The sequence below is a fragment of the Sesamum indicum genome, linkage group LG6 (assembly GCF_000512975.1).
Source record: "Sesamum indicum cultivar Zhongzhi No. 13 linkage group LG6, S_indicum_v1.0, whole genome shotgun sequence".
Classification (NCBI taxonomy): Eukaryota; Viridiplantae; Streptophyta; class Magnoliopsida; order Lamiales; family Pedaliaceae; genus Sesamum; species Sesamum indicum.
Genome location: NC_026150.1, coordinates 21,795,984 through 21,937,919, shown reverse-complemented (window position 1 = coordinate 21,937,919; position 141,936 = coordinate 21,795,984). Strand labels below are relative to the sequence as shown.

Here is a 141,936-nt window from a genome sequence, read left to right as displayed (position 1 = left end):
ATAAACATTGGGGGAAGGGGAAGGAGAAGGAGAAGGGGGTGATGAAAAAAATATGGTGAATTTTTTTATTGATTCAATGATTGGGGGAGAAAGGAACTTCAATATCAATGATATCATCATCATTTTCTTCATATTCATCCTTCTTTCACTAACCCAATACTACTTACCCACCACCACCACACTTTCATTTTTCTGTTTTTTTCTTTTTTTTCTTATTTTTCCTACAATGGGCCTCCAATGTTGTGTATATATTATCACATATATACATGTACACATCCTCATCTAAAACCCATCCAGCCAAACAATCCACCTCTCTCTCTCTCTCTCTCTCTCTCTCTCACTAAGTTTCAACTAAAGAACCAATGCAAATAACTTCACATATTCCTCACTACTCTTTTCTCCAATGAACATATACTAGGAAGAGGCTGCTGTCCTAACCGAAAGCGGTTGTAAGATAAAAAGGTCATGAATGAGAAAAGAGAAACGGGCTGAAGACGGAATCAGATGAATGAATGAATTGAACAAAAGAGCAAAGGGAACTATTCTATGTCTATGATTCCACTCCCAGATACGGCTCCCGTCTTGTCTTGTCTTGTCTTGTCTTTGTCTTGAGATTTATCGCATAAAAAAAACTCTAATTATGTCACAGGTAACTAGTAACCGTCATATGGTTGGATGCAGGAGGAAGAGCATAAAACCAAGGCATGGGAGTATCAGAGGTCGATGATCTAAATACTGTAATGCCTCACCGACGACTCCAAAACCTCTGGACTCGGGCAGATCATTTCCTTCACTCGGGCACCTTTCCTGTATATCTTGAAAGTCGGAACTATTCTCACGTTCTCAGCATGAGCGATTGCAGCGCTCTCTTCAATATCCACCTTCAGTTAAAGACAGGAAGACAATCATAAGAACACAGATAAATAAATATCATAGCAAACATCAACTGGATATACAGATCTTCACTACCTTGAGAAAGTTAATAGAGGGATATCGAGTGCATAATGTGTCCAAGAATGGAGATATCTGTTCACATTCTATGCTGGAACCCGTTTTGAAATGGACCACGGATGCACCTGCATTTCCTGACAACAATCATTTACTGGCACTCTTGGCAGTAACAAGTTATAGGGATGGAAAGAAAATACACTTACCGGGCGAAGATACTGCAGCTCGGAATTGCTCAAGACCTGAAACGGACTCCACTTCCCCGCCAAATTTCATGTTGTTTACCTCTTCTCCGCGTGATTTCCTCAATGCAACTTGTGCATGAAATAGAGACTCAGCAACCTCATTATCATCAGGGAGTTCCCTTCTTAAAGCCTCATAATCTCTGACAGCTTCGTTCCATCGCTCCAGCTATAACAGGTGATGTTTTGATTAAGATTTAAACTTAAATCGAACTTCTGGTGCAAATATGTCCTGCATTTTAAATTATGCAAGTAAAGACACAAGTTTACCTTGCTGTTTGAGGCAGCCCTTCGAAGTAGAGCTTTGGTGTAATTGGGCTGGATACGGAGAGCTTGATTGCAATCGTCCACTGACCGTTGCCACTGACCAAGTTTAAACCAACATGCTGCTCTATTGCAGTAGAGAACAGAGTTCGAGGGATCAAGTTTGAGACCTTCCCCATAAGCCGAGCAGGCTTCCGTGAACCTTTCCGACTTGAAGAGATCATTTCCACGAGCACGAGCTCGGCCCACCAACCTCACGTTGTTAAGTAGAATAGAAATTTCAACATTACGAGGGTCTACCACTCCAGCTTTCTCAATGGCTGTAAGCGCACTATCAAACCTGCACATATTATTCACTCATCTCATATGTTGAACCATTAATCTCTTTCATCTGATGAACGGGTGCAAACATTTCTGAACTCACCTTCCCCAGGCCAACTCAATTTGGGTTCTGACGAAATACGGATAAGCCTCAAAAAGCATCCCAAATATCTTCGACTGGGAATGAGAACTGGTTGCTGAAGCATATTTAGGGATATTTGACAGAGCTGAAATGGCATCATCTAGCTGATAGAGCTTCAAGAGAGCTTCTGCCCTACATGAGTAAAGCTGTAAATTCAAATTCAAATAGTTCCAGTCAGAACAACTCAATTCAGCTTTCTGATATCTAGACAAATAACTATCAGTTGTTGAGAGAATTAAGGGAGTCACACCTGAGGTGAAGCATCAGCTCCAGAAGCAATGGCGGCATCGACTTCCCTCAATGTACTTCTCCAATCACCGACTCTCCGGGCGTCAGTGCACTTGCACAGATGCTTCTCAACGGACTGCAACTTCTGCACCTCTAAGGGATCTGGTTGATGCCCGGGAAAACAAATGTGCTTCCTGGCATTCTCAGTCTGTCCTAAACTGCAATCCTTTGAGGAATTAGTCAGCTTATGGTGTAATTACATGCTAAAACACAAGTAATTCCAAAAACCTAAGCCAGAAACGCAAAGTACCGAGACAAAGAGACAAAACTCCACTAGATTGTCAATACTGAACTTCTCAACAAAAACATAGTAAATTAGCAAAGATGCATTAAATAGCCATGACGAGTACGTAATAAAACTTGATTGCCAATTGTTCTAGGCTGAACTTAAATAACAAAACAAACTTGATTGCCACTTGTTCTTAGCTGATTTTAAATAACCAAACAAAAAACACGGTGTAAAAAGATCATTACAATGCTCATTATTTCAGACATACAAAGTGGCCCATTAATGCAAGAAACCAACACAGTCCGTCCCCCATCCTATAAGAAGGGGAACAAAGGAGAGAACCAAAACATTACAGTAACATAAGTAAACAATCAACATGGATCTATCGCAACCGGAGCCATATGGTAATAAAATGACAGACTTGACAGTGACTTAGCTACAAAAAAACAGTCAACACCATTCTGGCATCGATCCGAACTGAACCAGATCTAGAAGAAGAACAAAACCATTCAAGCTAATATAGATGATGCTAGCCGCATTTCCATTGCCAACTCAATCAGAACTCAGAAAACAACCACAAATATTTCTAACCAGCACCAAATAAAATCAACAGACTATTTTCACCAATGTAGATCAGAATCACTTCATCCTAAAACACACCTAAAATGCACTTTATCAAATCTTACAATGGTCAGCAAAAACGAGAAACAAATGGCAAACACAAGCATCAAGATTTGGCCTTTATTGCACAGTGCAAATCAAGATTCAAACTTTAACAACAAAATCACCTAAGAAGCAACGATCCTAAACGATGGTGTGCCCTCACATAACCCGGATCCAACCTAATGGCCTCCTCACATTCCCTCGCTGCCTCTACCAAGCGCCTCAGCCCCATCAAAGCCGCGGCCCGGTTGAAATGGTATGCAGCATTTCCTGGAGATATTGCAATTGCTTTATCGTAAAGGCTCAAAGCCTCCGCAAAATGACCCTTCCTATAATTATCATTCCCCATTTTCTTTAATTCCTCCGGATCACTGCTGCTACTCACTCCCGTTCTCTTCCCCGGCTCCCCGCCAACCATTAGTCCTCTAGTGGAATTAACGGGCCCATTATCCAGGGCGGGTTTAGATGCAAGACCGCCTCGCATTATGCTACCATGGCCATAATTCACTGAACCAGACCCCAAGACATCGGTTTTCGTTGACCGACTAGCCATGCCAGTTTTCAAAATTCGGCCCGAGGGGCAAATGTTGCCGGTGGGAAGCACATTCACGGCCGGGGATGTGACGGACCCCGAACCGGAGTAAATTAGCGGGTGGGACCCAGCGGAATCGGAACGGGTATGAACCGACTTCAAGTTCCGAGGCGCAGAAGGGGAACTCTCGGCCGAAAGTTCACCCGAATGGCTGCTGGGATTGGAATCGGACTTTCGGGGTAGATTCGAGTTGTGTCCTCCCGAAGTCCGACCCGAAACCGATCCTGATGAACTGGAACTACTACTCGTGGTAGTAGTGGTGGTTGTGGTGGCAGTGAGTCCACCACCAGTTCGAGGTCGGAGTGGCGAAACAGGCGAACCCAGATCAAGTTCCCTAAAGTCCGGCTTGTTAACGTTAACGCCGCCATCCACCTCGTCGTAGGTTAAGGTGTTTCTCAACCGATCCGACAGCGAAGACAACCCTAATTCCGGCTTAGTTTTCCCCGACTGCGACGACATCTCACTCACACACACACCGCCTCCAACTCCCCGCTCTTCTCTCTGTCCCTCTCTCTATATATATATATATATCAAAAAAAGTCTGCGCGTACAAAAACCCTTTTCCAAATCCCCCCGAGCGGCAATATCAACAATGTGAAGTAAGAGAAAAGCAGCAACAATGGTGATGGTCAGAGAAGGAAATGAAGAAGGTTTTTGAAGAAGACATGAAGAGAAAGAGAGTGGGGGGAATGGGAAAGGGAGAAGGGAGAGGGGAAAGAGAGAAATAGATGGGGATCTCGTGATTTTAAAAGGGTGAAGCAAAGAATGAATGTGAATGTTAGAGAGAGAAAAACCTGTTTCTTTAGAGAGAGAAAACCAAAGAGGTTTTACAGAAGAGAAGACGGAAAAGAAACAGCCAGCTTTGTTTTTTTTTTGGTTTTTTGTTTTTCTTTCTCTCTCTAATATTTCTTCTTCCTTCTTACCCTCTGCTGCTTCACGAGACACCTCTCTCTCTCTCTCTCTCTCCATTTACTCTCTCTCTCTCTTCCACACCCCCCAAGCCCCTTCTTTTTATTATTTCTCTCTCTAAACATTATTAATATTTTATTTATTATTCTTTTTGGGCAGGCAGTGGCACACAGCTTTGCCCACTCTCACTCCTGGGCAGTGGGATGCAGTGCCTTGAAGTGGAAATTTTTTTGTACTCTCTCTAGGGCTAGTTTCGGTATTCAAAAATTCCAGAACAAGGACAAAACTGTCATTCAACAAAATGCAAATACCTTTTGCCAATAGGTAGAGTGGATTGGAAGGTATTTTTTCTCCACCACAACCCCTTTTTGTACCCATATTTTGTCAAAAAGGCATCTTGAAAATACTTGTCTTGAAAGGAAGAGTAGGTAGAATTTTTTATTTTATTTTTATTTTTTGTTTACATTTTTAGGGTTAGTAAAGGGAATTTGGAGTTCACAGATTGTGTGTATATGCATATATGTGGTAGGCGCGCGTGGGTATAATTTGTCGAATTCGGTCTTGACTTGTAACGGTTTATGTGATTATGAGAATCGAATTCAGAACAAATCTTTTTATTGGTTGAGAGTCAAGATTGCGATTTAATCCACATAATCGGTTGAGAAAGTCAAAGGTAATGATGACACTTACGTTACAATTTAGCCTGACGTGAAGCTCTGGACTAGCAATCAATGCTCGAAAAGAAATAAATCAACAGAACTCGATTACATCTGATTGTAACAGAATGTACGGCATTGTATTACATTCCTTTTGTCAACTACGACTGGATTACCATATTCCACTTGAAAATGGAAAGTAGACGGCATCCGATTTGTTATATTGAAAAAAAATAAATATGCAACTAGAATTCTTTACTGAATTATAAAAATAAATACAAATTTACCGAGCCAGTATTTCATATTCTATGTTGCAGGCAAAATTTGTTAAAATATAATTATACTATTTATAAAATACGAGAACCTAAAAAAATTACAATAACAAACCTTCAATATATTAATAAAATTGATTTCATTAGAAAATATAATATCTATATAGATTTTCTTTTTCGATTTCCTTCATTTCGTCTTTTTTACCAATGTTATTATTTATTTTTTCACTCGTCCTTTTATCTAAAACATTTATTTCTTTCTCTCTCGTATTTATTTATTTTTGCCAATCATATGACTTTATTTTACTTAAATTTATTAATTCTTGCCCTCATCATAAATTCAGTATTGAATAAATTTAAAAAAGATAGTTTGAGAAAATAATTAATAAAATTAGTTAGATGACATGCAGGCCCTTTGATCAGTATCATGCACGTACAAACCCCCACGGGATAAATGACTTGGGTTTTTACATGCATACTAATTGGAGCACGTTGACCGGCACAACACGCGTCCTCATCCCGCGTGGGCATGTAAGACCACACTGGTTTTCCCTAAGTCTTAGTATACATCATCTCTAATTTCAGAAATCATATTTCCTATTTTTTAATGTTTATTTTTATTTATTAAATATATTATTTCTTAGCCAAAATTTAATAAATTTATTAATATTAATAAAAAAATAAATAATATTTACATGTCCAGTCAGTTGTATTATTATCACTTATTATAAGTTAAATAATTTTTTTTTAATTAAAATATTCTTATAAAGGTGAATATATACATTCGCACATATATTATTATAAAAATATATATAGACAGTTTGATAAAAAAAAATTGTTTAACCTTAATAAACAAATATGCAATTTATGTTACCAATATCAAAAAAATTATTGAATTTGAACCGACAAATTAATCTAATTATTAAAAAAAATAAATATTAAAAATAATAGGTATAATTTTACAATCATAAACACTCCACAAATAATTAGACAACAAGTGAGAAAAGTAAAGTAGAATTATCCAGAAATTGTAAGAGAGTGGGGAGGCTACGGCCCTCTGCCTCTGCCCCACCACTCTACCCTTTTGGGGCTGCGGATGAATGGCGATGGAGTTGGGTGTGAGCATTCCAGTCCCAAACGTTACAAATGTACCTTGTGGACGTGTCAATCTCTCATCACACTCTATCAATCTAACCTCAATTTCCTATTTTCATCTCCAATTTGTCACTATGTCTTTTTTATTTTACTATTCAAAAAAATTTCATGTAATCTTCCATCATCCTTGTATATCTAAATACTTGTATAATATTTATCATTTATGTGAGGTATGATTGAACTCGCCTCAATTCATATATCTAAATTATTAATCCATCAATAATTGATAATTACATGAAAATATTTTGATCAATGCACCTCTAAAAATATACATACAGAAAAGAAGAGAAAATGGCATCTATCCTCTGCCTGTCTTGTAACTAGGATATTAACGTCCAATGTGCAATACATCAGGTAAATGAATGATTGATACGTACTTTGTTTTTTAATACGTGACGACAACCATCGATATATTCCAGTATCTTGAGCACCATATATATATATATATGTATATATTCAACTCTTAAGTTTGGTAGTATCAAACTATTTTTTCTTATAATTGGTTTCTAATAGTTGTTACAATTTGTTATTACAACTGATATTTACTACAAGAAAATTGAATGTGAATGACGGCCTTTTTTTGGATTGTTAATACTAATTTGTACGAATTTCAAAATGACAAAAATTGTGTATTAATCGTCAATATTAAAAACAACGGAAATAAATTGAATTATAATTATCATCATGTAAAATTAATAGTGTATATATAGAGTATAGTCATAGACTTAGTGATAGCAAAAGATTATCGCAATAATTTGTGACAGTACTATGTTACTACTAAATTATTTATATATATATAGATAATTACATTCCTCTATCATGAGGTTTGATGCAATTACATGTAGATCCTCTATGGTTTGAAAAGTTATATTCAGCACCCCTAAGATTTGCTTCTATCTAACAAATAAATCCATCAATTAGTTAAAATTTATCGAATTTATTAGTATTAACAAAAAATTAGAAAAAAAATTTATATTTACCCCGATTAACTTATTACTGACTTACAGCAAGTCCGATAAATCTTTTTATGATCAAAGTATTTTCGTACGTCTTCACGCGTTAATACATGTAAATATATACATATATATTCACGTTTGAAAAAAAATTATTTGACCTACAGTAAGTCAGTAATAAATCAATCAAGGAGGAGAGTATAATTATCCCCACATATATATATGTATATATTAATTCATTTCCTCACTATGTATACATTGAAAAACAAAATAAATTAAATTAAATTAAATATAGGCCGAAGCTTACACACAGTGAGATGTGCAATTATATGCATGACTTCAGATAAAGTGCAAAACTCATGCATGGCCATATAATACGTACAAGTTTTGTTTTGAATGTGTTAGTTTAAATACATTGAGTTACATTAATGTTAAGAATTGAATGATAAAAATAACAATCTTTATTAATTACAAGAAAGTAATAATAATCCTCCAAATATACAAAAATAATAATATTATTATGACATTAAAATTATCACAATTATGTATATTAGTTGAGAATAATATTGACGTATCATTACAGTGATCCTCACAATTTTATCCATGATAAAAATCATATAAATGTTATTACTATTGGTAGTTTTTGAAAGTGAAAGCGGCAAACTGTTATTCTTATTTCTGAATAAGATTATTACAATAATTAATATCAAATATCTATATCTAAATAATTATCCACAACTATACAATCATATTCTAATTGTTATCGGATAATTATATCTAATCAACGCCTATTATTAAAGTAGAAGACCCCTACCTACAACTAACGTAAAATAACTTCACACATATTGGTGCAATTCGAACCTATAATTTTAGATTCATAAGACATTAGTTTCGTCTATTGAACTAAACCTCATTGAATATTACTAAAAAATTATCACTGTAAACAATTAATGAGTGTTAAATGAGATTTAATATATATTATTACTGCCACAATTATCAATATTGGTAACAAGAATAATACTTTTATCCTCATTAAATTTTAAAAAATTATATTTCAGCAAAATAACAAATAACTTACAAAAAAAAATCAAGATTATCTCATTTTATAAGGAGAAGAGCGATATCAACTCAATTAATTGATTGATGATAATTAATAAATAAAATTAAGAATGTAAGAAAATATAAAAACGTGGTTTCTATATATTGAAAAGCGACTTCAATTATATGATAATTGAGGAGGGTGGCACCGAACATTCGTGTAAAGTGTAAAGTTTGATTTTAGAAGTGTCGCAATTCATTCATAGTTTCCAAATTGTATTGTATTAATTGTATTATTATTAATTAATGATGAAAAATTGAAAAAAGAAACCAAAAAGCAGACCACCACAAGTGGGTCCCAGTAGTCGTAAATACTCATTGACTGATTGGTCAATTTGATCTGTCACGGGCATAGGCGTAACGCAGGCGATCCTATTCCTCTCTTTAATATAATAATTATTATAAATATTATTTAAATTGATCTCCTCCCTAGGATTCACTTACATCTCTCTCTCTCTCTCTCTAGATTTCCACTTTGATTACGTAAGTAGGGAAGGCAAACGCCTACACACACGAGATTTGATGAGAGAGGGAGGAGTTGCAAAATTCCAATATTGCCCCTAACTCTCCATGAAATTCAGTTTCCACCCTCTACCTCGACCTATACCTTGATTCCCGAAAATGCTTCAAAATTTGCAAACCCCCAGACCCCACATGCCTTCACTTCGGTATCCTCGCTTCTTACTACTACGTCAACCCCACCCCCCCCACTCGTGGAATTAAAAAATACCATTAATTATACTGAATAATTATAAATATTTTTTTAAATTGACAAAATAAGTATTTTTACAAGGAATATTCCTCTATAAAAATATTAAAAGATTTTGAAAAATAGATGAAATCATAATTTATCATTCAAAAAAAATATTTTGATCAGTTCATTATAAAAATTAAATGAAAATATAATAAAGACTAAGGAAACAAATTCGATGTTAGACCGATGTCAAAATTAAAATTATTTATAATTAATGTCAAAATTCTGGATAGATGACTGTAATTTACCTTGAAAAATATTAGAACGGTGCAAATCAGAGTTTTATTATCAATATGTAAAAATTCTCACTATTTTTAACAGTTCTTTTTATAAATAAAAATTCTATTATTAAGATAAATTACTTATCACCTTCAGAAAGATATTTCTAATTTCGATATAATACCATAATGATTTAAATTGACTTGACCTTTTGCTTATTTAAAAAGAATATACATATATATATATATATGAAAAGTAGAATCTGTTAGTTGATTAGCCAAGCCAAGCCAGCAATGGGCCAGGCAGGCGCAAACGTAGAGTGGAGACCAGTCTATTGTTGGGAGAATATATAGTGAGCTGGGCCTATCATGACAAGCCATCCTCTAGCTGTTAAGCCGAGCCCAACTTTTTACATTTCCATTTCCATTATATTATTAATACCAAAATTTTCTTCTCCCAATATATAAATAAAAGTATTGAAATATAATACCAACACTAAAATTAGATTAAAATTATTATTAATTATTCTGTAAAACAAGTCGTATCCAGACAGTGCATTGAAACAGAAAATATATTTGATTTTTTTTAAAAGACAAAAATTAATGGGTGTTTTTATGATTTAATGTATATAAATAACAATGAAAGACTGTACTTGAATTTTGAACATTCTTCATACTCAAAATTTTATGCTACTTCTGTATTAATTATTCGAGTTATAAATAGGCCACATAATAGTACTATCCTCTACATTATGACTCCAATCAAAGTATAGAATGTATCTGCAACTTACACTCAGTTCATTAATAATACGAACAGGATAATTCGCTTGTTGTTTGATTAGTTGAATTTATTAAACAATTTTTTTTTGAAGAATTTATTAAACAAGTTTCTTTTGAAGTAGCTAATAATTATAATTATTTTGGATGATTTACTTGAATGCCTTGTCAGTTAAACGTAACAATCTATTATGAATTAACAGTTAGAAATAAAATAAATAATATTTATATATTACTAGAATTCAAACTCAGATCTTATAGTCGTGGACCTCGACTTTGTCGTTTGAATAGACCTTGTTGATTTTGTATGTGAATTATGATTAGTTTGTGGAAGAGTTCATGCCAATTATTATTATGATAAATAAAATAAAATATGTAAAAATAATAATTATTGAGAAGAAAAAATAAAACAATAATTACAGTAGAAAATATCTCCAATGAACTTATAAAATTCTTAACATATTTAATAAAATGTATTGACGCTTTTAAATATCATAAAATGTCGGACAAATTTTTTTATAAATTGTGAAAACAATTAAGATTAATATCTTATAAACTTATCCAAGAAAAATACAAAATTTCGACAAACTTAACCGTATTATAATTAACAATAAAATTGTCATTAATACCCTTTCGAATAAATTTATTTTATTAAAATAACTAAAAAATATTTAAATAAAATTTAATACTTAAAAGATATTATAAATAAACTTAGGGGAAAAAAATCTCTGACTTAATAGACAATTATCAACCACGTGCAAAGATATATTTAACCAAATAAGTTTAACAAGAACATCTTCTAGGGAAGCTTCAATCACTTTGCACTGCCCACTCAACTCACACAACTAACAATAGACAAGCTTGGAATTCTGCATCTCCCCTCCTTAATTTTGTACAATATCTCTATTGCTTTATTACAGTTTTATATTAATACCAACACATTATCATTAATTTATAATAATATCAATGTACAAGAATAAAAACAAAAATAATATTATGATTACCACTTCGTACGGAGTTGGAGTTTTTTTTCGAGTATTAAACTATTAATCAAATACATCAACTTGATCAATATAATAATTAATTAAATTATAATAAATTCATATAAAATAAGATAAATATCGACACATTTGATAAAAATTAAATTCATCATCTCAAACTGATTCATAAGACTTCAACCTTGATTTGGAGGGAGTTGTAATAAAATAGGTGGTGGGTAGTGAATGAGGTAAGTAATGGTTGTGGGCAGTGATAGGCCTAAATTTGCACAAAAAGTTTGTGGGATTTCGATGTTGTGTTTGTTTCGAGAGAACATAAATGGAAACAAGTGTAAATAAAATAAGATGGTGATGACGACATTTTATTGGAGAATTGTGATTGTGTTAAGTTATTTTATGACTTGTTTTTTTTAATATACAACGATAATATAAATAATTAGTGGGTGTTTTTGTACGTGCCTATATATATATGAAGGGGATAAATTGAATTTAAGAACGGACATGATTCTTAATGCACGACGATTATTGGGGGAGAATAATGAGTTCTTATTGAGTTGTTGAGAGATATGGTTCTTGACGATCCATTTTGGGTAAAGATGGATAATAATCGTACTTTCATCTTATCCAGAGAAAGTCTATAAATATCTGTTTGTTTTTTATTGGTGAGCTTTACGTGATTAATTTTTCGTTACTGTTCTTGTTTTTTTGATTTTCTTTATATTAAGGCTGGTTTGACCGTTGAAGGTTCATTATTTAAAAGTCTAGTATGTAATTGTACTGCACATTAATTATGATAAAGAATCCGATTAAAAAACTCTATCGTATAATTCCAAGTTACATTAACACCATTAATTGAGCGTCAGTGAAATTTTGGTCAAAATGAATTTTACACTATTTAGGTTGATTTTCTTGTTTGTACTATTACCATATATTGCATAATCGAATTTTAGTTAAAAACGCACCTGACATGGAAAATAAAAATATGAGATAAGTATTTATATATATATCTATACACATTGGATTTCGAACTAATCATCTTAATTAAACTTATTTAGGCCCAAATTTAGAAACTAAGCTTAGATCTAATGATACAAGAGTTAGCCCAAAGTAATTAATGACTTATGCTGTTTGGGTTACAAGTTAAGTATGTGTTTTACCGCCTTCTGATCGAACACATCAAACAAATATAATTCTTTATGTCATTTAATTGATTCACTTTTAAAAAAAATTAATTTTGAAATTAAATTCAATCAAAATCATATGATTTTGATAAAAGCTGCAATTATTTTTTACTTAGTTACACATTATGCTCATTGAATAATTTATTAATCCCTTCATTTACCTTAGGAACAAGGCTCGTTTAGAAATTTAATTACGATCAGCATTTACATAATTAATTATGCAACCGTCAAATCAAGCTAGACCTATGTCCGGTTAACTACTCGTGGCTTGTAAATCATGCATTTACACGTAATTTCCCATTAGAAAAAGTAAAATTAGAAATGGCTCCCTAAAATTTGTCATAGTTATAAATACTATAAAAAAATTACAAATATTCTCCTGAAATCAATGGTTATTTAACAAATACCCCCGATAATGGGTTGTTATGAGAATATATATGTTAGACGATCATTAATTTTAAAAGGTAATTGTAATTTTATAAAAATAAAAAATATTTATAATTATGATAAATTTTAAATAATCTACGGACAAAATAATAATGTTAAGAATTGTAAACATGGTGGGGCCACCTTATTTCCCACATTGCACCCCATCAATAATGTGTACAAGATTGTACTACTATTATTTTGCCAAAAGAACATACACAAAAAATATATATATAAAAAAAAGAGAATATACAGATAAAAAATATTCATTATTAATTTGCTGGTATTTAATTAATTATTCATTTTTTGTAGAATAAATGAGTTTATTGTTTTGATAGTGTTGGTTGATATCCAATGATGAGAGGAGTGGCATCTCATTCTTCATCAAACAAATACAAATATTGATCAACCAATCAGATTTAATCCACCTTTTTCTCACGTGATGCTAATACCAACTCACAATAAATCTCATCATTCTGCACCCTCTCTCATCATCCATTTATAATACTTAATTTAATATACAATTTATTTAATTTTAAATGTATTAGTAGATTTATAGCCATCAATAAAATAATTTTTGACACTAAATCTTTTTGCTTATTTATAGTAACTATAAGAAATTTGATGGGACCTAAAATTTTGATTGTGTTAAAAAAAAAAGAAAAAAGTGAGATCAGTAATTTTCTTGCTGGTCTACTATTTAAAGTTGAATTCTCAAAAATAAATTCGACATCATGAGTTCGAATCTTAAAATATGTAGGTATTTATTTTAATTTATGTAAATTTATTTTATTATTATTAGTTTGTTTATATAAGTTTGAATTCGATGAGTTATTGAATTTATTAAAATACTGATATAATTACTTAACCTTTTGAATCTGGATGCTAATATGTAGCAAGAAAAAGAGGAGCACAAAAGCTGAGTTAAAAGCTGAATTTGCTCTTTCTCTTGTTACTAAGAAAAGAAGAAATTGCTCAATTTAGAGATTGTTTGGGTGGAAAGTATTTTTCAATTTTTGGTTTAAAAAAGTACTTTTCAGATGTTTGAGATATTTATTTCTGTTTTTGAAATATAATAATCACCTTATGGGTACTTCTTACTGTTTTGATTTTTTTTAAATAAATTCAACTTTAATGTTTACTACTTCACTTTCATTATAATAATCTTAATTCAATTTTACTATTTTTATTTATTTTAAAAATTTTATATTTAAAGTTGAGATTGAAATATTTTTTAACAATACGAATAATTTTGATTGGTCACTTTCACGGGTTTTCAACTTCGCCAACTGAGCTAAATTTCACTGCCCAACCACTCATATGCTTAATCACTTGTTTATTCTCTCAATTCCACCCCCTTAAACCCCTAATCCCCTCAGCGCCCACAGATTTGGTGTTAATTAGCTGGTAATTAACCTAAACAAACCTCGGAGAAAGGTAAGTAATTAATTAACATATAATATTATTATTATTCAAAATCAAAATCAATATTAATTAATTAATCACAATCAGAACTGCATGCCATGTGATTTGTGAGAGATGAAGAACTGCAAACTAAGAATGTGTCGGAATTCGAAAAAACCCAGAGAGTGTGTGTAAGAGCAGTACGGCTTTTTCAATTTTTTTATTGTGATTTTTTTTAACACTAATTCGATATATAATTCCGAATTCATTCAATATATCCATATAACTATAAATAAATTATAATAATTTATATAAAAGCGAGACAAATCCCTACATATTCAATAGAAATCGAACACATAATTTTAAATTTTTCCATAAAACTTTAGTATTATTTTCAAACATCAAGTTAAGAAGATATCATTGATAATAGTACGTCTTTTTTTCATTAAAATTTGAGGGGTTTTTCTGCAAACCCAATGATCATGTCCTCAGAATCCCACCATGTTCTCACCCACATGACCCACACACACAGAGAGACACGCAGTGGGAGGTGTAAATTCGCTGTTAGATTTTGTCCTCAAATATGTCATCATGATTACTAGTATTTATTGTTTATCGTAATGTCTGGAGAATAAAAAAAATTATTATTATTAAGTAGATATAACAATTACATACATAAAATGAGATTCGAATATACAACTTTTAAAGTCATGAATCTTCAACTTCACCAATTGAATTAAATCCCGTTGGCCACCCACACATTAGTTAATCATAAAATATCTCTAAAAAAAATCAACTAACCAAACGAGGGCATTACCAGTTCTTAGAATGTGGTGTGGTGTGGGGTTTATATATACAAGTAATAATTAGAGGAGAAGAAGCAGAGTAAAAGTGAAAGTGCATGCATGGGAATGGGAATGGTAAAATAGTAAATTGAAATGAAAGGTGTGTGTTGGGCGTTGGCAGATGTAAGTGGATAAGGGGGGAGTTTGGCTTTGCCAAGACAAGAATGAGGCTGCAAAAGCACGTGATGCTCACATGCAACTGCTACAATTCTTGTGGATTTTATTCTCGGAAATGGGAATCCTTTTCAACTATTCATCACCATCATCATCCCTAAATTCTCTTCTTCCTCAATTATATTTATATATATACATATATTCATTTTATTTTATATATATAGACATCTGCTGCATTCATAAATTACCTAAAGATAATGATCAATTATATAATTTCATCTCTCGCTATGATTCTTTTTAATTTTTTGGTTACATGTAAGCTCTAATTATGTATATATGACCTAACTGTACTGATGCGATGTGTATCTTTTTTTTTATATTCTAATTGAACGTAGTTACATAAAATATTGTATGATGATACAGAATAATTGTACATACTCACCATTATATATGAATTTTTTCTGAATTACTTAGACTCTTACGAATACATAAAAATTAGAGCGAAATTAGAATATCGTACGTACTAACATTTCTAAGTAAGAATTAAAATACAAACTAATTAATTCAACTTAAAATTTATAAAAAAAAAAAAGAAATTGAAAAATTGTGAGAGTCCAACCATAGGTGTGGTGTTTTGAGGAATCTTTTAGGTGGCATGTGATGTGAGAAACCCAAACAAGGGGTATCCAACACACAATGTTGTATTGGGGAGGAAGCTCAAAATAGAAACCCTCAACCTCACCAATCAATCCTAATAAAAAAAAAAACAGAGGAGGTGGGTTGGGGTGGGGTGGCTGGTACTGAATGTTGTAGATAGAAAAATCTTTTAATTCAAATTAAATTTGATCGAATCAAATTAATTACATTACAAATATATTTTTTTATTATATAATTAATTAAAATTTGATCTGAGTTAAAAGATCCAGTATAAGTAGAGGATGATTTGCATTAAGGGTGCAGTTAGCAGTGTACAGATGGGTACAGTTGAAGTGCAAAGGCGCCTCCATTTTAGGATTAGGGACAAGTAGTTGGCTCCACATCTTCCCAGCAACTTTACCTGCATTTGCACCTCATTATTGAGTCATGGTCATGTGATTGAATAATTTCCCAGTACTATAATTCTAATAATGATGTGGGGATGTTAGGTCTTTACTGCTTTCTCCAATCATAGATCAATCATCTTCATTCATATACTATTAACTTTTCGCTTCAATGTTCTTAATTGTATTTCATAATTAGGAATGTATTTATAAGTTGGTTGTGATTGGTTTATTTTGTTTGAAAAAGTTGGTCATTTAATTCCTAACCTGTTGGTGGAGTTACAGTTATCGAGTCGAATAATGGTGTGACAGGTTTTACTGCAAGAACATTGTAGAACGGGCTGATACGCGTACATGATGTGATTAAAGTCTCATAGCAAGATGTATTGTTCGCTCTAATTTTTTAGACCCATAGTTTCATTCTAAGAAGGTGTTTAGTTAGAGGCAAGAGGCCTTTGTATGTGCAAACTTTTTGCTTGCGGTCAAGGATAAGTACCACCATCAAAAGTAGGCTCCAACACCGGTAACTAGGACAAGTCCCGTTAACTATAAGTTGCTTACGGACTTACATGCACGTACTTGCATGGATATAAACATTTGTACAATTTGATGAGGTAATTGGGAGGCAGGAATAGGATCGAGAGTAAATTATGACAAATTTTATAGTAGTTTGTTGTAATTTAATGGAGAATCAAAGCAGAAAATATATATTGTGTGTGGATTTGTGTTTTGAATGTTTTATTTTGGTGTTTTGAAGATAAAGAGAGAAAAATAGAGATAAATAAGTGTGTGTTGGAGATAAATTGTATGTTTGGATTTGTGTTTTGAGGCAATTTAAAATATTTTAAAATAAATGGTGTAGGTTTGTTGTTGGGATTTAAGATACAAAAATTACTCTTCATTTTTTCAAATCATATCTCTTATATATGTTTTTTATATATATAAATATATATATTGCGTATAATGATGTATTTTGAAAGATAAAAATTACTGCCCAGTGTCAAATCATGTCTCTTCTATATATTATATATACAAAGTTAAAAATAAAATAACACAAATAAAACATAAAAAATATAAAAATAAATATTAAATATATTTTATTTTATCTCGAAAAATGTCAGGTTATGAAACCAAACATAGAGGTATTGTTTGTATTATTTTGGTGCATGTAGTGGCGACAGAAACTAAAGTGGGAGATTGATGAAGGGCAGAGGCAGAGGCAGAGAATAGCTGTCGATGGGGACGACGCCGTCGTATCATATCATTAACTGTACCTGGCATCTGCATCTGCACCTGTTATAACATAGGAATCTCAGAAAATAATTCAGAAGTGGGCTTTGCTGTCAAAACTGAAAAGCCCACGTGAAGCCCATTTGCTCTCACCAGAAGCCCATTTTGATGGAGACAACCGAACCGGCTGCTCAAACTTGTCTTCCAAACCACCCTTTCTCCTTGTTTCGTGTGGTAGATTTTTCAATTTTTTTTAATAATAATAATTAATAAAGTATGAAAAAGACGATCAATATAACAACTCTTATTGCATGCTGCTTCTTGAGCGGATTCCCCCCATTCCCATGACTTGTTGCAGTGTTATGTCGAATTTGAGCAACCAATCAAAATCAATAATTATAATTAAATTATAAATTTATTATTATAAGCGAATTCATATTTAAATCAATTTGATTTTACAATGCATTTTATGAAAACGTTGCACTTGTTCAAAGCTACCTTCATAGTGGTTGTGTGGTGGGATGTGGAAGGGAATTAGATGAAGTACCAATTTTTCATAAGAAATTAGACAGTTCGTCCTTCTTTTCTGTTCTAGGAAATTTCTTTTTGCCTAAATTATGTTTGATTGAATCAAATCAATTACAGCGTAAGTGTGATACATTTACTATGTGATTAACTACTCTTCATGAATTGCACAACAATTACGTAATAATATATTATATTTTTCATATAATTAATTTAAATCCAACTAAATTCAATTTGAATTAAAAATTTTCCTGACAACCATGTTGACATAACATAATCAGAAAACGAAAACAAGTACTGAAAATTCATGATCAGTGGAAAGGAAGCCCATCTCTACATTAGGCCTAAGATTTGTGGGCAGAAAGCAATTGGACATGATTCAACTGGTGGGCCACTGTGTCGGAGGCCCACCATGAGAAAGCACTCGATGCTTTGTAGATTAGCACTCTTCATAATGCGAAATCATTAGCCAATGACATGAAAAGTTAAATTGATTATAAAGATAAGGAGTTTTGTGTGTAATGATTGACAAGAAATGGTTGGATATAAATCAAGCGCAATCTCTCCCTATTGTGAAGGATGACAATTGTGGGCGAATCTTTGGGCAGAATGCAATTGGATCGAGTTCCAAGTATTATTGGGCCAACTGCACAAAGAGGTCCACCAAAAAAATTTAGCGCACTAGCTGCCTACAAATTGAGTTGATGATAAGGGTATCGATTGTGATGGCCCTACCAGTTAAAAACTTTTAAGGGATAATTAAATCCATGCCCTCGATCTCATGGTTTTTTTACACTAATTATTTCTATTTCTTTGAATATTATATATATGCTCATAAAAAATATCAATACAATTTATACAAATTACCCATATTTTTTAAAAAACTACACATATACAACATAAAACATCAATATTATTAAACAAATTATCCATATTTTTTAGCTATCAGGATAATTTATGTAATTATGATCTATTTGTGTAAAGAAACCTTAAATTAAGGGTACAATTTGAGACCATGATTCTTACTTAAGCCCCCCATCGTAATAAATATATGTTTGTGTCCATGTATGGCGAAAAAAGTGTTGCATGTTAGAGGGAGACAGTTGAGAATAGTGAACATTTGATGTACTATGTTACAAGTATAAAGAATGAAGTTTGTGACAACCACGAATGAAAACTTTGGTGATCTCACAGCAACTCATGTTTCTACTACCTTTTATACTTCAAAACTTAGAATTCCATGCTTCTGTCAAAACCTCTGTATCTCATATGGAGAACCTGTTCTTGCAAATCTCTTCTGGATATAAAGTCAGGAGAAACATAACTGTGAATGTCACCATATAATGCAGGGGAATCATCGGACTTGGTCCGAGGAAGCATTCCCAGCAACGTGTTCCTGTTTTCCGAAGTGCAGCTAAGTTTGTTAATCATCATCTGATGGCAGAGTTGAGCTTTTCGAACAAATATCTTTACCATGAAGTTCCAACATCTTCTTTTCAGGATTGCAGAGTCCTAGAAACCAGAGACGTTGTAATGAGCAACAGTCTTTTCATAGCAAAACAGCTCGTGGCAATACACAAATTATGTCAGTGTGTACTACTGAGTTTATTAAACTAGCAAACTTCCAAAGAGTACTGAGTGGTCTGAAACAAAAATTGCTTAGTTTGAACAGAAGTTCACTGTTCATCATTATTAAGCACTATAAGAGAAACAGCGGAAAAAAAATGAGCATGCAACAACACACAGATCGGCATGAAAAGCAGTTTTTACCATTCACACGTCGATTAGAAGACATGTCTCGCTTGAATGGGCAACCTAGTCCTATAGTTCTCATGTCTATTATACGGTCATATTCATCATTGACAAAATTATTTTCATCCAAGAGAATCGGCAGCAGAAGCAATACAAGGTCTAAACAGATGTTCGAAGTATCAAAAGGTACATACCTGAACACTTGGGAATATCCCACACAGCAATGGATGAGGACGAACACTCTGCTTCACATAGATTTTGGTTATTCTCATGATTGACGTTCATCGCGAGCATCCAAGAACCGATAGTGACATCCTCATTGCTAAACATCCGGAAACTGAATATCATACATTAACAAATACATTTAGCAGCAGATGCAACCGTGGCATCTGAAGGTCTAGCTAAGGAGAGTTAATCAAACCAAAATCCAAGAAAAAAGGGAGTGGGGTAGCTTAGAAAGATGGCTATTATGTTTAGGATGACAGTCGGGGGCAACGTAGAGCGATAATTTCTTTATCCTTTCTGTCACCATCAGTCAATACAATAACTGATAACTACCTATCTAAATAGTTTAAGAAGCTATGTTATATGAACGAGATCCCTTAAGGGAAAATAAGTTTTTGCGTTGCACAATAATCACAAGATGCAAATAATGATGATGTTGTGAAAACAAAACCGAGAACAATAAAAGTACCACGAAACCCAATTCAGACACACATCTAAAGAATGGAGAAAGTCATGGAAAAAAAGATTTGAAAGAGAGCTAACCTGTCATTTCTTAAGGCGACCAAGCTTGCGACAACATCTCTAGAAAGAGCATAAATTGGACCATAAGCATGAAGAAAGTATTCCTTCCCAAGCAAATTCGACAGAGGTTCGTACCTGTACAAATCAAGTACCCTATCACCTAACCATACAGAATAAACTGCAATAAGTTTCCATATCTTTACATGATTTAAATGTTCCATCATATACCAGTGCAAAGTTTACTCAGGATGTTAATGGAAGAGGGGAAGGCATATTTGAGTACAGACGTACCTTTTTCGTGTAATTGACAATATAGAATGGCATTAACACAAAGAAAATCAAACTTATTATTATGAGGGTTGGCGGGTGAGATGATGATTTTAGAATCTTTTCGTATTTTTATTGATTCACATGTCATTAGCCTTCTTAAGTCCTCCAATCAATAGAGTAACGCCTTGAGGCCCAAAGGAAAATGTGGAAGCAAGAAAAGTCTAAACCACAATTTGCTCTTTGAAAGTTCTGTAAGTAAACTCCCAGATTAGAGCTCAAAAAGAAATCTCTAACCAGAACTAATAACCTTCTGCCAGGTGCACAAATACGGGAGACGAGATTCTTCATCAACCCATGAGCTCGCCAATAATTACACAGGTGCATATCACAATATCCTCATTTCTTACTATTTCTCGTTTTGCGAGTTTTTAGAGATCATTTAGAATACTGAAGCAAAGGTCCAGTATTGCAAGAAACCCACCTTGCTTTCAACTTTAACAAAGAAATACATAAATTATAAATATCCAGCATAACAAATGCAATTATCACAGAGATATTGAATCTAGATTGATACAAAGTAACAGATAACTTCTGATTGCATATAAACATACATAAAGATATTATAGAACTAACCATTTTAACTTTGGATCAGTGAACACTGGACCTTTCTTCATGCACCCAAGATATGTCTGAGAATGTGGACGCTCTTTAGCCAGGAGCAAGGAAAGACGATCTGCTCATGAAAATGTAAGAGCTAAGAGTGAATTTGCATAAAGCACGTAAAAACTTGAATGATGAAGCCTAATAGTGGGCGAACATTAAGCCAATTTAACATTCCGAAACTAATCACCTGGTCGTAAATAAATGTCATCGTCAGCTTTGACATAAAAATCAGAATCATAAAGAGCATAGGCAGCTTTGAAGAAAGCTAAACTGCAAGGAAGGGCAAAGTCATAAATCATAGAGAATAGGTATACAGGATCCATTAATAATAAGCCGGAACTCACGTTTTGTACGGGAGTTTACTGTACTCCTCTTCAACATCTAGCAGCAGAAAATCATCATACTTTGCAACCTCCTCCTTAAGTGCTGACATCTTCATTTTATCACTAGTTCTACCAATTACGAATCTGAAAACCAAACCGGTGCTTTCTTCCAACCTACCATTCCATTCCTAGACATTAATATACCATTTGCACTTCACCCATAAAACAAAAGATAACAGACAGTTTAACTAATGACACGCGTCAAATTCAACTCGAAAAGTGATGCATGGAGGAAAAGTTGAAGTTAACAGAAACAGATCTCGTTAAAATGCAGCAATTTCCTAAAAGTTTTCAAGCAGGTGACGGCAGACATTCAGTACAAACATATGGCTGTTTTTGGCATATCCTGTCCCTCTTACAACTAAGTATAGCATCAATAAAAAGAAAGATCATCCAATTAATGCAGCAAGATGAACTAAAATAGCAAATAATCACAAACACCAAAGAATAATTCTTTACATTTGCAATCAGATAAAGAAAAACACATCCAGCAGAAAGCAATTTAAACAAATCAAAAAATATCTACGGCAAACGCATTCAACAACAAAATGCGTAGAATGGAATAACGAATAGAGCAAAATGAAACCGGGAAGTAATGAATACCGTTGAAGCCCCTGATGATCAGAGGGAAACCAGGTCTGACGCAACGCCCTGCGCCGGCCAACTGATGCGAACCCTGTTTGAATACCCACAAAGCCCATCACTTTGTGACGCTTCTGCCCCTCGTCTGTAACACTACCACCACCGCCATTAGAAGACTTATCCCAGGTGACGGACACTGACAGCGGCTTATCATATTTGCACTTGTAATCCAGGCTGCGCCGTGAAATCGCGACAAACCCTATGATGAATCCGAGAAGCACGATTAGGAAACATATGATCTGGGGCGTCGATCTGCGGGGAGAGAAAGACTGACGCGCGTAGAATGCTTTGGGAGACGATGGCATTTTCCAGCTATCGTTCCCAACGGAAATTAACTCAAAAAGAAGAAAAGAAAATTGCAGTTGGTCGAGATTTATGATGGGTTTTGCTGAAAAAGAGCATAGGAGTAAACGTAAAGTTTTAGAACTGGAATACACAGGAGGAAAACGGGATCTGAGTAATTGAACATAAAGTAAATATACGCTTCGCGATGCTGTAACAGCGACTTCAACTGAAACTGGATAAGAGTGGCGCAAAGTAGAACTACAGTTTTGAGTTTGATACAGAGACACTCAGTCTGCTGTTCTTTCTATAATCTACAGGTCTGGATTGCATTTCTACTCCTCTAATTGTAAGAAGGTAGAAGAAAATAGACGAGGAAGCAAACTTGATTAATGTGAATGTCCATACGTATTAAAATTAATGAGTAGTAGAAGTGTTGTATGAAACATTGTTTGGAACATGTTTAGGAGGTGAGAAGATTTGAACTCTTAAATAATTTAGTAATGATTATTGCGAGATTTGTTATAAATATAACCGTATTGTTTGAAATATTATAAATATTTTTTGAAATTAACAATCGTTCAACAAATATGTCTCACGACAGTTATCATTGAGATTATTTCTTAAACAACTGTTAATATCTGTCATGACAGTCATCATGCAACATTGTATAGTGTGTCATTCAACTGAAATAATAAGTCTAATTTGATAAAATAATATATTTTTTGAGTAAAATAATGTGTCCATTTGAATGAAAAATCATATCTTTTGACAAATATTCTTTTTATATAGAGATGCTCACTAACACCTTTTTAATCTCTATAAATAGAACCCTATTCACTTCTTTTTCATTCATTCATCACATAACATTCTTAATACTACCCTGCAAACTGGCATATTAGCTTCAAGAATTTCGACCAGACCTGACTACCAAATTAAAAGACCAGGACTAGGACTCCTCAGAGAGCAATCCACATAATTTCTTCCATATGAAGTGAAATTGAAGCAAAAAGAGCACATACTACAAGTAAAACATTACAGCATAGGAGACCAATGTGATTGCCTACCCAATTCTCAAGTTACTTAACACCATTGCTTTAGTAGACCCCTCGTAAAATAAGACTATATTAACAAGCACAGTAGAACTAAATTCAAATTTGAGACACAAAGTAGTACATCACATGCACAAAAGCCAGCTCTTCCCCGCTTCAGAAACTGCTAATCATCATCTTATAGTTCGGCAGAGGTGCTTCCTCTGACCAATGAACCCCGTCGGTGGCCACCAACAATCACATCTTTAAACCGGGATATGGGACCGAGTAGCCTGCCCATCCTCTGCATAGTAGAGATGCATGATCAAGTGAATATACAAAAACCGTCTAAATGCAGATCCAGCAAATAACTGGAGCATTGATATCTACTTTTAATTGTTGTTATTACCCTATACAACGTTCACAAGCTAGACTTTTTAGGAACAGAACTTTTGCCCTGGCTATATAAATAGATCTGTATCAGACTATACGGCCCAAGAATGAATTATAATATGTGTGAATAGTAACAAAGTGTGAATGTGTAATGTAAGTACATGTTCATCACAGTTCTCCAGCCAGAAAGAGAATTTGATGAAAGAATATTCATCAGCTATCAGGCAAGTGCTGCCCTACAAGTTGGTTAGTTTTCTATCTGGTTAGTTTTCAATCATATGTCATCACACCTTCAAAGGGTGGTGGATTGTAATTACATTCAGAGGCAGGTATATCCTTACACACAAGAATATAGCCCTCTTGTATTCAACAAATTAAAAGTACACCTACCTTAAAATCAGTTTGATTTGCGAAAACAGAAGAGTAATTAACCATTTTGGATCAGAAATCAAGCATATTGGTGAATCATATATATCTTATTCTCATGGGTGTAACTGATCCAGATATAAGCATCATAATCATCCGGAAAAATAAAAGGCAAAAATAACAAGCTGACCCCAGTAAGTAAGCCTAAAACAGTCATTTAAGAGTTTATATGTATTAAGAGGAAATACCTCATCACTAATACCAAACTGCCACTTCAGGTGCAAAACCTGCCACCTCTGACCAATAATAACAAGCCCCATAACAGCTGCAGCAACAAAAATAGACCAAACTGTATTCGCCTCTTTTGCATGGGTATATAGAGAGAAAGCCTGTCTTTTCCACCATGCTTCACAAGGAAGGGCAGCACCATCACACTTGTCTCCCTCAACAGGCTTCTGGAAATTTGGCAAGCCTGAACCCAAGGCATGTTCAAGAGGTTCAATTGAATAGTCAGTCCCCTCACCCTCCTTGATATTACTAGACTTGCCCATGGTTGTTTCACAATGTAACGGACTAAACTCTGCAGTTCCATAAACACTCTGCATTTCATCAAGAGTTGCATCTCCTCCAAAGTCCGCACCACTAACGGATACTATGTTACCTTTTTCATCAAAAATCTGAATTCCAGGAAATTCATTAGACATCAGCCCTTTGATATGTATATTTACTTTATGCTCCACGTCTGATTTAACTCTTTCCTCTTTAACCAACTGAGATACATCATCTTCACTTCCCTTTTCATTGTGTATCTCATTGTATTCAGGTTCCAATGGCAAATTCTCATGCTGACTAGGAGGAAAAACAAAGTGTCCAGACATAAACATAGCGCTTGAAGTTTCAGCCTCATGCTCCCCAACTAAATTCCTCTGGCTATCATGGCTTGAATAAATTTGTTCGGAACTAGAACCAGCAGCATATGCTGATGCAGTGAGTGATACAACTTCCCAGTCATTTCCTCTAGCAGCAGTTACATTTCCTTCTTTATTATCTGCCATCTACAGGATTCTCATTCAATATTTCTACTGAAAACAAAAATTGGTGGAGAAGAGTTAGGAAGAATTAAAGAAATATTATTCGGGATAAAATTGCCTGAAGCTTGATGTCATGATTCACATTACATTATCCTGCTAAATACTTCATGGACATAGAAATCCAATAATTAGCCTAATTAACACAAAGTACACATAATATTTAGTCGAGGCATGGTTTTATCATTTTCTAAAGCACTAGCATTTTTTCACTGAACCATATCTTGCTAGGTGGAGAGTATGAACCCAGCAGAGTAATTCGACCATAAGGCTATTGGTTTCTGTTTGCATCCAAATGTATTATTTGGATGTTCTTGTTAAATTTTCGGTAGTTCAAATTCAATAAACTGATTTGATGATCATTAGTTATACTCGAAGTACCTTCCACACATGTCTATGCAACTTCCACATACATACAGAAAGAGATGTGAAGGTTCACTTACAGATTACAGATAATCGAAATTCAGTTCATGCTGGACTTTTGCTTGCTCTTCTTTCTGAAATCCAACAGACGAAGAATTCCCGTTACTATTCCCCCAAAACCAAACTATCCAGCAACAAAGGCCACAACCAATCAATTCTATCACAATTCACCTACTTCATGTCGATGCAGCTAAAACAAGTTTATAACCTCGCAAAACATCGTGATTCAGATAAAAACAACAGAACATGTAGATACACCTCAAAACCAATAAGACTCCAACAGAGCTATCATATTATCAGCTACAACAAACACGCACAGATCCCGAAAAGTATCCACAACAGCAAATAATCCAATCAAACAGAACAAAATCATCGGATTCGGTGTGCGGTCGAAAGATTGACAATCAGATCGTCGTATTCACGCAACAACTATAATCGATCAATTAAAAATCGAAGCATACTTACGGAAGAGGAGTTAGAGTTAACGATCGAACGGAAAGAACACAACTCCACCAAGGAAAATGATCGAAGATCTCCTGTGAAGAACTGTAATCTAATCTAAAATGCCTTAAATATTAAATAATATGAATAAATCAATAATAATATAATATATTATAAATTATATTTGCTGCTTTTGTATCCAATTTATGTTTATTATGTAAGAGTTTCCAATTACTTAGTGATATTTCCATATCCGTATAGCGGTTGAAGGGCTTCCCGGTTCCAACGATTGCGTGTGTAAGAGAGCAACTATACGCTGTTTCGCAGTTTCGGTGAGCTCCCTTTTGGCTGGGGATTCCACCGTTAGATGGGGCAAAATGATGACTTTTAGGTTACATAGACCTGATGATTAAAACTAAAATTATAAATTTTTATCAGACAAATTCATTATTTTATATGTTTTAATAATTATTAATAACTTGAATTCTTTTTTTATGTATTTTGTTGTAATAATAAAAGTGTCAAATCCCTCAAAAATTAACATGATAAGTTTAATTTGAGGTTGATGTTCAAATTCAATAATTTTACATTTAAGCTCCTGAACTTCATCTCAGGTCGTTAAGTTGCTTCTTGTCACTAGAAAAAAATTAATATGTAATTATAGTTAATTATTATAATTAAAAATAAATAATTATAATAATTAATTATTGATTACAATCACACAAAGGTTGTTAATCGTAACTTTTATGAATATAGTTAAAATATTTGTCATAATTAAAAATTATATTAAAAAATATTTTTTATGGCTTTTAGCCATAAAAAAAATAATTTTATAGTAGATAATCTAAATTTTGGTATCAATTTTTATTTGACAATAATTATTCACTACAATTTTAGTCAATATTGATAAAATTATAGCTAGTAGTAAATTTTCTTCTAATGTACGTACCTCTTTAGAAGATATATTTTTTAGTAATAGTCAAATTGTACAACTCAATGTGGGAAATTTTAATTCGAATTTGATTTGGTTAGATTTGAACTAATTATATAATAAATGCTATACACTTATAGTGTGATTAATGTATAATTCAAAAAAAATATTAAATTAAATAATAAATATATTATACTTATTGTATAATTAATTTGATTCAAACATGCCTGATATGCGTAAAAATTTGCCCCCAAAATGATATATTGATCCAAGATGATTAGAAATGATTAAACTTGAGATGTCATCCCAACATACACAAGTAAAATATTACAACAGAATCTCCGAACTAATTCTTGTTCTATTTCTTACCACATAGTTCACAGGCCCAAAGGGAAAAGGAATAATGTAGAAAATTAAAGATTGAATATATGATTTATATGTAACAATTCTGTTTCCCGTCTCTAGCTAGACATATATGGTTATTACGTCAAACTGTAAAAGAATTTCTCATTTCCTGGTTCTGTAACTTCTGTACCACAATATGCAAAAACAGAGCACTCTGTACCCAAAAACAAACCCCAACATCACGCCCAAGTTGCTCCATTTCTGGGACTCCTTCAACCCCTGCTGTCTCAAATACTCACTCCCATACACCACACACTCACCTTTCACGCTGTCCAAACACTTGCCGCCGCCTTTCCCGCCGTATTCGTTTATCATTAGGCTCTCAAAAGGGTACTTGAACAGACTCAGATAATGCATGAAAATCCAGTACGAGGGTATGCTGTCCTGAGCGATGAAGTACCCCGAGAACAGGAAGAAAGAGCCCATCAGCCCGGCAATGACAGATGATCCCATGATGAAGTTGGGGACGAGCGCACTGAAACAGGCTGTGAAAGAATTGGACATCATCACAACCATCCAGACAACCAGGGAGAAGTAGAGGAATCCGTCCATGTCCCGTCTCAGGCCGACTAGCCAGTATGCCGGCGCGCTGTAGAGAAGGCCGATGAGGAGGAGGAAAGGAAGGAAAACAATGGTGTTTGCTAGTACGTATGATGATACTCTGTATGCTCCTCTTGAGGTTTCTCTGAGGAAGATGTTTCTCTCCTGTAAGAAGATGGGCAGGCCTTCTGTGGTCGATGATAGCAGGAAACTCAGGCTGAATGCGAAGAATCCTAATCGGGTTTGCAAGGAAGCCGTCGTTTGGTCGTCGCTGACGTTCATGTATACGGTCCCGAGAATGGAGCCGACAAGGAGGGCTTGTGCTACTCTTGTTGCAAACAGCTCTTTGGTCCTGAATATGTTCTTGCTGAACCTTTCACCTAGTATTATTACCTCCTGGAAGTGGGAGTTTTGGTACGAGGGACAGGGGAATCTTGCAGCACTGTCTGCATTACTATTGTCTGGATTGAAGCAGCTACTATGGGATACTGAAGTTTGTACTTGGACCATGTTTGTGACCTCGATTGCAAATTCAAGAACATTGATGTTGGTAGGGATATGATGACCAGCATATCTCAGTTTCTCTTCGAGTAGCTTCAACGAACCATCGTGGAGCACGAGCCCATTTGACAGCAGAATGAGCCTGTCGAGTAGTTCAAGGATTCTGAATCCAGGTTGATGGATAGTCAAGATGATCGTCTTAGCTTGACTCACCACCATTGACCTTAGCAGTGTGATTACATGAAGTGCTGATGCTGAATCTAAGCCCGAAGTTGGCTCATCAATGAATAACACAATAGGGTCATGGACTAATTCGACCCCAATCGACAAACGTCTCCTCTCTCCACCCGAAATACCATTGTTTGATCCTTTGCCTACCCGTGAACTAGCAATATGATCAAGCCCGAGTTCACGTATCAATGATTTCACTCTCTGATAAGGCCACCGTTTCCCATCCGGCAGCCTCAGCTGTGCGCTATACGTCAACGTTTCCTCAACCGTAAGCAGTGGGAATAAAGCATCGTCTTGTGTGATGTAACCTGATAATCTACGAAACGTTTCAGCATTGATAGGATGGCCGTTAACTAGCACCTGGCCTGAAACCTTTCTTGGAGGGATCTTTCCAGCTAAAATTTCCAACAGAGTGGTCTTTCCTGCTCCACTTGGACCAGCAATTGCTGTGATTTCTCCTGGTCTAGCCTCAAGACTCACATTCTTGATGATGAACCGTGGTGAAGTCTTAGGTTTCCTGCAAGAGAGAAGAGAATCGAGTAATTCATTACATGGGCTCTGGTAAGAGTAGGACAAATTCTTGGTTTGAATGGTATATGTGGACGTTCTCCGGTGGTGGCCGGAGACCGGCATCGTTACCGGCAACTCCATGGAGTAGGGAGTGAAATGGAGGAAAGAGAGACTGGTTTGATCTGTGAATGGGAAATAAGGACAAAGGGGATGAACTAACACACCAACCTTTGCTATTACACTGAAGGATGTTTGAGCAGTGAATAGATAATGGTGTCCCTGGGCTGTGGAGGTTTAACATTGGCTTGACTTGAAAGTGTTGCTTGTGGGATGAACAAAAAATTGAGGATGTTTCAAGAAAACCAAAGAGAGAGAAGAAATTGGCTTGTTGCAGTTTTTGCAGGTAAACCATATGTTTGACCATGCAGGGTTGGTGTTGGTTGTTTTATGATTATTTTCCCTATCCCCTATCCCTTAAATCTAACACATCCACTGTTTTTCTAAGTACTTTATTGACATGTTTCGGAAAACTTTAAGTCATATTAAATTTGATTGAATTTGAATTAATTATATGATAAGTGTAATATACTTATTGTGTGATTGGTATATAATTCAGGAAAAACGCCCAATCATATGATAATTGTATTAAGCTTGTTCTGTGATTGAGTTGGTTCGATCAAACTTAATTTGAGTAAGAATTTCTCAGAACGTTATATTTTTTTAGTTTGTGAAGCTATTAAGTTTCGATCAATTTGAATTTTTCCTTTAAATTAGTGTTACACCCCATAAGTCATAACTGAAGGACAACTTATCTAACCTCATAATTGCACTATATATATTTATCAAAAAGAAGAAAAACAAATTGAATTTTAATAATATGGAAAGCCTTGAAATATTGGCTGTTGTGACACGTTATTCTTGCGTACATATAATAAAATAATATTTGATGCTTTAAAATATATTATAAATAAGAATAAAATATATAAACTAATACATTACATTAACAAAGAGAAAGAAAGAAAAAAAAATTAAATTAATGTAAATTTTGAAAAGTTTAATAAGTTAGTTTTTTTTATCACGAAGAGTATTTTTTGACTTCACAAAAAAATTAGCACAGCGGTGTCATTAACCACCATTTGTGAGGGTGAAATGACTTTTCTTTTTATACTAGCCGTTGTGGCACGTGGTTCCTACGTGCATATAATAAATTTTTTTACGTTGTAAAATGTATTATAAATAAGAGTAAAATATATAAACCAAACATTACATTAATAAATGAAAGAAAGAAAAAGAATAATAACTCACCAATCAATGTAAATTTTGAAAAGTTGAATAAGTTAATTATTGTATTATGAAGGGCATTTTTAACTTTACAAAAGAACTGGTGCGACAGTGTCATTAACCGTTGTGTGGATTGGCTTTTCTTTTTATATTAATATAAATTTTATATCTTATTTAAGAAAATATTAGAAAAATTGATAAAATCTGGACTGGCTTCAAGACTAAAGGGTTCAGTAGTTTAGACTTTAGAATGTACTGGCTTTGTTTGGATTCCACTCTTCGCATTTTTCGAGACAAAATAAAACACACCGAATATTTGTTTTTGTATTTTTATACCTTATCTGCGTGTTTTTCTGGTTTTCAACTTTACATATATAATGTATATATATTATATATAATATAAAACAGACATGATTTGACAATAAACAGTAATTTTTGTCTCCCAAAATACAACATTAAATATAAAATATTTATATATAAAAATATATGATTTGACAATGAACAGTGATTTTTGTTTCCCAAATCCCAACATCAAACCTACACCACTTATTTTAAAATATTTTAAATTACCCCAAAATACAAATCCAAACATATCATCTATTTTCAACACACACTAAACTTATCTCTATTTTCAAAACACAAAACAAAACAACTAAAACACAATATCCAAACACTACTGTGTTTTTAGTTGAAAGGACAGTGTGTCTCTGTTGAGTGGTATTTTGTGTTTTTTGGTCTCAAGACCTTATTGTAAAACATGTTAAAGCCCATAATATCTTCTATTCGTCGTTTTGAATATTAATATATAATTTGTCACCCTAAAAGAATACAAAGCACATAACATTTAGGAAAATATCCAAAGTCAGATATGTTAACGGGTGAGCAATGTTCAAATTTGGATTCATTATAATAGCTAATATTTAAATTCAGATCCATTATAATAGTTAATATCTGAATTTGAATCTAATATTTTTATATTAGACCCACACCCTAATTCATCCCATTAAAATAAGTATTTTGAGTTTAACATTTATTTGGGTCCAAACTCGAATTATCCTGCCATTTGACAAGAAAAAATGTCTATATATTATTATGTAGGTCAATCCATCTCGATCCAATCCAATCCAAATTCAATCAATCATGCAACTCAAATTGTGAACTGTTTATAGGACTACACATGTACCCATCTTAAAAATAAAATACGAAATCTATTAATAATTTAATATCTTGCAAAAGTCAAATACATGGACTCATTTATTACGTCACTCCATCTATTGTGACGTAAATTATCCTCTTAAACTCCTCAAATGCCCCAACCTAAGAGGGAAATATTCGACCCTTGTCACCCTTAAATGTTACAATCACAAGTACATATTTTTAATTTGTATACTATATATTCCTAAGTTTGGAGCAACCCCCTTAACATCTCCCCCCTCCTCCCTCTTTTTTTTGCCCTCTTGATAAGATTCTATTTAAATAGAGAGTGACCACGGGACATTGAGTGTGCTGCAAGGAAATGGAGAGGAAAACATATCATTAACTTGGCTTATCGTGCACTTCTTGCTGCTTGCATTTACCACATTTGGAAGGAACGAAATTTGAGACGCTTTGAGCATACGGAGCAACCACCGAGCATCATAGCCACCATCATTGTGAAAGATATTAGATAAATGATTATCAGTGTTAATTTATCTCGTTCTGTTAGTTCATGTGCATTATATAGATTATGGCGTATCCCTTGGCCTGTCGAGGGAGAAATCACCAGTTGAGCACTGTTGTACTGTACGATCTTGTTTTATTAATGAAACTTACATTTACCAAAAAAAAAAAGAAGACTCTATTTAGATTCAATTATAATTTTTGTTTTTGAGATTTAATATAGTTACACGTTAATCTTCTGTAATTTGAAAAACTATATCTAGTAATTCTAAGGTTTATTTTCCTCTAATAAATAGATCCTCCCTTAGTAACAATTTACCATATTTATTGAAATTAACAAAATAACCGAATAAAAATCAATCTCGATCTACTGACTTATTAACGGTCAAACAAATATTTTGAGACTAAACTACCTTTAAAATGGTAAATATATACCTCATCACATGCATTAATGTATGAAGTGTATAGGGTGATTTGATCGTAAAAAGATTTATTTGACCCATAATAAATCAATAATAAGTCAATCGAGAGTAAATATAAATTTTTATTCAGTTTTTAATATTATTAAATTCGATAAATTTTGACTAACGTATAGACTTATTTGTTGGACAAAAACAAACTTTACGGTAACTAAATGTAATTTTTGAACCACAGTGAGTCTACGTGTAATTACTGTTATAATTTTAATTAATTACATAAAGAAATCCATAAATTAGGTTGAGAAAAAGAGAAAAAATATTGCCGCAAAAACATTTGGGTTCAAATTTGGAAAATAAATTCTGGTTTTTATTACTAAAGATTGAGATTTCATTACTTTAAAACCTGAAGTTGAAAATCAACCCAGTTCTTGTTACATTTTGAAGTTGAAATTTTTAGGCTCAAATCTTGAAATTGAAACTTGATTTCATTGCTTTTACGTTTTGGCTGTTTTAATTGGAAATCAAATGCCATAATATTTTTGTTAATTGCTACATTAAGTGGAGGGTTTTGGCAATGCCCAGAAAAGGCTTTGCAGTCCCAGAATAAGTTTTGTTTCAATAACGAGCTTTTGAATGTTTGATTGAGGTGTTCTTTTATATAGTACTAAAACTTAAAGAATTGTAATCGTTTTATCCTGAGAGAGATTACGTTGTATTTGGTAACACTTTCGATACGGAACGTATATTTTTTTCAAAGCAAGCAGTGAATTCTGCGATTCAATTAAATTTAAGATTACTATTGGATTGAAAATTGTTACCAAACAATTCTTATTGTAAGTTTACTATTTAATTTACTTGTCGTGAATTCTGTTTCTATTATTATATATAATATTCTGTTCCAACGTGGCTTTTATTGCTTTTAATTTCTAAATCCAATTGTTATATTTCATAACATTATTTACACGAAACTGAAAATTTTTCAGCAGTTCGCCAAACATCGTGAGAAGGGAGTGTAATTATCCTTTCTATTTATTATTCTATCATCTATTATATTCAAATATTTATTCAATACATCGATATTTTTAAATCAACAAATATATTCAAAGTAAATAAAAAAACAAGATGTTGCATGAAAAACCCTATGTTGCGTGGTACAAAAAGTGCAATTTTACCTATTATTGTCTACAATCTAATATAAATGATTTTATGATTTTGTAAACAATTCAAAGTTTCTATTCAATACTTTAAATTTGAAGATTAATACTTTTAAGTATTATCGTATTTATAATATAATTAAGAAATAATTATATTTGTATCTACGACTTATGGTCTTTTTACATAAACCACTCCTGCTTTTTAGATAATTACACTATATACACTCACCAGAAACATTAACATTATTTACATAAATCATCCGATACTTTTTAAAAATTACATATACACCCATAAAAATATTGATATGATTATAAAACTATAATAGTTTTTAACCAACAGAGATGATTTTTATAATTATACAAAATGCAAAAATAATTTATGGAATGAGACCATACATCAAGAAGTAAATGTAATTACATAACTTAAACTATACACATAAAACTTGTGATGTTAACACAGGCCACACCAACATTCTCATCAGAACCCTAAAGTCATGTTTGGTTCACATTATTCTCGATTGAATTATAACATCTTGATAACATTTTAATTCCATCACGCTATTTTGTTTGGATTTTTTTTTGTAATTAATAATGATAAATAAATTATAATATTTTATTCCAATATACTGAGTAATATTTAAAGTCAATTAATATATTAATATAATTAAATTTATTAATAACTCATATAAATCTAAACAAACACTCACATAAAGTGAAACAAATACTTACATGTTTGATCGGACTCGAATCTACGATCTCGAATTTGTCCGTACAACCTCATTCTTAATTAAAAAAAATAGATTTAATATAGATTCAATAAATTATAATTCAAAATGTTTCAAACTATAATTATTCAAATAAATTTAAAGAATTTATTATTAGGATTTGAAATCCCATGATCGAGGACCCCAAAAAAATTTGAAACCATGATAATTTTTCATAAATTAATTACCAAAAAATTATGGCAAAAAATATAATTAATTATCAAATATAGGTAATTAGAAAGAATAACGTTATTAACGTAAACCCTAAAAAATGTAAAGTTTAATTCCGACTCCAAAAACCTATTAAACCCTGGTTAAATATCGCACGTGCAACTATAAAACTCTGTGTGCGTATAAACGTACATGTGTGAAGACATTCCTCTGAGGCCGCAGCCTTCTGAAGTGCCTCGGTCAGCCACCCGCACCGCCGCCTATCTACCGCCGGCGAGCCCTCTTTCTTCTTTTACTTGCACTATGAGGGTATTCTTGTTTCTCACTGGTATTAAAATCTCTGCTCTGTTCCAGTTTGTTGAGGATTTTTTTACAATCCCTTTGGTTTTTTGGTGAATTGTATGGTTATGATGATCATCATGTGTGAGAGTGTGTGTGGTTGGAATTTTTCACTTTTCTTGTGTAGGTTCAGTGTGTGATATGAACGAAGTAGCAAGAAATTGAGTAAGTGTGGATTAGCTTTCTGAATTTGATTGACAGAATTGTGCTATGAACTGCGTTGCGGAAGCACCTTTTTCATACAGAGGTTTCTGAATTTGTTCTAATTTTGTCGATCAACGCTGTTGAGTTTTCTGAATTTAACTCTCTCCGTCTTTTCATCGTGCTCTTGTCTGGTTGAGTTTAGTGTTCGGGCTTCTGTATTTAGGTGGACTGTTTCAGTTTATGTTGCGGCCTTTGATGGTTGTATGTGTGGTATGTCATCATTTTGAAGGGTTTGTGTTCTAAGCAAGAAATACATAGTATCATATGTGATGCTGTTTTCCTACAGTCGATATTGTCCCAGGTGATAATTTTCGACTAGGATGATCGTGTAAGGGCCAAAGCTGCTGTCTTTTAGTTATCGAAACTTATCTTGAGTTTGTGGAGTATGCATTATTTGTATTGTCATGGAATATTTGTCACTGTAGGAATTCCGAATTCTTATAAATTCTTATCTGGAATTATGCAGGTTTAATGCTAATTGGAGTTTGTTGATGATCCTGACCTGATTTTGTGGTGGAATCATCTTAATTGGCTTCTCTGGAACACAAATGTTGCAATGGATTTAAGAATAAAAGGTAAATTCTGGGCTGGGAACATATACAACCAGTTTGAGTCAATTTGTCAGGATGTTGATGATTTTATGAGCAAGGTATTCCCCTCTTTTCTTTTGTTCTGAAGGCACGGTATATTTGCATGACTACTGTTATTAAGACACTTTTGTGATTAACTTTCATGTAACAGATGATGAATTGCTATTTGCATGCATCACCTAGAATTGCTATTTGCATGCTAACCTAACATGTGCTGTCCAGAGATCAAGTATCTTCTCATGCTCTAAATTGCTCAATTTGGACAGGATACTATGAAATTTGTCGAGAACCAGGTGCAGAGTGTTGGTGTGAGTGTCAAAAGATTTTACTCTAACGTGGTGCAAGATATACTTCCCCTTTCTGAGGACATTGTGGAACCCAAAGCATTGTTGGAGGATGGTGGACAAGTTGACATGTGGGATCATGTTAATTCGGTCGCAGGCATGAGAACAACACCAACTTGTATTAATGAAGAGCAATTGTCAGAAAATCATGGTTCTATTGATACTATGAGAAACTCTGATGCATTGTTGCCATTTGAACTTGACCATGTAACTCAATTTCCTAAGCCGCCTGATGCAAACTTTCCTGAAGAGGCAGAAACTCCTCTACATTTAACAGAAGATGGTGATGGCAAGGATGATGCAGACAATAGCGTAGAAGAGAATATGCCAAGGGGTTCAGCACCTCTGGCCGAAAATGAAATATTTTCTGGGACGTCTGATGAAGATAATGAGAATTCCACGCTGTTCATGGTTTCTTCAGCTGCACTTTCAGCTCATGAAGCAGGGCTTTTGACCATTGAAAAGGAAAGGATCTCATGCAATAGCTTTTCAAATGATGCGGAGTATCTTTCTAATACTTCGAGCAGTGGGTTATTGTTTGAAAATAAGTTAACAGTGGTTGAGGATCCATCTTTTGATGAAAATACGAGCTTATCTGCAGCTTCAGTAGCTTCAGCTGATAAAGTTAATGAAGATAATAGTATGTTAATGGATTCACAACCTCCTTCTGCTTGCAATGTGGTTCACGGATCCTTTTCGAAAAATGGGATTCTTGGTGATAGCTTTTCGACTAAAGATGTGAGTTCTGATGAAAGTACAAGCTTATCTGTAGCTTCAGTAGCTTCAGCTGATAAAATTAATGAAGATAATAGTGTGTTAATGGATTCACAACCTCCTTCTGCTTGCAATGTGGTTCACGGATCATTTCTGAAAAATGGGATTCTTGGTGATAGCTTTTCGACTAAAGATGTGAGTTCTGATGAAAATACAAGTTTATCTGCAGCTTCAGTAGCTTCAGCTGATAAAGTTAATGAAGATAATAGTGTGTTAATGGATTCACAACCTCCTTCTGCTTGCAATGTGGTTCACGGATACTTTTTGAAAAATGGGATTCTTGGTGATAGCTTTTCGACTAAAGATGTGCTTTCTGATGAAAATACAAGCTTATCTGCAGCTTCAGTAGCTTCAGCTGATAAAGTTAATGAAGATAATAGCGTGTTAATGGATTCACAACCTCCTTCTGCTTGCGATGTGGTTCACAGATCCTTTGTGAAAAATGGGATTCTTGGTGATAGCTTTTCGACTAAAGATGAGAGTTTTGATGTGTCAAGCTCTGCCCAATCACCTGAACTTTCATTTTCATATTTTTCTTGTGATGATGATGAAGAAGAAGAAGAGACATATGTTTTCTCTTCCAAGTCTTCTATCTCCCCAAAGTCTTCTAATATCTTGGAGTCTACATCTGCAAGTTTTATTAACAAGGCTGAAAACATCGACCATTCTGAAGCTGAGCGTAACATTTCCACTCCGTCCTCCAGAACAGCTTATGAAACTAAGGCCATGTGTATGCTTCCTGCAATTTCAATCTTGAAATCAAATGGTTGGTATATCTTAATGTAACCTTCTTCTTGATGTTTCATAATGCTCTCTGCTTCATTGCTGACCTTTTCTTTCCTTCCCAACGAAAATGTCCTCCCTTTCAGTATCTTTTCAGTTTTTCTTCCATGAAGATAGGTTCCTTAGCACTAACTTCTACTTTGGCAGATAATAACACTTCTCCAAGTGATGGATCAGATTTTGTGGATGGTTCTTTCAAAAGCAGGCATGGAGAACACTACAATGATGGTCAATTTGCAATATCTCCATCTGAAGCTGGTAATTTAGGTGATAATTAGCATTAACATTATTATTCATTAACATGTTCTAGTTGTGCTGTAATATGCTTGTAATCATGAAACTATATCTATAAGATTGACTAACTAACCTGACTTTACGCATCCAAGTTGGGATTTGTTTGGATGGTCATGTTCTTAATTCATGGTCCGTCATGCATCATTTTCAGCTTTATCTTACACTGTTTTAGACTACTCATATCATTCTCCACTGTTTGCTGAACGCATTATGCAGAGAACGAACATGAATTTGGTCTTGGTATCAGTGACCTAATGGAAACAGTTGATCTTTCCCCTGATGTGAAGCATGATGAAAGAACTGTTCCTTTCAATGGTTACTATGCCCGAGTTGCCTCTCACCATAGAAGAAATTTCAGATATTACAAGGTACTATCTTCTTGCACTTGCTTATACATCTAAGAGGGTGTATTTCTCTTCTTTAATAAGTCAATTTAAACAGTCATCATCATTATCAAGCCTGATTAACTGGATGCTAATTTATTTCTTCCGTAGAATTTGATACAGGATGCCTTCACTTCTCGGAAGAGGCTGTCCAAGGAATACGAGCACTTGGCTTTCATGTTTGGAGACATTGATATGGAATCAAGTCAGGATTTTGAGCCAAGATCATTACCCACTTTCCCCCACACATATGCAGATGCAGTGAGAACACAGTTGTCTCAAGAGATGTACGAAACTGAGTGGGAGCTGCTGTAAGCGGTGCAGTTCATTCATCATTTTAGTCATTTTACCTTCCGTTATTCATAATGCAGGGATGATTGCACATATATAGTTTAGTTATAAATCATGTCTACCTTCCAAATATGGGTGTTGGTAATAGGAGCTCAAGTTTTTAATAATCATTAATTGAACTTCAGACACCACTTTTTTCCTGAAAATGTGGAAAGACTAGTTTTTGTCCAATCTTTACAGCATTTATGATCTTCCTAAAGCTAAATATCTGTCACTACTTTGCTATTCTCTCCAAAAGTTTTTTATGATTGTACTTTTATTGCACACGATAATCTTGTAAAAGCAGAGCATACAAAATTTCATTCCATGTATCTGGGACACCTGGTAAGCACCAGTGGATGCAGTCAGCATAATTCTTTGGATCATTTCTCTGTTCTTTGGTCAAGAGCTTGCCTTTCCTTTCCCCGAAAACTGAAGTGTGACCGTCTTTTCTGAATTCAGACAACTGGGTAATGTTTAACAAAGTTACCTTAACCTTTAGTTCTCCCAGAACATCTTCTACTATTCCCATGATGTCAAGATTGGAACCCGTTCCCCAGTATGATCCTTCAATCGGGTGCGTCTCATTGAAACAGTTCCCATCTGCTCCAGGCTTCCATTCCCAACTCCTACACATGAAAAAATTGCTATAATCATCCAAATCTTTGTATCAGTTTATACATGCTTGATGGCTAGAAGTCATGTTTTTCTTTCTAGCTCTAGTTGTGGTTCTTGTGATACAAAACTCACCACAAGTGCGTTGGAGACATTGTTGTGAAGAAGATCTTCTGAGTTTGTGGATTAATGCTGGATTCAATCCAATTTGCCCAGGTTTCCAGTGCCAGTCTATATGCAGTGGTCACGTTGTATTCTTGGATGTTGTCAAGCGATCCGTATCTGGAGAACATTGGCCACATCAAGAATCCGTTTAAGTCGATTTAGTGCAAATGGGTGGTAATCAACATGAAATGTATGAATGTCCGCTCAAAATATGATAATATTATAAAGTGAGATGCTAACTGCATCCTGTGAAACCTCATGATTTATATTGAACATGATGATATCACAAAGTGAAATGCTGATAATATCATGCCCGATGGGACGGTTATACCGAGCCTGATAATATAATAAAGTGAAATGCTGACAATATCATACATGATCTAGTGATCGAATTTTACATTGGGTTGTCATCTACATGGTAAGTATCCAACCTTCAGTGAGTAGATTCATGTCTGAAACTAGACGTCCGTCTAGTTTATAGATCCAGGATTCAGTTTTGTGCTAGTATATATAAATAGAAGAAAGCTAGTTGATAGACGAGATATGGGATTCTTACGTTGCATTAATCATCGGTTTGTACATCCACCAAACATAGCTCTCGAATATCAGAACATTGGCTGCTTGCCACTCTTTGCTATGTTTGGCCACAGAATCAAGTCTCACCAGACGTTTCAAGACAGTGTGATTTGTTGCATGGTCCGATATGGATTCTACTATGAAGGGAGCCCAGTAGTACTCAATGGTCGCATTGAACTCCTGGAGTTGGCAATAAAATTGAAAATGATTATATCATTCTACTCTGGAACTATGACATGCAGATCTTGGATTCATAATTCTAGGAGTAAAAAAGGTCCGAGGAAAATCTGAGGATGCAACATTAATATTACCTCTACTTTGAAAACCTTCCTCGGAGGTATTCGTTGAAGCGATCTTCTTACATCACTAGGAATTGCAGATTGTACTAAACACACCATGGACTCAAACATGCTTCTTTGTACTGAATCTCCAACAAACATCAACCTTTTGTCCCTCAATATCTCCATCAACTTCAGACCATCAAACCTGCCGATCCACTCAAACTTATCATTGGCATTTGACAGGCGAAATTTTAATCCAGACAAGGTTTGATCAGATCTGAACTAGTTATATAGAAAGTGAAATACACTTGTCGTGTAATTTGGGTACAGTTTAGGAAAGTGATCAATCACATGACAAGTATACCATACTTGCTCCCTGATTGGTTTAATCTGACCGAACCTAATTCGAGTTAGAATTTTCTCAAAAATTATACTGCACTAACTGCGGCCCTGTTAATATGACAATGACAATATTGTAGTTACCTCGGCAAATTGCATGTATTGGGCTGCCACCTCCAGTTCTGATAGAAAGAATCAGGCCTCCCGTTCCTTAAACAAGTTGTCTGCTTAACTAGAAACGGACAGCTCTCTTCTCTATAAAGAGGACGACTTGCATTATCCCAAACCCATTTTCCCTCAAACACATTGCATCCATCTTCAATGGTTTCTTCCTCAGAAACTCCAATGGGCATTTTAACTGTGTACCTATGCCTTGTGCTTATTTCCACTGATCCTGGCCACAGAAGGTTGTTCCTCAAGTTGTCGAGGATGACACGGGACGCCCCCAGTGCCATGACAGAGACCAATGCGAGGCGGAAAAGGAGGTGGATCCGCCGGTACTGCCGTATCGCCATTGGTGGAAGGAGGCGGGGCAGTGGTGGTGGTGGTTATATGATCATGTTTGTGTAGTTGTTGGTCATTGGAGTCTTGGGATTTAAGTGTACTCATTGAGAGGTGTGTTGCATGTAACTACTGGTTGGTGAAGTTGGAAAGGTTAGGCGTCAGGCATCATACATAATCTAAGATTACATATTGCTTTGTTTGGTTTTGTTTTTGATAAAGGTGAATACACTATGATCATTGTGTCCGAATGTAAGAGGTCCATTTTGGGTCTATTCTAAATATAGAAAGGTCCGAATATATTTAGGTATGACGGAAATTTTGTATCTGTAAGAGAAGAAATTCTGTTAACAACGTCAAGAAGACCTTGATTATAATCCTCTGACGTAATATCAATAAAATTATAAGAGAAGAAAGGTTAAGGTCGTAAGAAAGTATGGAGTGTTAAAAGTGTATTTGGTGCATGGTGGGCTAGTACTTAAGTATCCTGAATTATATGGTTATATGAAAGCGATTGATTTAGAGATGATTGACTGGTCATTGAGTTCGTACATACTCGAGTTCAAGTCAGACCAATAGAAAAAAAATATGAATCTTAGATTATTACCGCATTGTATGTTTTCAAAATTTCTTTTTTATGATTTTGTATTATTGTATTAGTATAGAATGAATAAAACACGACAAATTATTATTATGTCGCCAATCGAAGCCTTCAATTTCCACAAAGAATGTTTTGTTGTGATATTTTGAAGTCTCTGTGTCTTTTAGAGGGAAAAGAATGTTTTGTTGCCAAAAGGCTGTGGTGACTGGTGATAACTTAATTTGGGCTTAATTCGACGGGGTTCGATTTTTTTAAATAATTTAATTGTCAATTATGTTATATATTAAATTAAAATATTAGAAACCAAATCAGATACATCATAATAATTTTGTAAATATCCAGGCATACATAGAAAGATAACAAATCAAAAGTTACCATAAAATAGAAGAAACTCAAACTACTGTAAAAATAGACAAATTGAATTAGATTGAGGGGAAATGCTAACTAAAATTAGATTGTGGGTAAATACTAAGTTAAATCGAATTTGATTAGATTTGAATAAATTATATGATAAATATAATATATTTGGATCATGTTTACTTCTTGTGATAAGGAGTGATATTCCTTATAGTCTCTCATAGTAACTTGCTTACTTGTTTTTTGGCCAGCCCGTTATAACTTGGGCTGACCCGGTATCAGATGCAATTTTTTGAGTGATTTCAATCACTGAAAATTTCTACTAATTAGATAGTCACCCACAAGACCATTTTCCCTTTTGACCTAACTTTCGTTTTCGTCCTAGGTTTTAGGAGAGGCAATGTCCAAATTGCCTTCATTTTTTATTGTTATTACGACAGTGATGACAAAAGATTGTTATACTACTCAACTCCACTCATCTTCCCCAACATTTCTCTCGTAGCAAACGACAACCTCTAAAAACAGGTGAAAAATGACTTCTCTATCATTTTATTTCGCATTTCTTTTTGTGCCACTACTAAAAATGACGTTTTTTCTTTGTTTTGAAGTTCACGTTACTATTCATTATCACTCATCCATTTTGATGAATGATTTTAAATTTAATTTTTTTCAGTCGGTGCCAGCGTTGACGTAAGGGCGAACTGTTGAGTAAGGAAACTTCTAAAGCTTGCTCTTCGTATGGTAGGTAAGTAATGCATTCCTTCTCCCATTTTAATTGTGAAATGTTAAACATCTTGACTTTGTTTGTTCTAAACCGTTACTTGTTAAGCAATTTCATTCATCAATTAATTGTTAATAACTGTTATATGTTAGTCGTGTTACTAGAAGTAAAAATTTTTACTTTCAGTCATAAAGTGTTAATGCTTTATGTGTTTTAAAATTTATTTAATTTTTGTCTTGTAAAGTATCATAATTATTTTTATTTGTCATACGACAAAAAACACAAAATAGATTAGTTTTCAGAATCTATGGCGCTTCACGTTGTTGAAAATATTCTGTTACCACCTTACAGCATGCTGATGTGCACATCTTTTAACTTGTATAATTGTGTTATGTAGACAACTGTATCCCTTACAATAAGCTTAATTCCCTATTAAATTTTCTTCACTGTTACTTTTTTTCTTTTTCGATTGATGGAAGGGAGACAATTTCAACAAACGAGATGGAAGGGAGCACAGTCGGCGACAAAGCTCCATGGCAGAAGGGCACAAGATCAGGTAAAACAAAATGAAAAAAAGGGGGAGAGAAGGTGAAGGAGAAATGAGCCATTTGACTGACTGGACACCCAATTTTATTCTATTCGGGGTTAAAATTATAACTGTAGTTCTCAATTACTTAAATAATATAAGGCAAGCAAATACAAAATAATTTGATTATTTACAGTATCCTAAGTTAATAAACTAAGTACTAAATAGCCAATTTGAAGCCAATCATACATACAATCACAAATTAATATTTTGTTACTTAATCCCATCACAAGAAGTAAATGTGGCTTTGCAGTGTAACTGGTGTATAGTTAAAAAAAATAATTAATTATATAGTAAATATGCCATATTTATTTTGTAATTGATTTTAATTGGACCAAAATGAATGTAAAGAATAATTTTCGTCAAATTGAGTACGTTACTTACTTTATTATTTAGTCAAAACGAAAAGAGTATGGTTGTTCATGAAAGCTAGACCAGTTTATAAAAAGGGCTAGTGGGCCTTGATAGTTTGATCCTGGGCAGCTACTAGTTTCGTGGATTTCCCCTCATTCAGGTACGTTTTTACATATATATACATTTTTTTTTTGTTTTTGTTTAAAATTGTAATTCAAGTCCTAATTTATGCTTTAGCCATAAATCAAGTTTGACGCAGACGGAGTCAATTATGCTTGTTGATTGATTTAAAAGAATAAAATGCAACTAATGACAAATATAAATATTATTTTAACTATCAGATTTCGTTTACTTGAGTTTATTATTCTTGATATTCTAAATTCAAAATGCACATCGAGTTGAGTTGAGCTAATTTAGTCCAAGACCAAATTAAATCAACAAAAAATGAGATTATGAATAATATGATTTTGACAATTCTAACATTATTCTACAGTTGTTATGAGATTTTATCTTTAGTCTAATGTATGATAATAAACATACCAAACATACAATTAATAGTTAATGCAATGTGTAATGTTTTCAAACAACTCACTAAACAATCATTAGTGTATTAATTCTAATTTCAATCACAAATTAATTAATATCAATCTAATCAACTCCAACAAAAATAAAAAGGCGAACTTATATAATAGTCGCGGATATAATCAAATTTAATTTAAAATAAAAAATATTTTATAATATATTAGTTGCTTGAGATGAATCGAGTATGACTTACCTTCGAGTTACATGGTCTGAAATAATTAATGGAAAATATTTTTTTCATAAGAAATTTTGCTCAAAATATTACTATACAATGACAGTTGATTTTTGAGGAATCCTTAAATAATAGATTTTATTGAAATATGGATGATCAAGTCGTTTAACAGTGATATTTTATTTTTGTGAAAAAAAATTATAAAAAAGAGAGAAAAATAATGTAATGAGAGAAAATTTGAAATTATTAATTAAAAAAAAAAAGAGATATTTTAGAGAGTGAAGCAACTGAGCTATTTACAGTCCCTCCAACAATCGTTCCTCTGTCCACCGAAAATGATAAGTGGCTTGAGAGTTGGGGGCCTCCGCATGAGCTGCCTCCGCCTGCCTTACGCGGCTGAGGCGCCGCTCGTCCGCCCTTCATTTCAGCCCTCCCGCCTCCGCCGTAGGAGTAGACTCTTCTCGACCTCTTGCTCCGCGGCGGCGCCTAGAAAGAAAGGCGAGCGGCAGAAAGTAGTGGTGATATCTGGACCTACAGGAGCCGGCAAAAGCAGGCTTGCTTTGGAACTCGCCAAACGACTCAATGGAGAAATTGTTAGCGCTGATTCAGTCCAGGTTGCTGTTCACACTTGCTTCATTCATCTTGAACTCTGATTTCGTTGAAAGAGTTTGTAATTTCTTTTGTGCATTAGATAATTTGTTGATGTTGTTAATGTTGGGTTATGGGCTGCAGGTGTATAGAGGTCTTGATATTGGGTCGGCAAAACCTTCATTTAGCGAAAGACAGGTGTTTTTCGACCCTTTTTTCCAATTACTGAGCATGGTATTTGCTATGAGTGTCTAAACCTGTCCTCTGGCAGTCAACATCTTCTTGGGTGATTACTAACTTGTTCTAAATAAACACAGCTTACTACCTATAATCACATTGTTCCCAAGATGACATAAGTTAATTGTAAACTTATCCTATCAAATTTCACTGACTACTATTGGTATGTGGAAAGGCTCCCTTCCGCTTCTAGTCTTCTTAGATGCAATTCCTTCATTAAAGAAAAATGTTTATCATAGGCAAAAGTTGGGAAGAAATGAACATCACAAAGAAAGGTGACATGTTCTAGTTCTCCACATGCATTGTCGCTATTAACTTTTAGCTTCGATTGTATTATGATAGTTACAACAAAATTATTCTTGTTTTTATTTTTACAGGAAGTACCACACCATTTGGTTGACATATTGCACCCATCTGAAGGTAATGGCTGGTATATCATATTGGAGCTTTCATTATTTTGTCATGTGATTATTTGATGTGTCTTGATCACTATGTTTTTGTTACTCTAATGTTTATTTATATCTTACAAAAGAAAATTTTGGACAACCAGAATATTCTGTTGGACAATTTTACGAGGACGCAAGACAAATAACAGGAGAAATTCTTAGTAGAGGTCGTGTCCCAGTAGTCACAGGTGGTACAGGGCTGTACTTACGGTGGTACGTCTTGCACATCACTGTTTTCATGTTTACCTAAAATGTGGAGTATGCATTCATGCAATAATAAAATTATTAAAGAGATCCCATTGCTGATGATAAAGGTTCATTTATGGGAAACCAGATGTTCCAAAAGCTTCTCCTGAGATCACTTCTGAAGTGCATTCAGAACTCGCAGATTTACAGAGGGATGGTGATTGGGACGCTGCTGTGCAATTTGTGGTGAAAGCAGGTGATCCAGGTGTCCAATCTTTAGCTGCAAATGATTGGTATAGATTACGTCGGAGACTTGAAATTCTCAAGGTTGGGTATCTTGCTTCATTTAATTTCATTCTCACTCTTTTGCTTCCAACATGTACAATACTTGTACGCTTTAATCCAAGCTGGTTTAGAAAGTTGATTTCCAACAATTCCCTTTATGAGAATAACTTGGCTTTTATGGGGGCATCCTGAAGCTTGCCTCACTTCATTTAGCCTTCAATATTTGATAAAAGAAAGAGTGATATATTAGCACATGACATTTTATTTCTGTTCCAACAATATTCGCAACTCCAGATAGAGGTCAGAAGCTCACTGTCTTTTTGATCTTGCAGTCAAGTGGTGCATCTCCATCAGCCTTTCAAGTGCCCTATAATTCTTTCAAAGAGAAGCTTGAATCCAGTGAAATAGATGCTTCTGGCATGAAGTCTTCATCTTCTGAATTCAATGAGAGTACATCAAAAAATTTGGACTATGATTTTATTTGTTTTTTCCTCTCAACCCAAAGGCTGGATCTTTATAGATCAATTGATTTCCGGTGTGAAGATATGCTTTTAGGTGAAGAGTGTTATGGCTTATAATATCATCTGTCCATATCTTCCTTAATCTGTTCTTGAGACATACATTTTTAGGAAACACATATTGACAAGAATATATTTCTTTTCATTATCCTTTTGTTGTGGCAGATGATGGACTTTTGTCAGAGGCAAAGTGGCTTCTTGATTTGGGGCTTCTGCCAAATTCTAATTCTGCAACTCGAGCTATTGGTTATAGACAAGTACAGTTTTATTTTCTCTGTGATAATATATTAAGTATCAGAGTTGTATTCCAGGATCTCTTTTGAGTTCACATGACAAACACACGCAGTATGCAAAGCTCGAGTAAGTTCTCCTTTTTTTAATTTTCTCAGGCAATGGATTACCTACTAATGGCCAGAGAACAAGGGGGCTGGAGTTCTGCTAAAGAATTTTTTAATTTCCTATCCGAGTTTCAAAAAGCATCCAGGTAAATAATGTTGCCTTCATCATGGTTCATTTAACTAAAGATTTTTCTCTTAACCAGGTCAAATATATTAAGTAAGTCCATCAAAGCGTTTGACTCCCTTGACCTGTCTTTATATCCCATGAACTAATTTAATTATTTATAGACATTTAAAACCTTCCTGTCATGTTCAAATTATTCATGCGTCAATCCTTGGGAGATATCCATGGAAGCTATACAGTTATTCTTGAATGTCCTTTGACGTGTTGTTTTACCACTAATGTGTCTCATGGTTTCCAAATCAAGAGAGTTGACTCGTATGTACTGGCCATGCACCCCATTGCTAGTTGTGCTCTTACAGTTTTACATTTAGAATACAGTCTTTTTATGGTGCTCAAATTGCAGAACTGACAAACTATAATATCTGTGATTCTGCATTTGGCCTTTGATGGAGAAATAGGCCCTCCTACATGATCATGTTTAAGAGTACATGGTGGGTGCACCTTCATGCTGCATTTATAAGCTATGTGTTATCTTATACCTAAAATATAAAGATAAGGAAAGGGATTGGAATGGCGTAGAAAGAAACAACATAGAAGCTTTATATCCTACATAACTTTTGCTAGGAATTTTCTGTTTTTGCCTTTACCTCACTGCCTGCCAACTCACGCTAGAAATTCTTTCGGACATGTTTCCAGACACAGATCAGATGAATGATTTGATTGGTAAAGCATGAGAATCATCTTAAGATTTAAGGTTAATTACACTTATACCCTCTTTGAAAATGCTAAATTACATTTTTCCCCAAAGAAGTTCTGAAATTACACTTACACCCCCTCCAAAAATTCTTGATTCACACCTGACCCTCTTTTATTAGGGTTTGGAGAAAAATGCTGACATAAGCAAAAAAAAGTTACACAAATGTTAATTTTGCCTCTCATTTGACATTCTCATGTATAGTTTTGTTAATTATAAAGGAATAAATGTAATATATATATATATGCAGTAAGGTTAACATCATTACATTTTTCCCTTAATAAATACAAAATTATTACGTGAAAACGTTAAATGAGGGGTAAAATTTGAAATTTCTGTAAACTTTTTGCCAAAGTCAACATTTTTCGTCTAAATACTAACTATAGGGGATCAAGTGTAAACAAGAATTTTCAAAAGCAGTGTAAGTGTAATTTCAAAACTTCTTTGAGTGAAAGTGTAATTTCATATTTTTAAAGGGGGTTTAAGTTTAATAAACCCAAAGATTTATAACTAAACTTCTCATTGTATTTGCTGTAGCTCTATTTCTTATGTGAGAATTACTTATTATCCTGCAATGACCTGAATGATATATCTTGTTGCATATGACTTTGCAGAAACTTTGCGAAAAGACAATTGACATGGTTCCGGAATGAGCCCATCTACCAATGGATAGATGCCTCAAAACCGCTGGTATGCCGTTCTTTCTACTTCTAAAGTACAATTTGGTCATTTGTCTTGAACATTTTCTATCTTGGAAAATTGCACTTAATTTTTTGTGCATGACTTTTTGCTGGCTATTTAGGACTTAGAAGTACTGTATAGAAGGCTACCAATTTCTGTTGTTTAAGTACTATATTTTCCAACCTGTTGAGTTCCAATTACCATGACTGCAGGAAAACGTGCTCAGATTCATATGTGATGTGTATGATGACGATACAGGGAAGCTTAAGGTACCTAGATCCCTGTGCATGGAGAAGGATATATCAAATCTGAAAGAAGTCCGACTGCTTAAAGCTTATCGCACTAAAAACAGGTATTCCTCTGAGAATGTTTTACTTCGTATAGTTAAATGACTGAAAAACCAACCAATCCAGATAAGCATAGGATAAGGCTGGGCTGAGTTGAGCGGTTAGGTGTCTTATAGTTGTCCAAGCACTAAATTACTTGTTGCATGTGAAGGCATTTCATCTCCCGGGAAGATTGTAATGGTATTCTGGACTGGGTGAGGAGAACTCAAGGGGAAGCCACCATCTCCATTAGATAGCACCCCAAACAGTGCCTAAAGACATGGTCTTGAGTTTTCCCTTTTCTTGCCATCTCTTTCACTTACGTGTATAACGCACCAAACACTACTGTGTGGAGACATAGATGTAAAGATTGTTTGACTGGATGCTCACAGAAACATCACGCCAATGTATCGGCGGCACCCATTCTGGTACAGAGGATAGAGCGCATCAGAGATCCTTTCATCCAAGCACACGGCACCATCACAAAAAGGTCGATCATTATTTGTATGATCAAATATAAGCCTGACTTTTCGTTTTATGCATATTTATCCTCTGAGTTCTTAAGCAAATAAACCCTGAGGTTTCTGCACAACGACAGGATCGATGTGGAAGAATTGTTTATAATGTCAGCTCCCTTTGTAACATTTTGTGACCAGCAACATTGGCTGCTGGTGCCCAATTTCAGTTCAGTTAACCTGCAGCAAATATCCTTTCCTGTTATCCCAAATACAAATAAAGGTGGAAAAGCAAAAGAGGGAGAGCACAAGATAAAAGGAAGAATGAAAAGGGAATTTCATTCAATCACCTCTTCTTGGTATTGCATATTCTGACTGACCTTGCCTTCCTTTATATCTTCATCACTGAGTAAAAGATGGAAGGTTCTCGGTTTGTATGTTGCTACCACAGAGGACTGGGCCAAAACAAGAATATGCCTTCCCACTACTTAAATGACTTGGCCTACATAAAGCATGAAATACAAGAGGAGATGTAAAATTGGGAAATCTCACATCAAATTGTGTTTGAAATAGCAAGTATATTATAGCAAGTGTAAGATATTTGCTATACGATAATTATACGATTTTTCTTGAAGTTCAGTATAATTATACCTATTTCTTTTATAATTTAAAAATTACATATAATATTCATGATGTTTGTTTTTTTTCTAACAAATAAATTCCCATTAGTTAAAACTAACATAATATGCTTATATTAGCAAACAAAAATAAATGGAATTTATATTTATTCGATTTATTGTTGATCAATTAATATTTTCTGACCAAATTATAAATGTGAAGATATATTTTTTTGCATGCATTAGTGTGCGACGACGTATAAGGGTGATTTAGTCAGTAAAAGATTTGTTTGATTTGTAATATATAAGTCATGTAAATATGAATTTATTTTCAATTTTTTTTCCCTATTAATATCAACAACTTCAATAATTTTAACTAATAAACGTATCTATTTGTTAGACAGAAACAACATCAGTGATATTAAATATAATTTTTTAAATCATAAAAAGGTTTACATATAATTATATCAAGTCTCGTGGAACGACAAAGTAATTATCCCTTTGTCGTACTACATTGTCATGATTATGTGATTAATTTGACTAAATTAAACCTTATTTGAATAAAAATGTTTCATAAAACAAACTTATTCATTCGTTACTAAATATAAGTAATTGAAGAAAATACATAAATAAAAATGTGGTATTGCTAAACCGACTGATTTGAACTATTTAACTAAAATAAAAAAAAACATACCTTGCATAAAATGTAAAAATTAAAAAAAAATCATTTAACCAATGATATTTTAGCTTAATGGTTAAGATTAAAATTGAATTTTTATAAATAAATTTAAAATTATGAGTTGGAATCCCATTAGACATGTAGGTATTTATCTTATTTTATATGAACGTTTGCGTCACTTTCATATTGTAAGTTATTAATGTTTTTAGCTATATGAGCATTGATTAAATCGACGTAATTTGTTATTATTTTAGTCTTATTGATGTACTGGTTCAAGTTCCATTAGACGTATGAGTATTTATTTCAGATAAACTGTTCTTTAGTTATATTAATGTATTGATTCGAGTCCTATTAAATATGTGAATATTTGTCTCACTTTATTGCTTTTAATTATTAATTTGAAATCATAAATTTGAATTTAACTAAATATATGAGTATTTGTTTCTTTTAATGTAAAGTTGGTAGTGATATTAATATATTAATTGAATTGATTATTATAAAAAGAATATGTAACAATTATAAAAAGAATGTGAAAAGATAAGAGAAAAAATGGGCGACCATTACAAGGGGGAGATTAGAGAGAGAGGCGGGGGGGGAGGATGGGAGGGGGGGGGGGGGGGGGGGGGGGGGGGGGGGGGGGGGGGGCCATCGAAATTCACAACCCTCAATTTAATTTTCCAATATTAAATTCTCATCAATTAATATAATATATAATAAATAAATAAATACATACACTTTCCCCTACGCCCCCATTCACTATTCATTTTATTCACACACACACACAGTCGATTCGGCTGCGAATTTTCCTTCTCTCTACAGTTTATACGCTCAAACACTTTTACAAATGAAGGCCGCCATGTTGAGATCTGTTCTCAGGAGGAGCACCGGCTCCGCTGCCGCTTCGTCGTCGCGGCGCAGCTTCTCATCGGCGCCTGCGCCGGAGCGGAAGGTCGCCGTTTTGGGGGCCGCCGGAGGAATCGGTCAACCGCTCTCACTTCTTATGAAGTTGAATCCTCTCGTCTCGAGTCTCGCACTTTACGATATCGCCGGCACCCCTGGCGTGGCCGCTGACGTTAGCCACATTAACACTAGATCTGAGGTCCTATGCTTTTCCTCTGTATCTTTTGATCTCAAATTCTGGATTTTTTTTACTATTTTGTTGTTTGAATTCTGTGTGTTTTCTGTAGGTAGTTGTTTAGGTTTTTTTCACCTTTTATTTATGCTTGTTGGTTTCTCTAGCTTGTTTCTAGGGTCTGGATCTGCAATAGTAATTCTTTTTGCGGTATTGCGGTTTTAGTTCCCTCTCCTTGTTTTTGTGTACCTTTCCTGGGTTTTAGCTCAACTTTTGTTAAGATATTGTGGCTTTTTCTGAAAGCATAATGGCTTTCATAATATTTATGTCAATTATTTTCATGTAGTATAACTATAGATTTTTATTTTTGTGTGTGAAGTATGAGATAAATGTTTAACCAGTAAATTAGGAAAATAAAAAGTTTCCTAGGAAATTAAAAATTTGTATGGAACTCAAGAAAAATGGAATGTTTAGAAAATGAATAATTTTAAAACTACCATCTATTTTTCGTTTCCATAAAAATCGGAAATGAAAACTTTTCCATATTTTGATGGAGACATAAGGGAATTTTAAGCCATGCTACGGCGCCTTTGTTCCTCAAGAATTCTTTTGTATATCCAGCTTTCTTTTCGAGTTTTGATTGAGTAGTTATAAGATCTTTTACTTGTAGTATTATGCTGAACTATGTCTTAAATCCCGTGGACTATATGCCTTTGGGTGTGCTTCATCCTACTCGCTTTCTTCTTTGATATGGTTTTCTTTCCGATTTCTTTGTTACAATATCTGGTATAGTTTTTGGGTGCTGTATCTGAAATTTGGATTTGCTTGTATATATAGGTGAAGGGCTATGCAGCAGAAGAGCAGCTAGGACAGGCTCTGGAGGGATCAGATGTAGTCATCATCCCTGCTGGTGTACCTAGAAAGCCTGGGATGACACGCGATGACCTCTTCAAGATTAATGCCGGGATTGTCAAATCTCTTTGTGAGGCCATTGCCAAGTACTGCCCCAATGTAATGCCTGCCTTTCCTTGCATTGTTGTTTGAATTTTGAATTTTTGGATGTGAAGTTACTTGTCACCAAGTGTATAATGAGAATGATTGATTTGGGCTCTCCACAATTATTCAGGCTCTTGTCAATATGATTAGCAACCCTGTAAATTCCACTGTACCAATTGCTGCTGAGGTCTTCAAGAATAAGGGAGTGTATGATGAGAGGAAACTCTTTGGTGTGACTACCCTTGATGTTGTCAGGGCCAAAACATTCTATGCTGGAAAGGCCAAAGTGAACGTAGCAGGTATGTGTTTACTGTTTGCTTGTAGAGTAGTACTTGCTAGCTTAAGGTTATGGTTTGCCCCTCCAGAATTTGGGCATTAACTAAAATTCTTTTCTTTTTGTTTCTTGCAGATGTCAATGTACCTGTCATTGGTGGGCATGCTGGAATCACCATTCTTCCCTTGTTTTCGCAGGTAGGCACTTGCTTTGATGTTTACTCTCATCTCTCATTATATTATGTTCCATCAGAAATGGGCATTTATTACCCCATTCCTGATACAGATGAGTCTATGATACTTACAATTTGTTTGACTATAGGCCACACCTAAAGCAAACCTCTCAGATGAAGAGATTCAAGCTCTTACAAAAAGAACACAAGATGGTGGGACTGAAGTTGTTGAAGCCAAGGCTGGAAAGGGTTCAGCTACACTTTCAATGGCGTAAGTAATGTGCTTTTATACTTGTAAATAGAAAAAAATGTGGTGATTTGAATCAGTTTCCCCTGCACTCTGTATTGTCTACTATTTGTGAGGAATACTTGTCAACTGTACTTGTTTAAAATATCCCTCCTAAAAATGGTTTTCCACTTGGTGATGATTTGTACTAAATGTTCTACAGTACTTAATCTGCACTAATGTTCTGATGTAATGCTTGGATCTATCTCCTTGAAATATTTGTGATTTGAAAATGCTGCCCCAAGTGTGCTGTATGATCTTCTGGAGTGTTCTGGTTGTTTGTCAATTGTATTTACTGATATTGACAATTTTAATTACCTTTGAATTTACCCTTTAACCGTGCAGCTATGCTGGGGCCATATTCGCTGATGCTTGCTTGAAGGGGCTTAATGGGGTCCCAGATGTTGTGGAGTGTTCGTTTGTTCAATCCACTGTGACTGAGCTACCTTTCTTTGCATCTAAGGTGAGTTGAAAAACTTTTGGATGTTCTCCCGGATGAGTTGAACATTTCTCAGTAATGAGAACAGTTGCAATTAGTTTCTCATGGCTTGTGCAATCCTTCTTGTCACCTGACACATATAGTGTTTTTGTTATCTGTTTTATTACTGAAACTGAATACTGCCCTTGTCGATTATGCCCTCTGCTATATCTTGGTGAAAATTATAAAGCATCACTGAAAGGTGTGTGAAACCGGTTTCATGCGCATGTATGTACACACCATGTTAGAATTAATAATGAATGCCTAACAAAACTTCATGGTTTAACGAGGCAAAATGATAAATTTGGTGAAACCCTGCCAACCAAGGAGGAGACCTTTACTTTTGACCCCTGCCTTCATTTCGTCGGTAGCTAAGGGGATGCTGATTTGCTGCTGCATGAAATAGTCAATAATCGATCTTCGAATGCCATTCAAGTAAATGGTATTGTTGACATCTTATATTGCTGTTAATATCATGGTTGCATTAACAGGTGAGACTTGGGAAGAATGGTGTGGAAGAAGTACTGGGGTTGGGCCCACTATCTGATTATGAGAAACAAGGACTGGAAGCTCTGAAGCCCGAGTTGAAAAGTTCAATTGAGAAGGGAATCGCATTCGTCCGTGGCAATTGAAGTGGCAGCCAGCTGAACTCCATTTCAAAACTGAGACCTTGTCACAATTTTGCATCTTTCGTCATGTTGTACTCTTCTTTATTTCATTCTACAGAGGAGATGATATCTTGCAATGTGATGAATTAGGCTTAACATAATTTATGCCAATAATGCGTGGCTAAAGCAGTCAGGTAATTCCTGCGAACTATGTGCTCTGGGATGTTTCACAATCCGAGGCATGATTTTTAATATAAACAAATTCGTTTCTGGGTGTTGGATGTTATTTCATGGAACTTATTGAGATCACGAAGTTATGCGACACTGGACACCGGTTTTCTGTTGTCGGAATCATTAAATGTGTTGCCGGTTTTCTGTTGTCGGAATCATTAAATGTGTCGGAAGTCATACGCCATACTAATTAGCCTCTACTTGTGAGGATGTATGTTCGAGCACCAATTGAAGTATTTACTAAACCTTTTTGCTTACTGCATAGTATGAGTGGTAGTCCTTTAACACTCAAGTCTGAATCTCAAAAGCGGTGACCCAAAAATTGGGTTAACTTGTAATGACCATAGACAACAAAAGCAAGTACATTTTCGGTCATCTGGAGACAAGAATCATTCACGTAGCTACTTCAACATGAAAGTGCATCAAGTGTAAACCTAAAACCTCCTTCACCGAGGAATTAGCTGCCATAAACAACACATAAGCAGACCAAGAATTTCACCTCCAGAAATATCAAACCTGACACCAACTGCTCAATCACCACTCTTCAATTGCCAAGCAGCCTAACAAAATCCTAGGCTCTGGTTGGATTGAGTCTCCAACTCCTGTCGCAGTTCATTGAGAAAAACAAGCTGCTTCTTCGATTTTCAGTGCTCAGAAATGTTGCATCATTATTTTCTACTCCACAAATCATAATATCTTTCATTATCATATAAATCCTACAGAATCTTATCCAACATGAGGTTCATTGCAATTTCCCATACCACTTGCACTAACATAAGCTACACTACAAATGTAAGTTGGAATTTCAAAAATCATCCAGGCATGTGACACAATCATAGATGACTAGAAAAGGAGCCATTGCAACTAAATTTAGGAAATAGAGTATGAAGCAACACAAACTGCTTTACCAAGCAACAAATTGATGCCGCTTCCAAGGCTACCTTTTTCAACTGCCTTTGCATGAAATCTACAATAACCGTGATTCTAACCAAAAGAAGAAAATATTATGACACTCCAAGATCAGCAACTCTGCACACTACAGTTATATCTGGTAAACACAAGCAAAATAATACTAGATGACAGCATACAACTGACAGCCAGCTAGTTAGTCAAGTATGCTTGCCCATTCAATCTCGGCCCCAATGAACTGAATACCTACATTCACTAGTCAAATAAAGTTTAAAAATATCCTAACGAAAGCTTTTATAACTAGAAATCGGTAGCAATCATGAAAATTTACAGCAACTACATTCCCCCATCACCATCATAACCAATCAAAAATACATTTTTTCTAATAACAGAAACCTCCTTAAATACTACACGTTCAAATGATGGTAAGAATGAGAGTCCTGAGTTGTACACCTAAAAGATTGAAGAGGCCTTGCATTTCGCATCTGACCATGCAACATCTCTGAAAGGTCCATGTACAGGCATTTGCAGGCAGAATCAGTATCAAAATATTCATCAAGAACACCTCGGTGCGTCATGGCCTTTTGTCCTGCAATATAAAGAAACATGTCATGGACAGAACATCCAGAAAACATGATTCCTACTTCCAAGAAAATGTTAAATAATTCCATGTACAATATCAGCACAATCCTGTAATAAGTACTACAAGATAATAGACAACCATTTAGCGCTAATGGATATTAATGTCCAACCATTCATTTCTAGACAAGCACAAATACCACGCAATCCAATTCTAACTGTTCAACATATCTTCTAATATGAGCTATGCGGATTACAAAGACTTCAAAAAAGATTGTGTAAAATGTCCCAAGGTGCCCATTGTTATTCCCTAGGCAATAAAGCAGTGAGGAGTATATTCTCAACTATGATTATCCAAATAAAGACAACTAGTTGAAGTTTCAGTCTTTAGACATCTTAACAAAGCTGATCGCATTTAATTGAACACAGCAGAAACCATGACACTTTGCAATGATAAATTTAATATTTAATTAGATAATTCCACTGCCCCCGCACCCATGTTCTCTCTCTCTCCTCTACATGCCCCTGAGCTCCCGCCCATGGCAAAGGAGACAGGATCAAAGTGGCATTTGTAAGCATTATTTCCATTAACCGTGCATGGTACAGGGGTAAACAATTTCTATCAACAAGCATAACCGCTACTTCCGCATTCAATCCTGCCGCCCAAATATTATTTGTCCATTTAGACTTGGCACCGGAACTTAGATAACAGTTGAAAAAGTGAAAGCCTGGAATATTCATCACATATTTATAACATAATTAGTGATCAATACAATATGTTCGGTGATAATTTCATTTTAGGAAATGTAGCCTTGAAGACATTCCCAAAGGAAATACAAGTAATAATGTGGGACAGAAGTGCTAACAACATATTACATTCGGATAGTGCAATTAAAAAGGTCAAAAACAAAAGAAGAATCGTGCAGATCCTTAACAAACAAACTAGAACAAGGGTTTCCATGGCCCAGGAAGGAGAGAAGAGTTAATGTACATCGCCTCAGAACTAAATCAAGTAATCTGAAAGCGTAATATACTGACAGAAAGGCAACTTCGATCAGGCATTAAATCATAAGCGGAGTTCTCATAGGTACATCTGATTATTTTATTTTTAATTATTTCCACGTGTAGTTAAACTTCTACCTATTGAGTTAGCACTAACATGACAAGCCAATTTTCCGCCCTCTCTAACATATCAAGTGCACAACACTGGTGCTTTAAAGTCTTTCAAAAGCAAACATTCCCTTTAAAGGAACTCAAAAAAAAATATATTCCCTCAAAATGGAAGCAAACTTAACTCTGCATATACGGTAATATTAGATGCATCAGATTCCAGAGGAAATGGATCCAACTTTTTACATGAATGCATGTCAATAGTTTCTGCTGTTGGTCGCTAAGCAAAATATGAGAACCTGCTGGTAAGTTGTTCTCCGTATCATAAATGGAACTAAAATTGGTCATTATATCTAAAATAAAGTGGAATACAAGGCACAACCAAAAAATGGATTGGAAAGCACGTGAAGTGGAAATTTAGACAGAAGATTTCTTGAAGCAGTGTTGGCTCAGAACAGAGTATACATATCTCTCCTATACCTTAATATAATTCATGTCCCAGGTGAATGCCCCGCATCTGATCCATCTCCAGAGGAACTATCGCTATCGGAATCTGTAAATTAAATAGAAATAAAGGTTAAAACATAACTGAAGTAATTCAGATCGAAGAACAGCAAAGATCATTGCCAAAAACAACATAATGATTGCATGTAGCCCAGAAATATGATATTTTTGAGAGTGTAGATACAAAAACTAATCAACAGAAAAGCTAAAATAGAAGAAATAGAATCATCATTTACCACTTGATGAAGATCCCGAATCACTGCTGGAACTGCTTGAACTGCTGGACCTACTTCTAGTATACCCCTTGTTTTCACCTTCAACAGCAGGAGGTGCCGTGCTTTCCTCGAGAACTTCAGGAAAGGATGAAAATCAATGTCAGAATGCTGTTCTGAGAGCACAGTGAAGAATGTAAAACACCACAATAGTAGATAAACACCTGTTCCACCTTCACTGCGGACATCAGCTACTGCTGTCATTTTGTTCTGCAATGATGTGAAGAGATATTTAAATGCATTTTGATAAGATCTCACAGAAAGATTGCCGCAAAATTCCAAATATTATGCAACCACAAAAGGAAAGTCCAGCTATTACCGTTGGAGCAGCTGTCTGATTAGCTACCAATCTAGCTTGAAGCGCGAGTTCAGCTTTTCTTTTGTTCTTGCTTAAGCTCTTTTTGTAATTAGTCACAAAACGATCAAGTTCCCAGAGCGTTTCTGCATCAACATTGTCAATGTCCACCTCGATCTCATCATCATGTTGAGAAAGCGCGGTATTCCTCTTCTTAATGATCTGAACAATAGCATCAAGTTTTTCAGAAGGCAAGCTCTGAAGATTTGTGCTAAGTCTTTGCTTCTCCTCATAAGTCATGTCCCTTTTATTGGGATCCTTCGCTTTTGGTTTCTTTGGAAGGGGTGTCCTGCCAACATGAGTTCGTTGAATTTTGGGATCAACAGCCATAGGTGTTGTCAATGTTTCTGGCCTATCCGATGTCCTCATCTGGAGAGCAGCAGGAGCATGCAGATGAATAGGAGCAGTAGAAGTGGGCGCATGAGCACGGTCTTGCACTGCAGCAGGGGCCGATCCACGAACAGGAGCAGGAGCTAAGGCTGGGACAGAAGCAGGGGCAAAATGAGACTGAGGGAGACCCTTTCTGGAAGTGGGAGTGGGCAAACCTGCATCCTGATACATTTGGTACTTCCAATAAGGATTATACTCGGTCTCTATAATAGCCCACCTCTCTTCAAAAATCTGTGATAATTGTTCAGCCATAATGTGGACATCCTGCCCTTTAGGATTATAAGTCATGGCATTTCGAAAAACAAGTCTTACATCCTCTGCAAACTCCCTCGGTGACTTGTACCAATTTTGTGATAGTCTAGTCTTAATTGTGCCCAAATCCATGGGGTGCTTAATGATATCATGGTAATCAACCAACCCCAGGGCCTTGGCGTCCACTGGCTCATTAAACACCCAACCATGCTTGTGCTTCATCAACCTCTGCAGTAAGCTGCTACAGCTCTTAAACACCTGATTCCGGCTCTTCTCAAACCCAAAACCCAACCGAAAGGCATGTTCTGTTTCTCCACTATGTTTCCTCCCATTATTTGTCTTCAACCGCTTGATGCTTTCAGAAGGCAGTCTGTCCTTCCCCAGCAGGAACTCTGAATTTCGGTAATACTGATTCGCCTTTGGAGTTCGTTTCTCCTTCTCAACAAATTCTCCAGCCCTGCGATTGTTTTCCATTACTGCAACACTGAGCTGCCTACTATATGGCCTCGGTTCTAGATTTCGTGTTGTACCCACATCAGAGTTTACTCTCGCCAATCCCATAGATCTAACTTCGGGGTGCCCCGTCACACCACCCTCCGAGCTAAGTCTCAACAAAACTCTCCTGTCTACAAGGTCATTTCGGGAATGCTCAGGCTGAGGATAGCTATGCCCACCAATATCACCACCGTCAACAGACTCAACACCAATATAATTACTAGTATTACTAAGATTACTATTGCTAATCTGAGTATTAAAAGAAGCAAGCTGAAGCTCCTTGGCTTCGAGCTGTTTAGCTAACCTCCTAACCTGATCAAGCTCGCACTCCAGTTTGTTCCTAAGCTCCTTAACCTCATCCTTCAGTGTTGCTTTAGCTAACTTAAATTTGACCTTATCATCAACCTTAGAAAAGACCAGGGGCTCGTTAACTCCATTGACAATTGCTGGCCCATTGCCACTGGGTACTTGAGGTGGCGATGGCATCATTTCTTCATCATTTTGCAACACTTCCCCAACAGGAAAGTGCGGTGCTGCAACTTCTCTGACATTTGGCAGAACATTCTCACTGATCAAAGGTGACGACTCCCTCAAACACTGTGGACCATCACCACCTGCCTGCAGTGTCTCATTTGGACCTGGAAGGGGGGATGGTCTCTTCAAATTCAGGGTCTCACTGCTCCGAGGCGGCAGCAAATCTTCATGATTGTGCAGCTCAACATTTTGACTGCCACTGCCTTCTTGCACTCCATGCTCAGCAGAATAATTATCCTCTGAAAGTGAGGGCATATGCTCTTGATGGTCTCCCAGCTGTGGCTGCTGGAGGGAGTAATCAACATTTTTGTTTGCTGAACTATGTGAAGGACTCCGTTCTAGTGTTGGTGATTGCTCTGGCACCCTTTGCTGAAAAGAGACCGCATCCTTGGTCACTATGGCTTCCTGAGACTCTTGCGCAGCATTATCCCCTGCATTCCTGGGGGAAGCAGTTGTCACAGAATGACTCGCAGGAGTGGTGGGCGGAGGGGATGCAGAGGCGGAGTCATTGGGGTCCTTGGAGGTGGGGGCGGTGGAAACCTCGGTGGTGGCGGCGGAGGCAACGGTGGAGGAGAGGGCAGTATCGGTATTATTGCTAGTATTTTGGACTTTCTTGTGGAGTTTTCGCGTATAAACTTTGCTATTTTCAGTCCATCGACACCTCCCTCTCCAATTCAACTCATTGCTAGAATCCCCTATAGCCCCAGAAGCCATACATGTAATCACCAATCGGGATTAAAACCCTAATTTCTCCAAATCAACCCCACAGAACCCTAGACATTCCAAACTTCAAAAACCCTAGAATTAGACAACATCCATCCCAAGTCAGGGTACCGATAATCACGACTGACAAAATAAAATGAAAACCCTAGCTCAATTAACTTAGGAAGAGTGAAACTTCACACATATAAACAGATCCATACAGATTTAAAACGAAAGAAAATCCCCCCAAAACGAAGAAGAAAATCTAAAGATCTGAAATAAAAATAATAATAACAATAATACAGAAACTCTATTTTTTTTTTCAAAAAAAAGAAGGAGAAAAAAATAAGGAAAAATGTTTAGGGTTTGAGAGTACGAGAGAAGGAGGAGCGCGCGTTCTCTTCCTGGATCCGAACTACTCGATTTCTCTCTCTAGAAACCACATCTGTTTCTCTCTCTACACTCCCCCTCGAATGATATTATTCGGGCGGGCGGCACACTACTCTTAATTACACGCGCTCCTTGACTACTAATCCGAAGGCGGTGTTAGCTGGCCACGTCACTGGCGAGTGCAAGCGCGTGCTGACAAGAGCGCCGTGGGACTGTCTGTCTCATCCGCGCACCATTTCACGCCCCTGTCCTGCAAAGTGGTCACCTACCACTCCCCACACGTGTGAACTCATTTGCTTACTTTGATATTATTGGCTTTTTTATAATATTTTATTCCTTTGATATATTGGCTTTTTTAGTATTTTATTTATTTATCTGCTTCCAAAATTGCGTTTTTCTATACTTTTATTTTTACACGTCTTTAATTTTGTTTTTTTTTCACAAGGTTTTCATCATCATTTTTATGCAATTTATAATATTTTTTTGTATAAATATCACATAAATATGAATATTGCCACTGAGTTGATATATTAAAATATTATTTATTTATCTAAAAAATCTAATTAATGATTAAATATGAACATATTATGTATTCAGAAAATCGTTAGTATAGTGGTCGAGTATTCACATATATACAAATATAATCGAACATTATCTCTTTCGCTTTGTCTCTCGTGTAATGAGCATCTATTAATGATTGATCTCATTAACATGTCGAATTTGCAGATCAAATATTTATTAATGACTGGTTTCATAAACAACATTTCGGAGCGATCAAGAAAAAATATACCAGGTGAAGAAAACTTAAATATACATGTATGTATAAGCCTGAGGACAGATCATACTTTTATATCATAACATAACGAGATGAGCGATTAATATATTCTTTGACGATCAACACTTAAATATCTTATTGAGTTATTGCAAGAATGTCCTTTTAAGACACATAATATTTGGACAATTGATTTTCATATGCATTTCAAAACATTCTCATATTTGTACATGTCTCATCCAAACCTATATCCAATACAACTAAGCCTGGGTATGATTTCATGGTGCTGTACTTGAATTTAATTCTACAATTTTCAAATTTTATGGTGATAAATTATTTAATTTCTATAAATTTTATTTTGGATCGAAGTCAAAATTGAAATATTAAGATCGTTTTGGATCTAAGATGGGGTCCGCCGTTGGACCTCTAATTAGGATACTGAGTTGATTTGAGTTAAATACATGTTAGGCTTATTGAGATAACTTTGAAACTAAAATTTTCTAATACTTGCGCTAGATGGAGCGAAAATAGGTAAAAACAGAGTCGAAAAGCTAGATCTTAGTTTAATAAATTTATACATGTCAAATGATGCACGTTCATATCTATACATAGTTACATGTGTTAGAAGACATACGAAACTCACGTATTCGATGATAATTATCTCATAATTTTAAAATTAGTAATCGCTATAATAAATTATCAGATAAATAAAGAGTAAAAAGATATAAATCTTGGTCCTATTTAATTATATTAATACAATTTGAAGGTATAATTGATTTTTATAAGGTTATTTATGATTTAAGCTACATTACAAGATTCTAATAATATATGTAGGTACATTATGCAAGAAATGTCCCCATGTTGCTGCGTTAATTATAACTTCCGACAAGGTGGTGTTTGGTTTAATGTGAATTTTCCCGACAGAGAACAAAGCTCGTTTGCGGCTATTGTTACTGAGAACGTGGAAAAATGTTTCTAGTATCAGATCTGACTCCCAATCTTTGTCTCCTAAATCTTGGGATAAAATGGATGAGTTGTCAGCCAATGTCCAAAATAGAGACAGTTGAAAAGTCTCTTATGCCCTTTTCCACCTTAATTAATGATGTTTCAATCTCTCTAATTTTGCTTATGAATCTCAACGTTTTGACTTTTTGAGATAAGGGAAGTGAAATATTTATATGCATCCAGGCTAAAAATATCAAATACTTTAAATTCTGTGATCGAGAATCTTAATTTTAGTTGTTTAATATTTTTACGTTTGATCTATATAAATTTTTTTTTGCAAGAAGTATATGTATTGTCATACTTTAATTTAGTAGCTAATATTTTTTTATACTCGCTGAGAATACGTTTACAGGTTTTTTGTCATTATAGATACTTATTGGTGAATATCTTTTTGTAATAATATGTTTGATAGATTGACAATTATACACAAAAATACTGTAAATTATAATTACTTAAAAGTAAAATCTATATTAGCAAATTAAGTTGGAAACACGAAACACGACAACTTAACTAAGATTTGAGATCGAGATTGTCCCTTTTAGAAATTCAAAATTAGTATAAAAATCATAGTCCAATGTAGAACCCAAAGATAAACCAAGACATGTTATGTAAAGCACCATTAGCAATGGTATGTACTAATCAGTATTAGCAAATTTGGACCAAACTTATGATCAACAATACATCTAGTTTGGACATTCACTTCACTAAAACAAAGTTAGGGCTACCAACAAAAATTTCAGACTATATAACAGCCCAGTTAATTTGATGTTTGTTGGGTCGAAATAGATTCATGGCCTAATAGTGCAAAAATTCAATCAATTTCGAGAAGGGATGGAGAAACAGAGCGTTATAATGCCTACTTATGTGGATGGGGTCGGTGGGCGATCAACACAGCACATGGAAGCACATTAGATGCGTTATATGAGTTATAATTTATGCTAGCAATCGAAGCACATTAGATGTGTACATGTACATAATTTAAATTTCTATTATACTCGTTTAATTAAATAAAATTGAATAAACATAAAAAAGAATAACTGAATAAACCCAATAAAAAATTTTAATTTTAAATTTATATAAACAGAAATTATCTTTGGCGTGACTTGGCAGAAAATGAATTAAATAATTTACATTGTTTATTTATCATAAAAAAAAAATGCAAAATAATGATATCCCAAAACTATTGAGCATTTTGGACGATATTAGGGAAGAATTAAGCCAAGTGATATATGAATATCAGTTTGAGGAGTCCGAAATGTTGTGTCCCCGTTTAGGTTGAGTTCTACTCTATATTAATTCGTTTGAGGTCAATTCTATTCTAAATTAAAAGAAAAGCTATTGATTTCTCAAATTTGATAATAATATAAATACGCTCTACCTAAATATTAATGCTACTTGCAACGGTTTGCAATATGCACTCACTTTCTTTCTTTTATTTTTTTTTTCTTTTGGTGCATTAAAGACTGAGAGGGAGAATCGTACTTAAATTTGTACAATAATCTTAATTTCTATAACAAACCTACAACAACAGTACACTAAGAATTAAAGTTTGAATGAAAATGTGCGAATTGGTTCATCGATCCATGTGATCTAATGGTTAAAATCAAACGTTATCAAATCTATAATATATATATATATATATTCGAATTCTTGTCAAGGTATATGGTGGGGCTAAACGTACGTTCTAACCTGTGTGTTTTCCACATGGTTAAGTCTTGATTCTTGAAGACAGTAAATCAACTATACAGACCTTGATTATGTCCATACATGGACATGAACAATCTAACCTGATGGGTTTACAGAATGACATCCCCTTTTTTCTTTCTCATTTTTGTACCCTTTTTTCTTTCTCATTTTTGTACCCTCAGAAAAAGAATATGCAAGTGGGATAGAAACAAATAACAGTCAAGACATACATTTACTTCTTTCAAATGTTTTTGTAAGAATCCAACCGCACATAATTGGTTTGACAATATTTGACTTTTAACCATTAACTTCCAACAATTAGTACTTATACAGCGATATAGATGAATGATAAGTTGTTTTTTTTTATCTGTAGTCTATTTTGTCATTATCTTAACAATGTCAAATACAAATGAAATACTAAAGTAAAACAGAGTCCCAAATCAGAAATTTGGATTCATTATAGAACCAAGCACAGAAGGTAGAGAGATTAATAGACTACAGCTGCCGTTGATCTTAATGCGAGAAATAAATCCAATTTTGCGGGTGCCGTGGGATTGCAAATGGAGTGTGACCTCGGGCAGGGACAAGAACCAGTTCAGTCCCTCCAAAAATTTATAAGGCTGCAATAAGTACATTCAAATTTCACGAGGTTTCAAATTATCAGGCAAGGTACGTTGACATTAACTGCAATTACTCTATATAAAATTTCACTTCTTCAAGAAGATCCGGCATCAATGGTAGCAACCATTAAAATCCTCACACTGCACACTCCACAATGTGTTTATTTTAATCATCCATTGTGATAAGGCTCTTTGCCTTGTAATGAACTCCACCTCCACTGAACAATCACAATCCTAGTTTTCTTGAAATTCTTTGTAATGGGCTGGAAGAAACCGTATTGCAAACCTCGTTATGCCTCTTCTAATTCTCACAAGCTCTATTACTGCAGAACTTCTTTAACTATTTTAACGTTAGCTCTATTGTTTGGGTCAGCTGTTTACGTTTTCACGCCCGAAACTCGCTTCTGGGAACCTGGATTCTTGCATCATGAAGCAAGGTACAGAGGGGATTTGCGTGACTTAAACTCCCCCTGGAATAAGCTCTGTTTTGGACCGACGTCTGAGAAGCTGAAGATCGCCGTTTTCTCCAAGTCATGGCCTACCGGTCCGTCCCCCGGCGGGATGGAACGTCATGCTTCGACTTTGTATTCGGCCCTGGCTAGTAGGGGGCACAAAATCCATGTTTTTACAGCGCCTTCAGATAGGCAGCAACGTAGTGAAGTGAAAGAAGGCAATCTCAGTGTGCATTTTGCAGCAAATGATCATGGATCAGTGAACTTTTCTCTGGCGTATGAGATGTTCCTGCAGGAGAACGGTAGTGGAGATTTCGACTACGTGCACACTGAGAGTGTGTCGTTGCCTTACTGGCGGGCGAAAATGCTGCCTAAGGTTGCTGTAACGTGGCATGGGATATGGTATGAGATCATGCACTCAAAGCTGTTCCAGGAGCTTCTTGCCAACCCGAATGGCCTGTTTCCGGGGCCAACAACTGAGCTTCAAGAAGCAATGCCCCGTCTTCTTGACGAAATCAGGTTCTTCTCGAGTTATTCACAGCATATATGCATCAGCAACAGCGCTGGTGAGGTGCTGAGGAACATATATCAGCTGCCTCAGAGAAATGTTCATGTGATACTCAATGGGGTTGATGAGAAAAATTTTGTGTTTGATCCTGAGGCAGGGTTGAGGTTTAGGAAAAAGCACGGCGTTCCGTCAAACGTCAGCTTAGTGATGGGAGTTGCGGGCCGGCTGGTTAGGGACAAAGGCCATCCGCTGCTATACGAGGCATTTTCCTCGATAGCAAAGCAACATCCGGGGGTTTTTCTACTTGTGGCTGGATCCGGGCCGTGGAGTAAAAGGTACTCGGAGTTGGGGCCAAATGTGAGGGTATTAGGTGCACTGGAACCATATGAGTTGTCTGATTTCTACAATGCTCTTGATTTGTTTATAAATCCAACTTTGAGGCCTCAGGGGCTTGATCTTACGTTAATCGAAGCTATGCATTGTGGGAAGCCGGTCTTGACGACAAATTTCCCAAGCATAACTGGGACTGTGGTTCTCAGTGGAGAATATGGATACACATTTTCCCCAAATGTGGGATCCTTAGTAGAAGCCCTGAATTTGGCCATAAGAGATGGGTTGAAATCTTTGCAAGAAAAGGGTATGTTCTGTCGAAAACATGTGCTTTCGATGTTTACAGCGTCTAAGATGGCATTGGCCTATGAGAGATTCTTCCTCTGCATGAAGAACAGCAAATACTGCCAGTACCCTCTTCCCACAGACTGTTAAGACAGAAAAATACCTGATCTTTTCTGATATATTTATGCTTCACATACATTATTTAGTACTGGATGTTTGGGCTTCATAGTCAGGGGAACTATCACAAGAAACACATTAGTACTGTTTTAAACAGTAAAATTCCAGCTGATTCTTGCAATGGAGTATTATTACCAAACAGTTTTATTGCATGTCTTGGATGGGTTGTTTTTCTTATATGGAATAACTCTGGAATCACCGGTCACTGTGGATGATGTCACGTCAGCAGTGGATTGTGTTTAATATAGAAGAACATAAATTAAAGACACAGATCCAAGAAACTGGGAAACATGAAACTTTGAGTACACATGTAGGTTGTGTAAACGATTTTCAGAAACCGATCAAAATTTAGATTAAGGACAGACATCCATAAGACAAGCGAACTGTTCTTGATACATGCATTATGGCATGGCTGGTGATTTAGAATGGTGCTGAGGGTCCGGACCTCCAGGCGCCACTCTCATCGTTCCTGCATCCAGCATAATAGCCCTTCTTTGGTAATATTCCAACATTACTTGGCTAAAACCCAATTCACGCAACATCAGACGTGGGCTACGAGCTGGTCCTGGCTCGGACAAGAATCCACGAGTGGAACGCGCATTTGAACTCATAGTATAAGTCGAGAAAACAATCATACTAAGAATCAAAACTATTGTAAGTCTGAGAGCAGAAGTTGCCATGGCAATGGGACGAGAAAATGCGACAGGGCTACGGTTTCAAGATGAGAATATACAGCCTCTTATATATGCAAATACAAATGAAGAGGGACAATACACAAGTGGAATTAAGGACACAAATGCTGTTATAATTGAACAGAAAAGTCCAAGAAATGGAAAGTTGGTTTTGTCTGCTCTCCAAGATATGCTGATTCATATTGGGAAAAGAAGAACCTGCTGATTCGGAAATGTGAAATCTTAATTCCTCCGAAACCAGCTCATAATCCCATGTAAGAGCAATATTGTTGGAGAATCCTTCTTTGTCTGACCAACTGTCAATGAGGGCGGTGGTTTTTAGTTAATTATCTAGTCACTATGTGTTGTTTAGTTCATCATCACCAGAAGCTAAAGAATAAGCAAAGTGATCCACAAATACATTACAGACAAAGAAGCCTTACATTACAGACAAAGAAGCCTTACATTACAGACAAAGAAGCCTTTATTCTGTGAATAAATTAATACCATATATGATTTTCAATAACAAGCCAAGTGCCAATTCCACTGGTAAGGATGATAATTAGGATTGAAAAAAGGAAAAACAAAATCGATACTTTATTCGAGATCTATGTATGGAAGTTCTTACCAACTCGATCATTGAATACAAAAATCAAATTTGAACATAGTTTTACGTTATAAGCTTTCCAGCTATTGCTCCACTCCAGCTTGATTTAATTAATGAAATTGTACTAAAAGTATCAAATTAGAAAAACTCAACTCGTATTGACGGAACTCAATTTGATTATTAATAAAATCAAGATCAAATATAATTTCAAAAATTAAAGAAATTAAATAACAACAATAATAATAGTTTAATACACGTGCTATAACTATAGGGGTTTAATCATAAGCATTAATTTTTCAGTACTATTTTATTAAATTTTTTTTTGTAAATGTATATATTAAAATTTATTGTAAGAACTTCAATTGGTTATTTTTATGTAAGTCATTCGAAGTAAAAGGTTGGAGGAGGGGTGACTCCATTGCCAAACCATAAACTCAAACAACATAAGACAAAACTGCCCTTTTCTTGGCGTGTATATATATACAATGTACTTTATCTTTCTATATACAAATGAGAAAATTACTCCTATATGAAAATATAATAGCAATTTATTTTTTATATTCCTTAAAATGAAATAATTTATCTCACTATCTAAGGAGATAAATTGCTTTATTTTAAAAAACACGGGGATAAATTGATGCAATTTTAAAAATACATAGAGGTATTGCCATTTCTTTTGATACGGGGTAATTTACTCATTTGTAATATTACAAACGGGTTGTTTGCATTTTTCTTATATGTATATATGTTCAAGTCAGTTGAAACAAAGTTGACCATGACGACCTTTAGGATTAAAATTACTATTTTTCCGTTAAATTAGTTATTTTTTGTAAACTTGGATGGCAAACTTTTGAATATATCAATTTAGCCCTTCAACTAGTTAATATTTTCAGATTGATATATGTCAAAGTAATATATTTTAAATGAGAATACAATATAAATAAACATGTTTTTTATTATAATTATTGTTTTAAAACCTGAAAAATAGAAACATAAACAATAATATATATTATTAATAGTCAAGATTCCTTCATCTGTATTAATTTTCCTACATTTTGGAAAAATCAAATAAATAAATACTTACAACAAAAATTTTAATAAAAATATTCAATTATTTATATTTTGTAAATAGTTTTTCCATGTGTGCCACATACTGCTAGTCTGTATATATAATTACTTCTATCTTTTTTCCTGAAAAAGAGAATCATAATATTCGTATTAATTCTAAATTGCTCGCAATTTTCCAGAGGCATGATTTATTCAGAATGCTCGAAATAATGATGTTTCATCAAGAACCCTCATAAATTTTATTATTTTACCAAAAAAAAGATGAAAATACTTCCATCCCTATATTTATAAAACAGGTTTAAAGGACACTCTCATATTATATTTATTCGTAAATATGTATTACTTTTTTTTTTCCTTTTGAAAATTACAAATAATTTATAATTACAAAAATTATGGTCCCGCACATTTACAAATTCTTTTATAACTAATAACGATAAATAAATTATAATAAATAATCTCGACACACTGAACTACCCAATTCAACTAATACATCAATGTAATTAACAATAATAAATAAATTATATATAATAACTCATATATAATAAGATAAATATCCATATATTCAGTGGGACTCGAATTATGATGGTTAGCAATGGAAAGTTGTGAGTAGGCATGCAGAAGAAATGAAAAGTTTGTTTTGTCTTGTCTTCAAGATATGCTGATTCTGATTCATGTGCATCCAAAATCTTAATTCCTCCAAAACCAGCACATCATCCATGTACGAGCAATCTTGTTTGTCATTCATTCTTTGTCTCACCAACTTGTCGCTATGGCTGTTGGTTTCTAGTTACTTATCTAGTCACTATCTCTTTTTCAGTTCATCATCAGAGCCACAAAGCAAGAAAGTGATGATACACAAATATTTAAGGTTGAGGTTCTATGGAAAATTTTGATGTTATATATTTGTGTTCTATGATGTGGGTAGGTATTTATCTCATTTTTATGTGAATTTATTGCAACTTATTTTATATTTTTAATTATAGTGATGGTCTATCGGATATTGATGTATTGCTAAATTTATTAAGATATTGATGTAATCATGTATTACCACTTTTAAAAATAACATGTATGACACAGAGAACCCTTTACACCACTAATAAACTTTCATCATGAGCAATTATTTTATATTAGTGTACAGTTTGGGGAGAGTGATCGATTACATGATATGTATAATTAAACTTGCTTGATTCGATCTGGTCAAATTTGATTTTATCATGATTTTGTCAAGAATAAATGCATAGCGAACAATTTTAGGAACACGCACTAAAATGAAATAAAAACCTTAGTAAATCAATACCATTTAGCAGGGTAAGACAAAATCGATGTGAGAAATTTAAAATTTTGATTACGATTAATCAACATTTACTATGGTTACCATTGCTACAATTTTTAGCTGCAATAGTCTTTTTAGCTCTACTTGCATAAACAACGGCTAATAGTCACAATTAATTAGTATCAGTTATAATTTTTTACTTTTAATTATAATAATTAATTATAGTGAAAATTATATTTTTTCTAGTGACAACGGTGAGGGGCTGCTATAGTTGTAAAGGCTATGATCGTCACTTGACATTAAATTAAAAATAACAACAAAATAAAGACATGATCAAAGCGAAATTGTAGTGAGGGAATTATACTTATTACGTGAACAACGTAAAATATATCAATACAAAATACGTAATTAGATAGCTATAGTTACTATGACATGAATGGCTAAATGGATTTAGCTGAGTTTGAATTAAATATATGGCAAGTTCAATACACTTACCATATAATTGGTGTATAGTTCTGGAAAAATGATCAATCACATGACAAGTGTATCACACTTTTGTAATTGATTTGATTTTTGTTCGAACCTGATTTTGATAAAAATTCTCATTGAATGTGTACCCCTAAGGGTAAAATATTTTCTTCCTCTTATAATTAGTTATTAGCGTGGATTTAGATCTAAAATATTTTAAATATATAAATTTTGAGTTTTCAACTCATCATAATGTCCAAATAGGAACTCTTCAAAAATGGTGATGCAGGTCGCACGATTGGGGTTGAGTCGTCGGACCTTGGTACCCTGAGATCGGGTCGCTGAACCCTTCTTCAAGCTTCCTACTAATGGATCCTAAGAACATAACACACGTTAGGCTTGTTGGATGGCCCCCAGCTAAGGCCCTTCGATACTTAAATTAGAAAAGGTGGTGTCGAATGCAATCTAAGGAGAGCTGGTGAGATTAGAAACGTAATAAATGCACTTGTCATAAATATTCATAAATGCTGATACTTATAGTGTATGGTACCACATAGGAGGGTGCCACGTGGCATCATCTGAGCGTCCGAGTGTCAGGTGATCTATTGGCTGTTAAAATGGGTTAATCAATGGGACCCGGTCAGACGGGTTGGGTCGGGCGACCCAACCCGTGGATTTACACGCGGATCTTGTCTCCCTTTGCAAATTCTTCTAAGGCTGAGGGGTATTTTCTATCTTTTTTTCATATTGAGGTAATTTCCCTCATCAAATGGTTTTATAAATGCTACACTCAATATTTAATATATATTAATAAGTAATCGGATTATTATTACATATTTGTTTTAAAAAATACATTATATGGGAATCATGCATATACACTATTCTGATAACTGATCTAAGTAATCCAACACAAAATTGTATTTATCATCACCTCAGTTGTCTTCTGTTCAAATTAATTAGAATAATATTGTCGGCGCCTTTTTCTCTTTTTCAACTCAGATTCTTGCAAGATTTGTGACAAAGTCGTCAATTTTACCATGATTTTGAAGTTTGCAAGAGTCAAAGATTTACTGCCATCCATGTTGTTTAGTGGCTTAAACTTGGTATGCCACACCACAAGTTCAATGTATGACACAATTTACCCCAAATTCATTATATCTTTTCTTTTTTTTTTTTAAATAAAAATTTAGGTGATTTCGTATAAAATAAAAGACATTTAAATAATTTTACATCTTGAAATTAGCTTCTCCAGATTTAGTCCCTTATTCATATTGTGTTATCTTTGTAATTTTTTTATTGACGATCGTCCTATAAATACTACATCTTAATATATTTTTTAAAAATTAAAAATTATTTATTATTTATTCGTACATTCAATATATAAAACATTGAATATAACATATATTTATTAATCATTAACGGCTCGCAGCAAAGTATTATTCTATCAAAATTGACTACGGAAGAATTTCGGTTAGGATTTTGTCACGTTGATGAAACAATTTCATGAAGCTCAATTTAAAGTTTTTTTTTTTTTTTTTTTGGTAAAATGTATTTAAAGCAACCAGATATAAAGTCAGAGTAAGAATAAATGAGACAATCGCTTTAACCACATTAATTAATTGGCTAATTAAAGATAAACACAACATTAAAGATTATTTACTATACATGATCCATTAAACAAGATATTGGGTAGGTGAATTACCGTAAATTTGATTGGAGATTTATACGATACACCTCGATTTGAAGCGTAATGACGATACTAGAACAAAACATATTAGGTTTGCTCGGGTATTTTCAACTAAACTTCTTTAATGCTTTCAAATTCTGATATCTAAAAGGGTTGAAAAGATCAGGTTTCAGAACAATAAATGTGTAGTTTCAGTGTATGTAAGATGACCAGTATTTATAAATGTTCCTACGTGTTAAAGCATGTACATTTCTGTAGACTGCTTGATGACGCCGAGTCACTGGATCGGGTAGGAACATGTAAGGGAATGAAATTCATATTTACTTCTGATTAATTTATTACCGGTTTATTGCAGGTCAAACAAATCTTTTTTAACCAAACTATCCTTATATATCTTCACATAGTACTGCATATGAGAAGGTGCATTTTTACATTTATAATGGTTGTTTGATCACAAAAAAAATTATTTGACCTATAATAAATTTGTAAGTCAATTTTTGTGAATCTTCCTGAACAGACAGATTAATTTGTTAGACTTAAACAAATGTTAGGAATAGTAGATGCAATTTCTTAAACTACAAAACATTTACGTATAATTACACCAAATTTGTCCACAATCTATGCATACCACGTAAAAGTTGTGAGAAAATTGATGAGGAAGCATAATTTGAAAGTCCTCCCCCCTAATCATATTATTGCAATCTTTGTCGCATATAATATTTTGTGTCAAGGTATATAATATAATAATATTTGGACTCCGCATAATTCAATAGTAAGTCTAACAACATTTTTCGTGTGTCAATTCTCTCAATATTGTACATTATTTATATAATAAGTGTATTATATTTGTGGTATAATTAGTTTAAAATATGACTCCAAAATTAATTCCGTCAAGAATTTTCTTTATTACAAGACACAAAACCAACCAATCGAGTTGGGACTAGATTTCACAAACATCTTCATCTGAAACATGTGTGATTTTAATGGTTGGTCTAAAATCTTGGTCTGGAACATGTGTGATTTTAGTGGTTGGTCTAGAATTGACTGTTTGTGTAGCATGCCTTTGTTGATTAGAATAGATACAAAGATTCTGCAGATCTTCTTCTTCCATTATCAAAGGTGAGAATGAAGAATCCCTTGTTTACATTGTGTGCAAAGGATATTGTCCAGGTGATGATTGGCTGGGCGCCCAGTGGTAACTACTAATCCCACCCAAATCACTCAACACACAATCTTTCTTCCGACACTATTATAATTACGTCTCCATTCCTAACTTATAATCTATTTACACAAATCAATCATGTTTTGAAAACTACGCCCATAGAAAACATCAATATTATTTACACAAATCAACCCTATTTTTTGAAAAATTACACATATAATCCCCTAAAAAAAGTCAACAACATTACACAAACTACTCCTGTTTTTGGCTACCAAGAAGGATTTTTGTAATTACTTAAAAGACATGGATGATTTGTGTAAATAAACCTTAGTTCGGAGAGTATTAATATAATTATCCTTAAAAGTATTAGGTAACTTGACGCAGTGTCCGATATACTTCTAAAGTCGCACCCCTGAACTAAAAATCAAAAACTACAAAGAAAAGTGAAGGAAAAATAATTAGAAAAAAGCAAAAAAGTGGATTTCTTTTGTGTATAGCATATGCAGTAAGAAAACGCTAATGTGGTGTGTTAAGGATGAAACCTCACGGTCAGGAGGTTGGATATGCGAGCATATATCTACTTTCATATAAGTTTCTTGTTTATTAATTTGTTTATGTTGAAATTTTATCTTTTTTAATATGAAATTATTGATATACTTAATCAACTTTTAATATTTGAATATAACAAATAAATAAATTTAATCAAATTACTTAGTCTTTGAACATAAACACACAGTAATAAGATTAATTCGATGCTCCTGTAGCAAGAGGGTAAAATACTTTTTTAGTCCCATAAAACAATACAAAATTCATTTTGGTATCACAATATGATAGGTGTCGCTTTTAGTTTTATAAAACTTATAATCACACGTTTTTAGCCTCAAAAAAATCATGTGCGTTGTAGTTTTAAGACTAAAAAGGTGTTGTTTGGGACTAAAAAGGCGTTATGATTCACATTTTCTAAAACTAAAAAGTCGTGATTTTGAGTTTTATGAGACTAAAAATGTTACTAAGCATAGTTATATTAACAAAATAAATTCTACCCTTATTTTATAGAATAAAAAAATATTTTGCCCTGTAGCAAGCACAATGGAGCAAAGTGGATGAGGCCTAATTATCTTCATTGATCTTGGTGATACATATCATCTGTTATTTATCATCACATGGAGCAAAGTGGATGAGGGCTAATTAGTGACAATGTTAGGTGGCAATATAATGATATGTATGTGCCAATTACAACTTTTATTTTATTATAATCAATTTATTATTGAAAAAAATCAGTATTTAAATTACCACAATGAAAATATTATGATAAGTCATCAGTGGGTGATTTATTGATATTAGCTTGTCATTTTACATATTTTCTTGATTTTTTTGTATGCCACATTCAGTGCACAATACATCGAGTAGGTGGATGATTGACACATATTATATTTTCTAAACTTAAGGAGTGTGTATCATTCAACTGTATACACAGCATACAAAGCATCGAATTCTGTATATATATAGGACGTAATCATCATACTCACATGCCCATCTAAATTTGAATCAAGAACTCTTGTAAAAGATGTTGAGCCTAACCCACCGAGGGACTAAATACCAATTTTTTTTACTATTAAAACTTTTGAGAATTATTGGTATAACTTTGTCTGGACTTTAACATACGTAAATGGCAACAGTTTTGACATTATCATTGAACTTATTGCCACTAAGGTTTTTTCTTTTCTTACAACATAGTGCAGTGCATTTGTTGCACATAAATAAAACTGTTGATTGAGAAAATGTATGGGCAAGCATATAGAGCTTGAGGGTCCTCCTCCCTTAGGAAATTATTGCAATCCGTGTCCAATTTTCTTGGCTTATTATGACATGATATAAATTGAATATTGACTTTCATTAAATTCGTACTACTATAAAAAATTAATTGAAATCTTATATTATACAGATTAAAGCCCAGACATATACAAAACCGTAACTTGTGATGCGGAAAAAAAGGAGTAATAAGTCTTCTTTTTATTATCATTCAAACGATAATAAATCATAGGGTAAATTGTATTCAATTTTTTTGAGATTTGATACAATTATAGATACTTTTTTATATTTAAAAATTTTTCAATACCCTTGCTATGTAATCTAACTATGTAATCCTTTGATTATAATGTGAAAATGCCAACTTTAATCTTGCTAAAATTTTAATGTTTATAATAAAAAAATTAAAAAATATGACGTTGGACGATGTGATTATGAAAAAAAGTATATAAAATTTTGATGTTGGTCGGATGTTTTCATAAATATATATATATGTACAATTCCAATAAATATGTTAAATTATAATTTATAATTCAAAATGACATTTAAGCAATTCAATATAGAATTCGATGAAGCCCTAATGGAAGCCGAAGAAATGGGTCAATTGTTGAACGAACGTTATTATCAAGTAATTTTTCAAAAAAATAAAAAATATTAAAAATTATACTAAATCTCATAAAAAGTTGACATAAACAAAACACTTATATACGTGGGATTCGAATCCAAACCTCTACTAAGTGAAAAGTTTTGTGATCTTAACCATATAATTGACGCAAGACTTCATAGGCTAGTAAGTTCATTCTTTTTCAATATGTAATTTCAAAATCAAGGTGGGGGTAACAAAAAATACTATTATAATTTTATAGTATTGGTGCATTCAAGAAGTCGACATCACCCAAAAAATAATCGAAAAATAGAATTGAATCTCTAAATTAATCTCCCTTTCCATATTATAATTTTTCATGGTTCGCCACTTAAAAGTTGTACTTTGCAAGAATGAAATGCAGAGATAATATATATATATATATATATATATATAGACACAGATATATATATGGGATTATCAATACATCACAAACGAGTACTATATATGAGTTCCAGTTAAAGGGAGAGCAATAAAGTAAAAAAGGTTCATTTTATTCAGTAATGACAAATTACATGGTGATCGAACCCAAATGATCACCGGTGCAAGTATTGTCCAACTAAACATGCAAAAAGATATAAATCTTTTTCCAAAAAAAGGGGGAAACTCTCAAGGGTCTCTCCCAAACTACATCACGTTCGTTTATAAACCTCTCTCGCTCCACAAACTAATGATGTTTAGGATCAGGTCCCCCGGGGCTAACCCGATTGGGGTCGTACCAAATATCTGCGGTTTCTCTTCTCCTCAGACTTTCTTTGATAATTTCTTGTGCGCTCTCAATCAATGCACGTCCTTGAGGTTGTGTTGGTGAAGGAAAAGAACGCGATTCACAAACAGCAAATGAAAACGTGATCAGTACTATGCAAAACCAAAATTTTACACTAGCCATGTGGGCATGTGACATTAACTAGCTATGAATTTGCAATGAGAAGTTTGAAACTCTTGTAGAGTTGAAGATAGAAATCTTGGGGATGGGGAGGGGGGATATTTATAGGGCTCTCGAGGTTTCAACTTATGTGATAATTTAATGAAGAGGGGCCGAATAAGACACTTATTCTAGACTAAGGACTCCACTAATTATGATTTTGAAGTGGATGCACGCTCTTGATACCATGCAATCAAATACCTAAGAAAATGACACTTTGTTCATAGGGGAACGTTTTTTGAATAAAAAAAGAATAGAATAGAATAGAATAGTAGTTATTACTATTTTTTGTACATGGATCAACTTTCCTGTTATTGGTAATGTTATTATTGCTATTTTGACCTCAAACGTGAATATTCAATGGCCAACGTGGATGTAAAAGGCGATTCCCCTTTTCCACAATATGCCATTGCGGCAATATTTTTGCCGCCTTTCTCTTTGAGAAAGGCTATCACTTTCCTACTTCCTACCTATTGAAAATTCTATCACCGTCTAATTTATAATTATCGTGTAATTAATTCAATCCATTCATATAAATATAATAAAACTAATCATATAATTGATTCGACTCAAACAAAGTGGTCTTATGATGCATATCTTGATTGATATTGTTAATGAACTCGAAAACACATTCAAATTAGAAAAGTCAGGGGAGGAGAATTTAATTGTCAAAAGTCTCATCGTTGCACGTAGACTAGCCCTTCTTTACCTAAGAACTTTTAGTGTCCAAGTCAGTTGTTTGGCTTCTTGCAGCTGCTGATGGTATGAAGCTCAACTATTGGCTTGGAACAAAGTTCTACTCACTGTAATCTAGAATCCAGATTTTCCCCTATGAGGCTCTGAAGAGTTGGGATTGGACTTTGGGTGTTATTATATGTGAAGGGTTTGCATGTAAAGGGAAGCATCTAAGTTTGGTTTCTGGTTAAAATTAGCTTTTCTCTGTACAATAAGAACAAAGAGCAAAACTCCAGAAGCCTAATGCTTTTGCACTATTGTAGAAAAGCCCTCCAATTTCAGGTCTGGCTATTGGGACAATACACTTAAGAAAGGCACATCTATTCACTTAAATTTTCATTTGATAATCAAAGGCAAGCATATCCACGCCATATGCAGAACCACATCACTCTAATAAGGGGCAGCAATATTGATAGGCTCAAGCAGGTTTCAACTACAATCTTGATTTCTTCTCACTGCACTGTACAACAAACATTAGGCAACAATTCAGAGCATATGAAACAGGGTTGGGGTTGACATACAGAAGCACATAGGGACAAGAGTAGTATGAATAATCGTGTGAATAAGCAAGCATAATGTCTTCCATAAAATAACAAGGGATGTACTTAAATGCAGAAAAAATATATTCATTTGTTCGACTGCATTATTAGTATTGGGTGCCAGCTAGAGATCATGCGTTTTCAAGACTGAATAAAAGTTAATCACCTGTTAAAATAAACTAACGATATTATTAAAATTAATTGCTCACGAAACCTGATTTGCTGAAGGGGCAGTGGTTAATGTGCACTCACATGTAAAGCTTTTCTGATGCTCAAATTGCTTTGCTCTACAGAAAACACTAAAGATAAAACAAAAGCTATACCATAAAAAAAGTGCAGAACCAAACAAAATCCCAAATGTGCAACACTTTTCATCTGTCGCTTCGACCATGATTTACATTTATATTCAGCTAAATCAAATTTCATTTCTGTATTCGCATTAACAATATATGAAAATATACATAAGAAAACCTAATAATTGAAAAGAGATTCAGAGAATGTCTCCAAAAGTATCTTGGAGAAGTTGAAAGCGCATTTCCAATACCTTTGAGGTTATTTCCAGCCACACTTATTCTCGTACCGCCAATATTTTGGATGTTGACATTTCCTCACCCACCTAAAAAGGTAAAGGGAAAACAGGATGATCCAAAAGCTCAAAAGAAAAAAAATACACCATCAACTTTACATACTTCCTTTTATTCATTTATTTGGGGCGCTGGGTGGTGTGGGGTGGCATGAGATAATCCATGGTCGGTCGAGCTCTAGAGACAAGATTTTTAAGCAATCCAAACATCGTATCATTCCCAATTTCTCAGAATTGGAACAAAAGACTTCATTCATCGACTTTGGAGTATCAAAATTGCATGGTCTCGTCATAAGTATTTTCATAATACGAATTATTGCTATTGTGGAAATTAAAAAGGGACTAGTTTTGTAGCGAATAAGAGGGTCATCAAACAAATCAAAATGTAAAAGATTCAATAGAAAAACTCATTGCAATATTCATGAGATTAGCCCTCATGTCACCAAATTTTCAGGGACCTCCCATGATCCCATGTTCATTTGTTGAAATGGAATACTGATGAGACAACATCCCATATTGAATCTGCTGTAGTTGTGAAGTTTTCAGATTCGAGAAGTAGTCCATCCTTTAATGTACCCAGAGTACGTGAAGTTTGGGTTTGACATTTGGTATATAACAACAGTATCAGAGTACCCCTAATTAAAAACAAAATGCCTAACACAGAAAGCAAGTTGATCCACCAAAGTAAATGACTAATTTTTTATGCAAACACGATGACTTCTTCTCAGTTTTTGGTCAACTTTGATGAAGATGACCATCTTTGGGTCTCTGCAAAGTTAGATAATGCTCAGAAAAACTAATATAGGCAATTATGTAGCTTTCTTCGAACACAAATTAAGGTTATCCTTTTGTACATTTTAATCTACATAAGTAGTTGGGCTCCTGAAAAAGCTTTGACTTTTCATATTCTGGATAAGCATTTTAATACACCATCATATTGCTTCAAGCGGAAAAGAGCACCAAGTACAAATTAAATAATGGAATCATAGTTCAAAGTCATTTGGGGCACTATCATATTGTCAACGACTGATAAAGCTATCCATTTTTCCATAATGTGCTGAAACCATAAATTATGTTTATCTTGTTTATTTAAAGTGTTTTGAGCAGTTGGTATCATTGAAAAGGCAAGCATCAATGAACCGAAAGGAAACTAATATCATAAGAGAAACCAGCACTAAATGTTCTAGCTAGTCACATTGATACGTGTTACTCAAGATTTGTATTTCTTTTTTCTTTTTGTATGTCTTTCACTTTGCTTAGTCCTATATCTAAGTTCCTGGAAAATTGATGGGTGACAAATATACAAAAGGTTCAAGAGAAATGAAAATTCTTTAGGTTTATGAAAATCTTTCCTATCAGAAGACGCGAAACTTCCCAGAAAATTGTTCTAAGCTCTAAGGATACTGAAAAGCATCAGGAATAAGGTGTTATAGGCAAAACTAGTTAATTGGTACTTTAAGGAGTCTGACTGAAAAATGAGCTCTTTTGAGAAATTAAGGTTGACAGATCTGGTGGCACAAAAATTGCACGCCCAGTGTACATTAAAAGACAGATACCACCGTACAAACATACCTGTGGTTTTGGGTCTTTTATTCTGTAGGAGAGGAGATCAAAAGTAGCCCCATTAGTCAGGAAGGAGAGGTAATCTGTTGACAGTGAAGGCTGACCCATTTGTTTCACCATTTAGTCCATAGAAGTCTCCCATGCTAGCACCATCTGCTTCTTCATTCTCAGAATTGTCTTCACCTGTTATACCCTGTAGAGGGAGGATCCGGAGCCAGACACCATGCTCAGAAGCAACTCTTTCTGACTTAAGATTGTATTTACGAATCAGATCCTTTTGAAGCAGCAATATATTTGATGGGCGGGGAAGCAGGTCGACGGACTCCGCTTCTGGAATTACTATTTGCTCAATTGCAATTCTTGCTTCCTTTGTACATACAAAAATAACTTGTTCGTGTCAAATTTTTTGTATCAAACTATTACAGTTACAATGCAATCTGGCATAACGAGGATGCATTTATTCCTGCTTTAGATGATATGTTAATATAATTACGATAGTTATAAAGCAAAGTATATTTTGGTCCGGAAGCATGTTGGTAATACATGAATTATGATACCAGGTAAGTTTTTCCGCTTGATTGAATCGACAAACTTCATTTACAGATTTACTTTATGTGGTTTCCTTGACCAACATAGAGGTTGCCAAGGAACCATGCCTAGCACTTCAACTAATGAAAATCATGAGCAGCTCAAATTGAGTAGTCATTTGTTATGCATGTAATCTCTAGACATTAATTTACGCTGTCAAAGACCTCATTCATGGATGTTCAGACAACCTGAAAGGATGTTCCCCAAATTTCACTAGGTTGAGCAGTTGGCAATGTTGTAGCTCATTAAGCAGTGTAACACAGTGAACTTTAGGGACCCTTAAACTAGAGCTGCTATTACAGCCACCAGATTTCCGGTCGAAACCCCAACCAACAGCTTATACTGCCACCTGACCTTTCCTCCGATGGCGAAAAAATAAGTTGATCTTCTACCATCAAATTCTAGAGAGAAAACAGCCAACTTGCAATAGCTTATATCCGTAGTTCAACAAATTACCTCCAAGGCATCAATTTTCTCTGAGTCATTTGCCTTAGCTTCAGATTCATAGAATTCAAAACCAACAGCATAATCAGACATTACGGCTTGTATGGCCTTGGTTATCTGAGCCAAAGAGCTTGTCTGCAAAAGGAAAAAGAAGGAGAAGATGATCAGGCAAAATAAGAAGAGAGGGAAGAAACATTTACCATACAAATCATCACAATTGTATGTCTTAGTTTTTGTCAATCAATTTCATAATTATTTAATCAGTACATTTTCTTGGCAGTGACAATAAGACGGAAAAGCTGAATGACTTATTTCCAGTAGTTACCTTGCTGACATAAGTAGGAATTCCACGAGCTTTTGCAGCAGCTTGAAGCCCGGAATTCTTTTTGAGCTTGGACTGCAATGCTAATAAGACATCTGCTTCACTGATGTTGTCAGTAAATTCAATTGTATCATCTATCTTCAATTGTTTCATCCCTTGTACCATGCTTGCCTCTGATATCTATAAAACTGATAGCATTTTAAGTTGCACCAGTCCTCATAAAGAATCTAAGCAAGGTATAGCACCCACTCTACAATCATGATAGGTAAACTATACATAGAGATTTAATCACACAGGGAAAAACATGTATAGGACAGTTACTACTTTATCCAAGAATTGCTTTACATCATGCTTTTGCTTTTAATGCAAAATTGACGACAGAAATGAATAGTGAAAACTTGGCCTTGAAGTATGTTCTGATATATGCAACCGCATCTTCAATCCATATTTTCCTAGAATCTAGAGAATTTTCCTCTTAAACTAAGATTTTCATTTTTGTTGCTATAAAGAAAATGAATAAAAGTCCACCAAATATGAGGAACCATAATGAAGGGCTTTGTTTGCAAATAACATCATTTCATAGTATTCTTTGAACAAGAGTATCTCATAACATTCATCACATTCCCACATGGAGAGAAAGAACAGAGTTCAGAAGCCACCAGAACCTCTCCAAATTAGCACCTTGACACCTCTAACTACCACTCAAATGTTAAACCTTTGCAGCGATATTGAGCTATTTGTACCATCATGATACGCAAAATGCTGACTCAACGTCATTAAAGGATGACTTAGCACCACCATCCACATTTACAATGTCCACCTAAGCATGAAGAATTATTTCATTCCTTTGCTATCTTTTTTCCCTTTCTTTCATCTGCTAGGTGATCATTCCTTACATGTTGATTTGCTACATTACTTTCACACCTAAACTTCTGACAACCTCAGCATTTTCGTTAATGATTTTGTTGGAAGCTCTTATACATTTCAATATAATTTGATTTATGGATCTTAGGCTTGTCAGTATATGATGTTCAGATTCCTTTGACTTCCAAATTCCTTCAATCATTGTGTTTCCCAAACCAGCCTAATCCATCATTCTTTTCCCATAAAATTTCTATTATTAAGAAGTAGATATATCGGACTAAATAATAGATGGCACTAAACTATATTTCAAGTTCTTGAGGGGCTAAATCATATTGACAGTGATCGCATTAAAGCCACAGCTGATGTAAAAATCTAATAATCATGACATTCAAATTGACAATTCATCCCTGACAGTATTAACACAAGTTCTAGCAATGTCATCCCTGTTTAGTGGAAATTCCTAGATAAAGAAACTCCACCATTAGAATTAAAATGGTGAAAACTAACTTACAATTTAAAGTTGCAATTGCATATAGAAAAAAGATAAATTTTATTGACCAACTTTACATAACTGCAAATTTGATTCACAGAAAAATAGCAAAAAACCCAGGTCCAGACTACTAGTACCGTGGAAGTTCTTACCCCATAGAGAAATACACAGAGAGCATCCTCATCCTTACAGGAGTTCTCTTCTGAGACAACTTTGTCATGGCAATGGGTAATATCATTTATTTCAGAAGTTTCCTCTGTCCCACTTTCCCTGCTTGTCTCAGAAAAATCAGATTTAGATAACCTTGGTTCAAATTCATCTGTTGATTCCTTATTTATCTTCCGAACCTCAAAATTTGGCTGATGTCCTACTCAAGGCAAAAGTAGCAATAGCATAAACATTCAAAATACTACCAGGAAAGTTGAGAACGAGACAAGGAAAATCATTTGTTATACAGAAGGAAATCAAAACCTGAAAGTAGAGCATCCACTGTGGCTTCTAAATAACGATGGACTCGTAACTCTGTCTTAGTAATTATCTCCACCCCACAACTAAAAGTTGCTGGTCCTTTCCTCTCCAACACTGTCTTCTGAACACCTCTCCTACTTGCCTCTTCATCTCCTAATGTCACACTCTGCGAAAGAGTCACTATGATAAAGCTCTTCCAAAGACAGTAAAGAATAACAGAAGATAAGTTGTTGATAACTTGCAAGGAACTGATAACTCTCGACTATGGGCGTGTTGAAACAGTTTAAAATATGTTTTTTTGTCCAATAAAAATTGTCAACAAATACCTCCCGCACGACAAATGCAACCAATAATTTGCTTGGAGGACTCTGCCAATATCTAACACGACTTGAGTAGATTCACAGGGCGCATAAAAACATAAGCCTGTGCATAACTAATAGTCGACTGGCAGCATTATCTACTCCGATTATGGGGTAGATATGCAAAAAAAAAGAAATCCATTGACCAGCAGTGTTTATCTACTTTGAGATGTGGGTAGGACCAAAATGAAGAAAGAATGCTCAAATCGAAATTTTCTGAACAAATCTATAGTTTGATTCTCATTTGATGCTATTTGCAGGGACCTAATGATACATATAAAGCAATGGGTATTAAAGGGATTCCAGACGTTTCTGATGGAAAGTATTCGCACTTTTCTTTTCCATTTGATTGTAGGTTGGAGATGCAGATTGGTAGGAAATAGTCTCTAAGACAAAAGTCCAACAATCACCAGGTCTGACAAATTGCCAGGAGTATTTGGTGAAAGCTCTTCATAGTTAGAGATTCAAAGGGTGTTAACAGGGACCTCCTGGCTCTTACATCCAGTGCCTATATTGGTGGATTAAATTTTCAGAAGTAGTTATCTAACAATTATACCATTATTCTTTATGTGAAACAAGATCTTTCTGTAGCCTGATATTAGCTCTTTAATCATTTGGCCTTCAGATAAATCTTTTCCTAAAGGGAATTAAAGAGTCATCTCTGTGATATTATTTAGATTTAGCACAATCATAAAGCTTGCATTTCTGGGCCCCGCACTACCTGATCATAGTACAAGTACAACACAACCTTTTATCTGGGTTATCCTAATCAGCTTTCTACAATGAGGAAAATTAACACAGGACGAAGAAACATTTAAGCATCAAGACAGAAGAAGTTTAATTGGTACTATTGGACAGCTTCGCAAACACATCAAATATTACCTGCACTCCTCCAACGAGCATTTCTAAAGCTGGATTCATCACTAAATTCTCGATGGTTACTCCATGAGCTGTTGCAACCAGCTGAATTCCACGCTGTGCAATTGTACTTGCAGCAGCAGCTTCAAGCTTGGTGCCAATTTCATCTATCACAATCACTTGTGGCATGTGATTTTCAACAGCTTCTATCAGCACCTAAAAGAATTAACTAAAGATGAGAAATCCGCTAACATATTTAATCTGTTAAAACAAATTTTCATTTACTATGTTACATGTCTAGACTCATAAGACATGTCATACAAGGGACAGAACCAATTAAATTAAATGAATAATTCATGTGGATGTCCTAGAATTTACAATGCATTAAGCCAATCAGCTAGAGTTAGGTATCACATTCATGATTACATCACAATGTATTTCCAAAAATACACACAATTGGCTACTATCTCAAGATAATCTGTACTATATGTTTGCAAAACTGACATTAAGTAACTCCATATATTCATAAATTGTGTAAGGCGGCCTGTACCAATCTAAAAACATCTGAGAAAATGAACTTCAATATACAAATGAAGCAGACTGTTGTAAGCTGATATGGTCAGCATACCAAGTCAATAGACACTGAGTTGTTTGTAACATCCATGAGCTCTATATTTTGCCTCTGTCATACTCATAATCACATGCACCATTTGAAACTAGCAATCTTTGCATTACTTGACTTGTCTAATTTCGTGGTCATTAGAGGGAAGAGCAATTTTCAAACCTTATGTTGCACATCAGTATGTGGGACTTGCATCCGCCGAGCATCGCCTATTCCCGCATGAGGAATATCTCCATCACCACCAATTTCATTTGACGTGTCAACAATCATCACACGCTTCTTATACTCATTTGCAAGCATACGAGCTATGTCCCTTAAAACCAAGAACATAACAAAATAACCTTTGCAAGCTTGAAATGATAGTTGAATATGAATGTATCTCTGCATCAATATCTATACAGTTCAGTGCAAGTAAGCTTCGCTGGAAGCATAAATCTTCCAGCATCAAGCCTAAAACTGATCATAAAAGTCTCAAATGTTGTTTAACAAGATTAATAGAATGACTATGGATAAATTTTTTTTATAATTTTGTACACACTAAAAATTTCAAGACCAACAAACAACACTTCAAGGTACCAGCTTAAAAATTATGGTTAGTAGCTTATGAAGAAGAGGATCCCCATCATTGCAATATACCAGAGATATTCTGAATAATAGGTAGAATTGAATTCATCGCATTCCCCTTACCAATTTACAACGATACATCAGAAGAAGATTTTGGAATCTGAAAACTGCTGCTAGCTTATTTTCAACTACAGAAGAGAGTTCCATAAGTACCAAGAAGAAACCTTTAGCTTGAAAACAACCAACATATGTGATGGTGTACATCTGAATTCACATTTCTAGGAGAGAGAAAGAGGAGCAGAAGCAAAGAGACACAGAAAGAAAGTCTATCACCAGGGACCTTGGCAAATTATGGTTCATGACTCAGATAACCATCCATTCCCTCAAAAGAAATGAAGACAAAAAACCAAAAGAATCTGAATATATGTAATTGATAGAAAGAAGTCCAAAGATAAAATCATTTTTTCTTAATAAATTATGTGTTCTATAGCTTGATGACCAGTAAATTGAGTGCAGAAGCACAGAGGTATACATAAGACTGAGATATTCTCTAAACAACCTCTCACATGCCAGTCTACATTTGCATGTGATGCAACCTAGTAATGGAAACACATAGAATGCCAAAAGCATCAACCCGTTAGGATTTAAACCAATTTGTGCACAACTGTGTCTCACTCTCACTCAGCACAGTTATAATATTTGACACTGAAAATAAAGACCCGCAAAGTAGAATGTGCTATAACTTATTATATGCTACATACATTGTGGGTGGTGCAGAATAGATTTACATCATTTAACTAAATCAGTTTTGTTAAGCAGCGCCTAGATGTGACTGCATGTGAAAAATCAGTACTCAGAATCTCAATTTCTAAGCAAGCATTCAAGAATTACGATCGCCGGGAAAAACAAAAAACCTTACCTTTTTCCCGATATGTAGCTGAAATGAACTACTTGCTTTTATGTATAAGCTTCACAGCTCAAGGAGCTACATCAAGATACACTATGATAAAAGGAGAACAAGTCACTATTTTAGCTGTTTCTACTGAAATATGCAGATATTTACCTGATTATTGTTGTTTTTCCCACCCCTGGTGGCCCAATGAGTAACAAGGAAGCGCCATCCTTGACTAAATCTCGCAACAGGTTGGCACTTCCAGACACTGCACGACCAACACGGCAAGTTAAACCAATGATCGTACCTTTCCTATTCCTAATAGCACTAATACGGTGCAAGGTTCTGCTGATTCCCGCTCGATTATCAACTGCAAAATCCCCAACCTGGAACATGTAAAGTCAACACAGAATTATGAATTTCAATTTCTGGGCTATTCTCTCTGAGGTTATTCATATCGTTGAGCTGGACTTGAAAATCCATAAGTATTGAATTCATTTGAAATCCTCTGGATTAATAAGTAATTTTACAATGTATCAAAAATGTGATTATATGCTTAAGAAAGATTTTAGTTTCAGACAATAGAACTTATAAGTAATTGGCACATATGCAGTCTATGGTTAATGATGTACACTATATCTCCTGTTTTCACATTACCATGATAAAACCTATACTTAAGTTTGCTGAACCTACCAACAACGTAGGGATGATAGACACAATAAATTAATACAGTGTAAAAGGAAATGATGGAGATAGGAGAAGAAAGCACAAGGCCTCATCAACTCAGACATAGATCCTCATTTCACACGATATAAGACGCATAAAGCCATCAAGACCAGGCGCACGGACCTCCCAAAACAGAAAGCAAGCATGTAGAGCTCCATCAAACTAAAATGAGTGGGAATGATAAAAAAGAAATATAGAACCAATATACCAGTGAAGTGGCATGTTGGATATCGTCCATTGTAATAGGATGATCGGACAACATGAAATCCCCCGTGGGAAACCGAGCCAAAGGCTTTCGGCCCAAGTCCATGACCACCTCAATCAAATCACTGTACTCCGGATGCTCGCTCACCCTCCTCCGCATGTCCTCCGGCAAAAGCGCCAGCAGCCTGCCCAACTCCACACTAAAATCTTCAGCATTGCTGGTCACAGAGAAAGATGAAAATTGCGACGATGAGGAACGCAGAACGGGAGAAACCCTGAAGTTGGGAGTCCGGAAAGCCGACCACCCAATAATTGCTCCCTTGGTTGGAGCGGGAAAGTGAAGCGATGCGAGAATCCGGGGGCGGTAAGGAGCCGAACAAGGTTTGAAGGGGAGCAGAGGATGGCCATAACGATGAGAGTGGAGCATTGGCGTTTTGGCGGTAAAATCAGCATGCGGATTTAGGTTCCGGAATTTGGGGATTTTGTTTGGTGACAAGTGGACTCTGCTTTTTCCTTGAGTAAGTTGTTCACCAGCTTATCCTATTCCTACTTGCTTTGGATTTTCAAGGACACAAAACCATCTCCCACTTATTATTCTCCTACTGTAACTTAATAAAATTATTCCAAATTTAAATTTATTACTCTGATTTTATATTTTAATTATTTATTTCTTTAAGTTAAAATTTCCAGATATAAAAATTGTGTGAAAAAGAACAAATGTATACGAGTGGACAAGATTTTCACAAATTTTGATTTTATTATATCTGAAATAAATAATAAAATAAAAAGCTTTTCATCAAAATTTTCAACAGTGTTTTCTAGGATATAATTTCAAATCCACCACAATAATTTTAAAAAAATAACTTAAAATGAAACTGACATACTTAAAAAAATAAAGAAGATGGTGATAATTTAGTGATGTGGTTGAGATAGCCCAGTCCAATATCACGGCCCAATAACGGCAACATGAATTATTGTGAATGCCCATACGTTCAGATTTTGTGAATTAAATTAGGAGGTGTTTGTATTGTGTTGCAATAGTTGGAGTAGTTTTCGGGGCGTCGGTGTCAAATATTTGAAGAATCAGGATTGAGGGTGACACAAAAATAATAGGTGCTTTGGGTAACCACTCACCTCATTCCTAACTATTATTTTCTCCAACAATAAAACCAATTTGTATTTTCCCTCAACTTGTCTCTATATTTAATTACCACCATCAATAATAATAATAAATATTGAAATTCGATTTAGATAATATTACAAAAATATAAAAGACAAAATTATTGTTCATATTTGGTCCAGTAAGTGTGATATATTTATTATGTTATTGATTATCTTTTTTATTACACTTGTTATATATTTGATTAAGGTCTGGTCAAACCCAATCATGTTAAAAGTGAAAAATTACAGTAAATAATAAGTAATTATAGTTGTGCTGTAGCTATTGAGCGTTATTTTAGCCAACAATGTCAAAACATTGGGCATAATTAAAGACTGTGACAAATGCATCAGTTATGGCTAAACCCATGACAACTATTTTTCAATTATGAATAAATTAAGATTTGTATTTATTTCTTTTATCCTGATTAATACTATTAATTTTACTATAATTTTTTAAAGTCATACTCATTATAACATGGAATAATTTATTTTCTTATGGTAATATAATTTTTGAAAAAATACGTAGAAAAATTGGAGGTGGGTAGAGTAAATAATCATTAAGAATATTTATAATTTTTCAAATAACGAGAAAGTATTTATAATCATATCAAATTTTATGATAAATAACTGTAATTTACCATTTATTTTAATTAGAATTTAGGCGGGGAGCAAAAACATCTCACCACCAAAATTTAAAATCCACACAATCAAACTATCACTTTCTTCATTAAGGCAAAACCAATCAACATCTCATGAATTTACAGATTTTGAGGGACAAACAGTTGAATTTGGAGGAATAACACATGCCATTGGATCAAAGGATGAAGGCCTTCGCCCTTTGAGGCTAAGACCAATAAATGAATCATCAGTTTGTCGTGCTGTCAATATCCCAACGACAGCACACATGAAAGCGATATCCATTTCTTTTTTTAATGTACGTTGGATCAATTTGAAAGAATCAATTCATTTTTATTAAATAATTATATAAATATTTACAGCACCTAGAAATCAGTATTTTTCTGTATTTTTATGCTAAAATAAAGTCGAAATGAGTATTTTTAATTTATAGTTTCTGTTTTCGAATTATTTAAATAAATTTTATTTTAAGCAAAAAAATTATAAACAGCTATTACCAACTTATTAGTAGAATTGTAGATAATAAGTTTTTTTTCTAAGCATTCCAACTTTGACTTTCTTTTCATTTTTTTTTTACTTTTATTTTTAAACGTTCATAATTTTTACTACAGTTAAATTTATAAATTTTTGCATAATTTATTCCCACCATCAGTGGACGTCGGGTCGGATTTCGGAGTTCGAATTGGGTATAGCAATTCGATCCCGATTTCAAATTTATAGACAATTAAAATTTCGAGTACTTGATACTTTTCGATAAAAAAAGCTTTTAAAAAGCTGAACAACTTCTTAATGTCAATCGACTAAATTAAACAATAAAATGCAAAAATAAAACTAAAAACATAAGAAAAATTAAATTTTAAACACTAACATCTGAGTTTGATAATTTATTTCGCCTACATTTTAGAATTTTATAGAAATATAAATTGTGAGAATAAGACGTAAATAAAAGAAAATTTGAAAGATGGATTCTTAGTGAGATTTAAGAAGAATGGTATCTATACTCTATATTGTACTATTATAAAAGAAAATTCTATTATCGTATCAATTTTTTAATATTTAGATTTATCCCTTAATTCATTTTTTTTTAAGACAAAGTTGGGTTAGAGTAGTAATTTACTTCTTAGTTCATTTTTTTTTTTCAACCCACTGCTCTATAATTTTCTCCCCCTTCTCCATCTTTTTTTTCCACACAAATTTTTATATATTCAATAAATCCACAACTATAATTATTTTTTTTTTCTCACAGATCTCTTTCTTTTTCCTCAACTCAAACTATATTTGTATCGTTTTGCTTGATGCTATATATGCATTAAAATTGATCAAAATCCATAATTTAAACACAATGATTGATGTATAGTAACATTTTGGTTAATTACATTGACACTTCTTGAGGTTATACCAGTTTACACAAACACCTCGTATATTTTGCAAAATTACAGTTACACCTCCTAAGAGGTGTTAGTGCGTTAGTGTAATATCTTTCAAGGGGTGTTTGTGTAAGTTTTGTATTTGAATAGAGAGTGTAGTTGTAATTACAACTATAACCTATTGGAGTATAATTGTAATTTTATGAAAAAAAGGGAGTGCTTGTGTATTTTAATCTAATCTCATAAAGTGTCAATATTATTTATTCTAACATTTTTATTGCAAATTCTTTTTATTTGTCCAAACATCGCATGTGTGTGGATTGCTGATTTGAATAAAAGAGAAGAAGAATAAGTAAAAAAAAAAAAAAAAGAAGATTGAGATAAGAAGAAATGAAAATAAAATAAATTAATTTTTGGTAAATATAAGATATTCAATCGGGTAGAGGGGTATTATCGTAAATCCACTGACTTTCAAAAATGGAGCATCAAGTTGTGCGATACCCGAATTGAGACACGAAGAAATATCCTACCCAAACATTCATCCCTAATTCGTTGTAAGTAATCTCAGTACAATATCTTAGGATTAATTATATCTATATCCTTTTTAAAAATATAAAATTATATTTTTGTAAGAATAATTTTAAAATTATACTTACATCCCATTAAAAATTTCACTATTTACACTTGGCGTATTTTGTTAGAGTTTGGACAAAAAATGCTAAAATTAGAAAATTCTAAATTTACCCCTCGTTTAACATTTCATGTAATAATTTTGTACTTATAAGAAAAACACATAATAATGTTAAATTCACTCCATATATACATATTAGTAGTTAGTTGCACACAGTTCCTGCGAGCATATAAAATTATGATGTGGGATGACTAAAATAAATTATAAAAAGACGCAAAAACGTAGTGAGTTGATGAAAAAGTAATTAAGAAAAAAGAAATGTGGAGTAAAGTAAGAAAGAAAGAAAAATTATAATTTATTAAAAATATAGAAGCTCGTAAAAAGAAAAAACATGTAGAATGTGAGAGAGAGAAAAATAATTGTAATAGGATTTATTAAAATTATGAAAATTTGTGAAGGCAAAAAATACGGAGAGCATGAAGGGGAAAAATTGAGCAGTGGTAGAGAGAAAAAAAAATAATTTTAAAATAATTAAGAATTTCCTTAAAGAATAGATGAACGAAAGGGTAAAATGGGATGATAAAAAATTGGTACGATCGATGAGTTTTCTTTTATAATAGTGCAAATATTTATCATTTTATAAGGGCAAAAATATATATTAAAATATTAAATAAGAGGCAAAATTAAAAATTTATATTTATTATTTTTTTTGCTAATATCAGTATTTTTCATCCAAATAAGGGTTCATATAATTTTTTAAATTGATTACAACATTTTTCATCAAGATTTTTGTTCCTATTTTTGAAGTTTAACTATAAGGTTTGTTAAATGTATTTGTCGCGCCTCAGCAAGTGACAGGTTATATATTGAATAATAATTTCATAATTAAATTTAATTTGGATTAGACTAATTGCGTAAGGAGTTTAACTTAATCTTGTGGGACAAAAGATTAATCGAGTTAAATTTAGGACACTTTAATTCATCTATAATTTAATTATTGTTTGACGTCCTTAGTATATTTGTAGTGACATGTGGGGTTGTCTGATTTTTACAAGTCAAACAACAAAAATCCATAAAAAGTTGATAGCATAACATCGTCCCACAATTCTTTGTTTGCTTTTTACGCCATATCGAATCATCACTTTCACTTCCTAAATATCACTGTTTTTATGATATTCTAACCTCAAAATATTGGGAATTGCTACGTAAATCGCCAACCCAATTCTTGAAAGTCAGCTTGTACGAGCATGAATAGTGGGATTCGATTGGTGTGTTATTATGATGCTTTCATGTTATTAAATTTCAAATTTTGTCCTCAAAAAGTAATTTGCTAGGAATAAAAGGTGTAAAATTTATAAATTAATCAAAGTTTTCGTCTATAATAAAATGTGGAAATGTGATAACATTAATATATGTTGCTAATTTACAAGATTATAATTTGCCCATTTCAAATACTCCGTATTTTTCTTCCACCCATATAATTAAAGATAAATTACTTTTGTAAAATTACAGATATACCTTTTAAGGGAATGTTAATGTAAGTGTATCTTAGGTGGTGTTTGTGTAAGGTTTTGCCTCTAAATATGTAGTGTAATTGTAATTACAACTACAAGTTCAAAAAATATATTTGTAATTCTATAAATAGCGAGGAACGTTTGTGTATTTAGAACTTACAGAATTGAAGAGCACGATCGTGTCTGCCGTGTTCTCCACTGCCGTTTTGGTAGATTTTTCATGGCTATGAATGAAGAACATGATAGTGCTCTTTGAAACACGACTATATTCTTTAAATCTGGAGGTATGAAAGTGGGTGTGAGAGTTTTCAAAAAGAAGAACAAAGTTCAAATACAAATAAAGTGTAAAAGTGAGGTATGGCGGTATAAGAGTGATTGCTAGGGAGTGGGAAAGAAGATGATGCTATTGTGTAGGAGAATCGCAAAGAGAGAAAAACGAATTCTAAAAATGTTTGGGGTGAAGGAAGAGCATGTGAGGATGCATGGTTAGGTTGAAGGAAAGGAAAGAAAAAAGCGTAGGGATCAGACGAGTTGGGAGGAGGTTTGGTTAGCTGTAAAAGCTGTCTAAAAAAAATTCCGACGATGACAGTGGCGCTAGAGCCCATGAATAGTGAAAAACACGAACAAGTTATGTTGAGCAACACAATTGTGTTATTCGTATTCTGTTAATTTTGACTTTAATTTTAACGATTAAACCAAAATTATAATATTTTAAAAAGACTAAAAATAAAAACCAATTTTAATCCTAAATATAAAGACCAAAAATGTAAACTTTACCCACTACATACATATATTCACAACATTGTTGTATTTTATTAATAATATTGGGAGCTTGTGATTCCTTAAATGATTAGATGAGGAGGTGAGGTGCTGGCTGATGGCTGCTGGCTCTGCCCTGCTGATCCCGTATCTAACAAATAGAAGAAGATAATGCATAAAGGTGTTTGGTCTATTGCATGAATGAATGAATGATTATGACAGACAAACTTAGTACAAATTGTGAAGTTGGGCCTACAGCACATGAACATGACGCACCAAATATAAATAAATAAATACCCACACCATCTTCATTTAATTTAATTTAATTATCATCAACAATGCTCCTCCTCTACTCTTCTACTTCCCCTTTCCATTTGTGATTCAAATGGAATACACCATTTTCACCTCTCATTTCCTAATTTTTATTCAGCTTTACGTGTCCAATTAAATAGGTTATGTAGTCTGTAATTTTAGTAGTACTCCATAAACTCCCAATACCTGTAACATTATAAGGGTTGGTGTATTTTTGTGTATGCGATGAATGGTTGACAGATTCGATTGAACAAAATATAGAATATGATAAATTAAGTAAATTTCAACAACTTCCTTTGACGTTTGTTATAATTACAAAAACCACTTTTTTTTCTAAAAAATTACAAATACCTCCTGATTTCATCGTTCGTCTAACAATGAGCTCATTCCGTTAGATTTTCATCTAATCTTTATGGTGAACCTACCAAAATGTCCTTTTGAATTACAAATTATAATTTTATGTATATTTTAAAATATTTTTATGACCTAATATTCCATATAGATTATTTATTTTACCCAACCTCAATTTTTTTATTTTTTTTATAAAAACAACAAGGGTAAAATAGTAATGCCCATTTCACCGTTACAAAACTACATAATTATTTTTCATTTGATGGGTGTATTTGTAATTTTTCAAACACAAAGGGATATTTATATTTGTGTCAAACCTTATGTGAGGTAGTTGTAATTTACCCGACAAATTGATACTTTTTAGGGACCAAAATCGTGTCTCAAAATGTTTTTATCTACTTAAAGAAGTATATAAATGAATAATATTGATTAGATTTTTTTGAACGAGTATTAATTTTTTCTATTTTATCTAAAAACTTGTTAAATTCTACTTGACATAATGGAGCTCATTATGGCTATCCACATCTATACGTATGTAGCGTAGCCTCAATTGTTCTATTTATTAATATAAATAAAATAAACTAATTATTTAGTTTTTATTTAAGACAAAAAGTTCCATCTAAAGACACCATCTCATTAAGAGATATCGTAACTATTGTTAATTATTATTTTATCAGTAAAGTAAAAAAATGCCTAAATTTTTGTGTACAATTAGTACAAGTAGTATTTTTTGCATAGAATATTAAATTTATGATTGGTATTTCTATTTTTTGAGATGGGAAAGACAAAAGAATTACGTCTGTATCATGTGTGTCGATCAAGATCTCTATAATTAACGGTTTAATATCAAAAATTAAAACTTGAAGACGTGATGATTAACACACAGATTCCGACGTATATTTAGCCCCACCAAATACATTAATAAGAACTCAAACCCACGTCATGAATATGACAACCTTTGATCTTAACCACCCACAACCTTTTTCTTGTTTGAGATTGAAATAAAAAAAATATTTACTGGTCTTTGTTAAAAATCTCCAACGACAGCAAAAGAAGCCGCAAAATAGTGGATACAGATTAATTAATTTATTCTTATCACAATTACAATTTGCTAATCAACTTGCTTAATGATTGCAATCATACAAACCTATTTGATTGGTTCCTTTTCACCTGTCGAAGGGGTTGGAACATTAAATAAATAGCGTGTTAATGCAACAACGTCGTTTTCACGACTCTTTTGTTAGAGTTTTCTCAAGTAAATTATTTGTTGTTTCCACTATTACAAGTCTCTTAATATGGTCTTGTTGTCATCAATGTTTGTTGGTATTTGCTTGTGACACTGACAATAAATGAGAAAATTGTAATTCAGCCAATTGAGGTTCTCAATTTATAGCTCATCGTACAACTTGTGATGCAGCAGCAAAAATTAATTAAATATATAAAATGTTTGTACTTAATTATTCATTAAGTAATTACTGATAGACGAGATGAACTGTTACCGATCGTTATCGACAGATTGTTAACATATACAAAAGAGTACGAAAAAAGAGTAATTGTATGATATTTTTTCATTTACAATCGTTGATCAAGATTGATTTATTAAAATAATTTTACGTGAATTACAATTAAATGTTATGTATCAACTACGGGCATTAAAAAAATAATTAAAAAAATTGTCCCTTTATCTATTCGGCTATTCCACAATGGAGAAAACCCTTCTCCCGATATCCTACCAACATCTCCCTTCCTTTCCCCGCCCTTCGTAGCCTCCCTTCGCCTATTCACCTTTTGTCGCCCACCTTTCCCCTCCCTTAGGCCGTCCTTTATAGCCCACCATCCCTTTGCCCTTTCACCTTCCTCCACCCTTCAGATTTTGAAAGGAAGTCAAAACTGAGACAGAAGATTGAATTCATGTTTGTGCCAACAATTTGCAATGTGGGTGATGGCCAAACCCTCCACTTGTCTTGGCGCATTTCCACTGACTACTTCCTCCAATAGCAACACACATTCGAACTCCCGTTCGGTACTAACGCAGCGCTCCGACAAAAATAACAATATCGAAAGCAACATCAACAACAACAATAAGCAAGGAGCAGTAAATTGAACACGCGATTCGAATTACAGATTTTATTGAATTGAAAACTGCATATACATTGAATAACGATGCTAGAGCAAAAGGATTGCCTTGAGAGGACACTAGTACGTAACTACACCAAGCTTCTTGAACTCATTCACCCCTATAATAGGCTTAAAAAAGTTTTTTCTATTTAAAGTAATAGACACTAAAAAAGTTGAATAACGGACCTCAGAAGACCTAATGTCCTCCTGAGCAAAATAAAACAAATCAAAAGACCAGCATTTAAACTCTAAAACTAAGAACAAAACAAAGCTAGATAAAAGACCAATGCCTAAAATTCTAAGACTGTGGAAGTCCAGCCGAAATGTGCGATTGAGTGGTCGAAATGTGCGTCAAAAGTGTCGAGTGAACGGACGGCCCTTGACACCTTGGTAATCATAATAGTAGGATAAATAGTGCGGGCTTTTGGTTGAATAACGGGCCTTACTAACACCAAGTAAACATTGAATTAGTCTACACTATTAGTTCAATACAGACTAATCCAATGAACTAAATATGCCTTGTTTGTACTAAGGCACCCATCAGACAGTTACAATTGACAAATATTTGTTTCCGAGGGTCAGCCCTCCAAACCCTACTTTCCGACAGGGGCTGCTATTCCCAGCAATCCTCACTAATTCAATGTGAAATTCGCCCGAATGCGAAGTTGGTGCAACTTCCGTGCTCCAATTTTAACTCTACTATGACATGAATCCAAACACTCTTGTTGAATGAAAAAAATCGAATCATAGTTATCATTTAAACAAGATATCGTGGTACTTGAGTATGAAATTGAATTAGTTACACTTAGGTCTTCTCTAAAATACAAAATTATATATATTTTTTTAATTTTTTTAAATTACCCTCATATTTCCTCATAAATACTCTATTTACAACTGTACCCCTTTCATTAGGATTATGGATGAAAAATACTAATATTAATAAAAATAAAATAATATAAACTTTCAAGCATATTCTTTATTTAACATTCCATATAATATTTTTGACAAATATACCCTAGTAATATCTTTTGCTTGTAAGGGGAAGGGGCTAAACTCAATATAGAAAAAGTCAAATGGTGGAATAATGAAATATTATCATTCAATTATTGTCACTTATATATAAAAAGTAGTTGTTAATAAATAAAAAAACTACACATATTTTGTAATAATATATACGGAATGTTAAATAAGACGTACATTTACAAATTTATGTGATTTTTTTACTGATATCATTATTTTTCACTCAAACTCCACCATAAAAAACACAATCAACAAACGAGGAATTCTAGAATAGGATGTAAATATATTTTCTTTAAAAAAAAATTAATTTAGACAAGGTAACAAGTCTCATTTTTATAGGAGTTTTAACCCCAAAATATAATTAGTTGAAAGAAAAGAGAACCAAATCAATAATAAAATTTTATAATTAGATTACATCTTAAACACAATTTCGAGTCGTCGGAGGGCGAAGTGTGACAAAGAATGTTTGTACCCATCACCTAAAACATAAAAAATAAAATATGTATTTTTAATTTGTATAATTTTTTATATAAAATGAGAATGTGTTTGAAATTTATATTGAATAATGGGTTAATTCAATATGCGTCTAATGAAAAAACATAATAATATAATATATTTTCATTTAAATTATTATTTTAAAAAAAAGTAAAAAAATTACAAACAAACAAGAGATTTTCCAAGGTTGAAGAGGAGGGGGACAATGCACATCGGCGCTGGCCTCAATGCCAAGCAAATTTGTATATTTACTCATACAAATCTAAGATACGGAGGATAAGTGTCTCCCAATTGAGAAATTTTAGAAAACCCTAATTGCACGGAATACTATTGGGTGGACATGTGCTTGTTGGGAAATGTTTATAGATACTATCTTTGTACTAATCTCTTACTAGTCCTCACTTTTACCAATATACATTTGGCAATTTCTATGTCTCCATTCTCTTCATCGTCTCCAAATTCACCTTTCCTTTTAAATTCTTTTTTTATATATATATTATTGGACATTTTATATGTGTAATCTATGTTATAATAATGGGTTCTTTAATCACAATGTATTTTGACAAGAATTTAAATTTTTACTTCTAGCTATAGTAAAAATATCATTAGTTGGTTTTTAAATTTAACTAAGAAAGGGATTTATTTATTATAAAAACTAAATATAATTTTTTAATTATATGGAATTCGACGTGTAATTATATTAATTTTTAGAGTAGGAAAGTGTAATTATTCCTTATAAATTATGATAAATTTGAGAGATCTTTTATAATTTAGTCTATATAGTATACTTACGTTAATCTGTTTTTTAAGATTAAATAAAATCTTTTATATTATACTGCTCAATAAAGGATTCTTTTTGTAAATAATTTTTTAATAGATCAAATATAATATTTTAGTTAATGGATAAATTTATTTATTAGACGGATTAATATGAAAAATAAAAAAGAAAAAGTCAAAGAGAGCATCACAGTTGATGACTTATCTCTTTGCATAAAAAAGAAAAAAGACTGCAATTGGATGGATTGACCACTTTTTGTTTTCTGGAAAATATCTTCGAATTACAGATATTTCAAAGTGTTCATATTTGTTTGGTATCCCCATATAATATTCTCCAAGAAGTTGATGATAAATTCCTATGTACTTGCTCAATGAACGGCCGTGATAACTTTTTATTTCCTTTGAATTTCTAAACTAACGGTCTAGATATGAGAAATAGGACTTGATGGTGCATCCAAAAATTAGGGTTAGAAATAAGATTCTAAAACCATTCGAAATGAGTTAACCCGATCGTTTATAACCAAATTAATGAAAAAACAATGATTAATATAATATTGATATTTTTTTTTGTTCTAATAGAGCTTATATACTAGTCAGAAAAATTGACAATTTATTGCGCCTTGATGGAATGCTCAAGCACTATCTTCCTTGCTATCTAGAATTGATGTGAGGATTGTTTGTTATATTATAATTTTCAAGTTGTATAATTGGCTCTAATGAATAGAACCTAAAAACCAGTTCAGGTTTAAAGAGACAACACAACGGTACTAACCAATTGACTCCGATAAAATGGTATCTACGATCAGTTCAAATTTAAGAAGATAACACAAATGATTATATAGTGCAGTCCAAGCCCTCCATCAAAATTACAATGAATGGCCGATTTTTTCTGACGAATATATAAAACTCAATTTAAAAAAAAACAAAAGAAAAAAAGGACATCAATTTTATATTTACCATTGTTTTGAAAGTGTCATCATAGATATTTTAAAATTTTTATAACTTTCAATCATCTTATACCATATTTAAAAAAGTTTATAGGGTCACTAAGATATTATATAACCTTATTTCTTTCTATCTTTTCTTTTTTTTTTTTTTTTTGCTTGTTTTGTATTATAGATTTGTGGCTTCTGCATATTATGACTTTTTTGAGATGGAAGTCAAGTCTATATTATTATATTAATATTTTGATAAATTAAATAATTGAGTAATACATCATTTTAATCAATATATCAGTATAATTAAGAATTATAAAATAATGAATTATAATAAATCTACGTAAAATAAGACTAAAACCAATATATTAGTGAAATTCGAAGTTATGAACGTGGTAGTACTACTTATGGTTATGTTCATGGATAAATGATCATTCTTGCTACCAAATTTTTATATGTGGACTGATCTAACGGCAGTGGTGTTGGCGATCCCAATTTTATGCAAAAATTGGTCTTTTGGTGAGAGTATTTAAGGGTACTTTTTATATTAAACAAACAATCAAACTCCTTCTAGTGAGCTATTTGCACTTTTTCTAGCTTCAATTTTTCAAATTGATTTTTTTATTTTAAATATTATTATTTTTTATGATGTTTAATATATGCACATTACAAAATTTAAAAAAATAACATATATATATATATTACATGTAAAAAGAACAAATATTTTACTTTATTTAATAAAAGATTGTGTAGAATAACTATATATAAAATGAAATTCAAATTTTCCAGTACGCGTCTATCACAATCCCACAATGCATGAGCTCAAAATTGCACTCGTACGATGATGCCTAAATCATAAATTTTTTAAGGTTGCATTTGTATAGTTACTTTTGAAATTATGGATTTAAAATTCATAATAATATTTTTCTTGAATATATTTGAATAGTTTTAATTTTTTTAATTTCAATTTTGAATTATTAATGAATTTCTAAGTATTTTATATGGAGTTATTTGAAATTATTTTTTAAATTTTTCTCCTCAAATTCAAATTCACATATCCAAATATCACTCCAACCCCCTTACAGTCGTTTTTGGTTTCTAAAAAATAACAAAATCAAAAGACATATTCTAAACTATTTTCATTTCACTACACTCATATTTTCTTTATTTTTTGAAAAATTCTATATTAAAACCAGGTTTATTCGAACATAGAATAATTATATTACAAGTGCAATATACTTATTGTGTGATTAATATATAGTATAAAAAAGTGATGAATCACGTAACAACTGTATCACATTTATTCTGTTAATTAATTTGACTCAACCAAACATGATTTGGGTAGAAAATGTTTTATTTTCTTTAAAACAGAGCAATTTAGCGCATCAATGTCTTAAGTTGTTTAAAGAGAAAGAAAAGCAAGAGTAAAATTAGAGGGATTTTTATCCATAAAACAAGACAAACATAAAGAGAGATGCCATATACAGAAATCCAACACAACACAGCAGAGAAAAGGTGAGTTGGGAGAGGGAAATCTGAGGGAGAGGAAGGAGGGATGTTGTTTCTTTTGAGCGAAGCAATAAAGAAAGAGAGAGAAATGCAAAAAGGGTGGCAGAGAAACCACTAAAGCTGTAACAGGTCATTTTCAACAAGGGGTGGTGGTGGCACTTTGGAGGATCTATCCCTCCATCCATTCTAATTCCTATCACTCAAACACACACACACACACAGTTTATAACCCATAATGGGATTCTAAGTAAGAAGTGAAAAATTGAAGAAAAAAAGGGGTGAGTGGAAGATGGAAGAAGCAGCCTGCAGCCAAGTGACGTTTTGTGAATGAAAGAAAAGATAGTTTTCTTTAGGGGGGTGGTTTTGTATTTGTGTTTGTGCAGGCAGGCTGTACAAAAACAGAGCAGGGCAGTGGTGATATCACGCATAGATCTTTAATCTCCATTCTGACCCGAGCACACTGCCACCCACACCACTGGCATCCAGGCTCTCTTATAGGATAGAGAGCGACAGAGGGAGTTGAGAGCTGTCAACCCAAATTCGTCTCTTTTTCTTTCTTCTGTATTCCGTTTTACCGTCCCAGAGTGTGGTGTGTTTTTGGATGAGGAATATGGAAGATTTTCAAGAAAAGTGGTGGTGTTGAGGGTTCTTGATTAACGTTGCTGGGTGCTGGCAGAAATTATCAGTTGTTAGTACAGAGTACGGTGTGTGGAGTAGAGTTATTAAAATCCCATCCATCAAAAGCTGTGTAAAAGTTGAGAGAATCAGGAAGATGGGTTAGGCTGAAACTGAAAGAGCGGATTTGTTTTAGCTTTATGGTGATGGAAATTGGAAGGTTGAATGGCAGAGACTTTTGGGAGAGGGAGAGGCAGAAGTTTCAGATTTGGCAGCAGAAAGAAGAGGATAGAGAGAGGAACTGATAAGTAAATAGTGTTGTGAAGCAAAAGCTGGACCAGGAAAAGCATAACAGCAACAGCAACAAGGGTCTGAGTCTGGATCCTCAGAGGAATTCTAACCACCACCACCATCATCATCTTTATCAGAAACGAAACCAGGTGACATCGACTTCAGGACATGTAGGAGAGGCAGAAGAAGAAGAGGAACGAGACCACTCAGGAAAGCACCACCAAGAACCACCGTCTCAAGAACTGTTCCAGCAAAGTCAGCTACTTTACGGAAGAATAGTAGGATCTCACCACCACCAACCACCGCCGCAGCCACCTCCAAGGAAACGCTCTTACTTCCCTTCTTCATCGTCACTGGAGCCCACCACTGAACATGCAAAATTGCGGGAAAAGATGGGAGAGAGCAGTCATCATAACTCAGCATCATCATCAAGGTTAGGCCTAAGAAACAGTATTGGTGGAGAGATAGTGGAGGTACAAGGCGGCCACATTGTCAGGTCCACCGGCAGAAAAGACCGGCATAGCAAAGTCTGCACAGCTAAAGGTCCCAGAGACCGCCGCGTCCGTCTAGCCGCCCACACCGCCATCCAATTTTACGACGTCCAAGACCGCCTTGGCTACGACCGGCCCAGCAAGGCGGTGGATTGGCTCATCAAGAAGGCTAAAGCTGCCATAGATGAGCTTGCGCAGCTCCCGCCTTGGCATCCTACTAGCTGTTCTGCGCCAAATGCTAGTTTCGAACAAGAGGAAATGCAGAAGAAAGTGGAAGAAGAACAGCAGCAACAGCTTGGTATACACCACGCTGATTTGGTGATTAGTAATATTTCCGGGCCTTCAAGTAAACGGGCAATGACGATGCTGGGAGGCGAAGATGAGCAGCAACGTCTGCAACAGAGCGGCAATGTGAACATTCCTAATGCACAGAATTCAAGCTTTTTGCCTCCATCTTTAGACTCTGATGCCATTGCTGATACCATCAAGTCTTTCTTTCCAATGGGTGCTTCGGCTGAGGTCAGTTCCTCAGCTATGCAGTTCCAGAACTTCCCAACTCCCGATTTGCTATCAAGAAACAGTGGTAATAGCCAAGACTTGAGGCTTTCTTTGCAGTCATTTCAAGATCCAATTTTGCTCCACCACCAGCCTCAGCAGCACCAAAATCCCACTCAACAGACTGAACAATCACATTCACAAGCACAAGTTCTACTGAGTGGCACTCCGCTGGGGTTTGATGGAGCGGCAGGCTGGCCGGAGCACCACCAGCAGGCAGCAGAACTCAGCCGCTTCCAGAGGCTTGCACCTTGGAATTCTGGTGGAGAAACTGCCAGTGAGAGTGGTGGAGCAGCTGCAGGATACTTGTTCAATTCGCCACCAGCACCACAGCCGCTGCTGCAGCAGCTGTTAGGCCATAACCAGTTTTTTTCACAGAGGGGACCCCTTCAGTCCAGTAACACACCTTCGATTCGTGCTTGGATGGACCCATCTTCCATAGCAATTGCCACGGCTGATCATAGCCAACAGCAACAGCAACAGCAACAGCACCACCACCATCCAACAGTTGTGCCTATCTATCCATCATCAATGCCCGGGATTGGTTTTGCCTCCGGAGTTGGTGGGTTCTCTGGGTTTCACGTTCCTGCACGAATTCAGGGTGATGAAGAGGAGCACGATGGCTATTCAGACAAACCATCCTCTGCTTCCTCTGACTCTCGCCACTGAGTCCGGCTCACGAAAACAAGTTTCCTCTCTTCTCCCATTAACAGGTGATGCTCACAATCCCCTCTGACAATTCACATGTTTTGTTCAGTTTTTCTTTCCCCATTCCAGTTTCTAATTGGCTTATGTTAGGTTATTTGTATATCGATCCCATTGTGCAGGGCTTACAACTACTCAGCAGTAAACACCAAGAACTGATGGAAATCTTCCATGTTTCTTCTGTAAGATGATATGGGGAAAGGTGGGGAAGAAGTTTGACTGAGTTTTACTCGATGGCAGCTACCGCGAGACGAAGATTTTGATTTTAGTTTCAGGTTCTTCAACTCCGGTTCGCTACTCTACGTCAGTTGTTAATCATTTCCAGCTTTAGTTTCATATTCCATGTCTGAATGAGCAAGTAAACTGCAACTTGTTTCAAGTGATTTGAATTGCTTTCTGTTTTCTGTTGTTAGACTCATCCTGTTGCTATTACTGTTTTGCTACTATGTAATGAATTCCCACCACATGAATTAGGGTGAAATGCTTTACTGAAATTAGTTTTCAGTTCTTGGCCCTTGATAAGCTAATCTGGATGTCAAAAGTCTGACCTTTTCTGTGAGAATAATGCAATCAAACCTGGATGAGGGCCAGATGGTCTTGTATATTCTATGCAACCCATAGCTGTCGTGATACCGGTTTGTGCTGTTTATTGCTCCTTTTAATTTCAAATAAGAGTGGAGGAACAATTAGGTTGTTTCCTCTGTATAGAAATGGTCAATTATTCATGTGGCATGAAAAAGATACTTTGTTCGTCATTTATTCATTGCTAGCTTTACTGCCTTCCAATTCATCAACTTCCTTAGTCCCGCAAAAGGAATTGTTAAAATGACTCGTCCTCTTACATCTCCATCGTTGTTTGAGTTTTGGGGAGCACTTGGGATAGGGGTCGTTTTCCTCCAACAATTGGATGAGATGGGAGGTGATTTAATATTGTTAGGCATATTAGGCTAGTAGCTACCATTTCTTGCAAGATTAAATTTTGCTTCAAGTAGTATGCTCTATCTTTTAATTGGGATACTGCATTTGTTTATGTCACATTTACTACTCTTTATGGGCAGTTGGCCTTCTTGGATTTGCTCGACAGCATCAGGAGAGAGCACAGACTGCATTTATATTGATTGAGAATACATTTAAAGAAAAACTCACTAGACATAGATTCATTTCACATGTTTACTACTTGATGGTTTAGGGCACATAAGCACATTGAGGTCAAAGATATAACTCACTCGGTTAAACACAGCACTAATTCGCACTTGTGTTGTTCCAAAGTTTGAATCAAAATTAGTTTAAGAAAAGAAAGAGGTCTTGGCTTTAGCATTTTAGGCCAATGCTGTCATGTTTGTGCAGCTACAAGTGTTCAATACACAATTGATGAGCAAAGTTGTGAAAAAATTAGGTATGGAAATTTAAACAAACATGTTACATATGGTGATAATATTATAGGATTAGCATCAGGTGTTTGATTATTAGTAGGATCATATTGTGATGAACAATTTGAGAACTCATTACTTTCTTAAGAGAATGAGATTGGTATAGATTCAATTATTCCAAAAAAAAAAAAAGGAAATTCCTTTGGAAATACCACCAAAATGGTACTCAGCCATCAATTCTTGGTCCCCTACCCTGCAAATCTCTGACCCTCTTAAAAATCCCTAAGTCTTGCTGGAAATGTATTGCTCACCTTACAATAAATAAATGCAAAATAAAAAGTTTGGCTTGTATTGAGATGTTGACAATTGCTGGAAGGTTGTTGGTACTTCTTTATTGCTGATGAGTACTGTTCGAGAATGCAGAATGATTAACAGGGGTTTTAGGATTCTGTGATATGGCTGGAGATAAATTTACACTAGAGAAATCACATAAATTCAGCCACTACAAATCCAAAATGCTCAACTTTTTTTTATTTTTATTTTTTCCTGTTTTTGGCCTGTTTTGGTTAAAAAAAATTGGGTGGCTCCGGCTCCGTGTACCACCACGAGGCGGGCATCATGTATGACTCCATAACTATAGGGCGGTCATAAGGTATTTACTGATTCTCCACCAGTGTAATGTTCAAGTCGATAATTAGAGTTCGATACATAATTTTCTAAAAGTAAGTGACCCGTTCTTATTAACTGGACGAATTTGTTGGGGAAAGTGTAAAATTAAGATTGTAAGGTTCTAATCCATACTGCAGTGTAAGGAATCTTAACTTCAATTAAGATACAATCTGTGAGTGTCTCCACAAATGATATATGTGTAGGCAACTTGTGCAAATAGGATTACCCTTAGGTGGTGTTTGCAAAAAATCAAAGAAAAGTGATCAAGCTTTTCGCTTAATATGAGCTAGTGGACAGTGTTTGGAACCCAAAACAGCATTGTTAAAACCGCGACTCCACCCTCAAAACACTTTGGACTAGCACTACAAATCAAATTTACATTTTCTCCACTACTCCAAAAGCTAAAATTTCTTCCAAACACCCCTGAGAAATTAGGCATCAACAAATGGTAAGTCCATCAAGAATTAAGGCCAGTTGGGGTACAATAAAGCAGGCCTGTTTGGCAGTATGCTTTTATGGTGAAAACATTAATGATTCACCGGCCCCCTGGAAGACAAAAGACACGCGGTAAAAGTTAACTCCCACAGAAAGGAGGTAAGAATGAAGATTGAGTGGGTTGAAGTTTGGATTTATGCAGTTGAGTTGAGTGATATGATTCCAATTGTCCCCCAGCAGACACAGGCAGGCAGGGTTTCAGTTAAATAGTTTTGTTTTCATGGCGGCCGTGTGTGAAAGTGAAGAAGCAATCAAAAGCCCATTACATGAAAAAACATCTGAGAAGCTTCTACCAATTCTAGTTCAAGTGAGACGGACTGTCTGTCGTCTGATTATAGTGAGTGGTTTTTACTTCACTTTGGATACAGATACCACAACTGTGATTGGATAGCAGTTACCACTCCAACCACACATTTACTATGTTGCTCTTCCTACGAGCTCATAACACCACATTCAATCTCGGATTCATTCTTAATCAATTCTACAGTTAAAGAAACAGACACAGCAACATTAGAGTTTGCTATTTAAAAAAGACAAAAAGAAAGAACCCGTAATTTTTACGCTCTAGAACTCAACTGAGCTTTACTCCATAAATGTATTTTTGCTCCTCAAATATAATTATTCATGCGATTTTGGTCCTCAAACTTTGATTCAAACTTCATTTAAAGTGGAAAGAATTGCTATTTTTCTCTCATTTTGTGGTGTTTTTCTAGTTCTAATCTAATGCATTCATTTTTCTTAATTTTCATCAAACTTTAAAAGAAAATAAACCAAAAAATATAGATTTCAGCAATAAAATTTTTAAAAAATTTATTGAAAAATTTTCTATTATTGACAATTTTTTGTTAAGATTATTTAGAATATTTGTTGCTTAAATTTATTTTTTCTATTTATTCTTTTTTGAAGTTTGAAGAAAAATAGAAAAATTTGGTGCATTAGATTGTAACTTGAAAAACACCACAAAATTGGAGGAAAAATACTATTTTTTTACTTTAAATAAAATTTTCGTTAAGTTTAACAAAAAAGTTAATGGAAGGACCAAAAATGCAAAAAATAAAATAAAATTTGAGGACCAAAATCTTAATTTATTTGAAAACCAAAAATTCATTTATCACGAGTTTTGCCCTTGTAGTTTTTTTTCTTTTATTTCCTCTATAGACGTGTTTGCAAGAGGACAGGCAACTTGCCAAATCGCTGGAACTCGACTAACGACTTTAAAATCACGAAAACCAAATAGCTGTCGCTCAGCTAACCACTTCGAAAATCACGAAAACCAACATTCGAAAAGATGGTCCCGGCGGGGCTCGAACCCGCGACCTTCGGCTCATAAGACCAACGCTCTAACCAACTGAGCTACGGGACCTCGTTGATATATTCCACACCTGGAATATATTTATCCTTTAAAACTATCTCATTTTTGTATGAAAAATCCTGAAAATATAACTAGGAGAATTCAACAAATTATTCAAAAATTTAATCTATTTTTTCATTAATATATATATACACACACTTCATTACACCACCCTTTTATTTATTACAAATGGATCAATTTATCTAGTTTTTTTTTTTATAATTATTGTTTAAATACAATTCTCATAACACTATTATTCAATCAAATATAAATATTTTTCATTCTTATTAATTTCAAATCAAAGTTTTCCCCAATAAGTAAATGGGTAAATCAAAATTTCAAATTTTAAAAATAATAAATTATTAATTATAATTATTCCGGAACCTATGACCCAAAGTTTAGCCCTACCAATATTTTAATTAATTAATTTGCTCAATAAAATATTAAAATTCTTAAAAAATTAATGAAAAAAAGTGAACGATAATTTTAATATCATCATTAATTATATATATTTAGTAATTTTTTTTTTACTTTACCTCAAATTTTATAATTTTAATAGTGATTATTATTTTTTAAATTAAAGTTATTATTGGTAAGAATTAGTATAAAAAGAAAAAAGTAGAGCATATTAGACATGTATATTATGATGACTTAGTGACAATAAATTACTTTGTCAGTATATGGTGTTGTTACTAAATTGTCCAATAGATACATCACTAATTATCTACTATGACAACTTTATGCATAATTCTTCTCATTAATAACTATGTAACGATGTTAAAATCAAAATTATTACCACTTAATATATACTCTTGAGTGACAACTTTATAATTGTCACTTGATATTCTATCACTAAAATTGTGTTTTTTTGTGGTGAGTTTTAAATAACTACAATAATCATTGTAAATTGAATGCAACATATCATGATACAGATACAACTAATTCCTACAGTTATTACTGCAACAATGAGAGGTGAGTTGAAATCTATCAGGAAAGCATAAAAGATATATAACATCGCTAATTTTCATACCAACACTTGTCGACTCAATTGACAGGAACGTACTACTTTTAATTAGATAGTTGTAGGTTCAATTTCTTCTGTCGATGTGGAAGATGCATTGATGGATAATTTATAAGTATTGCTATATGTGATCTATGATTTTGAAAGTATGTCCTAAGCCGTAATGACAATTAGAATTGAAGTCCTCAAACTTTTTGTAATAATAAAATTCTAATTATTATAATTTAAGGAAAAAAGAAAAAAGAAAAAACCCAAGAGCTATCTTGCCAAGAAAAGTGGCACAATAGGAAATGGAAGGAGTATAAGGCAAAAAGTGAAATGTAGACAAAGCTTAAAAGTTGGGGATGCAAATGCGACATCTCAACCGCTTGTAGATACCATATCTACAAGTTGTTGATTTATCAAGAAAACTTAAGAGAATAACTACACTGCTGAAAATTCTTACCCCAATTAAATTTAATTGAATTGAATTAATTGTAAAGCAAGTATATTATACTTATTATGTGGTCGACCACTTTTTTTTTAAATATATACCAATTACACAATAAATGTATTGCATTTGTCATATAATTGGTTCAAATTCGACCAAAATCAATATGAATTAGAATTTTCCTTACACTAATTAAAGAGATGGATTCCGCTGACAGAATCTTATCAACGATGTGCTTATATATATATATGTGTATCTTTCTCTATCTAAAGGACAATGCTGGTGGCATGGTGGCGCTCCACCGTCCTTGACGGTGCTGCGGCCGCGGCGCCTCTTCGTGACAAAATTTGAGGATGGATGTTTGTTGAGGCCAAGATGGACCCCATCTTGAAAGCTAAAATCCATTGGCATAACATTTGAAAGATTCGATTTTTAATCATCCCTTTGGTCATTTTCATATTTTCATTCTTCACCTCCTTTTTTTTTTTTTAAAAAAAAAGAAATGATTAAATATTATTTAACAATATCAAATATTTATTACCCAACAATTAATACTAAATACTTACATATATTAAAATAAAAAACAACTATTATTAGAGAAGAACATTTCCAAATATTCATAAAATTTAAACGCATGATTTGATAATTGTCAATTAAACCAAATTCCATTAAATCTTTTTATGTTTTCCATTTTGATTTGAGCCTCTTCAATTTTTAATGTTGGGGTTTCTTTGCCTTTGGTGGTTGGATCAAAACCTTGCTTTTCTCCGTAGGCTTTTCAACAAAGAATTGATGGGACTTTGACGACGCATGCAGTACACAAATATGCCATATATATAACTATTAGGATTTTCTGAATTTAATAATATAGAGCCAAATAATTTAATGATTATTTTATTTACTCTATACATGTTATGCATGTATATAAATTTTCTTTAAATAAAATAAATGACGTAATTTTTTGTACATCTACATGTTGTATAACTAAATGATGCACTTATAATCTTTTTTTTATTAGAATTTTTTTGTTTTTATTTATCTTTCCTTTAATTTTTCCTCTTTATTTTAGACTAATAATATTGAATAAATTATAGTAACCCATCTCAATATATTGAGCAATCTTTCAATTTAACTAATATATCAATATAACTAACAGCCATATATAAATCATAATGAGATAAATACCAACATGTCCAATTGGACTTAATCCCATGACCTCCCTTAGCCTTTGAGTTAATTTTCCCTCTTTGATCAATGTGTATGGTACATGCAAATGTGTATATAAAATTTTTAAATGTAATACTAAAAATAAATAAGAGAGAAAAAAATAAATTGAGGAAAAAAAAAAGTAAAGATAAGTAGAATTAGAGAGAGAAAGAGATTACATAGAGAAAAAGACTAACAATATTAGGGTTGAATTTTTGTATTTCGAATTTTGTTGTATTTTAATATTTAATATATACACACTACGTAAAAGAAAATACTTTATCTATTTTATAAAAAAATATTTTTTAGACATGGTGTTACATGTATATACTGTATAAAAATAAAGATACAATAGTATTTGAATCAGTCGAATATAATATAAGTTAAGTTTTTTTTATTTCTAATTTTAGGCACTTTTCCTTATATATATATATATATATATATCTTTTTAATATAATATTTAAATTATTTTATGCATATATTTGAGTGTGTAAACTCCTTATCTTAACTCTCCAAAGAGAAGATGAAAAATAAAAAAACAGTAAAAAACGGCTAATTGCATTTTACCCCTCTTAACTCTTTGAAATATAGTACTCACCCAATAAATCAATAAACCTAACATTTGCCCCCACACCAACACTGCCAAGATTTCTGCATGCTTCAACTGCCGTATGAAGAAATTTAATATTTTTAATCATGCTAATTGTCATGGTTATAAATAAATACTCATAGTAAATATTTGTAGACCACGGCTACTCAGCAGTTGTTGATTTTGATTGATTTTTGACAATATAGTTAAAACATTTATCATGGCTAAAAGCATAGTAAAGATAATTTTCATAGTGGATAATTTAAATTTTTAGGGTAAATTAAAACAACATCTCCTGAGGTTTGACATAATTATGAATACCCCTTGTTGTTTAAAAAATTACCATTACCCCCTGATTTTAACGGTCGTCTAATAATTAACTCAATCCGTTAGGTTTTCATCCATTTTTATGGTGGACCGATAAAGATGTCCTTGTGGATTAAAAAATATAATATTATTTAGTTTTAAAAAAATACTTTTTTGTGGACTAAGCAAATAATTTTTTCATAATTTTTAAAGTTTTTCCATCCATCCCGTTTGTTTTTTTATAAGTTTTTAATTTCTTTTAAAAAAAAAAGTGCAATAAAGGTAAAGTTGATAATTTCATACCTCCATCCAATGATTATATAATTTCATCAAACATCAGGGGGTTATTTATAATTTTTTAAATAATAATAAAATATTCGTAATTATACCAAACCTTAAAAAAGGTTATTGTGATTTACCCAAATTTTTAAATATATTTTTATTTAAATATAATTAATAATAATTGTTTACCATAATTTTAATCCGTATCCAGTAATAAAGTTTCTTCTACCGTGCACCCCCTTTTTCATTTAAATGGCTTCCAGACAAAATTGGCCCTTGAGGCATTCAATATGCATCCGACAGCTTCTTGTAACAATTTGCACCCTAACCCCCAACCAACTTCATCAAATTCTAAGACTTAATTTGCCAAGAATTTTAGAAATATTTAGCTTTTAACATCATTTATTTATTTTTTATTTCTAAAATATCTTATACCTCTTTCATTTTTCCATAGACAATGCTAATTTGATGTTGCATATAATAAATAATTTTATTTATAAATGATACAGTTTCAGCTCTTAGAATGAGAAAATACATAAGAGCTCTCTAAATCTCTGTATAAAATTCCAACCCCTTCTCTCAAATGAGCAAGGGATGACCTATTTATGATGTTTATAAATAAGAAAAATAGTGTGTCCATTGCCCAAATTTCCTCTCATTAATATTTTCTTTGATTGCTTTTTTATTAATATTGATGTTGAGAATCACACTTCATAATTATTGCAGGTGATGTAATTTTCGTTCTTCAATTAATATTGATATTGTAATTTGTGCCAAAACAAATCTCACTGTATCAATAACTGATGTGATTGTGAACTAAAGGAGAAATTCAATGAAAAAATTGCCCTCGACACAGTGCTTTCTAAATCAAATATTTATAGTGAGAGGATTCTATTGGACTACTTTATCATTACTATAATAATCATTTATTATTATTATTATTAATTTATTTTTAAAATTGAACGTCTAAAGTTGATATTAAAATTTTTATATAATATAAATAACTTAACACTATAAAAATTATGCTTTCACTTATTTAATATTTATGTTTTTTATATTTTATTTGCTACATTATTTGACATTACACACACATCATAGAAAAATACAAATTGAATTGCTAAGATTAATTAATAAAAGAATACTTTTTTGACAATCATACAAGTTTTTTTATTGTGTATGAATGAACAAATTATATTACTTAGTTTGAACATTATTGAATTAAACATTTAGTTTTTTTTAATAGTATTCAATATTTTAGTAGTATAAGTGATAAAAAAATAAATATAAAATATACTAATTCAAATAAAATCTATTTCTTTTGAGGAAAAAAGTTATTAATTAAAGATAATTGCAAACATTAAGCAAAAATAATATTTTTTAACATATGGGGACGAAACGATCTTTATTCAATTAAATTATTTTTAGAAGTATTTTTTTTTTCAAACACTACTCAATTTAGCTTTTATCTGTTTTTCACTTTTTTTTTACAAACAGTACTCACTTTTAATTTTATTACAACTTTCAATTTTTTCTATAAAAATCACTTTTCTACAAATAGAGATTTTCGCAACTGTCACAATTTTCCCTCTCTGTGAGGGTTTCTTTTTCTCGTCATGAGAGTACTATAGGGTTCTTTTGAAGTCTTCTTTCAATTGTTTTACCTTTGACAAAATTGATCATCGATGTTCATACGTTGGTTTAATATTTTTAAGAATCTTGGTTGCTGATGGATAATTTTTCCATTATATCTTGTTTTACTTGGATTGATTCATCTCATGATCCTCCATTTTTTTTTACCAGATCTAATTTTTTCACCCCATTTCTCTTGCTAATCTGTTGGGTTGCTTTCTCCTTTTCTATTCTTCAGGGTATGAGTTCGAGGATACCAGATCTATTGCTCTTTCTACCATTTTCGATACCATCTTAGTTCTATAGTATTCTCCAGAACCCATAGATGACAAGATTGCTAATTTTGACAGAGTTCTGTCTTTGTCAACATAAGAGGAATCTGGGGCAGCCATCCCCCTAGGTTTATGGCACAGCGAATTGGAGTAAGCTGGTTTCTATCTAATGGGTCGTTTGCTATCACACAAAAGTATTCATTTTGATGCTATGCGTACTACATTAGAGGTTATTTCAATCTAGAAAGAGATATGGATACTAAACTAATAGAGGACAACATAATACTCTTCAGATTCCATCATCAATTGGACAGACAGAGGCTCTTTGATAATGCACCCTGGCATATGAGAAGAATTTATTGGTGCTTGACATGGTTCATGAAAGACAACCCCAGAAGAAATGATTAAAAACCCTAATGATCAGTAGTTAGATGTATCTGAAATTTTTTCAAAAAAGTATAAATATAATTTTAAAACTTTTTTTAAAAAAAAAGTATAATATTATATTTTCAAAAGAAATCTAAGTGTAATTAAACTTTTTTTCAATAACTTCCGGAGGACATCATTTGTTTTAAAGCACTACATAATTATGTATGGTTACATCCTACGTGTTGTTGAGCCCAAATCAATATATTTTTATTCAAATTAGATAAAAACATATCAATATCTACGTCATGTATAATTAATCAATAAAATCACATTTTTAAATTTAAAAAATACTAGGTCAGACTCATGTGCCATTTTTGGACAACTTCGAAGAAATTTCAATGGAGGAGAATCAAAATTACGACAATTAAAAAATTGGAGGACCTTTTTACACTTCTATAAAGAAATGATTAAAACGAAGTGGGGTATAACTAAAGGATCAAAAATGCCTTTAATCTTTAGTCTACAGACTGAAATCAGTTTAGGGGGTGAATAAGGTATATGAGAAAACTGGAAGGGGTGAAAGTGTAATTAAAAAAAGATGAAAAATATATGCATGAGCATGGAGGACAAAATGAGGGGGGACCCCGTGCATTGGTTCCAAAGGCAGGCAAAAGACAAGAAGAAAGATATCCTAAATTGCCCCAAAACGTAGAAAATCAGGGCTTGCCTCAACCCACAGACATTTTCTGCTTTGAGGATATCTCAATTTTTTACGATGTTAATGGAATCGAAGGCCTGAGTAAGAGGAATAAAGAAAAGGGAAAAAACAGAAGAGAGAGAGAGTCGGTCTAAGGATGGAAATGAGGAGTGGAGCGAGGATTTGGGCGAGAAATTAGATTGAGATAGAGAGGCAAAGCATTCAAATAGGATGCTTTAGATTTGCGTTATAAAGTTTGAATTTTGAAAATTTTGGAATATTGTTTCTCCTCTCCGTTGTTTCGATATACAAAGCTGATCTGATATGTTTCTCAGACAAAGCTCAAACAACTGGGTCTGAGAAAAATCCGAAACCTTACAGATACTCCCCCCCCCCCCCCCCCCCCCCCCCCCCCCCCCTCTCTCTCTCTGTCTGTGTATGTATATGTGCGTATCTGTTGTCGTTGCCAGCAAAATAAAGTTGCTGAATTGCGGGGGTTTTCTTCTTCTTTCCTTATAAACAGGAAATCTTTGACTCCATGACCTTCAAGATTTTTTGTAATCTATAAGGTGGAGATTTGGGTTCTTTAAATTCTTTAACATTTTCCAGTTGGGATCTTTTTCAAACCCCTCAGATTTTGTGTTTTCCAGATTTTGGGTATCCAGAAAATATGGTGGGGATATGGTGGATGACTTACCATTTATGATAATCCCTTTCGGTTCTCCTTTAAATTCCAAGATTTCTTGTTAATTTTTCATGGCTCAGAGGGAGGATGGCTCAAGAAGAACAAATTCTAAGGAGCAGTTATAGTGGTAGCGGCGGCGGAGGCGGAGGCGGGGGTGGTGGTAGCGGCGGCGGAAGCGGCGGTGGAGGTAACTGTTGTAGTGGTGGTGTCAGTAGTAATAGATCTAAAAACGTTAAGCAAAAAAAAGTGCCACAGAGAGGGTTAGGTGTTGCACAGCTCGAGAAGATTAGATTGGAAGAACAGAGGAAAAAAGAAGCTTTACAAGCAGCTAATGTTTTAGCCAATAATGCTATTGGTTCACCTAGTGATACTGCTTCTGTTCAATGCCCCAATTTTGGGTCAAGTCTTTCTCCTTCTCCAAATTCAGTTCCTCTGCCACAGTCACCAACTAATTTCCCTTCACCAAATGCATTGTATAGATCAGCCCCACCAGTCCCAGTTCAGATTACAAAGCAATTAGACGGTGAATTAGGTTTGCAGTTGATTTCTGGTCCTGGAAATGGCAATTGGCCTAGATTGTGGAATGGAGAGTACAGTCATGAAGGAGAGAATCAAAGGGTAGAACATCTTGGCTTTGCATTTCGACCTCCGCAAGTGAATTTACCATATGAAACGAATGCTGCGGTTGTACCTCTTCCCAGTGTGCCTCAGAGATCATACCAACTTCAGCGACCATCTTCGTCTTCTTCAGTGGTTAGTCAAGTCCTATTGGATGATAATGATACTATGTCAATTGTAAACGCTATTGCAAGTTCTTGTGTAGTTAGTTATTAATTTTATCTTTCTATTGATTAACTACGGCCACTTGTGACAATTACAGGTGAATTTCTCTTCAGGGATTTCACCATCATCAGTATTAAGTTCCCAGATGGAGCCCCCTTCAAACCAAAGTCTTCGTGGAAACAGCTATACATCGTCAAGGCCAGAGGAAGATAAGGTATCTTATTTCTTTATCTTTATGCATTCAAGATTACTTTCTTTTATGACTGAATAATAAGTTTTTATGTTCTAAACATCAGAGGATAAAACTGTCACAATAACAGGAGTAAAACATTCTCTCTGATAATGTTGGTGTACAGTTTCATTCAATTGTTTTGCCCTTTCTTATGTCACAATCATAGATTAACCATAATATGTTATGTAAACATCTGCTTGAAAAATGGAAGATTTTTCTCAACTAATATTCCGTTCATTATAGGGTATACCTCACATTATTGTGATTCATTGTAGATGGTTGGCATGAAGAGGTCCTACCCCTTCTCTCTGGAAAGTCCAACTGCCACTTCCTTCCCCGGCAATTTTCATCCTGCAATTGCTGCTTCGAGATCAAGATCAGATGAATTACCTTCATGTAGCAGTGAGTACACAGTCCCAACGGAACCAAGAAACAAATACATGAGGTCCATTTACTATACTTGCTGTATGTTGATTTCTGGAAAATTGTGACTCCTAATTCTTGATTATGCTGACAGCATTTCGTCCACAACTGTTACAGAGATGGTCCTTCCAACTCAAGTCCCCTGCATGAGCAAAATCCGAGCGACGTCATCAGGGACAACCAGAGGCTAAATGGAGATTTTTTGACATTGGCTCCTCCGGTGGCTGCTTCTCCACCTTTAAACTCAAAGTACAAACATCCTTCCGGCTACTCCGGTCACCAAGGGGCAAAACTATCAGATTTTAAGTACTTAGCCACTCAGGTGAGTTGGAAAAATTGTTAAATTTGTTTTCTCCCTTCCATTTGTTTCCATTTCTTGTCTTTTCTGTTCAGTTGTTCACTATGACCATCTTAACTCAAATTCACTCTGTTATATTGATAGGAAAATCTCAAAAGCCAAATCCATCATCTGGAACCAGGCGGATCAACAGAACAACCCTTCAGCTTCTTCCCAGTTAAGTTACAAAGCCATGTAAACAATGGCAATGGTGAAAAGGGAGAAACAATTGATCTCAATCTGAAGCTATAGAAGCTTGCCTCATGTAATGGATTTGATTAGTTATGTGTAATGTTTTCTGTTCTGTTTTTCTAGTCATGAAACAGCATGTTAATCTTAATGGTCATTTTGCCTCTTTGTGACCTCTCATACTACTGAAATTTCTTATCCTTTCAACTTCGATGAATGTGTTATGAAAATTAGACAAATATGGATATGCTTGAGTTAGTTGGTGCCTTATAAGGCCAAATCTAATGTGAACAGGTGAGGATGACGAAAGAGAGGAGAAAGTCTGTTTGATTTCCTTCTTGCACTGTCCTTTAGCCAAAGGCAAAGCTTGGTTGTTGAAGCCACCAACCTTTTAGGTGCTTAGGCTTTCATGTGCTTGGATGTGGGGTACGTCCGATACCATTACTAGCAATAATCTTTGGCATGTGAGATCGTTGGGATCCTGACTATAATTTTGTCATGCCATGCTTCTCATGGGACCTTAACCCTATACATTATTATTACATAATTAGAATTTTTGTTAATATTAATTTGATTGCAGGCGTCCATGACTACCAAATACGATGACAAGCGTGTCGCCTTGAAAATTTTCCATGTCGAATCAAATGCATGTGTTTTGTCTAGTCAGCTCTGCACTAAAATCTTTCCTAGTACTTAGTATGCCCCTTCACTGTCATCATGACTTGTGTTGGGAGAATTTTGCAAAGATGTAGACTAATTGATGCTCTTTTTCTTGCTCACATATTCTTGACTGCAGAGCGTTTGGTTTGAGGAAAATCTAGTCATAGTTTGCTATTTTTGTTCCGACGGCCTTTCAACTCTGTGTGAAGATAAGATCTGATAGTTTTGTCATGCTGTAAAGTTTTAAGTACTGATATACCTTATCTTGAATGTTTGAATCTGTGTTTTACTTGTAGCTAAAAGTAGCTTAAAAATTCCAAGGTTTTACATGAAATCATAGATACAATTCTGGTTTGCTGTGAAGTTTTACTCTAGAAACCAACTTGTCTGAAGATCAGGTTGCTTGACCAGATTGTGGCTACTCCCTTGTCTTGTTGAACATATGTCTGTGTTCTTGGTTCTTGTCAAACAAATTTAGGTAAACACATTTTGTTAGTGTGGTTCAAAAAGTTGTCTTTTCTGGACAAGTAATAGATTATATAGAAAAAAGTTCACTTGGTTGGAAGTAAAAGTTGTTAGTGATTGCAAAGAAGTAGTGATAAATATAGAAAAATAGTAAAACGGAGTGTTTATTAGAAAAGTTGCGCACCACCACTTTATTACTTTATTTATGAAAAGACCCCTTTGCCCTTGATTTATTGAAATTTGTTTTTTGAATCCATTTGGAATAATTTATCAAAATACCAATCCAACGTGTGCTTCACCATTTTTGGGTTAAAAGTAATTTTCTGGGGTTAAAAAACAGAATTGTAGTTTTTGAACACTCGACTTTAGCTTTCTTTCCTTTCTCATTTTTCCTTTTTTCTTTTGGAATAATTACATTTTTCGTTCCTGACGTGTAATTGTAAGTAGATTTTTTATAACTTAAAAAATTATATTTAGTAGCCTTTATATTATTTTTGTCTAAAAAATAAATTCTTTTGTTAATCAAACTTTACCAAATTTATTTTGCTGATACCTGGGTTCATGCATTTATTTTCATCTATGTTTAATTACACACATTAGAAAAAAAGAAAAAAAGAAAATCGAATGTGAGGAGGTATTAACTGAATTTGGTGAATTTTGATTTAAAATAGGATTTATTTATTAGATGGAACCAAATGTTAGGTATATTAAATGTAATTTTACAAACTGTAAGAAGTTTATGTTAGGGGTAGCATTGAGTCGAGCTCAACTTTTTTTTGTGAGCTCGAGCTTGAGCTCGACTTTGAGTGGTATGCCTCGAGCTCGAATCTTACCTGATGAGCTCGAGCTATTTTTTTTTAATTTTTTTTTATTATTATTAGATTAAATCATGGGAATCACCAAATCTTTACATAAATTTATAAGTAATAAAATAGATTGCATAATGCATACTATGTTATAAATATACCAAAATATAGTATGATATTTTAATTATTATTATAAATATAAACTACTAACTAGTTTAGTAGTAAATAATTAGTAAAATATACCAAAAAAATCATACTAAATAATTCAAAATTGTAGAAAAAATATTCATTATCTGGAATAATGCAATTGAAATACATAAAAATATTTTATAGTTGAGATTAATATATTTTTACAATCTGCAATATATTTATATATATATTTATAAATATTTTACATTGATGTAACTATCATTTTACATTATTAAACAATATGAATTAATTGAGCCATCAAAATTCAGATTAAATCGTTAGATATGATCAAACTTACAGAAAAATACATTTGATAAAGTTTTAAATTTATTGAATATACGAATGTCGAGGTATCATACTCAAAACATAAGCGTAATAACTCAAAACAGTGTATCGTTGAATCTGGTCATCTGATTTTAAATTATATTGTCGATATGATCTAATGAACACAATCTTATATATATATTTTTTAATTCGGTATGAATCTGGTGCCCAAATTTTAAGATATCGTAATTCTTTATTAAATTTTTTTATCTCATTATATATATAACAAAATAATAATAATAAAATAATCAAAATTATTCAACCATTATTATTATTATTATTATCATTATTTTTAGATTAATTCATAGGAATCACTAAGTTTCGACATAAATTTATAAGTATAAAATAGGTTGCATAATGCACAGTATGCATCTTGATATAAATATAAAATTCAGAAATAGATAAAAAAAATTACAAATGAATTACTTGTCAATTTAAAAAAAGTATATGTTAAAATATAACATAAAGTTTATATAATATTATATTAAATAGTTATTTTATGAAAAATATTATAATTTATTAAGTTGTTGATATTTATTTTTGTATAAAGATTAAATGTATAAACAAAAGTACCATAATTTTTTATTATCCAAAATAAAAATATATGATATTGATTAATAATTATAATATATGGATAATTTTGAGTATAAAATTGATAAAGTATTGAATATGAAATTAAATATATAAAAAATTTTAAAAATAAAAATATATATAAAAAACAAAAAAATAGAAAAAGCAACGATCAATGATCGACTTATTATAGGTCAAATAAATATTTTTTTTATCAAATTATTCTTATAAGGGTGAAGATGCATATTGGTAGTGTGGTTAGAAAATATTTATTTAACCTGCAATAAGTTTATAATAAATCAATTGGATAAAAATATAAATTTTCATCAATTCTTTTACCAATGCCAACAAATGTTATAAATTTTTTGACCGAATAAATCTATTTATTAGATAGAAATAAATAAGAGAATTATTAAATATAATTTTATAAATTATTGTGAATTTATGTATAATTGCACAAAATTTAAAGAGTGGGAAAACTATCCCCTTCTTTTCTTTGGTTTATAGAATTGCACATTTCTTTCTTAAAACCAAAATTCGTACGGATATTCATTAATTTTATTTTTGTATCATTTTTAAAAATCACTTTTTGAAAAATTATAAGTTGCCGAATTTAATTGAATTTGCACTTGAAAAATGCCCGAGTCTTGTCAATTCATTCGGTGATGAAGAAAGTCGCATTAGAGAAACCGCGCGTCTTACGTTCCGAGATCAGAATCGCAGATAACTGGAGAAACGCGGGCATCTTCCAGTGTTGGTTTCTCCCCTTATCTACTGCCATAAGAACGCCCAGCTGCTCGTAGACCCCAAGCATCAATGGCGTCAGCTTCTCTCTCCTCCTCTGCTCTCATGGTTTCTAAACCACCCTTCATCCATCCCCATTCTTCTTCGCCCGCTCTTCTACACCCTTTGAAATGGAACTACCCCATTAAAGTTCCGCAGCTGAGGAGAAGTGTAAGTTCCCAGCGAACGGCGCCAGCTGTCAAAGCAGAGTTCGATATAGCATTCTTCGAGAGAGATTTGGCAGGAAGCGACGCCCCGCCGACGCCGACGATACCGGGGGCGGGATTTCCGGACGTGGAAGATAAGGAGGAGCCGCAGTGTCCTCCGGGCCTACGGAAATACGAGACGATGGTTGTCTTAAGGCCCGATATGTCTGAGGATGAGCGCCTTGCCTTCACCCAGAAATATGAAGAGGTAAATTAGTATTGTTTTCTTTGGATTTCTGTTTAGTCTGCTTACTTTTTGGGTTGATCATGATTTCTAGATGCTTGAATTAATGCTTCAAAGAACTAAGATTTGGTGCTCTTGTGAATCTGATGAATGTGCATTCTTTTCTACCTTCTTTTCTTGTTTAGCTTCTAGTTGTTGGAAGTGGAAAGTTACGGGTATGAAGATTTGTTAACTGATGGTGGTCTGGAAATGGTAAATGCTGAATACTATTTAGAGTTCTTATATTTTAAAACCTTTGAGCCCACTGCTGAAGTCAGGTCGCTGCTTTTAGATAAGATTTGATAAAGAAATATGCTTGATGAGAAAGGATTTGAACTTTGCCATAGATGGATCATGAAGTTGTGGAGTATGTCATTATATAATCTGGAGGGTGGAGTATATGTGTTTGGGAAGATGAGTTACTGGTGTAAATCAGACCTTAGAATTACGCAGGCGGTCATGGTAAGAATGATGTAAATCATATACAGTTACCAATTACTGTATGATTCTGAAGATACTCCAGTTGTATGGTTTTCTAGTAGCAACTTTGTGATTGTAATAATATCTTCTCGTCCATCACATAAGATTTTGGGGAAGAAGATCTGTCACCTTTCTTCAGGATACATGGAATTGAAGGCTTTGACATTTTAATTTAGTATCTTGGTTTTAGGCAATACTCAAAATCGGCCATTTTTCAGCTAAATTGAACGTTAAGGCCCTTAAGGGGCGAAAATGCTTCTGAGTTACCAGCTTGGTAAATCAAAATGGACGGGGAAATTTTCCATTTCCGGGCAAAAGAGTATACTGAAGTTTTGGCATTCTATCTCCTCTTTTGAGTATGGGCTCATCAGATTTTTCTCTAAATGCATGCTGAAACTAAAGATTGTCATTGTGCTTTCAAATAAATAATAAAGCACACGATTTTTCTTTCACCCACAAAATGTGGTTTTAATGCTGTATTGAAATTTGTTTCTATAGTTGCTCGTTGCTGGTGGTGGTATGTATGTGGAGGTGTTCAACAGGGGCGTAATTCCACTTGCCTACAGCATCAGAAAGAAAAACAAAGCTGGAGAGAGCAACACTTACTTGGATGGTATCTACCTTCTTTTCACCTATTTCACCAAACCCGAGTCAATGACAATTCTCAACGAAACACTACTAGCGGATGATGATGTTATCCGATCATCCAGTTTCAAGATCAGGAAAAGGAAGTTTTAGAGACCTTCCCTTGTCTGTTTCAATGTGCTGTATGATTAGTGTTAAGTATTCTTGCCCAGTTCCTGGTTCGTTATCCATGCTAATACAGAGCTAGATTTTATGTTTTCATATCGAATGAGCAAATTCTGGTATAATTTCGGCAAAGAAGTCGGCATAGTCCTACCTCAATCTTGATGAAAGGGGAAGTAGATCGACATCCTTGTGTAGACATGCTTCTTTTGTACTTAATGAATTGATTCTTACATTATCGTTCTATGTAACCTTTCTAATGTGATTTTCATTTTTGTATCAAACATCTTGTAAATGATTGTAGGACGTAGTCCAGCAGCAGTGGGCCCCAAATAAACAATCCTAATAAACCATTATAGAGGGATAATGAATTTGAAAATCCTTGTACAAATATTATTACCAAAAACAGGGATTAAAATATAAATAAAAGAATATAAATAAAAAGATCTAAACTAATAATATATATATAAGTAGATTAGGATAAAGAAAAAGAGAAGGACAAAAAGATATATGGAGAATAATGGTTCAAGGGCCAGATCCGGTATAGGGGAGTCCAAATGCTGGCAACCTCTCGCAGTTGCTTAGCCCAAAAAAACCACCAAGGTTCAGTCCGCTAAGGACCATTCAAATTTTCACTAAGGAAATAATCACAGAGAACTTTTAAGGAGTGAACGAAAAAGAGAGATCGAATTTTCTGGTCACTATCATCATTAGAAACCACCAAAAATATATATAGGGAAAAAATATTAATTTTCGAGAGATAGAAGTATGGTGGAAGAGGAAATCAAGAAGAGAGAGAAAAGTGAAAGAGACGAGGAGTCGGGACAAATTAGGATTAGGATTTTTACCTGAAAAAGAAGGTATCGTATATATAAAAGAGGAGCCAAGTCGGGTAAGTGGTCTGAGCCGGAGGAATGGGCCAAAATAGTAGAGTGGGTTGAGCCATCCGAGTGAGAGGGAAATGGAGGATTTGGGCTGGGCCTAAATGGGGACATGGACCATATTTATTTTAACAATGATGTTGGTTATTACTGTCCTACATTTTGCTATTACTTATTACTAACTTGTCCTGCATCCTTTTGAGTCAATATTTCAGGGAAGGAATGATCCTTTTCATGGTCTTGATCACTGGTTCTCTTTTCTCTTAATATATTTCACGGATTAAATGCAACTTAAACCCTTATTATATTAAAATGAACAAATTACCCCTCATGAAAATATAGTAATTTATCTCCCTATATTTTTTAAATAAAATAATTTACATTTTAAAAAAAAAAACACAGAGAGTAGATTGATACATTATAAAAATACAGAGAGATAAATAACTAAATTTTTTTCATAAAAAAATAATTTACACATATCACATGAGAATAAATTACATTTTTCCATATATACATCACAGGCATAATTTGGATTTGAAAATATTCTGATGTACTTATCTCAGCCCCCGAAGCTGAATCCACAATTTATGGACTGCAACAAATGCCCAAAACGGCCAATAATAATCATTACTTCGCAGTTCGCATACATCAAACCAAGATCGACCGTAGCTACCATTACTTTCAACAAAGTTGTAAATAAGTTCTCAAAAATGTAATAATCAATAAGATTCTCAAACACAACTTTCCCACAAATTAGAACCTTTCGAGTTTTACAGTAACACTCGAGATCTCATGGAGACTTGTTACCAGAAATTTACACTAGAAAAGAAAACAAATTGCTCAAGGCCAAAACCCAAAACAGGATTTATGACCAGCCGAAGACATAATCAAGAACATACACAAGCGCCAGAGAAAATGGATACAGTAAGAAAGCTAAGAAAGCAGTCCAAAGTGGGAAAGTCGTGCGAATGCTGGCAAACACCCCCATCACAATGCACACAATCAGAATGACCAGCACTTCGGATGAGAAATCCCAGACCAGCCCTCGAACATAAACAAGTGCCAAGAAGACTGATAGACACAGGGCATTGTTCATCGTAACAGCTCCGTACAGCTGACACAGCAAAATAAGGGTCAGGATAATTGATCCGAGACTATTTTCCTCTATAGTATACACATTAGACTATTTTCCTCCATACAAAAGTTTATGAACCAGAAAAAAATAAAGAGAATAACAAAGCATCTTACCTCTGAAAATGTCAAAGAGGCGGATCTCAACTTTTTCCTGGTGGCAAATATAATGGCGGACACAGCCTCACTGGAGTTGGTAGCCAATGGCAATGCAATAAATGATATGAAAAAAGTAGGAATCTTTGTGGCATCGGAGAAATTATCAACAGCGTCAACCAAAGGATCTGCAAATGCAGCTGCAATCGCAGTTCCAAGGAGCAGCAAAAGTACAGCTTTAATTGAATTCCATCGTGGATTCTCAAAACCCTCGACAATCTCATCACTTTGATCACCCAGAAGATCGTGGTCTCTCTTTGTTTGCTGCTCCAAAAAGAAAAGAAAAAGAATCAACGAAATAACAATCCAGATAGTTGGAAACATTCTAGACAAGCTCATTAGGAAGCAACATACCATGTGAAAATCATCTATATACTTCATTGAACCGGCATAGTTAGAAACTGCTCTCGCCTCTTGAAGCCATCGCCCAACTCCATGAATGAACTCTCTTAAATCAACTCTAGAGTCAAGACTGATGTCAAAATCCTTCATCACTTTCTCCACGGCATCTTCCCGATCCAAATTGATCTCGTTGAACTGGATTCCAAGAATTAGAGCTCTTAATTCTGAGTGTGAAAGGTGTCCGTCCTCATTTTCATCAATTGCTTTAAACAGCCTGCCATATCCGGGGCAATGATAAATATTAATTATAAATCCAGCCGCATAAAGATACAGTCAGTGCCAGTACATAGAAACAGCTGTGAACTTACTTCTCCAGTACTTCTTCATTAGGTCTCCCGTCCTCAGTAGAAAGCCTCCCTAGAGCACGCATTTTCAAATGCTTCAAGATTCCTGATATTACATGCTTATGCTTTGCATAAGCTAGTCGCCTCCTTTGAACCCATGGCTGGAATACCTGCATAAAAATTCAAAGGAATGCTGAGAGATTCTTATGAAAAAATTAAGAACAAGAGATAGACATGTCAGCACGGCATTCTAGTAAATTTAATCCAACAAGGAGCACGAACTTCATAACAACACCTGAAATGATCTTGTTTCTCTAAGTCAGTTACTATTGCGTCTGTACTTGATAAATGCAGAAAATAACAATGGGGCACCAAAAGAATACCTATATTTATGATATAACAACACTAAAAAGACTTAAAGATGAAACAATGGCACACCCACCCCAACCAAACTGTATCCTTTCATGCATGCCTTATTGCGTTACTAGTGCATGCATTACATTTCTTATCAATTGGTAGTCTTTGCTCCCTCTCTTTTAAACTGCAACTAATTCATAAAACATTGATCTGGTGGATTCTAGTGGCTCGCCAACTGACACCACAATTTGGGGGTGACTGGGTGGAGAATACTGCAAAGGAGTTTCCAAAATAATTGGAACCTGAGACACCACAAACCAGATGTGATTTTTGGGGTATCACATGGAATTTGGTTTTAAAAAGTATCATCAACTAAAAGATGTCAAAAAGTACAATGTTAGAATTGGGGAAACCTGTTCTAGCATTATCATGAATAAGAAGAATGACTTGCGCAAGAAAATTCAAAGGCCACTTGACTCTAAATATGCTTCTTCCCATGAAGTTATGGTTTTAAGAATATAAAAATCCAGATATTCAATGAGATGTCAACTTCTAAGTTTCAGATTATTTAATTACCTGGTAAAGGCAATAGGATACCAGAAGGGAAGCAGAAACAATGAGACCAATCAATACAGACAGGTGCCTTCCTGAATTTGAATGCAAAATTTGTGGTAATTGGACTATTATGAACGGAAGTACAGAAATAGCCATAATAATGCCTGCATAGCTTGTCCAGATATCAGTACTAATGCCAGAGCCTGCATGGAAACAGTAAACAGTAAGATATCAGAGAAGAATTTGGCCACACCGAGAAGAGAGAGAAACATTGTGAGGCGACCAGGATAATACAATAAGTTTTATCTATCAACTAGAGTTCTTATTTGGAGCAGAACTGGGTGAAAAGGATTAAAAAAATAAAAGGAAAAAGAAAAGAGACAGAGTAAAACTAGCAGGAGAATAGAATTTGGGTCAGAAAGAAGATCCCAGTTTCTTTGTAAACCAATTAAGTATAACTGCAGATTCAGACATCCAGGTCGGTTACTATTTGTTCAATCTCTGTGTAATGAGGTTTCTCTTAAATAAAGTTGTTTTAGCACATTAAAATATTGGTGTAATACAGAAATAGTCCTAAATGTAGTTTGCCCCCTAAAGAAGCCAATCTTTGAAATGAAAGATTTTATTGGAGTATATCATGCAACCTCTAAAAAGAGTCGGCTCGCTTCTTGGATAATCCAAGTTGTTAAAACCAAGTATGTTTATTTTAAAACTGATCAGAAGCTTTATCAAATCTAGCAGTTAAGCAGCTAGACCAAACTTCAGAATGAACGAAACAATTCAAAGCATGCCTAAACATTGTTATACATGCAACATGCATATACGACCAGCAAAGTGAACGGACGGAGCTTCATGGGCAGTTTACACTACTTTGACAAGGAATGGGGGCCTTGGGGAAGAGATAGAGACATACCGGTTAAACTGAAGCCTTTTGTGTCTTGGGAGTCTACGGCAACATGATTTACTATATCACACTTTCCAACAACAACACAGGTACCCCAAATCACAGTAAGAAGCATGACTGTTGACCCAGCTAGAAGTCCCATTCCAACTGATACCTGGCTTTGAGCAGTCTCTACACTTCCAGACAGCCCCGAGACTGAAAACACAGAATAAATGAGCAATAGGCAAATGCAGGAATACTAATCGCATTGATGACTGGCTATCGGTTGCAAACGCAAAGGGCTAGAGCCAAGTTACAGATAAATAAAGAACGACTGTGTATGCATGTTAAGGACTGGTTACAATGAAAGCTCTACAAGTGATATGAGAAAAAGGTGGTCACCGGAGCAACCAGGTTGAAGATATATAAACAGATCTTAGCACCAATAAAAGGAGTTGATCTTTTGTTATCTTAATAATAAAATTTATAAGAATGTTGCAAAGTATAAATTTCAATATCCCAATCTATATTGTCGAAAATAATAAATAAATAATATTCTGCCTGTATGATTTGTTCCTACCATCAAATAGTTATAACATGACACATCAAGATTTTAGATGTTTCTTTTCTATTCAATTTATATTATATCCATCACCGCCTGATTAAGCATGAAATTGAAATGAAATATCACGTGATGACAAAAACCAGAATTGTTCAGATCCGTTCTTGTCTCTCTCAATCCTTCTAACTGATTCCTTGAATGCTCCTTCGACAACATAAAGTCAAATTATCTAATTTTTTGATTGCTACTTATCACTTCAATTCTTCAACCACTTCAGTGTTTTGCAACTTCTTAACTGTAAAAATATCTGTCGTGTTGTTCAAAATAATTCAAATACACTCGAAAAGATTATCAAAATTGTCTATTTCTGTTAGTCAAAATTGATGGTGAACTGCAACAACAAAGCTTCCAATTGTAGATGGAGGGCATTAGAGAAGAACTATCATCCAACGAACTACTAACTTATGTCCAAAAGGTAAAACCGAAACGACCAACGGAAAAATATACTGTCAACTAGACCTACAGAGAACACGATTAAAGAAAAAGGATTAATAACCAACGGAAAAGCAGATACTGCCAACCAGACCTACCGCGGACTGACGGACATGATTAGGAAAGGGGTTAATGACCACCAACGGCAAAATATATACTGTCACCTATCACAAACATCATTTAAGGGGGGAAAGAAAGATTAATTTGAAAATTTGTGTAATTATCTTTAATACCCTTTTTATGATTAAAGACACATCCATTTACCACAAAACAATTTACAATTATATATCCTCCAAAATTAGATATAAAATTTAAGCTCTTATATTTTTTATGACATAATATCAAATATCCTAATTAATTTTTTCTATAATGGAATAAGATGCATATAAAGATTATAAATCTATCGTTTGAAGTGGAGAAAAAGCAATATTCAGATTATTTTCAAAAATAGTTTTAAATTGATGTAAGAAAAGGAGGATTACCAAGAATAAGCATAGCATCAGGAAGTGCTCCGAGCATCGGAAGGAAAAGGCCGCCGACGATTCCAGGGCCGAGGATCTCAAGCAGAAGCTCGCTGCCGGTGGAGAGATAGGTTGCGGCAAGGAACATGAGATAACCGTAGACCAGAATTAAGAAGAGGTTCCCCAGTGCAGTGGAGGTACAGGGCATGAAACCGTAGGTCTGCTCACAGGTCTCCTCCGCCGCGTAGAGGCGGAGGAAGTTGGGGAGCTTGGAGGAGTGGACCCCATCAGAGACGAGATCTGATTGGTCGGCGATGAAGCGACCATAGGTGAGGCCGCATAAGACCAGGAAGACGACAACCGTGAGGAGAGGCCTGTGCTTCGGCTGGCGACGCATAGTGGAACTCAGCTCTCTGTGTGAGTGTGTCACTGAAAATATCTCTCTGTATCTCTCTCTCTCTCACTTTCTATATATATATAGAGAGAGAGAGAGGTGTGTGCGGATGTATTTGTGCGTGGAAATGAGTGTGTTAATGGAGTGTGGAAGACGTGTATGGAGAGTGAGATAAATGGAGGGGCACTCTTTGAATTTTGGCTTTTATTATTAGTGAAGACAATAGAATACTGTGCAATTAGAATAATCAAATATTTTATTCTTTGCCCCATAAATATCTATTATTCCAGATCTGCCCCAAATTTCATCACACCAATCAACCAACACATAACTATTGCCCTCTAACCACACAGTTTAAACATAATCATTTAGTTTATTATTTTCAAGAATTTAGTAAATAAACTAAAATATTTCATTTATATTTATTATAACTCAAATAATTCCGAATAAGAAAAATGTATATAGCTATATAATTTCAAAAAATTTAATTCGTTATATTTGAAAATTGTATTTTATGTTAATTACACGTCACAAAAATATAAGTCAAGCTTTATAGGAGTTGGGGGGGGAGCAGTGGAGTATCATATTCCTGTCGATGTTACTTTTATCCGTGCAAAGTTGGAAAAGGTTATGATTGATTACGTAAAACTTTGCTTAAGATGTAAATAACGACATAATAGCAAAGATCGTGTGAACTAAATGTTGGTGCAAAAATGAGAATCTTCCCCCTTTCTACTTCTCAACTATAGAAATTAAAATCTCTGTCATAATTTATTTAGATAATTAAGCCACACTCTTATGTGATTTCATATAATTATATATATTTTTTATTATTTAAAAGGTTATATTTAATATCTCTAATGTTTGTTTTTGTCTAATAAATAGATCTGTTTGTATTTATTTGTTAGTAAAATTTATGAAATTTGCTGACATCAGCAAAAAATTGAATGAACTCAATTGCAAACAGTGAACTTAAATGGCTTAGGAGTTCTGAGGCCTCATCTCCCATGTGAGACGCCTTAATAGGACAAAATTATTTTGTTTTGAAATCAAAATAGATAATAATTGCTCCGGGATTATTGAGCTAAGACCTCTATTCTTGTAAGGCACATTTTCAAAACAAAATTGTGAGACTTGTATCAGATCAAAACGAACAATAACTCATACAATGAAACACCGATCAAATTGCAAGAAATTAATATAACACCATCTTGACGATAGTAACTACCACAAACAGGAGTCATCAATTCAAGAGAGTGACATATTCAGAGCGTTCTTTGGAGGTGTATGATAAGATATATGTGGCGAGTAGAGGATGAGGATTTGAGGGCTAGTCATTGAAGATGAATTATTGATAGTGTGAATTTAGGTGGGCTACCCCAGTACCAGGCCTTGCTGTAGGAGTAGTTGGTATTATCATCAACCCTCTCATTTACTTGTACGTTTATTGCATAATTGACTTAAAAGCTTAGCTGGTGTGAACACCGAAGTCGGCCGGCCGACCTGATTTAACGTCAATTTCATCTGATAAAATAAGACAAAACAGTAAGAAAATCTTCTCTTGTCTCGGACAAGTCATGAGCCTCATCATCATCATCATATCCAACAATAATCTTTATGCCGTTATCATTTGCATATTTCGGGCATATTTTGAATTATCTTTTATTTAAGGATATATTACAATAAATTCTTTTTGAATTTGATATAATTTTTATTATTTAAAAAATTATTAATACATTTAATTTGAACAACGACCCAACAACTAACTTAATCTACTAGTCGTCGTTATATTTCAATTCATTTTTTTGTTTTTGCTAACTAATTGTCCTTGTAGATTATGAATAATTTATTTTTTTAAATCAAATTTTTTATAGTCTAAATTTAAAAAAAAAATATTATAATTTACCTTTTATTTAATTTTTGAAGTAGAATAAAAATAATACCATCACTTGTACATGTATGCGAACAATTAAGAAACAATGGATTACCCGTCATGTCCGCATCAATTTATTTAAATAAAACATATATATATATAATGAAGACAGATCAAATTATAATTTAGATATTGATAGAAAATTCAAGAAACATTTGATTTGATCATTATTATTTATTCGGATATTATTTGGAAATTAGAGGAATGGGTTTGAGATTGGATCAACAGTTTCTGACAACTCTAGCACGTGGGAGGTGATGGGTTGATTGACTTTGGAATTTAATTTAATTTATTCCTCTTAACAATCTTTGAATTTTTTAAGTAATAATTGTTTAGGTTCAGGGAGCAACCACATGTTTCTTATTTGATGAAATTGTAATATTTATTAAAAAATTATTTTATATATATTGTTATAGAAATAACAATTTACAATTAAATATCTTGCTCTCCTTAAGGAGATTCAAGCCCACTGCAACAGACTTCTCATTGGTCCAACAACATTACTCTTGACTTGTCCTCTTCAGGATACAACAACCCGACAACGTCGTATGGCTTTAATTCACTCCGGACAAGTAATAGAGTTCAAACCTCCACTAAAAAGGAGCACATTCCAACAACTAATATAATTATCTCTTATAAAATAATTGCATGTAGTATATGTGTATGTGTGTACTTCAAAACAAGTAGAATGATGTCCTCTTTCATAGGTGTAGAAATCATCCATTATTTTAATGTGAATTAATGGACAATTACGTAATAGAAAGTGGTGATAAGTGAATAGTAATATGTATGAATATGGTGTAATAATGAGATGATGGTATTAAAAAGAGATTATTACAAATATTATGACTATAAACATCCATTGGTCTCAACTTCAATGAGAGGAATATGAAAAGACATACACTTTAATTTAAATATTAAAATGCAATATATATATGTATATTAACATATATGCATATTTCCTTGTTTTCATTAGGAAAGGAAAAAGCAGTATGAGTTGGTTGGTTTTGATAAATTGATTAATAGATTGTGAAATTTGTAAATTAAATATAAAATATTTAAATTTACGTGGTACGGATAATTTTCTTATATGTGAGGTTGTTTAAGATCAATTTTATTAGTATGAATTTTTGTTATTATAATACAAGATCATCCATTAATTACTTATATTTGTGCGTGCATGATGCCGCACTCAAATCGTCTGCATAATTAAATATTATTTTTAAAAATATCTTTAATGGAATAAATTAAAAATATTTTAAAAAATATATAAGAAGCTAATGCTACATGTAAATTGAGAAGGGACAACTCGAAAATTAATAAAAGAGGGATAAGTGTAGAAAATTTGGTGAAATAACATAAAAAAAAAAATGGCGGACGAAACTTTAAGAAGGCCCTCTTCTATAATACCAGAATATCAATTATCTAAATAATTTTGTAAAATTACAATTTTACTCTTAATACAAAAATGTATGCCAAAAAAATTTACCCGCGAACCCCCACCTTTGAGTAGACCAACCAATTCAACATAAGGTTGAACTAATAATTTATGAATTTAAATATAATATTGGGTCAGATTTCACACTTTGACAATAGAGTGGGTGAACAACTTTACTGCACTCATTTAAGCCTCTGAAAAATTCATGTTAGGAGACTTCATGCCGTGATTTAGGTTGTATTCGATTTATTTTAAATATAAGTTTGTTTTGAAATTAAAAAAAGAAAAGAAAAGAAAATATTTTATTAATATATATATGTATATGTATATGTATATATTTCCTAAAGAAATGAATTAGGTAGTGCATTTTGATATGGTAGTTGGATGTAAACGCGTGTTCAAAAGGCAGAATCACACTTTTGGATGAATGGGGAATTTAAGGCGAGAGGGTGAACATGACGTGACGATGTAGGTCCGTTTTACTTGCCAAAATGCAAATGATTGAAAGAAAAAGTACAAAATCTTAAACAGGGTGTGAACGAAGTACGTCTGATGAAGATTGGAGAAGGCACGTACCAGACTTTTTTGCATCAATTATCTTTGGGGTAAATTAGTACGCATTCTTTGAATTTGTCCTAATTATAAACACTTATTTATTATTTAAAAAATTATAAAATATTTTTCAAAAATTATAAATATTTGAACAAATACCCTCATACAATGAGCTACCACAAGGGTGTATTTGTTAGAGTATTTATAATTTGATGGGGTATTTGTAACTATAACAAATTTTAGGAGAGCCTGTTGTAATTTACCCTAATCTTTATTATACGTTTCTCTCTTTTTAAATATAAATAGAAAAATAAAGGTGATATCATACAACCCTATTACAAAAATCATATCTCAATATGTTCGACAATTTTGATCACCGTGCAAATTTGTTTACTTCAAGTGATAAGGTCGAACGGTATGGGATATCTGAATTTGTCTTATTTTACTTGCATGGCTGGCCTGATATTAATCAAGCCGCCCCATAATAAGGACGACTAGATGAAAAATAACTATCTTGAATGGGTAGAATATTTAATTCCACCATATCCATATAGGTGGAATTAAATGTAAATATATCATTTTATATGTCCCAATTATTGAAAAAAAAATATTCATAATAATGGGCGTATCTATTAAAATGCCTAATATTATTGCAACTCATTAGGAAAAAAACCCCCCCCCCCCTCCCCCCAATTTTCTACATCTTCTCTTATTTAGACCATCCTAATTTTTTCAGCAATCAATATCATCACTCTCATGTTCTCTCAATCTCTCTCTCTAGAAGATAATACACAAACATAATATTTTTATAAATTAAAATAATAATATAAATAATTTATAGATACGTTAATATTAATATATGTAAGTAGCATATATCTTAAAATTTTTATTATTTTAAAATGTAAAATATAAACATATAAATTTAAAAAAAATTAATCTTTTAATGATATTATTGTATCTTATTTATAAAGTTATGGTAGTATTATTTTTTAACATTTTGATAATATTATATCGAATTCGGGGTCCAAAAAATATTTAGATTTTACGCTACATATACAGAAAAAAATATAATTTAGCCCCCTATAATATTGTAAATGTGCAAAATTACTCTTTTATAGTTTTTTTTAATAATTTATCCCCTATATTTTTTAAAATAAAATAATTTTCCTTTTCGAAAAATAATTTACTGATTTGTAATGTCACATAACATAAATTGCATTACACTGCTAATATATTAACATTTATTACAATTCTTTCTCAATGGGGTTGTAAGTGGAATAGTGTAATTACATCCAAAATAAAAACCCTAAAAATATGAGAAGGAAATACATATTAAAATGCTATGCACGTCACTAAATGTTGTTCCTTTGTTTCATTGCCCCAATTTATTTGTTAATTTCACTAATTCTTTAATATGATTATAAATGAGTTAATCAACAATTTAAAATATAGTATTCAATAATATGACATATTTAATATATTTGATGATGAAAGAATTAATATATTTGCCTTTTTATTCTTAAAAACAAGCAATTATTTTGGGAGTGAATATCAAGATTTGATAAGTTTCGCAATTTCTCATGCATAAATTCAGTTAAGGATTTGTTTGGTTGGTATAATTTGCCCATAATATCTCCAGAGTTGGATTACAAAATAGACCCAAGTGGCTAGAACTCGCCATGTTACTTGTCCTTCATAAAATTGGCCTCATATGATTAGATTAATGGGTTAATCACTTTCCCCCAAATTCTAAAATTATACTTACACTTTTTTTAGAAATTCGATGGTTACACTTGACCCTTTTTTCTTAGAATTTGGACCAAAAATATTAGATAAATTTTTAATGTCATTCTTTATTTAATATTCTCAAGCAATGAATTTGTACTTATATTATATTCTCATGTAATAATTTTGTATAAGAAAAAAAATATAATGATGTTAATCTTATTTCGTATATACATATATTATATTACATTTATTTCTTTATAAGTATAAAAATATAATGAGAATGTTAAATAATGGGCAAGAGTAAAAATTTATGTACTTTTTTCTACACCAACATTCTTCGTCCAAACCTTAACGGATGGAGTCAGGTCTAAAGGGAGAAACTTTGAAGGAAATGTAAGTATAATTTAAAAAAAAAAAAATTGGGGGAAAGTGCAATTTTATATTTTTAGAGGGGTCTAAGTGTAATTAATCCTAAATTAAATAGAGTTAATGCTAATAAGAATTACCATTTAAAAACTTCTTACTCATTTTTCTCAAAAAGAAAATGGAATTAGGGTTCATGAACAAGCAATAAGCCTTAATCAACAAGAGGCAATACCAGGTAAGATAACCTGTGTCAAAATTTGGCTACTTCTGCAATTGTTACCTTGTCACAGTCTAGGATGACCACTTGAAATCACCAAGAACATTAACTAGGACCAAAGACATTGGATACAACAGATAAGCCAAGAATGATGTCCAAACAGGGAAAATAGTGCTGAAACTTGCAAGGCATCCCATAACAGCAGAAACAATGAGGACCATAAGAACCTCGACCGAGAAGTCCCAAGACAATCCACGGAAATAAATCAGGGAAAGAAGAACGGAAAAGCCCAGAAGGTTGTTCATCAACACCGTACCGTATATCTGCATTGTTTGAAACATCGTGTTAGCTCCAATGAGTAACGATTTTCTTTATGTTTCAACAGCAAATAAGAGAAGCAAACCTCTGAAAATGTCAAAGAATTGATGTTTAGTTTCTTCCTGCGCACTTCACTGATAGCCGATATTGCTATTCTTGCATTTGTAGCCAACGGGACAAAGATGAAAGCAATGAAGAATGACGGTATGTTTGCAGCTTCTGAAAGATTCTGAACACTGTGGATAAGGGGTTCGGCTAGAAGACCTAGCATAACAATCCCGAGCACCACAAGGGCTATAGCTTTTGTCCATGCAAGTACAGATTTATCGATCAATTTATCTTCCACCAACTTTTCTGTCTGTTCCCATTTTTCCTGCATGGTTTATCGCAAAAGGATTACATATTCATGAAATCCACACTAAAAGCAGTCTCAAATACGAGCAAGCCTTGTAAGAATTCGACTTACTTGATAACCAGAATCCTTGTATATCTCAGGTGTTGTAGTTTGATTAACATAAGATGATTTCAGCCATTTGGACAACCCAGTCACAAATTCTTCCTCGTTTATCAACTGATCTCCACTTACATCCAGTTCTTCCATCATTTTGGATGCTGCAGCATCTATATCATTTGGTATGATCCCGAACTTTATATCCATCATAAGGTCTTTGAGTTCAGCATGTGAAACAAAATCATCTTTATCATGATCAATGTCTTTAAACAACCTGCAATTTACTGGTTAGTCAAATACTGTTTGTAGGATTTGCTGCGCAAGCTTTGCATGATATTCTTGTATTTAAATACAACAGAGTAAAGATGCAAGTTCTAAACCTTAACTAAATCTTTTGTTTTTATTTTCATGGATCATGAGGAGCCTAATTTTTTCTAGTATTCAAATACAGAGGGTATGATTTTGAAAATATTTCACCTTTTTATAGCAGGTAAATCCGGAGTTCCGTTTCCTGTCAAAAGGCTCCCATGTACGGAGGCCTTAAGATGCTCTAAAATGTCAGGAATTAGATTTTTCATCATTTCACGTTCTTCCCTTTTCTTTTCGATCCAAGGTTGGAGAACCTAATCAAGATACATAGAATTGAAATCATGAACAAGGTAAAAGTCATCAAATTACATCGGAATATCAAACAGCATTACTTGATAAAAGAATTACACATAAAAGTTCAGTAAGTCATAATACAAAATTTCATATTATAATATGTAGAACAAAGCAGAGTACCTCATTTAAGTGATAAGTTTTGTCCGAATCCTTTTTTGTCTCCTCAATCCATTTCTCCATTCCCTTAACAAATTCATCAACAGTTATCTTCTTGTCTTTGTTGGCATCAAATTCCTTCATCATATCTTCAGTCACTTTATCCTTGTCGGAGTATAATTTTCTAAATTTAATTTCCCGGAGAAAGTCTTTGAGCTCAGCCGCTGTAAGATACTTATCTCCATCTTGATCTGTTTCTTCAAATATCCTGCAGGAAATTATTATGGAAGTTAGACGACCCATGAATGCCCAACTAGATATGAAAGACTTCAGAACTTAATGAATCATACCTCCTTATTACTGATAAATTTGGTCCACCGTCATCGGTAAAGAGACTCCCCATAGTCTGATACTGCACATGTTTAAGTATGTCCACCACTAAATGCCCATGCTTTAGATATAAAAGCTGCCTCTTCTGAATCCAAGGCTGAAACAACTGCTCAACGTACGAAACCAATATTTCATCAATAAAGATTTGTTGAACAAGTGAGGACCCTTTAGAAGTGCATGTACATCTAAGTTACTGATAAAATCAAATTGGCATGCAGCAGTAATTTCTAAAAACTATATTTCACAACCGAAAATTAGTTCGGCTTCACACATAATGTACTCAGAACCAATAAAGCTAGATCTATTAGCAATGGATTAAGGAATGAACTGAATTATAACTATAAGCAGTGTTTTGACTTTGAAAACAACTATGCTTTTAGGTTAACAGTGAGACAGGCATATCATACATCTTGTTGATGCTCGTCAGTCCAGTCCTTCACAAGGTTCCCATTTGAGTAAGACCTAGAGACAATTACACTAACACATCACCAAATTTAGGCATATTACCAAGAATCCGTTGATCTTGGAAAGCTGCACACGTTTCCCAAAAGTCATATCTTACACTACAAATTCCCCACAAAACCAGATGGTGAAACAGGAACTATTAATATAAAAAACGATATATTGATGGTTTTTCTTTTTGTAATATATCCAAACCTCATATCTGCCTATGTCGTTATCCCTACCATTTAAAAATGCAACTCTTATGCATACTCTAACTTTTGCCTTTCACATTAGAGCATAAAAGCAGAGTCCGCAACAAGCCGTTTAGTGCTAAAGATTTCTAACTACTTGGGAGCTTCAGTTAACATAATATTTTATTGCCAAAGAACCATGTTTACCCATACTGAGGTAGCAACCAGATGGCAAGATGTTTTCACAGAATGTACAAACTTTCCAAATTTCAAAGAGATATCAAACATTTCAAGCTTGAGCAAAACATAGTCACAAGTGCAATACCTGATAGAAGAAGTAAGAAAGCAAGAATATTACAGAAACAACAAGAGCGATCACTACGAAAACTCGCTCCCAGAACAAAGATAAACGGAAGAGTCTTGGAAATTGGATGATAGTAAACGGGATCACTGAAACAAGCATAATTCTTGCAGTGTAACCTGTCCATGAATCTGTCACCAACCCATAACCTGAAGCAGCCAAAAGCAGCCATTTTCAAGGAAATCCACGCACAACATGATAAACATAAGGATTATGCTTGAAAGGAGAAGAATTATACCAGGCCATAGTGATAAGAACAGTCTTTCAAGAGGGTTCTTTTGGTTCGGACAATCTGAAGAAGATGCAGCATCAGACTGCAAGTAATCGGAGAAATCTCGAGTACCGAGGATAACACAGGTTCCCCACAGTAGAGTGAGAAGCAAGATTGAGGATCCGGCCAGCAATCCGACTCCGGTTAACACGCAATCTTGAGCCTCTTCTTTACTGTTCAACAGTCCCGATGCTGCCAAGAAAATGGGGCGAACGGAAAACGTTGGAGTGTTTGTCAGAATTAAAGTTGATAAGGGATAATTACACGGGTAGACATGTGGTTTGTAAAATTATATTAATTAATAATTTTATACATGGGTCTAAAGTTAATTATCAGAAACATTGATATATATTTTTTATTTGGTTAATATTATAACTTTTTAAAATAAATTAATTATAATTACATCATACAAAAATTAATAATCGATACACGTCAATTATTAATATGAAATATACATAATTAACTAATAATTATTACATTAAAACAGATCAAAGTAAAATTCGAGTCCATGAATTTTTGGTTATAAAGTCTCAAATTTGTCAATTAAATAGAGCTCGTAGGCCTTATCAGTTTTTATTCAAAGTAAATCCACCAAAGTTCTGGACCTCTGGCGGCCTTAGAATAATCTTGATTCGAGTTGGGCCTTAGGCCCAACACGTCAAATAATATTTAATGAAAAATAATAATTACATTATTAAATTAAAATAGGAATTAATAATTCAATATACCATTTCATAACTATCAAATCATAGCAATAATAACATAATAAATTGTCCCAGATCCATAGTCTTGAATTCTTGATAATTTTATGAAATTTCAACTAGCAACGTTACACAAAAATTTTATTAATAGATATCGACGAGGTCTCGAAAACAACAACTTGTAATTAAATACCATAATTTAAATGAATTAGGTTTAGAATAAAATATCCTTCACAATGATTTATATTAATCAAAGGGTAACATGACTATGACACTATAAATATAAATATAAATAAATGGTATCCAATAAATAATTTCCTTTCCATAAGGTAAGCTATTGGATTCCCATCAAATAAGTCAATCCACTTCTTACAGATCATACCATCATCTGTTAATTTTGAATATTCTACTTGCAACTTTCATTGATCAAATAATTTAATATTTAATTTTTATTTTAAATTCTGTTGCATCCTTTATTTCAATTAATATATGCTTGTTATGCATATAGAAATTATATTATTTATTTTATTTAATAAATATTAAACACGTAGTATGTATATATTAAATAAAATAAAATTTGAAGAAAAAAAAAAAAAACAATCCACATATCTACAAAGATCATAGTCATACATGCTATAGCTATGGCCGTTTAAAAAAGATTTATAAATACCATGATAACAATTGCAATGACTATGAAAAGCATTAAACTACTGTGGCGGCTGAAAACCTTAGCCTTTGCGTCCAATTAAACTTGCTTTAATTGTGTCATTATATCAATAAAAATTAAATTAATTGTTAGGAAATATTCATTTTTCTCAAGTTTATTAATAAAGTAATGTAGTCCCTTTAATTCCATCGACACATTAAAAGTCAAACCTTAGTTTTTGTAAATCAAACATTATAATCAAAGTGTAGCCAATTCATAATACATTCATATAAAATAACGAAGTTTACGATTCAAACAAAATTTAAACTTGTGATATTAGAAAATAAAAAATAGTTGAATAAATCAACCACTAAACCACTGTGCTGGTTGACGATTGATGGAGTCAATCAAGAAAATTATTTTAATTCAAATCGAGATCAGTAACATCAAAATTAATTATTTTATTGGTATATGATTAAAAAAAATGACCAATTACATCGCAAGTGTATCGTATTCAACATGACTAAACTCGGTTTAGATAAAAATTTGAGGTGGATGAAGACAAAACTTGGAGCAATACAGGAAAAA

General features: G+C 33.7%; 16 protein-coding genes and 1 non-coding gene across 35 annotated transcripts in view; 7 read left to right on the top strand and 10 right to left on the bottom strand.

Moving 5' to 3' along the window:
• LOC105165438 (TPR repeat-containing thioredoxin TTL1) lies at positions 80-4,602 on the bottom strand. Its single transcript, XM_011084454.2, has 7 exons — positions 3,223-4,602; positions 2,168-2,363; positions 1,879-2,063; positions 1,461-1,794; positions 1,155-1,359; positions 970-1,076; positions 80-881 (listed from the first exon to the last, which is right to left on the bottom strand). Exons 1-7 carry the CDS (start codon positions 4,146-4,148, stop codon positions 729-731), a joined length of 2,106 nt encoding a protein of 701 aa, XP_011082756.1. The 5' UTR covers positions 4,149-4,602; the 3' UTR covers positions 80-728.
• On the bottom strand, positions 19,286-23,399 carry LOC105165437 (probable beta-1,3-galactosyltransferase 13). The gene is made up of 7 exons (XM_011084453.2): positions 22,663-23,399; positions 22,021-22,173; positions 21,864-21,946; positions 21,647-21,746; positions 20,765-20,878; positions 20,191-20,333; positions 19,286-19,756 (listed from the first exon to the last, which is right to left on the bottom strand). Exons 1-7 carry the CDS (start codon positions 23,004-23,006, stop codon positions 19,668-19,670), a joined length of 1,026 nt encoding a protein of 341 aa, XP_011082755.1. The 5' UTR covers positions 23,007-23,399; the 3' UTR covers positions 19,286-19,667.
• Positions 23,946-26,907, bottom strand: LOC105165436 (ATG8-interacting protein 1). Of its 4 annotated transcripts, none has more exons than XM_011084449.2 (4): positions 26,750-26,906; positions 26,305-26,358; positions 25,022-25,855; positions 23,946-24,318 (listed from the first exon to the last, which is right to left on the bottom strand). In XM_011084449.2, the coding sequence occupies exons 3-4, from the start codon at positions 25,826-25,828 to the stop codon at positions 24,214-24,216; spliced, it is 912 nt and encodes a 303-aa protein (XP_011082751.1). In that variant the 5' UTR covers positions 25,829-25,855; positions 26,305-26,358; positions 26,750-26,906; the 3' UTR covers positions 23,946-24,213. The 4 variants fall into 4 exon arrangements, with proteins under 4 accessions (XP_011082751.1, XP_020550595.1, XP_011082752.1 ...); XM_020694936.1 differs by having other exon boundaries at positions 25,022-25,852; XM_011084450.2 differs by lacking the exon at positions 26,305-26,358 and having other exon boundaries at positions 26,750-26,907.
• On the bottom strand, positions 27,913-30,093 carry LOC105165823 (ABC transporter G family member 10). The gene has a single exon (XM_020694553.1). The coding sequence runs from the start codon at positions 29,982-29,984 to the stop codon at positions 28,164-28,166; it is 1,821 nt and encodes a 606-aa protein (XP_020550212.1). The 5' UTR covers positions 29,985-30,093; the 3' UTR covers positions 27,913-28,163.
• On the top strand, positions 35,472-39,544 carry LOC105165435. 5 transcript variants are annotated; one of them, XM_011084447.2, is made up of 6 exons: positions 35,472-35,600; positions 36,301-36,483; positions 36,691-38,308; positions 38,473-38,592; positions 38,836-38,987; positions 39,114-39,544. In XM_011084447.2, exons 2-6 carry the CDS (start codon positions 36,391-36,393, stop codon positions 39,315-39,317), a joined length of 2,187 nt encoding a protein of 728 aa, XP_011082749.1. In that variant the 5' UTR covers positions 35,472-35,600; positions 36,301-36,390; the 3' UTR covers positions 39,318-39,544. The 5 variants fall into 5 exon arrangements, with proteins under 5 accessions (XP_011082749.1, XP_011082750.1, XP_020550504.1 ...); XM_011084448.2 differs by having other exon boundaries at positions 35,478-35,619; positions 38,473-38,583; XM_020694845.1 differs by having other exon boundaries at positions 35,478-35,619; positions 39,126-39,544.
• On the bottom strand, positions 39,228-41,878 carry LOC105165821 (protein trichome birefringence-like 31). The gene is made up of 5 exons (XM_011084984.2): positions 41,453-41,878; positions 41,000-41,174; positions 40,669-40,868; positions 40,083-40,229; positions 39,228-39,961 (listed from the first exon to the last, which is right to left on the bottom strand). Exons 1-5 carry the CDS (start codon positions 41,821-41,823, stop codon positions 39,610-39,612), a joined length of 1,245 nt encoding a protein of 414 aa, XP_011083286.1. The 5' UTR covers positions 41,824-41,878; the 3' UTR covers positions 39,228-39,609.
• On the top strand, positions 45,476-50,309 carry LOC105165434 (tRNA dimethylallyltransferase 9). Of its 2 annotated transcripts, none has more exons than XM_020694300.1 (11): positions 45,476-45,796; positions 45,915-45,968; positions 46,385-46,427; positions 46,558-46,666; positions 46,768-46,966; positions 47,257-47,479; positions 47,608-47,699; positions 47,832-47,926; positions 49,273-49,348; positions 49,552-49,691; positions 50,058-50,309. In XM_020694300.1, the coding sequence occupies exons 1-11, from the start codon at positions 45,518-45,520 to the stop codon at positions 50,104-50,106; spliced, it is 1,359 nt and encodes a 452-aa protein (XP_020549959.1). In that variant the 5' UTR covers positions 45,476-45,517; the 3' UTR covers positions 50,107-50,309. The 2 variants fall into 2 exon arrangements, with proteins under 2 accessions (XP_020549959.1, XP_011082747.1); XM_011084445.2 differs by having other exon boundaries at positions 45,477-45,796; positions 49,838-50,309.
• On the top strand, positions 52,159-55,611 carry LOC105165433 (malate dehydrogenase, mitochondrial). The gene is made up of 7 exons (XM_011084444.2): positions 52,159-52,515; positions 53,326-53,499; positions 53,615-53,783; positions 53,894-53,955; positions 54,080-54,201; positions 54,562-54,679; positions 55,186-55,611. The coding sequence occupies exons 1-7, from the start codon at positions 52,261-52,263 to the stop codon at positions 55,324-55,326; spliced, it is 1,041 nt and encodes a 346-aa protein (XP_011082746.1). The 5' UTR covers positions 52,159-52,260; the 3' UTR covers positions 55,327-55,611.
• Positions 56,639-62,119, bottom strand: LOC105165432 (transcription factor GTE4-like). Of its 2 annotated transcripts, XM_020694742.1 has the most exons (6): positions 62,012-62,119; positions 59,227-61,731; positions 59,072-59,117; positions 58,872-58,985; positions 58,612-58,684; positions 56,639-57,031 (listed from the first exon to the last, which is right to left on the bottom strand). In XM_020694742.1, exons 2-5 carry the CDS (start codon positions 61,645-61,647, stop codon positions 58,623-58,625), a joined length of 2,643 nt encoding a protein of 880 aa, XP_020550401.1. In that variant the 5' UTR covers positions 61,648-61,731; positions 62,012-62,119; the 3' UTR covers positions 56,639-57,031; positions 58,612-58,622. The 2 variants fall into 2 exon arrangements, with proteins under 2 accessions (XP_020550401.1, XP_011082744.2); XM_011084442.2 differs by having other exon boundaries at positions 59,227-62,111.
• Positions 66,251-68,005, top strand: LOC105165820 (phosphatidylinositol N-acetylglucosaminyltransferase gpi3 subunit). The gene has a single exon (XM_011084983.2). The coding sequence runs from the start codon at positions 66,367-66,369 to the stop codon at positions 67,831-67,833; it is 1,467 nt and encodes a 488-aa protein (XP_011083285.1). The 5' UTR covers positions 66,251-66,366; the 3' UTR covers positions 67,834-68,005.
• LOC105165430 (uncharacterized protein ycf45) lies at positions 77,755-94,794 on the bottom strand. Of its 3 annotated transcripts, none has more exons than XM_011084438.2 (11): positions 88,999-89,598; positions 88,236-88,450; positions 86,771-86,921; positions 86,011-86,202; positions 84,773-84,935; positions 84,454-84,668; positions 82,951-83,127; positions 82,638-82,760; positions 81,603-81,960; positions 79,992-80,063; positions 77,755-79,368 (listed from the first exon to the last, which is right to left on the bottom strand). In XM_011084438.2, exons 1-9 carry the CDS (start codon positions 89,419-89,421, stop codon positions 81,655-81,657), a joined length of 1,965 nt encoding a protein of 654 aa, XP_011082740.1. In that variant the 5' UTR covers positions 89,422-89,598; the 3' UTR covers positions 77,755-79,368; positions 79,992-80,063; positions 81,603-81,654. The 3 variants fall into 3 exon arrangements, with proteins under 3 accessions (XP_011082740.1, XP_011082742.1, XP_011082739.1); XM_011084440.2 differs by lacking the exon at positions 77,755-79,368 and adding an exon at positions 94,464-94,794 and having other exon boundaries at positions 79,758-80,063; positions 88,999-89,212; XM_011084437.2 differs by lacking the exon at positions 77,755-79,368 and having other exon boundaries at positions 79,758-80,063.
• Positions 103,505-105,826, top strand: LOC105165429 (transcription factor TCP4-like). 2 transcript variants are annotated; one of them, XM_011084436.2, is made up of 2 exons: positions 103,505-105,244; positions 105,359-105,826. In XM_011084436.2, exon 1 carries the CDS (start codon positions 103,878-103,880, stop codon positions 105,198-105,200), a length of 1,323 nt encoding a protein of 440 aa, XP_011082738.1. In that variant the 5' UTR covers positions 103,505-103,877; the 3' UTR covers positions 105,201-105,244; positions 105,359-105,826. The 2 variants fall into 2 exon arrangements, with proteins under 2 accessions (XP_011082738.1, XP_011082737.1); XM_011084435.2 differs by having other exon boundaries at positions 103,735-105,244; positions 105,330-105,826.
• On the bottom strand, positions 109,060-109,133 carry TRNAI-UAU. Its single transcript has one exon. It is a non-coding gene; the product is annotated as a tRNA-Ile (tRNA).
• On the top strand, positions 116,330-119,440 carry LOC105165428 (WAS/WASL-interacting protein family member 1). Of its 5 annotated transcripts, XR_002287198.1 has the most exons (7): positions 116,330-117,360; positions 117,488-117,604; positions 117,898-118,067; positions 118,163-118,367; positions 118,488-118,559; positions 118,866-118,997; positions 119,152-119,436. XR_002287198.1 is itself a non-coding variant. In XM_020694351.1 (6 exons), the coding sequence occupies exons 1-5, from the start codon at positions 116,695-116,697 to the stop codon at positions 118,632-118,634; spliced, it is 1,305 nt and encodes a 434-aa protein (XP_020550010.1). In that variant the 5' UTR covers positions 116,330-116,694; the 3' UTR covers positions 118,635-118,647; positions 118,866-119,440. The 5 variants fall into 5 exon arrangements, 4 of the variants coding, with proteins under 4 accessions (XP_020550010.1, XP_011082735.1, XP_011082734.1 ...); XM_020694351.1 differs by having other exon boundaries at positions 118,488-118,647; positions 118,866-119,440; XM_011084433.2 differs by having other exon boundaries at positions 118,866-119,439.
• LOC105165427 (30S ribosomal protein S6 alpha, chloroplastic) lies at positions 122,217-124,295 on the top strand. Of its 3 annotated transcripts, XM_020695135.1 has the most exons (3): positions 122,217-122,782; positions 122,944-123,010; positions 123,090-123,751. In XM_020695135.1, the coding sequence occupies exons 1-2, from the start codon at positions 122,402-122,404 to the stop codon at positions 122,977-122,979; spliced, it is 417 nt and encodes a 138-aa protein (XP_020550794.1). In that variant the 5' UTR covers positions 122,217-122,401; the 3' UTR covers positions 122,980-123,010; positions 123,090-123,751. The 3 variants fall into 3 exon arrangements, with proteins under 3 accessions (XP_020550794.1, XP_020550793.1, XP_011082733.1); XM_020695134.1 differs by having other exon boundaries at positions 122,944-123,752; XM_011084431.2 differs by lacking the exons at positions 122,944-123,010; positions 123,090-123,751 and adding an exon at positions 123,776-124,295 and having other exon boundaries at positions 122,243-122,782.
• Positions 125,554-130,748, bottom strand: LOC105165426. The gene is made up of 7 exons (XM_011084430.2): positions 130,210-130,748; positions 128,704-128,889; positions 127,812-127,993; positions 126,903-127,048; positions 126,547-126,808; positions 126,154-126,456; positions 125,554-126,019 (listed from the first exon to the last, which is right to left on the bottom strand). The coding sequence occupies exons 1-7, from the start codon at positions 130,583-130,585 to the stop codon at positions 125,771-125,773; spliced, it is 1,704 nt and encodes a 567-aa protein (XP_011082732.1). The 5' UTR covers positions 130,586-130,748; the 3' UTR covers positions 125,554-125,770.
• The window catches only part of LOC105165425, a 5,839-nt gene continuing 677 nt past the window's right edge, over positions 136,775-141,936 (bottom strand). Inside the window, exons 2-9 of the mRNA XM_011084428.2 lie at positions 139,969-140,193; positions 139,695-139,879; positions 138,695-138,840; positions 138,369-138,612; positions 138,063-138,208; positions 137,601-137,859; positions 137,220-137,507; positions 136,775-137,139 (exon numbers count right to left, since the gene is read on the bottom strand). Coding sequence (XP_011082730.1) covers positions 136,891-137,139; positions 137,220-137,507; positions 137,601-137,859; positions 138,063-138,208; positions 138,369-138,612; positions 138,695-138,840; positions 139,695-139,879; positions 139,969-140,193 — 1,742 coding nt within the window. The 3' untranslated portion in view covers positions 136,775-136,890. The remainder of the gene's footprint in view (positions 137,140-137,219; positions 137,508-137,600; positions 137,860-138,062; positions 138,209-138,368; positions 138,613-138,694; positions 138,841-139,694; positions 139,880-139,968; positions 140,194-141,936) is intronic.

Excerpts from the sequence above, each read along its gene's own strand:
- LOC105165438 (XM_011084454.2), bottom strand. The coding sequence starts at position 4,148 with ATGTCGTCGCAGTCGGGGAAAACTAAGCCGGAATTAGGGTTGTCTTCG. Across the intron at positions 1,795-1,878 it reads ATTGAGTTGGCCTGGGGAAG|GTTTGATAGTGCGCTTACAG; the intron begins GTGAGTTCAGAA and ends TAATATGTGCAG. Across the intron at positions 1,360-1,460 it reads GGGCTGCCTCAAACAGCAAG|CTGGAGCGATGGAACGAAGC; the intron begins GTAAACTTGTGT and ends CACCTGTTATAG.
- LOC105165437 (XM_011084453.2), bottom strand. The coding sequence starts at position 23,006 with ATGCCATCGTCTCCCAAAGCATTCTACGCGCGTCAGTCTTTCTCTCCC. Across the intron at positions 20,879-21,646 it reads ACTGATCCAAAGTTAAAATG|GTACGAACCTCTGTCGAATT; the intron begins GTTAGTTCTATA and ends TGATTTGTACAG. Across the intron at positions 20,334-20,764 it reads GTCGCCTTAAGAAATGACAG|TTTCCGGATGTTTAGCAATG; the intron begins GTTAGCTCTCTT and ends TATGATATTCAG.
- LOC105165436 (XM_011084450.2), bottom strand. The coding sequence starts at position 25,828 with ATGGCAGATAATAAAGAAGGAAATGTAACTGCTGCTAGAGGAAATGAC. Across the intron at positions 24,319-25,021 it reads AGTTTGGTATTAGTGATGAG|AGGATGGGCAGGCTACTCGG; the intron begins GTATTTCCTCTT and ends TCTACTATGCAG.
- LOC105165823 (XM_020694553.1), bottom strand. The coding sequence starts at position 29,984 with ATGGAGTTGCCGGTAACGATGCCGGTCTCCGGCCACCACCGGAGAACG.
- LOC105165435 (XM_011084447.2), top strand. The coding sequence starts at position 36,391 with ATGGATTTAAGAATAAAAGGTAAATTCTGGGCTGGGAACATATACAAC. Across the intron at positions 36,484-36,690 it reads TTGATGATTTTATGAGCAAG|GATACTATGAAATTTGTCGA; the intron begins GTATTCCCCTCT and ends CAATTTGGACAG. Across the intron at positions 38,593-38,835 it reads ATCTGAAGCTGGTAATTTAG|AGAACGAACATGAATTTGGT; the intron begins GTGATAATTAGC and ends CGCATTATGCAG.
- LOC105165821 (XM_011084984.2), bottom strand. The coding sequence starts at position 41,823 with ATGGCGATACGGCAGTACCGGCGGATCCACCTCCTTTTCCGCCTCGCA. Across the intron at positions 40,230-40,668 it reads AAACCGATGATTAATGCAAC|ATACGGATCGCTTGACAACA; the intron begins GTAAGAATCCCA and ends AATGTTCTCCAG. Across the intron at positions 39,962-40,082 it reads ATGTCTCCAACGCACTTGTG|GAGTTGGGAATGGAAGCCTG; the intron begins GTGAGTTTTGTA and ends TTTCATGTGTAG.
- LOC105165434 (XM_011084445.2), top strand. The coding sequence starts at position 45,518 with ATGATAAGTGGCTTGAGAGTTGGGGGCCTCCGCATGAGCTGCCTCCGC. Across the intron at positions 47,700-47,831 it reads GAGCTATTGGTTATAGACAA|GCAATGGATTACCTACTAAT; the intron begins GTACAGTTTTAT and ends TAATTTTCTCAG. Across the intron at positions 49,692-49,837 it reads GCTTATCGCACTAAAAACAG|GCATTTCATCTCCCGGGAAG; the intron begins GTATTCCTCTGA and ends TTGCATGTGAAG.
- LOC105165433 (XM_011084444.2), top strand. The coding sequence starts at position 52,261 with ATGAAGGCCGCCATGTTGAGATCTGTTCTCAGGAGGAGCACCGGCTCC. Across the intron at positions 52,516-53,325 it reads ACATTAACACTAGATCTGAG|GTGAAGGGCTATGCAGCAGA; the intron begins GTCCTATGCTTT and ends TTGTATATATAG. Across the intron at positions 53,784-53,893 it reads GGCCAAAGTGAACGTAGCAG|ATGTCAATGTACCTGTCATT; the intron begins GTATGTGTTTAC and ends TGTTTCTTGCAG.
- LOC105165432 (XM_020694742.1), bottom strand. The coding sequence starts at position 61,647 with ATGGCTTCTGGGGCTATAGGGGATTCTAGCAATGAGTTGAATTGGAGA. Across the intron at positions 59,118-59,226 it reads ATCAGACAGCTGCTCCAACG|AACAAAATGACAGCAGTAGC; the intron begins GTAATAGCTGGA and ends ACATCATTGCAG. Across the intron at positions 58,685-58,871 it reads TTCGGGATCTTCATCAAGTG|ATTCCGATAGCGATAGTTCC; the intron begins GTAAATGATGAT and ends TTTAATTTACAG.
- LOC105165820 (XM_011084983.2), top strand. The coding sequence starts at position 66,367 with ATGGGCTGGAAGAAACCGTATTGCAAACCTCGTTATGCCTCTTCTAAT.
- LOC105165430 (XM_011084438.2), bottom strand. The coding sequence starts at position 89,421 with ATGCTCCACTCTCATCGTTATGGCCATCCTCTGCTCCCCTTCAAACCT. Across the intron at positions 83,128-84,453 it reads TCTGTGTATTTCTCTATGGG|ATATCAGAGGCAAGCATGGT; the intron begins GTAAGAACTTCC and ends TCAGTTTTATAG. Across the intron at positions 81,961-82,637 it reads AGAAAATTGATGCCTTGGAG|GAAGCAAGAATTGCAATTGA; the intron begins GTAATTTGTTGA and ends GTATGTACAAAG.
- LOC105165429 (XM_011084436.2), top strand. The coding sequence starts at position 103,878 with ATGGGAGAGAGCAGTCATCATAACTCAGCATCATCATCAAGGTTAGGC.
- LOC105165428 (XM_020694351.1), top strand. The coding sequence starts at position 116,695 with ATGGCTCAAGAAGAACAAATTCTAAGGAGCAGTTATAGTGGTAGCGGC. Across the intron at positions 117,361-117,487 it reads CATCTTCGTCTTCTTCAGTG|GTGAATTTCTCTTCAGGGAT; the intron begins GTTAGTCAAGTC and ends TGACAATTACAG. Across the intron at positions 118,368-118,487 it reads TTAAGTACTTAGCCACTCAG|GAAAATCTCAAAAGCCAAAT; the intron begins GTGAGTTGGAAA and ends TTATATTGATAG.
- LOC105165427 (XM_011084431.2), top strand. The coding sequence starts at position 122,402 with ATGGCGTCAGCTTCTCTCTCCTCCTCTGCTCTCATGGTTTCTAAACCA. Across the intron at positions 122,783-123,775 it reads TCACCCAGAAATATGAAGAG|TTGCTCGTTGCTGGTGGTGG; the intron begins GTAAATTAGTAT and ends TTGTTTCTATAG.
- LOC105165426 (XM_011084430.2), bottom strand. The coding sequence starts at position 130,585 with ATGCGTCGCCAGCCGAAGCACAGGCCTCTCCTCACGGTTGTCGTCTTC. Across the intron at positions 126,809-126,902 it reads AATGAAGAAGTACTGGAGAA|GCTGTTTAAAGCAATTGATG; the intron begins GTAAGTTCACAG and ends CGGATATGGCAG. Across the intron at positions 126,020-126,153 it reads CCTCTTTGACATTTTCAGAG|CTGTACGGAGCTGTTACGAT; the intron begins GTAAGATGCTTT and ends TTGCTGTGTCAG.